Source organism: Ovis aries, chromosome 8 (genome assembly GCF_016772045.2).
Source record: "Ovis aries strain OAR_USU_Benz2616 breed Rambouillet chromosome 8, ARS-UI_Ramb_v3.0, whole genome shotgun sequence".
NCBI classification, from domain to species: Eukaryota; Metazoa; Chordata; class Mammalia; order Artiodactyla; family Bovidae; genus Ovis; species Ovis aries.
The window spans coordinates 5,600,645-5,744,823 of record NC_056061.1 but is presented as its reverse complement, the minus strand read 5'-3'; positions in this window follow the sequence as shown (position 1 = coordinate 5,744,823).

Sequence of the window (144,179 nt, the reverse complement as noted above, 5' to 3'; positions counted from 1 at the left end):
TATAGCATGAAATAATTGGTCAATTTGGAAAAGAATAGTTTCATTATATAGTATCATCTACAGTATCCTTGGACTGTTCTGGAAGTATGACCTATGATTACTAAATTTTTATGACACCTAAGTATTGATGCTCCCCATAGTATTTAAAACTAATTTAACCATAATAATCTCCTAAATTCACATTTTAATGAAGCCAAAAATCCTAATAAGCTTCAAGTGCTTAAAGTTAATGCTGCAGGAAATAGTTCATGAAATTTCTTCATTTATTAAAAAAATTAAAAATGGCTCTCTTAAGGAGGTATGTATACATCACGTATGGAAAGGTATGTACAGTCCATTAAAATTTAGCATCATGCGTATGTTTATAGCTTTGTTGTCTCTCAAACACTTTGATATTAACTGGCTTATGTGTGAAAAGCATGAGTATCTATCCCATCATGCTGACTAGAAACTTCTTTGGATTGTCCAGTGGCTTGAGAGAACTCAGTGTAATATTTTAAAGTGGCAGTTCCCCCAAATGCATGTTACTTAATAAGTTTTGTACTTAAATATTTCTGTTTTCACAGATAATATTTTAAAGGTTGTATTCTTTTTCTCAACTATTCACAGCTTTTCCTGTAGGAGGATTAGCTTTCTCAGCCCTGGCTTGCCCCCGTGCTCTTCTTCAGCTAATGTGAGCATGACTGGTAGATATATATTATCTAAGGAGAAACGTTACTTCCTGTCAATCGTTCTTTTTTCACAAGAAGTGTTCATCACGGATGGGGCTGTTCCTTCTGCTTGGCTCCTAGAACTATGTGTGGGACAGAACCACAGTCAAATCTGCAGCCAGTTTATGATGTGATGTTAGCCAGAGATAAACCATCATTCTTGTAAACAACAAGATTTGAGGGTTGCTTCCTAACCACAGCAGAAACTAGCGAAAACTGACTTCTCAGACTATAATTATTATAGCCTGTGTTGAAAAAAATAAAAGGAAGAGGCTTAGGAGGTCTATAACTATAATTCAACTCTGCTCCACCAACCTCCACTTCAGCCTGGATTGCTTGGGTCCAATCCACTTTTTTTTTTCCCCTTGAGAATTTGAGCTAAAAGACATAGAATGTTGTGTTCAGTTATGGTGGACTTGAGTTCAAAAGTTTTGTAGAGGAAGGTTAAAGGTGGCTTTATGAGTCAAAGTTATGAGGCTGCAGGCGGTATGAGTGAAAGCTAGTATGCAAGTTATGATAACAGTATTTACTGAGAGCTCGCTCTGGGCACGCATTGCTTCAAGCACATTCTGTCTGTTTTGACCCTCATATTCATGCTTATGAACACAGCCCGTATTGAGACTTACAATTGCAGTAAGCGCTGAAAAGGTCATGGTGCTTTGCCATCACTTCTCTAGTGTGAGCACATACCAAGTATAATTTCAACTAATAACAATTAGTTGCAAAAATTACTTCTTTAATGACTATTTTGATGCTTTTTCATACCCATTAAAATATTTTATCATTTCATCTTGACAACCCTGCTTTCCTGGTACAATGAGTACATCCTTATTCTGTCTACAGGGTAACATATCATTACATTTGAAATAAGCGCTAATTATTATTCCATTTGATAAATAAAAGAACAGAAGCCTGAAGAGGTTAAACTGTTTGTCTATGGTCTTTTAGATAGTAAGGGTTAGAATTGAGGTTCAAGCTCAATTTTATAATCGATATCAAAATCAGTGTACTCAGCCATGGCAGGAAAAAAAAAAAAAAAAGATTAGTGGCTAGGCAGTTCCTGAGAGACAGCAAGAAGGATCTATGCTCTTTTATTATTATTTTTCTGCTGCTCTGTGCTACATGTGGGATCCTAGTTCGCCAACCAGGGATCAAACCTGCACTCCCTGTGGTGAAAGCACAGAGTCTCAACCACTGGACTTCCAGGGAAGTCACAGGATCTATGCTCTGGATTTTCCAGTTTCTAGTTCCCAAGAAGCCTGGCTATACTTAATATACTACTTTTACATGTAGGTCGAGGTTGGAGGAAGGGAAGGGAAAGGGAAGCCAAGAAAAATGCCCTCATCCATTTGCTTTTAGTGTTACTCTCCATTAGCCATATCCTTAGCAGTACTAAATTTTACTAGATTTTATAAATTGACTGTTCAGCTTTCACCAAAGTCTTCTTTCTCAAAGGCCACAGACATGATTGCAGATAGCTAGGCTGGGGCAGATTGAATGACACTTACACAGAATGTGTAAAAATTTGTCAAACTAAGACTTTGATACTTGATCAAACTTATTGTGCCTGGTTCTTCTGCCTCTTAGAATACATCCTGTCTTCTGTTGTTCCTTAGTACCCTATGTAAAAATTTCTCTTGTGTAGCGACTCAGTTTCTCAGATATAGCTTGTCCATTCCGAGCCCAAATGGTAGTGTTAAGAGTATTTATTCTCTAATTAGACTGCTCTCAATAGCATTACCTGCTAGGCATGTGACCTTGGGTAAATTACTTTCTAAGTCTCCGTTCAAGTACCCACCACCTTGAGCTGTTGGGAAGCTTGAGTGAGTGAACACATGTAAGTTTCTGGCACAGGCTGAGTGATGAATGGATGTTGACTGCTTTGTTATTTATTGTCTACTTACAGTGCCTACTGTGCTTGTGGTTGGTGTTGAGTCACTAAGCTGTGTCCAACTCTTCTGTGGCCCCATGGACTGTAGCCCACTTGGCTCCTCTCTCCATGGCATTTCCCAGGCAGGAATACTGGAGCGGGTTGCCATTTCCTTCTCCAGGGGCTCTTTCCAACTCAGGGATCAAACCCAAGTTTCCTGCATTGCAAGTGGATTCTTTACCACTGAGCCACCAGAAAAGCACTAGTGTGCCTACAGACTGATAATCCTTTGAAATAACTTTGAGGCCTACAGTTTCCAATCTGATAGTTTAGAAGCCCAGAATCTAAATTCATCAAAATGCTTTAAGCCTTTAAAGTATTTTGATTATTCTCTTAAAAAGGAGTTGAAATATTGAAAGGATCTTTCAAGTCAAGTCTCCCCTGCAGGCCACTGTGTTGTTGCTCTCACTGGCCAATATTATTCAGTTTCACTGCAGGGCATGGTGCAAACAAAGGAATTCCTTACTCTAATTGTAGCTGGATTGACCCTGGTTAGGGCTACCTGGCATGCCTGTTTCGTTGCTCAGTCATATCTGACTCTGCGACCCCATGGACTGTAGCCCACCACGCTCCTCTGTCCGTGGGATTTTCCAGGAAAGAATACTGGAGTGGGTTGCCATTTCCTATTCTGGGAGATCTTCCTGATCCAGGGATCGAACTCATGTCTTTTGCATCTGCTGCATTGGTAGGCGGATTCTTTACCACGGTGCCACCTGGGAAGATGCTTCCAAGGACATCCTATAGGGACTAAAATTCAAGACTTTCCAGTGTCTAATTTTGATCTGAGATTTTAAGACTTAAAGTTTTGCCACATCCTTCCCTTTTATACTTCATGGGCTTTTGGTAATTGGTGGTGGAGTAGGGAGCTTCCCCTTGTAATCACAAGGCATGGGTCAAGAATTCTAGGTTCTCTAGAGGAGTGAGATGGGGGCAGTGGGAGGGAGATTTAAGAGGGAGGAGGCTTCCCCTTGTAATCACAAGGCATGGGTCAAGAATTCTAGGTTCTCTAGAGGAGTGAGATGGGGGCAGTGGGAGGGAGATTTAAGAGGGAGGAGATATATGTATACATATAGCTGATTCACTTTGTGGTACAGCAGAAACTAACACAGCATTGTAAAGCAATTATACTCCAGTAACAAAAAAAAAAGAAAAGAATTCTATGTCCTCTATCATCTGCAAGTGCAGCCTCTGAGCTGTTAAGAATCTTCAGCTCGGGGTATCTAAAGCATGCAGCCATACTGACTATAGAGTTTAGACTAGTGATTTTCAAATTTCAGCATGCATCAGAATCACTTGGAAGGCTTATTAAAACATAATTGTTGGTCTTGGTCTTCTCAATTTCTGATTCATTAGCATTAGGTGGGATCTGAAATGTACATTTCTAACTAGTTCCCAAAGATATGATGTTGCTGGTCCAGATATCTAGAAATATTCCTATAATTGTTATGCTAAAAAGTGTTTAAAATGTAAATTGTGTCTTCTCTTCATAGAGATTTTGCCACTCAAGAATTTTTTTATTAACCAATATCACATCAAATATGGGTACATTTGACCAGCAGACAGAACTCTAAAATAGTTATTGATAGGGACTTAACATTGAATTTGCTCTCAAACCAAGGTATTTAATTAAAGCATTCATTTGTATCCTTTTTATTTTGTAATCATAAAAGTTAAACAGAAGTATATCTGGGTGAAGTACAAAGATAAGAAAAGTCGAATTTAGCAATATAAAACAGATTTTTTTTTTTTAGTGATTGAAAGTTTTAATCTAAAAGTATTTTTTCAACTTTATTGAAGTATGATTGACAAATAAAAATTGTGTTTATTTAGATTGTACCATGGGCTTCCCAGGTGGTGCTAGTGGTAAATAACCTGCCTGGCAGTGCAGGGGACGAAAGAGACATGGGTTCAATCCCTGGGCCAGGAACATCCCCCAGAGGAGGGTATGAGAACCCACTCCAGTATTCTTGCCTAGAGAATTCTACGGACAGAGGAGCTTGGTAGGCTATAGTCCATAGGGTTGAAAACAGTGACATGACTGAAGCGACTTAGCACACACACATACAGGTTGTACAATATGAGTTTTCTAAAGGTATGTAATGTAGTATAGCGAAATGATGACCACAATCCAATACATTAACACATCCATTACATCACGTGGTTCATGGTGGTGGTTTAGTCAATAAATCGTGTCTGACTCTTGTGATTCTGTGGATTGTGGCCTGCCAGGCTCCTCTGCCCATGGGATTCTCCAGGCAAGAATACTGGAGTGGGTTGCCATTTCCTTCTCCAGGGATACTGAAACAAATTTTTAAGAGGAATAAGGCAGCCTTACTTTCTATGTGTTAGTCGCTCAGCCGTGTCCTACTCTTTGCAGCTGCTACTGGAATGGCTTGCCATTTCCTCCTCTAGGGGATCTTCCCAATCCAGGGATTTAACCCATGTCTCTTGTGTCTTCTGCGTTGGCAGACGGATTCTTTACCATCTGAGCCATCAGGGAAGTCCAGGTTTACTTTGAGGGACTATATTTTTTATTGGAATCAAAATACATTATGATCTAATTTGAAAGCCTACAGTACCACTGCTGAAACATAGTCTTTGCTGAACACTAATGAATGAGACTTGAACATATTTACTCCCAATAAGTCAATGTGCTCAAGAGGTATGCGAATTAATGTTGATGACAAACATGTATTAATTGTTTCTTGTATGCCAGGCATTGTGCCAGATTCTTTCCATGTACCAACTCTTTTCATCCCCATACAACCATTTACAATAGATATTGATGTCCTTACTTTAACAATGAGAAGACTGAGGCTCAGGAAATGACTGGCCTTGGTCATATGTCTAGGTATCATTTGTGTGAAATTCTTACTCAAGTTTACACTTCTAATCAGTATTCTACACAGATTTTAGTGTAGGGTGAAATTGAGAAGTCCCTGCATTGTCACCTTTTAACAACCTTTCCTTCTTCAGAGAGCTCACTCTTACCCTTCATGTACACAGCTTCTAGTACATTTCTAGTCATTTATCTCTATTAAGAGATTTCATTTTTCATTTGCATGTGAGAACACTCACATGAATGTGTTCGTTCTGGCCTTTTAATCTTTTCTTCTTTGTTAATTAAAGGCTCTGTTTCCTATTCAAGAAATTTTAGGCAGTATTATGCAGGAGACTTTTTTTTTGAACAAAGTAAAATCGTTTTTTTTTTTTTTTTTAAACTTTTTGGCTGCACTGTGAAGCATGTGGAATCATAGCTTCCCAACAGGTATTGAGCCTGTGCCCCCTGCAGTGGAAGTGTAGAGTCTTAACTGTTGGCCTGCCAGTTAAGTCCCAAACTAAAATTCTTGTTTCTAAAATCACAAGATTCCTGAGGTTGTCTAAAAGCTGACCTGCTAGTATTACATTATTTGGATTATTTGGATCCTAGGAAAGAAAGAGTGGAATTCTTGGTTCTGTTGCATTCTTTCTTCTGGCCCTGCTCCTGATTAGCTCTGTGAAATTGGCCAAGACACCTGCCCTACTTACATCTCAGATTCCTCATTTACCTTTTATTCTATGCCTTCATATTTTGGTACTTCTGTAGCATGATCTTCTCTCTGAACACAATATTTAAAAATCAAAGGGGTGAGTACTTTCAATATCAAGCTTATTTTATTAACGAAAAGCAAAGAGACAGTGTTGAGGACTAAAATTGCATTGCATGCATCTTATGTACACCTCTAACTTACTTTATAGTCTAATTTATTGTGTTTATTTCTTGTTGTAGGGAGGTAGTTTTTGTAAGAACTATTCTGTTCTGTTGTTTCCTTTTTTTTTTTTTTCTCACCAAACATTCTATGGACATTACTCTTGAAATGCTTGATCCGAGCTAAGTTGACAAGTACTTATTTTCCTTCCTGAAGCAAAAGTCCATTAACTCTTCAAAAGGTTTCATACCATAAGATTTCCATTACTCCAAATATTCCAATTCAGATTGACAGGCTCCCCACTCCATCAAACACTTGATAAAATAGTGTGATATTTGTGTCTTCAGAAAAGCATGACAAAAAATTGTAAAGCAATACATATATAAATTTCACTTCTAGACTAACAAAAACCAAAAAAACAAGGAAAATGAAATTATGTGTTCTTTCAGTAATTAATTCATTCATGAATTAAATATTTATTAGAAAAACTTTTTGACATGTACACACTGCTAAAGCTGGCTTAAAACTCAACATTCAAGAAACTAAGATCATGGCATCTGGTGCCATCACTTCATGGCAAATAGATGGGGAAAAAGTAGAAACAGTGATAGATTTTATTTTCGTGGGCTTCAAAATCACTGTAGTCAGTGACCATGAAATTAAAAGATGGTTGCTCCTTGGAAGAAAAACTATGACAAACCTAGAAAGCATATTAAACAGAAATATAACTTTGCTGACAAAGGTCTGTGTAGTCAAAGCTATGGTTTTTCCAGTAGTCATGTATAGATGTGAGAATTGGACCATAAAGCAGGCTAAGCACTGAAGGATTGATGCTTTTTAACTGTGGTGTTAGAGAAGACTCTTGAGAGTCCCTTGGACAGCAAGATCAAGCCAGTCAATCCTAAAGGAAATCAACCCTGAATATTCTTTGGAAGGAGTGATGCTGAAGCTGAAGCTCCAATACTTTGACCACCTGATGCGAAGAGCTGACTCTTTGAAAAAGACCCTGATGCTGGGAAAGATTGAGGTCAAGAGGAAAATGGGGCAACAGAGGATGAGATGGTTAGATAGCAACTCAATGGGCATGAGTTTGAGCAAACTCTGGGAGATAGTGAAGAACAGGGAAACCTGGTGTGCTGCCATTCATAGGATCACAAATAGTCAGACGCGACTTAGTGACTGAACAACAACAATAACAACAATACACTGCCATAATTTATTTATTATTTTTGGGACTTCCCTGGTGGCTTAGATGGTAAAGAATCTGCCTACAGTGCAGGAGACCTGAGTATTTTTGGCCGTGCTGGGTCTTCATTATTGCATGTGGGCTTTCTCTAGTTGCGGAGTTCAGGAGCTACTTTCTAGTTGTGGTGCGTGGGCTTCTCATTGTTGTGGCTTCTCTTGCTATGGAGCATAGGCTCTAGGTGTGCGGGCTTCAGTAGTTGTGGCACAGGCGCTCATTAGTTGTTGCTCAAGAGCCCTAGAGCATGCAGGCTTCAGTAGTTGTGGTGCACAGGCTTTGTTGCTCTGCTGCATGTGGAATCTTCCCAGACCAGGAATTGAACCATGTTCCCTGCATTAGCAGGTGGGTTCTTACCCCTGTGCCACTGGGGAAATCTGAATTCAGCACTTATTGAGCACCCACTATGAGTGGGACACTGATGCTGAAAGACTCAGATCATCTTTTATAACATTTGAATGTACATGGCTTTCCTGGTAGTTATACAGATATTTTCATCAGGATAAAAAAAGAAAAGTTTATTAAAGTAGTTGGAGATAATATTCTGTCCTTGTACTGCAGTCTCATTCAACACCTCACTCTCAGGGCCTCACCTTCTAAATGAAGACAGTTTCCTAAATGGAACTCCAGTACCAGTGGTTAATAATACTTTCCAAAATATTACATTTATTACATTTCATATGTATACACGTATTTCATTTAAAAAATAAAGCAACTAGTACAATCTTCTTGTTCTGCCTTGTTCTTCCCTCCCTCCCCTCAATTGCTGACCTTTTTCCTGTCTCCATATGTTTGCCTTTTCCAGAATATCATATAAGTTGAGATCATACAAAACCTGTTCAGATTGGCTTCTTTCACTTAGTAATACCCATTTAGATTTCTTTCTTTTTTTTTTTTTTGGTTTGATAGCTCATTTTATTTTAGTGCTTAATTATATTCCTCTGTCTGAATAGACCACAGTTCATCTGTCCATTCACCAACTGAAGTACATCTTGGTTGCTTTCAAGTTTGGGCAACTACAGAAAAGTTACTGTAAACGTCTCTGCACAGGTCTTAGTGTGGATTTAAGTTTTCACCTCCTTGGGTAAATATCAAGTAGTGCATTATTGGATTGTATAGTAAGAGTATGCATAGTACAACTAAGTTGTCACATTTGATTCCCTTTTACCAATAAAATACCAATAAAAGAGTGAAGGAAGATATTGGACATTTATCAGTAAATTATATTTACCTTTTGCTGATTGATTTACTGGAAGCTCCCTGATGGCTCCCACGGTAAAGCGTCTGCCCGCAATGCAGGAGACCCAGGTTTGATTCCTGGGTTGGGAAAGTCTCCTGGAGAAGGAAATGGCAGTCCATTCCAGCACTCTTGCCTGGAAAATCCCATGGACGGAGGAGCCTCATAGGCTACAGTCCATGGGGTCGCAAAGAGTCGGACACGACTGAGTGACTTCACTTCACTTCACTTCACTTAGCTTAGGAATGTTAAGTACTTTAATTTAGATTTTACTTGGGGGATTGAAGAAGTGTTGGCTCTTCAAAATCAAAGTTAGTACATCAAGTTTTTTTCTTACACTAAGTTGTTTGCTATATAAAAAGTGAGTTGTAATGTATTCTTATTAAAACTGCCTCTTCTGTCACAGTGTTGTATTGTTTAATATGTAATCGTTAAAATATGCATTATGCATTGTGCAAGAAAGGTGAATTTATAGTAAAATAAAATTTTCCTAATTTTTTCCTGATTTTCTTTTTCAGGTGAGTCTACTGTCATGTCTTAGTGATAATCTTATGGTTCTTATGAATGTAAGAGATATGCTTGTTTAGCTATTTAAGTGTATGAGTGAGATAGGCACTCAGGAGTCAGTGGTAAATGATTTGAGTCATTTACAGTTTGGTGTGAATGTGCTTATTACATCCTTCTCTCAAAGAAGGTTTTTATAATGCATGAAACAGGGCACTGGGACAACCCTGAGGAATGGGATGGGGAAGAAAGTGGGAGGGGGTTCAGGATGGGGGACACATGTATACCCATGGCTGATTCATGTCAGTGTATGGCAAAACCACTACAATATTGTAAAGTAATTAGCCTCCAATTAAAATTAATTAATTAATTAAAAAAAAAAGAGAGGAAGAAGATCCTGGATATCTTTAAAGGGTAAATGGAAGGCAGTAGAAGTAGTAGGTAGAACTGAAGACAAACTTCATCTGCTTTGTAATTTTACTTAGCACTCACTGTACTAGAATGTTTGGAGAAGGCAATGGCAACCCACTCCAGTACTCTTGTCTGGAAAATCCCATGGACGGAGGAGCCTGGTAGGCTGCAGTCCATGGGGTCGCTGGGAGTCGACATGACTGAGCGACTTCACTTTCACTTTTTACTTTCATGCATTGGAGAAGGAAATGGCAATCCACTCCAGTGTTCTTGCCTGGAGAATCCCAGGGATGGTGGAGCCTGGTGGGCTGCCGTCTATGGGGTCGCACAGAGTCAGACACGACTGAAGCAACTTAGCAGCAGCAGCAGCAGCAGCATGCTAGAATGTTAGTTTTGTTGGAGTCAGCCATTAAACCATTAGGTAACAAAGTGATTTATAAATTCTGAATTTTCAGAAAGAATATTTTAAAATATAGTTTTGATTATTTTGAATTCTGCTCAGTGTCGCTGCATTGTTCAGTCTGCATCTGCCTATTTTGATGTTTTGAATAACCTTGCCTTTCTGTTTATTTAAATATTTAACTCTGGTTTATGTCTTATAGCATTGTAACCAGAATTCTTGTCATTCATGCTATTTTTTTTTTTCTGCTTTCAAGCATTCTTTACTGTAGATTTTTCTTCAGAAATTTTGGAAGTACTTTTAAGGTAAAAATGGAATTCTTTTAACTGATTATTTTGGAAAATTTAAGACATATATCAAAGTAGATAGAGTATCATAGTGTATATCCATGTACCATTACTCAGTTTCAACAGTTACCAACTCATGCCAATGTTATTTTGTTTTTACCTTCACCTGCTTCCTTTGTCATATTATTTTGAGGCAAAAGCTAGGCATTATATAGTTTCATCCACACTTATTTCTCTAGTAGTGACCAAGTATTTTAAAAAATCACGATGAAGTCATGATTTAAATATATTTGATGTCTTTTAGGGCTTCCCTGGTAGCTCAGATGGTAAAGAATATGCCTGCAGTGCAGGAGGCCTGGGTTTGATCCCTGGATTTCAAAGATCCCCTGGAGAAGGGAATGGCTACACACTCCAGTATTCTTGCCTGGAGAATCCCATGGACAGAGAAGCCTGGAGTGATATACAGTCCAGGGGGTCACAGAATCAGACATGACTGAGTGCCTAAGCACAATGCATGATGTCTCTTAGTCTACTGCAGTATCTTTATTGATGCTTACATTGTTCTATATTTGACTGGTAGGTGCCTCTCTTTGTGTTGGTTGCTGAGCCTTTTTGATTAGTAGTCCCCCTTTTCAGAGTTTTTGATCATTTCCTTTCTGTTATGACAAAATATCCAGACTCATCTTATACATTTCCTACTCTATACTTTTGGTCAGTTTTTCCCTCACTGAATTCTTTATAGTGAGGAATGAAATTTCAAAACAAAAATTTGGGTGTGAAGGCTGTTCTTTGTTCAAAAAGACTTTCAATAGTCAGGAACAAGACAAGGGTGCCCACTTTCAATGCTACTATTCAACATAGTTCTGGAAGTTTTGGCCACAGCAATCAGAGCAGAAAAAGAAATAAAAGGAATCCAAATTCGAAAAGAAGAAGTAAAACTCTCACTGTTTGCAGATGACATGATCCTCTACATAGAAAACCCTAAAGACTCCACCAGAAAATTACTAGAGCTAATCAATGAATATAGTAAAGTTGCAGAATATAAAATCAACACACAGAAATCCCTTGCATTCCTATACACTAATAATGAGAAAGTAGAAAAAGAAATTAAGGAAACAATTCCATTCACCATTGCAACGAAAAGAATAAAATACTTAGGAATATATCTACTAAAGAAACTAAAGACCTATACATAGAAAACTATAAAACACTGATGAAAGAAATCAAAGAGGACACTAATAGATGGAGAAATATACCATGTTCATGGATCGGAAGATCAATATAATGAAAATGAGTATACTACCCAAAGCAATCTACAGATTCAATGCAATCCCTATCAAGCTACCAGCGGTATTTTTCACAGAACTAGAACAAATAATTTCAAGATTTGTATGGAAATACAAAAAAACCTTGAATAGCCAAAGCAATCTTGAGAAAGAAGAATGGAACTGGAGGAATCAACTTGCCTGACTTCAGGCTCTACTACAAAGCCACAGTCATCAAGACAGTATGGTACTGGCACAAAGACAGAAATATAGATCAATGGAACAAAATAGAAAGCTCAGAGATAAATCCACACACCTATGGACACCTTATCTTTGACAAAGGAGGCAAGAATATACAATAAAGACAATCTCTTTAACAAGTGGTGCTGGGAAAACTCATCAACCACTTGTAAAAGAATGAAACTAGATCACTTTCTAACACCATACACAAAAATAAACTCAAAATGGATTAAAGATCTAAACATAAGACCAGAAACTATAAAGCTCCTAGAGGAGAACATAGGCAAAACACTCTCAGACATAAATCACAGCAGCATCCTCTATGATCCACCTCCCAGAATACTGGAAATAAAAGCAAAAATAAATGGGATCTAATTAAAATTAAAAGCTTCTGCACAACAAGGGAAACTCTAAGCAAGGTGAAAAGACAGCCCTCTGAATGGGAGAAAATAATAGCAAATGAAGCAACTGACAAACAACTAATTTCAAAAATGTACAAGCAACTTATGCAGCTCAATTCCAGAAAAATAAATGACCCAATCAAAAAATGGGCCAAACAACTAAATAGACATTTCTCCAAAGAAGACATATGGATGGCTAACAAACACATGAAAAGATGCTCAACGTCACTCATTATTAGAGAAACGCAAATCAAGACCACAATGAGGTACCACTTCACACCAGTCAGAATGGCTGCGATCCAAAAGTCTGCAAGCAATAAATGCTGGAGAGGGTGTGGAGAAAAGGGAACCCTCTTACACTGTTGGTGGGAATGCAAACTAGTACAGCCACTATGGAGAACAGTGTGGAGATTCCTTAAAAATTGCAAATAGAACTACCTTATGACCCAGCAATACCACTTCTGGGCATACACACCGAGGAAACCAGAACAGAAAGAGACACATGTACCCCAATGTTCATCGCAGTGCTGTTTATAATAGCCAGGACATGAAAACAACCTAGATGTCCATCAGCAGATGAATGGATAAGAAAGCTGTGGTACATATACACAATGGAGTATTACTCAGCTATTAAAAAGAATACATTTGAATCAGTTCTAATGAGATGGATGAAACTGGAGCTGATTATACAGAGTGAAGTAAGCCAGAAAGAAAAACAGCAATACAGTATACTAACACATATATATGGAATTTAGAAAGATGGTAATGATGACCCTGTATGCAAGACAGCAAAAGAGACACAGATGTGTAGAGCAGACTTTTGGACTCAGAGGGAGAGGGAGAGGGTGGGATGATTTGGGAGAATGGCATTGAAACATGTATACTATCATGTAAGAAATGAATTGCCAGTCTATGTTCAATGCAGGATGCAGAATGCTTGGGGCTGGTGCACGGGGATGATCCGGAGGGATGATGTGGGGTGGGAGGTGGGAGGGGGATTCATGTTTGGGAACTCATGTACACCCGTGGTGGATTCATGTCAATGTATGGCAAAACCAATACAGTATCGTAAAGTAAAATAAAGTAAAAATAAAAATTAAAACAAAACAAAAAAACAGAAAGACTTTCATTTTGATACTTACAAGCTTTACTTTTTATATTCTCTGTTTTATAATATTTATTTTACATATTTGTGTATAAATGAATTACTGTATTCTATTATGTGAAGCCATGATGTACCTGTGAACTACCTAGTTAATGATAGTTATTTTGAAAATATCACCTAAAATATTAAATGTCTGTCAGATAAAATATCCATTTCAAATATGCTATTTTCTTCAGTATCCCAGAGAAAATTGGAGTCTTCAAAGAAAATTAATGGAGTCTTCATGTTTAGACTCTAAAATGGGCTTCCCTGCTGGCTCAGTTGGTAAAGAATCTGCTTGCAGTGCAGGAGACCCAGGTTCAGTGCTAGTGCTGGGAATATCCCCTGGAGAAGGGAATGGCTACCTACTCCAGTATTCTTGCCTGGAAAATTTCATGTACAGAGAAGCCTGGTGGGCCACAGTCCATGGGTTTGCAAAGAGTTGGATGTAACTGAGTGACACTTTACATTCTTCTTAATTAATTTTTCCTGTTGGCAGTTATGCATAGTTTTGTGGTATCACACTGTTCTTCATAACTTCTGTTATGATCTGGACATCATTATTATCTTGCTGCCTTACCAGCACCCAGAATTCTGAAAAACTGGTTTGAGGCTCAGAGTGAGGCAAATTTGTTTGAATAGTAGGGAGGAGATATGAGGAGTAGAAGCAAAGATGGTGATATAGTCTTAAGTTGCTTCTCTGTGTCTGAGCCACACTGGGGAGTTTTCTGCACCTTCTCCTCTTTGCCTTATCCTGTCCAGTGCTAAATGAGATGTAGAAGCAAGTAAACACTAAAATATAAAGAGATGATGAAGTAGTTGGCATGGAATGGGAGTCAAAACAGTGCTACTCCCTGGCCTTGTGTCTAGGGTAGGTTAGTCTCTCCAAGTCTGAGATTGCACTCTTTATCCCGTTACTCTGTAATATTTTTTAAGACCATTTATACTATATGTGTATACAGTACCATATACTTTTTGAAAAAGTATTTGTGGTGTATCTTCTTTTTTCTAAAGTTCCATGAGAGAAGGAACCTTTCCCACTACTGACTTCTCAGTGCTTTGAATAGTCTTTGGAACAGAGTGAGTGCTCAATAAACATTTAATGAATTATTGCTGAGTTTTTGAGAAGACAAAATAAGATAGTGAATGTAGAAAGTTTAGCACTATGCCTACTATTCAGTGAGTGCTTGATAAATATTTTTAAGAGATTCTGGAGAACATACTTTCCATTTTGATTTGTCAACATAGCTTTATAAATCTAGCTTATGACTTACAACAGTTAATAAATATTTTTAGTAAATGAATGGAAGGGTGAAATAAATGAATACTATTGTTGCTATTGGAGCCGATTTTATAGAAGCAGTTCAGTTCAATTCAGTCACTCAGTCATGTCTGACTCTTTGCAACCCCATGGACTGCAGCATGCCAGGCTTCCCTCTTCATCACCACCTCCTAGAGCTTGCTCAAACTCATGTCCATTGCGTCGGTGATGCCATCCAACCATCTCATCCTCTGTTGTCCCTTTCTCCTCCTACCTTCAGTCTTTTCAGCATCAGGGTCTTTTCCAATGAGTTAGTTCTTTGCATCATATAGCCAGAGTATTGGAGTTTCAGCTTCTGCATCAGTGCTTCCAATAAATATTCAGGTCTGATTTCTTTTAGGATGGACTGGTTTGATCTCCTTGTAGTCCAAGGGACTCTCAAGAGTCTTTTCCAATACCACAGTTCAAAAGCATCAATTCTTTGGCGCTCAGCTTTCTTTATAGTCCAACTCTCACATCCATACATGACTACTGGAAAAACCATAGCTTTGGCTAGATGGACCTTTATTGGCAAAGTAATGTCTCTGCTTTTTAGTATGCTGTCTAGGTTGGTCATAGCTTTTCTTCCAAGGAGCAAGCTTCTTTTAATTTCATGTCTGCAGTCACCATCTGCAGTGATTTTGGAGGCCCAAAAATGAGGTCTCTCACTGGTTTCCATTGTTTCCCCATCTATTTGCCATGAAGTGATGGAACTGGATGCCATAATCCTGGTTTTGTGAATGTTGAGTTTTAAGCCACTTTTTTCACTTTTATAGAATAATTTTATATATTTTATTTATATATAAATAAAATATTTATATATTTTGTAGAATAAGCAAATGATATTTAGAAATATAGAAAGATGTCCCATTGTTGATCCAGACATCTGATATTTTTCTAAGTTTAATCAGTAGGTCATTATAAATAATAGAAGGAATCCCTTTATAGTGAACATATTTTCCCCTTTATAACAGTAACTTTTCCATATACATGTTTCAGAATTAAAAAAAAAAATTGTATCTGAATTGTGTTACTTCTGCTTGTTTACTGCTTACTGATTTTTTCCCTAATGGATTGCATTATTTAATGAATAGAGGACAGCAAACTCATTTAAAAAAATATTTCTTTATTTAAAAAATTATTTTTGGCTGTCCTAGATCTTCATTGTTCTACATGGACTTTCTCTAGTTTTTAGAGCGTGGGGGCTACTCTCTAGTTGTGATGCAAGAGCTTTTCATTGTGGTGGCTTCTCTTGTTGCAGAGTACAGGCTCTAGGTGCATGGGCTTCAGTAGTTGCGTCTTGAGGGCTCTAGAGTGAGGGCTCAGTAGTTGTGACACAGGGGCTTAGTTGCTCTGAAGCATGTGGAATCTTCCCGGACCAGGGATTGAACTGGTGTCCTCTGCATTGCAAAGTGGATTCTCAACCACTGGACTGCCAGGGAAGCCCCAACTCCTTTTGCCTTAGCACATTTTGCCATTTTGGCTTATCTAGGGGAAAAAAGACTATAAAACAAACATTTGTGGATCAAATTAGCTATAATAAATGTCTTTCTAATTCTTCTTATAGAAAAGCTCCAGTAGATCTAGAATCTCTGTTTCAAAGTCTGGCCAATACTTGTGGATGTGAATGGAAGAGGGGTCAGGTGATTCCCTCAGTATTATTCAGTTACCAGACTACTTGGTTGCTTATAGAAGCCTCAAGCTTGCTTATAAAGATAAGATTTCATTAGTGGAAGATAGGATCATTAGAATCCTTACTCCTAGTTGAGTTAAGATGAAGGTAGAAATAATTTACATTGAAAGAGAATACTTCAAACTAGTTGTCCTGTGGTAACTGAAGCTTGTCCTCCCATTGTAACTTGAATGGAGATTGATGATACTGATCAAATTAAAAACTTAGTTATATCATATGACACCGTAAGCAAAGTGAAAGAGAAGCCACAGACTGGAAGAAGATAAATACAGTGTATCTAATAAACAAATGAGTAGTATTTAGACTAAGTAAAGAATTGTTTTTTAAAAAACTAATTAAAAATTTTTATTTTTGGCTGTGCTGGGCCTTTGTTGCTGGGCAGGTGTTTCTCTAGTTGTGGTGAGTGAGGGCTACTCTCTAGTTGCGCTGCACGGGCTTCTCATCGTGGTCATATCTCTTGTTGCAGAGCACAGGCTCTAAGGTGTGAAGGCTTCAGTGGTTGCGGCATGTGGGCTCAGTAGTTGCTCCTGCTGGGTGAAGTTGTAGACATGCATGCCCTTCAACCCCTCAATTCCATTTCTAGGTCTAAAACACCCTAAAACAGTGCTTCTGCAACTTCAAGAAGGAAACAAATCAATTAGGAATGTTGCTGAAATGCAGGTTGGGATTCATCAGATGGAGCCTGAGATTCTGTGTTTCTAAAGAGCTGTCTCCTGGTCCTTAGACAACACTTTGGGTAATCAGACAAGATTCCAGAGCAGTGCTATTCCATATTCCAGATTTCTGAGATGATGGAAATGTCCTCTGCGCTGTTCAGTAACTACTGAGTACTTGAAATATGCTAAGTGCAGGTAAGGAACTACTTCTTTTATTTATATGATTTTAATTAAATTTAAATAACCACATATAGCTGGTGACTGTCATGCTGAACAGTGCAGCCTATAGCATATCCAGGGAACTTGTTAACAATATAAACTATCAGACCCAGTCTCAGACCTGCTGAATCAGAACCGGCATTTTAACTAGATGCTCAAATGATTTATATGCACATTAAAGTCTGAGAAGCATTGTCTGGAGAAATTTCTGCTATTCAAGAGTCATACATGAGAATATGTTTCAGCATGTTAGTAGTGTGACAATGGACAAACTGTGGTGCTGTTTAATATACAGCAGTTAAAAGGAATTATTTGCATGAACATGGATAAACCTTGCAATAATATAGTATCAAAAAAAAGCTATCTGAGAAAGATATATATATTATGATACTATTTTTATAAAATCTAAACATAAAAGAACCCATATATGTATATTGTTTGGAGATTTATACACATATGGCTAAATTATAAAAACTTTTATGGAAATGATGAGCAACAATTTTCAGACAGCTCCATTCATTTTGAGAGGGTTGGTAGGAATGAGAGAGGTAATGGGAGAGGAAGAATGCTGAAGACTTTAATTGTATTTTTGATGTTTTAGTTAAGCTAGGTAATGGGTATGCAAGTGTTTATTACTCTCTGTACCTTGTTGTTTATCTGAAAAATATTTTTTTATCTCCACCCTTAATAGTTAAAATTTAATTTTGTACTGTTGATCCATTCTGAGTTTGGTGATTCTGAGGGTCATCATAAAGTTGAAGAACCTTTCTGTGAAAGTTCAAAGTCACTGAAGTTCTCTTTCTAATTTTTCACACTGAAAAATATCTTATTTGCAAACGGATTTAGATGAAAATGATCCAAATTTGGATGAATGCCTTAAAAATTACTCATATAGTTGATTTCAAGCCTTTTTACTTTGAGGTTGGTAACAACACCCAGATAACAACAGATGTATTAGTCCTGGAAGCACTTTTTTAAAAACTGCTGATTCTCACTAGCACAGAAATACCAAGAGCTTAATATGTCCACTGCTTGATTTTATTAGATATTTATACCCACAGGCCTTGAAGAGTAAGAGCACCAGGGAGGATTTCTGCTTTATTTTCTTTCAGTGTTTCAGCAGTCAGTCCCTCAGATAAATTCTTGGTGCCATGGCTATTATAAATTATCACCTTTGTATTCTGGAGTTACAGAAAATATCACTTATGTTTTTAATTCCCTTTGAAATTGACTCTTGGTTTAGAATACAAATCTCTGTTTTGAATGCATTCAATCTGACTATATTGTTTGCTTGATTTCATCTATTGCTATGCTTTGAAATTCTTCATCTGTATTAGAATTGTCTGGTGATTTAAAAAAAAAAATCATGGACTCAAGTTTTAAAGATTCTGCTTTAATTGATCTGGTACTTAAAAAAAGACTCCTTAGGAGATGCAAATTTGTAGCCATGTTGAGAGGCCCTGATTTCCTAAGATGTGTTTTCTTTGTTGCTCAGTATTTATTAACATTCCATCTCTGAATTCCTACATCTCTGTGTCCCTTAACACTGTGAGCATCAAATATTCTATAAGGAAAAAGTCCTTTAGAAAAAGGATGGCATCAAAATAGAGTTTTCTCAGTCTAGTCCTCTGAACTGAGTACTCAGTTTAGAAAGTTCAGGCTAGCCCTGCAAAACAGAATTCGAGGAATAATTCAGTTTATTTAATAAAAATATTGCTGCTGCTGCTGCTAAGTTGCTTCAGTCATGTCCGACTCTGTGCGACCCCATAGACGGCAGCCCACCAGGCTCCTCCATCAGTGGGATTCTTGAGGCAAGAACACTGGAGTGGGTTGCCATTTCCTTCTCCAATGCATGAAAGCGAAAGGTGAAAGTGAAGTCTCTCAGTCGTGAACGACCCTCAGCAACCATCATGGGCTGCAGCCTTCCAGGCTCCTCCGTCCGTGGGATTTTCCAGGCAAGAGTACTGGAGTGGGGTGTGATTGCCTTCTCCTAAAAATATTGCTAGCTCTAGGAAACTAAGAGAGCCTTGTTCGGCTTTAGGCCTATTTGGTTTAAATTGACTAAGTAATTAAAGGTGATTTAACAGTGATTTGTATAGATACTTTTTTCTTAGGAAACCAGGCTTAAAACTGATGTTATGTATATGTGTTCCTGTATGTGTCACTGTCTTAGCAAGAAGTATCATTATTTAATTATATCAGTATAATTAAACTTTGTTCAGTTTTTATATGATTTATTACTGTTTGTGAAAGAGTTATTTTATTTATGTTCCCTTGTAAATTTACTGGTCAGTTTTTATAGTTTTACTGTATAATGAAGCAAATTGTTCAGAATATATTCTTGTATGTTCATTGTCATACTTATTTCTTTATATGAAAGAAATTACTTAAAAGCCCAGAAGGTGAGTATGTGGAACAATTAGTTTCCTTTTTTTCTGAAACAGGTAGTACAATGTGGTCTTTTCTCTATTACACTTTTTCTTTTGAATATTTTTATTTTGAAGGGAAAATCTGTGACTCCCACCTTCTCTACTACCATCCATAACTGTTGCTAAAGTTAAGTAAACATCAAGTGGTCAAACAGTTAAGATCTTAATAATTATCACTTGGATGTTGAAGAACTGATTGAATATATTAATATTCCTAGATTTTGCATTAGGATAATTAACAGTCTAACAAACATTATTGATACAGAACCTAACTTGTGGAAGAAGTTTTTCCTTACAGGATAAAAGACCTGGAGGGATTGTACATCTTCACCCTCTTTTTCTGGCAGCTGAGGATCTGAACTATGTTATTTAGCATTTCAATTTTTATTTTTTGATATTGTTTTATTTTAAAAGGTAATTCCCACTTTGACAATCTAGCAAGATACAGGAAGAAAATGAAAATCACCCATCATTCCATTAGGGTTGACTCTTAATAGATGTCTAGAAATGGAAGTTAGTTCCTGGCTTGATTTCAGGGGTTATTCTGTTGAAAGTAATAGATTCTTCTTGTTAGTATCATTTTTGTTCCAATTTTGAATGTTTTCCTCACTGAGAACAATAGCCTAATTTCCTCTTGAAACACCTTAAATAATTTCAAAGAATTTAAACAAAACACTCATGTATGTTCTGTGTGAAATGAGGCAAATCCATTCAATCTTTGCTCCTAATACTGATATTTCCCATCTACTGGGCAAATTTTTTCATCTTTTGGATCTTTCCAGTTTCTCTAAAAATCATTTAAATTTGTAATATAAATTATGACAGGAAACAAGCCTGTGAATAGAAAAAGATGAGTCGGCAGTATTCCGGTAATTTGTATCTCTTCCACAGTCCTAAAGATTTTTCAGAATTTAGCTGAAAATCTACCTTGCTTTCCTTAGCTGAAGTCCTCATGGGGTCTAGTACATTCGTCTTTGTGAGTAAGTTTTGGAGATCTTCAGGACCAGGGAGTTTATCTTTGGAATTTTCAGTTGTATGACCTCTGCTTTGTATCCCTTAGCTCTCTAAAATTCAGTTGGTTTTATATTGATTTGCTCTTGTAAATGACTCTGTGTCCTTTAGGTCTTTCATTTATTTTTTTCTGAAGGACAAGTAAGCTCATTTTAGGGTCATGGGAGGAAAGGGGCAAGTCAAGTTTTCTGTTTCTTCAATCTTTTTCTTGTTCCCCTTTCTTAACTCCTATGAGCTAGTATGGATTGTGTTTCTGGTTCTTATTTATTAAAGGTGAAAGAGTCTGACAAAGACCAGTTTTGGAAAAAACCTTTTGAGATTGCTGTATTGTCAGTGGCTTTCTGGGCACGACTTCTCCCATTTGTTGTGCCCTTCAGGGCATTTCTTTGTGTGTTTCCTTTTATTTCCCAGCCACTTCATCTTTTGCAGCAATAATTTTCTGTGTGCTCTGGGTTATGGAAGTGTTCCTTTGAGGAGGTTTTACGGTTGCCTGTTATAGTGCAGTACAAGGTTTACCTGATCTAGACCATTTCTACTAGTTTCCTTCTTGGAATTTTCAGAGTTGTGTGAGAATTTAGGCTGTACATCTGCACACAATACAGGCCAGGTGCTCTGTTTTCTTACAGAAGATTCTGGTTTGGCCTGGGCCTGGGTTCGCTGCCCATATGTATGTGGATCTTGACCTTGGTGGGAGATGTTCTCCTGACCAGGCCTTTCCCAGGTCAGTGCTGGCTCTTGCCTATGCATTGAGTCTTGCATCTTCACGTCTGTCTCCTGGGTATATTCATCCCAGTTACCTCTGTGAAATGCTCAAAAGTATTATTATTGGTTCTCTTTGTCTATGGCATTTGACAATTTCCCTTGCTTGCTTCATTTCTTTTTCCTATAACCTAGTATTATTATGTATTTAATAATACATATAAAGAAAGAGAAGCTTTCACCTTCAGCTTAACCCACCACCTGGACTCTAAGTCTTAATTGTAGGCCAATGTTAATTTCATTCCTTGTGGTGGATATTGTTTGTTTCTTTCCACTACAAATACCTCCCTTGTATCTGGCTAACTTTGTTCACAGTGACTGTGCTGAACTAAAAACTACCCCAACTTCTCTTGCATCTAGAAATGGCCAGGTGACATACTTCTGGCCAAAAGACTAATAATGAGAATAGATGTATTTAGCACTCTCTTTTTTCACTTTGTTCCAATCTTGATGCTTATTTATTGTTTGGAGCTACAGCAATGATTTTGTAAGCATGAGAATGAAGGTCAATGTTCTAAAAATGGTGAAATGGAAATCTAGAAAGAACTTTAGAAAGTGATAACATTGTTCAGAAATAAAATGAAAGGCAATACATCCTGCTTGGGTAGACAAACTTTTAGTTGCTTAAACTATAATTAATTGGTATTTTTATTGTTACTTGTGGATAAACACATTTTTAATTGATATATTTCTATAATAATTGGAATTTTGGTGTTAGATAGTCAAATATGAGTGGGGAGACTCTTACTGACAGATTTCTAAATTTCATTAGGTTATATGGTCTTCTGAATAGTAATTGACTAGCAATGTATTAAAATTTGTCAGATTGGAATTGTCAGAACTTATAGAAAAACAATACCACTTTGCCTACTTGCATTGCTATTTTTAGGTTGAAGTTTGGCATATGTTTATAATTACACAGTAAATTAAAATTCTTCTGTATCAACTTCGTGGCTTTTCACCTGGATGGTTTCAGGATAAACTTGTTAAAGAAAATCTGTTGACTTCTATTGCTTTGAAGAGTGGAACTGTTCATTGTTTCTGCTTTATTTATACCTTTTAATTTTCAGCTTTTGCATTCCTCATGCATTTGAATAATACACAATGCTGCATAGCATTTTACATCACAATAGCTGTATATGAGATAATAAATATGACCAGAAGTGAAAGTTTAAGAAACTAATAGAAAAGAAATGATAAATAATTTACTAAATGACTGAACTTAAGAAAAAATCCTCTTGTAAATAGATGAGGAATGGAAAAAGATATTTTATTTTTATGTGGAAAATTTGGGTTAACATAACAACTTCCAGAAAGTGCTTTTGTTTTTGCTGAATGTATATTCCTCCTTTCGTGCAGTGACAAGACATTGCATAAGATGGCAGTAGGAGATTGTAAATGTTCCCTCTCAGAGTGACACATTGCAATGAATTGGCCAGTGAAGTAAAATAAACACGGTTATATAATAGCTATTTTGCCAGATTTCTTACAATTATTATTTTCCTTGACATTTTATCCCCCTGTTTAATGGAAAGAATAAAGCTTCTAATTTTGAGTTCACATACATTTTTAAAGGAATTATATACTGTCACTTTTCTCTACCTAACTCTAAAAACAAACTTTTGCTTGATTTTTTGGGGCTCTGATTTCCTAGAGTAAATCAGGATTTCTTAGGACATTTTAGCATCTTTAAAATGTAAGTATTTTAGGACATCCCTGGTGTCCAGTGGTTAAGAATCTCCTTGCTAATGCAGGGGACTTAGGTTCAGTCCCTGGTCCAGGAAGATCCCACATGCATGTGGCCCATGTGCCACAACTACTGAAGCCTGCGTACCCGAGTGTCTGTGCTATGCAACAAGAGAAGCCACAGAAATGAAAAGCGGTTGCAGTCCAACTAGAAAGTAGCCCTGCTCACTGCAGCTACAAAAACCAGCAATGAGAACATAGCACAGTCAAAAATTAAAAGAAATAAATGAATAATTTTTGGCCACTATAAACCCCACTAAGAGGATATATTTCCAGAGATTAACTGTTTTATTTTTGTTTTTCCTAAAAATGTTACTGGATTAAATTGTTTTTTAAGAGCATACAATTATTTTAAATCTTAGAAAATTAATCTGAGGTGAGCTAGGTTTTCCAGGGTATAGTTGGATACAAGAGACTGACAATAAACTTGATGTCCATTCAGTTCAGTTTGGTCGCTCAGTCGTGTCCGACTCTTTGCGACCCCATGAATCACAGCACGCCAGGCCTCCCTGTCCATCACCAACTCCTGGAGTTCACTCAGGCTCATGTCCATCGAGTCCGTGATGCCATCCAGCCATCTCATCCTCTGTCGTCCCCTTCTTCTCCTGTCCCCAATCCCTCCCAGCATCAGAGTCTTTTCCAATGAGTCAACTCTTCGCATGAGGTGGCCAAAGTACTGGAGTTTCAGCTTTAGCATCATTCCTTCCAAAGAACACCCAGGGCTGATCTCCTTCAGAGTGGATTGGTTGGATCTCCTTGCAGTCCAAGGGTCTCTCAAGAGTCTTCTCCAACACCACAGTTCAAAAGCATCAATTCTTCGGTGCTCAGCTTTCTTCAAAATCCAACTCTCACATCCATACATGACCACTGGAAAAACCATAGCCTTGACTAGACAGACCGTTGTTGGCAAAGTAATGTCTCTGCTTTTCAACATGCTATCTAGGTTGGTCATAACTTTTCTTCTAAGGAGTAAGCGTCTTTTTATTTCATGGCTTCAGTCACCATCTGCAGTGATTTTAGAGCCCCCCAAAATAAAGTCTGACACTGTTTCCACTGTTTCCCCATCTATTTCCCATGAAGTGATGGGACTGGATGCCATGATCTTCATTTTCTGAATGTTGAGCTTTAAGCCAACTTTCTAGATGTTCAAGCTGGTTTTAGAAAAGGCAGAGGAACCAGAGATCAAATTGCCAACATCTGCTAGATCATGGAAAAAGCAAGAGAGTTCCAGAAAAACATCTATTTCTGCTTTCTTGACTATGCCAAAGCCTTTGACTGTGTGGATCACAATAAACTGTGGAAAATTCTTCAAGAGATGGGAATACCAGACCACTTGACCTGCCTCTTGAGAAACCTATATGCAGGTCAGGAAGCAACAGTTAGAACTGGACATGGAACAACAGACTGGTTCCAAATAGGACAAAGAGTACGTCAAGGCTGTATATTGTCACCCTGCTTATTTAACTTCTATGTATAATACATCATGAGAAACACTGGGCTGGAAGAAGCACAAGCTGGAATCAAGATTGCCGGGAGAAATATCAATCACCTCAGATATGCAGATGACACCACCCTTATGGCAGAAAGTGAAGAGGAACTAAAAAGGCTCTTGATGAAAGTGAAAGAGGAGAGTGAAAAAGTTGGCTTAAAGCTCAACATTCAGAAAACGAAGATCATGGCATCTGGTCCCATCACTTCATGGGAAATAGATGGGGAAACAGTGGAAACAGTGTCAAACTTCGTTGCTTCCCAAAAGGATAAATTGCTCTCTGTCTCTGCATTTGAGAAGCTTATGTGTGAAGATGACCCATAATGATTATATATTGATAAATAGTAAAGAAAAATTGGAGGGAAAATTTCTAATATTAAATTTGCACTTATCTTTTCTGATATAATTTCAGTATCCCCATGATACTGAAGCACCAGGGGATCCATAAGCACCAAGGGATAGTCCATAAGCACCAGGGAATCATCTGAGCATGGGCAACACTCACATTTGTCAGCCAAGCTGGGGTTGGAAACATTGAATCTATCTATATAGAATCTTTATGTGGATTGGTTGTCACCTCTGGCCAACTGAGGTCCACAGCCAATGAACAAGTTACCATGGGAAAAACACTTCGCAGATGACAAATGCAGTCTTGTTCAGCTATTACTTTTTAGATTAAGAAAACTGCCTTTCAGTTTTCCATATGAACTGTCTAGAATACTATGAGGTATGGTATTTCTATCAAAATAATAAACTCTGAGGATTTGGGATTTTGGGACTTCATCTCTTGAGATAAAGTAAGGTGCATAGCTTTGTTTTACCACATCATGTATCCAAAACCCAGTAAAATGTGCAGTTAAACATATATGAATTTATAGGCATATTTCAAACCTGTTAGATGGCTGGAATTTTAAAAATAGACTTTATTTTTCTTAGTGCAGTCTTAGGTTCACAGCCAACCTGAGTAGAAAGTACAGAGAATTCCCATTACCTTCTGACCTCACACACACAACCACCCCTTCTGTCAACATCCTGCACCATGGTGGTATATTTAATAGGATTGATAAACCTTTGATTGACTTGTCAGAATAACCCAAAGTTCATAGTTTACTTTAGGATTCATTCACTCTTGCTGTTTTATGGGATTTTTCCCTGTATGAGTTTTGACAAAAGAATATGATAACGTCACTGCAGTAATATACAAAGTAGCTTCCTGCCCTAACAATCCTCTTTGCTCCACATATTCATCCCTCCAAACTTCCCTTGCTGTGTGCTTAGTCGCATCCGACTCTTGTGACCCTGTGGTTTCTTGCTCTTCTGTCCATGGGATTTTTCAAGCAAGAATACTTGAGTGAGTTGCCATTTTCCTCCTCTGGGGGATCTTCCAGACCCGGGGGCTGAACCCTCGTCTCTTGTGTCTCCTGCATTGGCAGGCAGATTCTTTACCCTTTGAGCCATCAGGGAAGACTTTCGCAGTCCCTGGCAATCAATATTTTTAATGTCTCCATAGTTTTGCCTTTCCCAGAATGTCGTAGAGTTGGAGTCCTGTAGTATGCAGGCTTTACAGATTGGCTTTTCTCACCCTAGTAAAATGTATTTAAATTTCCTCCATGTTTTTTCATGGCTTGATGGGTCTTTTTTTTTTTTTTTTTTTTTTTTTTAGCAATGAATAGTATTCCACTGGGCTTCCCTGGTGGCTCAGTAGTAATGAATCCTCCTGCCAATGCAGGAGACACAGGAGATGCAGGTATGATCCCTGGGTTGGGAAGATCCCCTGGAGTAGGAAATGGCAACCCATTCCAATATTCATGCCTGGGAGATCCCATGGACAGAGGAGCCTAGTGGGCTATCTAGTCCACAGTATCTCAAAGAGCTGGACATAGAGACTAAACAACAGCAACAACAACATTCCAATGTGTCTACCACAGGTTATTTTTCCACTTACCTGCTGAAGGATATCTTTGTTGCTTTCAGGTTTTGGCAATTATGAATAAAGCTGCTACAGACGTCTGTGTGCAGGTTTTTGTATAGACCTAAGATTTCAACTCCTTTGAGTAAATGCCAAGGAGTGCTATTGCTGGGTCATATGTTAAGAGTATGTTTAATTTTGGAAGAAATCACGAAACTCTCTTCCAAAATGACTGTACAGTTTTGCATTTCCACCAGCAATGAATAGGGGTCCTGGTTGCTCCACATTCTCATCAGCATTTGGTATCAATGTTCTGTTTTGTCATTTTATTAATAACAGTGGTCAAACTGAATTTTGAGGCCTGTGAATTGGTAGTTATTAGTGTGTGTCAGTGGAGAAGGCAATGGCACCCCACTCCAGTACTCTTGCCTGGAAAATCCCATGGATGGAGGAGCCTGGTAGGCTGCAGTCCACGGGGTCGCTAAGAGTCGGACACGACTGAGTGACTTCAATTTCACTTTGCACTTTTCACTTTCATGCATTGGAGAAGGAAATGGCAACCCACTCCAGTGTTCTTACCTGGAGATTCCCAGCGACGGGGGAGCCTGGTGGGCTGCTGTCTATGGGGTCGTGCAGAATCGGACACGACTGAAGTGATGCAGCAGCAGCAGAGTATGTCAATATGTAGCTATTATAAGCCATAATTTAAGATGAAATTATAAGGTATGATTACTGTTATTATTTTAAATTTTAATTGTGTAATTTTATGTTTATTGCTTTCTGAATAAAACATTCTTAATTTTAAAATATAATAGTTTCAGTTCAGTTCAGTCACTGAGTCATGTCTGACTCTTTGCGACCTCATGAATTGCAGCACTCCAGGCCTCCCTGTCCATCACCATCTCCCAGAGTTCACTCAGATTCACGTCCATTGAGTCAGTGATGCCATCCAGCCATCTCATCCTTGGTCGTCCCCTTCTCCTCCTGCCCCCAATCCCTCCCAGCATCAGAGTCTTTTCCAATGAGTCGACTCTTCGCATGAGGTGGCCAAAGTACTGGAGCTTCAGCTTTAGCATCATTCCTTCCAAAGAAATCCCAGGGCTGATCTCCTTCAGAATGGACTGGTTGGATCTCCTTGCAGTCCAAGGGTCTCTCAAGAGTCTTCTCCAACACCACAGTTCCAAAGCATCAATTCTTTGGTGCTCAGCCTTCTTCACAGTCCAACTCTCACATCCGTACATGACCACAGGAAAAACCATAGCCTTGACTAGACGGACCTTAGTCGGCAAAGTAATGTCTGTGCTTTTGAATATACTATCTAGGTGGGTCATAACTTTTCTTCCAAGGAGTAAGCATCTTTTAATTTCATGGCTGCAGTCACCATCTGCAGTGATTTTGGAGCCCCCCAAAATAAAGTCAGACACTGTTTCCACTGTTTTCCCATCTATTTCCCATGAAGTGATGGGACCAGATGCCATGATCTTTGTTTTCTGAATGTTGAGCTTTAAGCCAACTTTTTCACTCCTTTTTCACTTTCATCAAGAGGCTTTTTAGTTCCTCTTCACTTTCTGCCATAAGGGTGGTGTCATCTGCATAATATAGTTTACTTCTGTTCATTACATATTTATTGTTTATTATTAAATATTGTTTATTAATATTATGAAACTATTATTAAATTATATATTTATATAAATATATATGCATTGTAGTTATTATAAATAAATAATGTATTTATTATAAATACATAAATACCTTTCAAGGGTATGTATTAACATTTTTTGATCTTTTATTTCCCCAGTTGCTTAATATTTCTTTAAGTATTTCATAGTGTTACACCAAAATTTTATTTTTGATTTAATAGTATTATATTAACATTTGACCAGGTTTTGTGAAAGAATCTGCAATAAAATATTCTTGAATAGGAGGTTTTAAAATTTTTATTTTTTAAAAGAAACTGTATTATTCTGCTTGTGGTCCTAGTTCCTCAGTCAGACCCTGTCTTTTTCTATTTGACATACCCACAGTGTACCAATTCTTACCCATACAGCCCCAGTGAGCATCATGGTTCCACTCACAGTTCCCCAGCAAGCTTCCCAGTGAGTATCCTTCAGTATCGTTTATAGTTCTTTTCTGGGCAGCTTTTCATAGTGGAGGAATTTATCAAAATTGCCCTTTACTTCAGAGTCTTAAACTATTTCCATAAATTCTGGAGAAAATCACTGATATTGGACAGTTTCAGCAAACTAATTATGTTTTCATCTTTCTAGCCTTAAAAAAGGCAATTTTTCATATAACTGTGGAAAAATCTAAAAATCTGTTTTTTGAAGTCTGAAGCTCAAACTCAGCCAGTGCTATCAACCCTGAAAATATGTGACATGATTAGTGTGGTGTTTCCACAGAGTTTGCCTGGGAAGTAAGTAAGACTAAGATGCTCCATCTGAAAAGGGCAACAATAAGTTGGTGGGTTTGGGGAAATGGCCCAGTGGTAAATGCCAGGTTCTTGATGTGGATCCTGAGGTGCAGAAAATTCCTTAGGCTTTCAGAACTCTGAGGAGTTGGGGATACTGCTTCCTCAGTCTTCTACTAAGGAAATTTCCCTTTCCTTGTGAGAGGGACCCATGTGGCACTAGTGGTAAAGAAGCCACGTGCTAAATGCAGGCGATGTAAGAGACTTGGGTTTGCTCCTTGGGTGCGAAGATTACCTGAAGTAGGAAATGGCAACCTACTCCAGTATTCTTGCCTGGAAAATTCCATGGCCAGAGGAGCCTGGCAGGCTACAGTCCAAAGTGTGGCAGAGTTGAACATGACTGAGCATGCACATGTGAGGGGACCCAACTTGGCAGTAACTTTAGGAGCCATTTTATTGCGATCACAAGAGTCCTTTCTTAGGATATTGATCCTTTGCAGACAGACAGTTTTCCCTTTAGCTTCTCTTTACTTTGGTATACTAAACTCAGTGGGGACACTAATTTGACTTTTACTAAAGGAAAAACCAGTGTAATCAGAAGACTGTTAAATTTAACTATCATATTTGGGTACTTGGCCTTGAAGGAGAGGGAGGTGTTTTCAGGCACAGAAAACAGCCTAAGGAAAAATGTGGAGACTTGAAAGGACAAGTTTGGGTAATGGAAAATAGTCTGGTTTGTCAATAATGTTGAGGCTAGGGCCTTGAAGAAAGGCCAGTAAAAGAAGATGGACTTCTAAATATCTAGAAAGTTCTGTTCAAGTAAAAGACACTTCCAACTCAAAGACATTCTCAACTATGAACACTCTTGCCCTTCTTTTTCGTAACAGTTTTTTCCTGTCAGTTCTTTGCAGTTGGTAACTGAATTACTGTGGTAACTGGCCTTGAGTGATAATCTTGACACCAGCCAGAGTCTTGTAAATCATGCCCATACCTGCCTTCCTGTTTCTGTATCTTCTTTTTTTTTTTAACTCTTTTTTGAGACTCTCTTAACTGAATTCCACTTTTGCTCCTCAGATGCTTTGATTTCTTCTGGCTTGGCTCCTAATGCCCTTGTTTGTTCACTAATTTCTGGTTGTTTATATTGGGTGAAGTTTCTTTCCCTGGCTTTCAGTCCTGTCTGGACCAGATTTTGTCTCCACTATCCCTGTACCTCCTCCAGTGCTCTAGCCATATTTTCTCAGGCAGAACTAATTCCTTACACAACTTACTATTGACTTGCCCTATATTCTGTCTTGAAGTATAGCTTCTCTAACTCCTTTAAAAAATTTTTTCTTTTTCCCTTTTTCTCTAAGTAAGTTATATGGAAAGGCCTAATTTATCATCGTACTTTACAGGATTGCAGATACAAACTTTTAATAAATGTTTATAAAGTTGAGTTTTATTTGAGTAGAAGTTTTAATTTTCTGTTCTATACAGTAACTCAAATTGCTGCATTGTTTTTTTTCTCCTCAGATTTATTGAGGTATAATTGACAAAAATTGTATATTTTTAATGTGTACAACTTGATGTTTTGATATACATCATTGTTAAATGTTTACCACAGTCAAGCCAATTAACATATTTTTCACTTCTTTTTTTTTTTTTTCTTTTGGTAATAAAATTTAAGGTCTATACTCTTAGTAAATTTCAGGCACACAATACCATAATGTGAACTGTAGTCACATTGCTGCACATTAGATCTCCACAACTTATTTGTCTTAGATAACTTAAACTTTGTGCCTTTGACACATCTCTCCATTTTCCCACTCCATCCCCAGTCTTTGGAAACCACCATTCTGCTCTCTACTTCTAGGAGTTTGACTGTTTTAGATCCCACATATAAGTGAGGTCATATAGTATTTGTCATTCTACATCTGGCTTATTTCACTTAGCAGAATGTCCTCTAGGTTCATCTGTATTGTTGCAGGTATGATTTTCTTTTTTAAGGCTGAATAATATTCCATAGTATGTGTATATAACCACATTTTTTTCTTTCCCAGTTTTATTGAGATACAACTGATGTATAATGCTGTATTATTATAACGTATACAACATAAAGATCACCACAATAAATTTGATTAACATTCATCACTTCATAAAGTTACAATGTTTTTCTTGGGATGTGAACTTTTAAGATGTCTTCAGTTCAGTTCAGTTCAGTTCAGTCGCTCAGTCATGTCCGACTCTTTGTGACCCCATGAATCACAGCACGCCAGGCCTCCCTGTCCATCACCATCTTCCGGAGTTCACTCAAACTCACATCCATTGAGTTGGTGATGCCATCCAGCCATCTCATCCTCTGTCGTCCCCTTTTCCTCCTGCCCCCAATCCCTCCCAGCATCAGAGTCTTTTCCAATGAGTCAACTTTTTGCATGAGGTGGCCAAAGTACTGGAATTTCAGCTTTAGCATCATTCCTTCCAAAAGAACACCCAGGGCTGATCTCCTTATAGATTTAAGCAATGACATGTTGACAGCAGCATTATTATTATTTTCACAAAATTGTTATTGATGTACAGCATATACTCAGAAAATTTTTAGTGGATTTTCATGGATGAAGTTGCATTATTATTAGGGATATTAGCATTATTTTTAGCTATACTGTGGGTATTTTCTTTTCTTTTCTTTTTTTTAATTTTTAAATTTATGGTTGCGACATCTGTCACCCCATTGATCGCCAGGGTTGATTTGGCTGATCTGGCTGGCTAGGCGGGTGTCCCCTTCCTCCCTCACCGCTCCATGTGCGTCCCTCCAGAAGCTGCGCGCTCGGTCGAAGAGGACGACCATCCCTGATAGAGGAGGACCGGTCTTCGGTCAAGGGTATACGAATAGCTGCGCTCCCCTGCTAGAACCTCCAAACAAGCTCTCAAGGTACTGTGGGTATTTTAAATAATGCTGCAATAAACATGGGCTGCAGATGTGTTTTCATTTTCTTTGGGTGTATACCCAGGAATGGAATTGCTAGATCATACGGTAGTTCTATGTTAATTTTTTGAGACCCCCTCCCTCCCATATTGTTTTCCATAGTGGGTGATCCAGTTTACGGTTTCACCAACAGTACATGAGGGTTTAGTGATGCCAAACTCTTTTAGCTTTTGTTTCTCTGGAGAATTCTTTATGTCCCCTTCAATTCTGGATTATAATTTTGCCAGGTAGAGTATTTTTGGTTGAAACTTTTTTCCTTTCAATTCTTTGATATATAGTACCACTCTGTACTGGCCTGCTAATTTTCTGCTGAAAAGGCAGCTGTTAGTATTGTGGGAGTTCCCTTATACATAATTAGTTGCTTTTCTCTTGCTGCATTTAAGATTCTTCCTTTAAAATTTTTAACATTTTAATTATAATGTGTTTGTCATGGATTTATTTGAATTCATGTTGTTTGATACTAACTGTGCTTCTTGCTTATGGATGTTCATTTCCTTTCCTAGGTTAGGGAAGTTTTTAGTTATTACTTCTTCAAATATTTCTCTGCTTTTTTCTCTCTCTCTTCTCCTTTTTGAACCCCTATAATCAGATGTTAGTATGTTTAATTTTGTCCTAGAGCTTTCTTAAACTGTCATTTTAAAAAGATTCTTCTTTATTCTGTTCACCTTGGGTTATTTCCAGTACTCTGTCATCTAGATTGCTAATCCATTCTTCTATATTATCTAATATATTGTTGATACTCCCTAGTTTATTTTTTCATCTCAGTTATTGTATTCTTCAACTTTGATTGATTTTATTTAATGTTTTCTAACTCTTTATTGAAATTCTCACTGTGTTCATTCATTCTTCTGAGTTTGGTGAGCATCTTTATGATCATTACCTTGAACTCTTTATCTGGTAGATTTCCTGTCTTCATTATACATGGCTCTTCTTCTGAGGTTTTTGTCTTGTCCTTTTATTTGGAATATGTTCCTCTGTCTCCTCATTTTTCTGAATTCTCTTGTTTATTTCTGTGTATTATGTAGGTCCTTTCTCTCCTGATCTTGGCAGAAGTAGCCCAATGTAGGAGAAGTTCTCTGGGGCTCATCAGTGTGCTTCCATCTGACTGTCAGAGAAAGAAGCTCCAGGAGTCCTCTATGTGGGGTGCGTGTGCCCTTCTCTTGTGTTTGGGCCAAGCACTGAGTGCATGCTGGTAGGTGGGTCTGGCTCTTGGCCCACCTGACTGTGGGCCCTGCCTTGTGTGGTTGCTGGGAGTGTCAAGGTGGGAGGGACAGGACCCCTGGGCTGTGAGTCCAGCTATGTGTGACTCCTGTGGGGCTGCTGGTGGGCAGGTCATCTCCTCAGCACAGCTACTTGTGAGGCCTGGCAGCTTGGTGGTGTTGCGGGTGCTCTGTTGGGTGAGGCAGGCTCCCCATGCAGCTGTTTGCTTGGCCTGGTGGGGTGTGACTGATGTAGGTGTGTTGCTTGGTAGAGCAGGTCCTTGGCACTAGTAAGCTAAAGGGAGGATTCCAAAATTGTGCCTTCCAGAGCTGGTGTTAGCATGGTAGAACAAGATCACAAAAATGGCTGCCACCAGCTTCTTAATCATCAGGAGAGTCCCAGCTGCCTCCTGCCCTGCCAGGAGGCTCTTCAAGATCAGCAAGTAGGGCTGACCCAGGCACTTTTCAAACTGCTTCTTCTGTGCTGAGACTCAGAGTGTTGTGAGATTTTGTGTGCAGCCTGTAAGAGCAGAGTCTTAGTTTCCTACAGTTTTCTGGGTCTCCCTAATGTCAGCTGTGCTGGTCTTCAAAGTCAGATGTTTTGAGGCTTGTTTTTGTGGTGCAGGACCATTGGGCTGGGAAACCCGTTGTGGGGCTCAGACCCCTCACTCCTTGGAGGAGGGAGAATCTGCTGTCTAGGGACTCTGAGGATATGATGAAATTTGGACATACAAAGCTAGGGGGAGCAGATATTTCTGTGGAGAAAAGACACAACTATGGGAAAACTTAGGGTGTACTCAGAAGTGGTGAGTAGCTTTGATTGGTTGGAGAGACGGGCTTTGGAAAAGGAGACAAAGCTCTGGAGGTGAAATGACACAGATATAGAGGACTTTAAATGGCTTTAGCTCTTAGAATTTCCACATGCACAATTTTGAAGGCTGGCATTTAGACTTCCTAATAGGGCAAGTCTTAGTCTGTTTGAAGTGAAGTGAAGTGAAAGTTGCTCAGTCGTGTCTGACGCTTTGTGACCCATGTACTGTACAGTCCATGGAATTCTCTAGGCCAGAATGCTGGAATGGGTAGCCTTTCCCTTCTCCAGGGAATCTTCCCAACCCAGGGATCGAACCCAGGTCTCCCACATTGCAGGTGTATTCTTTACCAGCTGAGCCACAAGAGAAACCCAAGAATACTGGAGTGGGTAGCTTGTCCCTTCTGCTATAATAAAGTACCCTAGACTGGGTGACTTATAAACAACAAAAATTTATTTCTCATGGTTCTGGAGGCTAGGAGTTCTGATAAGAACTCTCTTCTGGTTTGCAGACTGCTGACGTCTCGTTGCATCCTCACATGGAGGAAAAAATGTGTGAGCTACTTCTCTGGGTTCTTCTTTTAAGGGCACTAATCCCTCTCATGAGGGCTTCACCCTAATGACCTAATTATGTACCAAAGGCCCCACCCCAAAATACACTGGGGATTAGATTTCAACATATGAATTTGGGGGAGAACACAAACATTCAATCCATAATCCAGTTCCAGTTCAGTCGCTCAGTCGTGTCTGACTCTTTGCGACTCCATGAACTGCAGCACGCCAGGCCTCCCTGTCCATCACCAACTCCGGGAGTCTACCCAAAGCCATGCCCGTTGAGTTGGTGATGCCATCCAACCATCTCATCCTCTATCGTCCCCATCTCCTCCTGCCCTCAATCTTTCCCAGCATCAGGGTCTTTTCAAATGAGTCAGCTCTTCGCATCAGGTGGCCATAATATTGGAGTTTCAGTTTCAACATCAGTCCTTCCAATGAACACCCAGGACTGATCTCCTTTAGGATAGACTGGTTGGATCTCCTTGCTGTCCAAGGGACTCTCAAGAGGCTTCTCCAACACCACAGTTTAAAAGCATTAATTCTTTGGGACTCAGCTTTCTTTATAGTCCAACTCTCACATTCATACATGACTACTGGAAAAACCATAGCCTTGACTAGATGGACCTTTGTTGACAAAGTAATGTCTCTGGTTTTTAATATGCTGTCTAGGTTGGTCATAACTTTCCTTCCAAGGAGTAAGCATCTTTTAATTTCATGGCTGCAGTCACCATCTGCAGTGATTTTGGAGCCCAGAAAAATAGTCAGTCACTGTTTCCACTGTTTCCCCATCTATTTCCCATGAAGTGATGGGACTGGATGCCATCATCTTAGTTTTCTGAATGTTGAGCTTTAAGCCAACTTTTTCACTCTCCACTTTCACTTTCATCAAGAGGCTCTTTAGTTCTTCACTTTCTGCCATAAGGGTGGTGTCATCTGCATATCTGAGGTTATTGATATTTCTCCCGGCAAGCTTGATTCTAGCTTGTGCTTCATCTAGCCCAGTGTTTCTCATGATGTACTCTTCATATAAGTTAAATAAGTAGGATGACAATATACAGCCTTTTCCTCTTTGGAACCAGTCTGTTGTTCCATGTCCAGTTCCAACTGTTGGTTCCTGACCTGCATATAGGTTTCTCAAGAGGCAGGTCAGGTGGTCTGGTATTCCCATCTCTTTCAGAATTTTCCACAGTTTCTTGTGATCCACACAGTCAAAGGCTTTGGCATAGTCAATAAAGAAGAAATAGATGTTTTTGTGGAACTCTCTTACTTTTTCGATGATCCCTTCATTTTTTCAGATTTTGAGATTAAATAGCACAGCTACCAACAAGACAGGGCTTTGCCGGGAGCCAGCGTGAGGAATTCCACCCGTGACAAGGTTATGCGGCAGAGTTCTGATGGGCAAGGTCGAGTCAGATCTCAGGTTTTCCCCCTGGCATTTCCTGAGCATGTACCACCGCCCCCCCCCCCCGCAAAAAAAAATAAGAATCCACCTGCTTTTCCACTCTTCTGACATTCTCTGGAAAAAGTCAATTCAGGGCTTTAGTCTTCTGCATTTGAAAGAGTGTTTCAATTCAAAAACCCCTCTGATGGCTTTTTAGCCTGCCTGCAGGATTCCTACAGCTGCGCATGTGATTGTTTGAGGTCTCCTGACTGCGGGAGGCACAGGAAGCTTAAAACATCCTAGGAATGTAGGGGCTTTCCGAGGAGTCAAAATCATTAGAATAGGACTGATTAACGATTTCATTTGTTGAGCCAATACTTGCTGCCATATTTTCATATCTTTTATTTTTAGATATAGTTGGTATATAGAAAAACAGGTAGTAGACCTGGTATTAGCAACATTAGATCTTTGAGTTAAGTACTTTCTTTGTTATAACTCACTGTACCTTTGTTCTACAGGAATGTAACTTTATTTAGTACTTTGAGGGTGATGCAGAGTAAATAAAAAACACTTCTAGGGAAAAGGAGTTTTCTGGTTGATAGACAATTATCCAGGAAGAGAGCCATAAAAATGTTAACAAGCCTCCTGGCCAGAAGATAATGTAAACCACCTGAGACCTTTTGTATACGGGAGGGTATACAAAAAGAAAGCCTTGTCTCAACAAGGGTCAGGACTGCTGCCCCTGCATAACTCTGCATATTCCATTATGTACAACTTGGGGTATATAAGCTGATTTTGAAAAATAGTTTTGGGAGTCTTGCACCAGTGCTGGGCTTCCCCATGTCGTTCTTTTCTCCCTTTTTTGGCTGAATTCCCATCTGGGGCGTGGAGGCTCACCATGTATACTTACTTGTCCGGCTTCTAAGATCTGTAAGAGAGACAGCCCAAGGCGGGGCACTCTCCGATATTCAAACGGACGCTGGTGGCCTAACGTAGATGATGCAAGTTCCTTGTCTGGAACTTTATTGGCTTTCCACATATACCAAGTTATTCAGCCTCTTTTCTCCACTTAATTTTCCTACTATACTATTTCTTCCTAATCTAATCATATTAATAAATAAGTTTTTTCCTCGCCTATCCATCTCCCCTTCGAATTACCCTGGATCCACTGGGGCTGGACCCTGGCAGGGCTTCCCTGTTATCTCAGCTGGTAAAGAATCCACCTGCAATGCAGGAGACCCCGGTTTGATTCTGGGTCAGGAAGATCCTTTGGAGAAGGGATAGGTTACCCACTACAGTATTCTTACCTGGAGATTTCCCTGGTGGCTCAGATGGTAAATAATCTGCCTCCAATGAGGGAGACCTGGGTTTAATTCCTAGGTTGGGAATATCCCCTGGAGAAGGGCATGACAACCCATTCCAGTATTCTTGCCTGGAGAATCCCCATAGAGGAGCCTGGCAGGCTACAGCCCATGGAATTGCAAAGAGTCAGACATGACTGAATGACTAAGCACAGCACAGCATCAACAAGACAGGCCTTATTCCTTGGATGGAAAGGTATGACAAACCTAGACAGCGTATTAAAAAGCAAAGACATCCCTTTGCTGACAAAGATCTGTGTAGTCAAAGCTGTGGTTTTTGCAGTAGTCATGTTTGGATGTGAGAGTAGATCATAAAGAAGGCTGAGTGCCAAATAATTGACGTTTTCGAACTGTGGTGCTGGAGAAGACTTTTAAGAGTCCCTTGGACAGCAAGGAGATCAAACCAGTCAATCCTAAAGGAAATCAACCTTGAATATTCACTGGAAGGACTGATACTGAGGCTGAAGCTCCAATACTTTGGCCATCTGATGTGAAGACTTGACTCATTGGAAAAGACCCTGATGCTGGGAGGGGTTGAGGGTAGAAGGAGAAGGAGATGACAGAGGATGAGATGGTTGGATGGCATCCCTGACTCAATGGATGTGAGTTTGAGGCAACTCTGGGAGATGGTGATGGACAGTCTATGCTGCAGTCTAAGAGTTGGACACAATTTAGTGACTGAACAACAACCAACAAGACAAATGGTACATACAAATGAGTGTTTAAAGATCAATTAAATCATGTTGTATCAATGTCTCAATGGTTCAAATAGCTATTAGAAGTATAAGTAGTACTAAACAAGATGATAGAATCTGAACTAGTCCAAGTCCTTTGGGATCTCTGGTAGTCCCTAGATGATATGGAGGTCAGAGAAGTGGATGCACAGTGTTATACATCCCCATAATGTCTCATCATGAAAACCAGGATTCCTTATTATATTCTTTGTTTTCACTTTGGTTCCATTAGCCATTTAGATATATCTTTATTTTAATACTGGCTAACACCTCATGCGAAGAGTTGATTCATTGGAAAAGACTCTGATGCTGGGAGGGATTGGGGGCAGGAGGAAGAGGGGATGACTGAGGATGAGATGGCTGGATGGCATCACCGACTCGATGGATGTGAGTCTGAGTGAACTGCGGGAGATGGTGATGGACAGGGAGGCCTGGCATGCTGCGATTCATGGGGTCACAAAGAGTTGGACACGACTGAGCGACTGAACTGAACTGAACTGAATAGGTTCTAGGGACTGTAAACCTCTAATTAGCAAGCTTAGTGAAAAAGCTTTTTTCTGATATAATGCTTATTTGCTCAAATGGTTCATTTTTAAGCAGTACAGCAATTAGAATCTCCTGTGATAAAACTGAAGTCTGAGCATACTCTTTAAAGCATTCGATTGAAAATAAATCCAGATTCAGTTTTAGGAAAAGAAACTGGTTGTTAGATTTAAATCTGTGCTGTATCTTGTAACTCTCCTGCTGTTTTTCCTATAACCATTAAAAAATGCCTTTCTACATTATTCCCTGAAATTTCTTGTAACTCTCAGACTCCAAAAATATAAGACTATCATCTGGGTAAGGCTTTTTATCAATATTTAAATTCTACTAATTAATTTACATAAAACAGTGTTCAAACTTGGGTTGGTATCTCAGCTATATACTTAAAAATCTTATTAGTTGAAAGAAGCATTGTCAGACCTTGCTGGCTTCTCAAGCCCTTGGTTAAGAATTAATAAAACCACCAATTCTAACAAGATTTTTTTGGTCTTAAATTTAGTGTTATCTTTTTTTTTTTTTTTCTGTGAAGGCTCTTGATATTCCACATGCCAACATTCCTTAAGAAGAAAACAGAGGAGTGAAAGTAAGCTGGTAGACAGGGCAGCTGGCAGTTTGGGTCTGCCCCAGCCCCAGGCAGAAGCCCATGAGAGCTTTCTCCCTGGGTTATAAGTTCCTTAATGTGAGTCCACTCTCTGAGTGGCCTTAGGGGCAAATTAGGTGCATGAAAGAGGAATTCACACAGAGATGACCTTGTAGGCCAGTAATACAGAGAAGTTTAGCAATGATGGTAAAGAATCAACCTGCAATGCAGGAGACCTGGGTTTGATCCCTGGATTGGGATGATCCCCTGGAGAAGGGAATAGCTACCCACTCCAGTATTCCTGCCCGGCGAATCCCATGGACAGAGAAGCCTGGTGGGCTACAGTCCATGGGGTCGCAAAGAGTGGGACATGACTGAGTGACTAATACCTTCACTGTTAGCAATGAAAGCATTATTTTCATTTCCCATCTAGCTATTCAAAGACAGTTTCACAGGAAGGTAACTTTCTTATCATTTTAAACAAAGACATCCTTTCATATTCAATCCTCTTAGACATTCTTCATGTCCTACTACCTTTGAAGAAAGAAAACACCACAGAATACATGAAGTAATTTTTTTATATTGATAATTTCATTCCAAATACGGAAAAGAAAAATTGGATGTGCAAACAGTGCGGCCCGTCCTAAAGTACCTAGAAGTCTCCATTGGCAGGCTGCCAGGCCCTTGGATGGGGAGCAGGAGAGCTGTGAATGTTTCTTAGGCAGATGGTGTGATGTTGAACTTTGTCTGTAGGGGATGCTGGAGGGGCACCGGAGGAGAAAGTGTGCCTCTTTTGCCATGCTTCTGTGGGACAGATGGGTTCTCCAGCACCTTGCTCCTGCAGTGTGGTGGCTTCTCCTGGCCTGGCTCTTAAAGTATGGGCAGTGCCTCCAGCATGCAGTGTCTCCAGCCTGCCTCTCAGCACCAGCAGCTTTTCCAGGGCCTACTGTCCGGCTCCTATAGCATGTGGCTTCTCTGGTGCCTGGCTCTGACAGTGTACCTCTTCCTTGGTGCTTGGCTCTTGTAATATGTGTTGATCAGCAGCACCAAGTGGCCAGCAACTTCCCTTGATACAGTTTGGTTGACTTCTCAGTGTAATGCCACCAACAAGACACCTCCCTATGGAATGGCTTCTCCTGGCACTCTCTTCAGAAGCTTTGCAGTGAGTTCCAAGGCGTAGCCTCTTGCTGTGGATAGTCTTCCCAGAGGGTGGATTTTTAGCAGGTTCCACTAGTGTTACTTCTCAGTGACTTCAACAGTCATGAACCATCCTCATGTCATATCTTTTCCAACAAGGTCTGGATTTTAGTTCTGGTGCAGGGTAGGGAGGGTGCCTCTTCTTATGTCAGCCCTAAGGTGGTACTTGCTCTTTGTAACAGCTATTCCTGGCTTCTTTAGAGTTATCTTTATTTCTTATCAATTCCTTATTACCTCAATCCCCTATTTTAGTTCATAATTCCTTATATTAAACTTTCTGTGATCAAGTTATTGCATAGATTCTGTCTCTTGATAGACTCTTGATACATTTACAAAGATATACCTTGGAGGTGATCATTTTGTGTTAGTTTTCCCAGAGACATGATGTAGTTTTTTGGTTTGCAGATTCAAGTCTTATTTTATTTCTGCAGAACTTTTTTGAATGATACTTTAATATTTTTCCATTCCCTTTATTTCCATTCTCTTGGGAATATGTATGTTGAATCTCCTTTGCTTTTCACAGCTATCATTTTCCCTCTGATCTTTAATCATTTTCACTCAAGATTTTTTCTTTAAATGTGTTCTTTCAGTCCTCCTCTCCATAAGCCTGAACTTTTTTCATGACCCCTGTGTTTTTAATTTTTGAGATTGCTTGATTTTTTTCCTTCTAATTTCTTTCCTGTTTTTGGAAGCTTTAACTAATTTGGTTGGTTTGCTCTGTCTTCTCTGATCATGTATAACTTTGTTCTGAAGCCCTGTTATACATGCATTTGTTTTACCAAGTGTTTTGTATCGATGCCTTATATTTGGTTTCATTTTCATCTACTTAATGGCAGCATTAGCATGAATATTTTCCATCTGTCATTTGTTTTTCATGCCCCTCTCTTCTATTTTTCTATTATATACTCATATAAATCTCATGCTGAGTCTCATATAATTTTTACACACCTTTAGATGAATTGAATTTTCTCCAGATCAGGAAGTTCTAGTTAATTTCCTTATAAAACAGGTTTGAGTGTATATGCCTTCTATGAATTTTTATTTTACTTTGGCCAACAGAGCCAAGTAACTTCAAATATGTGCATGATTTAGACTGTATATCTTCCCCCTGCCTTGTCTTGAGGCTCCTTTGTATGTGATTTCTCAGTCATCACTCTCTGTTGCTCTTCTCTGGTGTGCCACTAACTTTAAACTACTAAATTATTTTAACTGTCTGAAATTTGCACACATAAAAGCACTTTCTTGAAAGCTTCTACATTCCAATCTACCTTGTGCTGAACTTAGCAGCCATTTCTTATATTGGAGATGAAGATGAAGTTTGCATTTGAAATGCAAAGGCAATTTGCATTCTTGTGATGACTTCCATTGGTAAGGTCTGTCTTTATGCTGATGTTTTAATACTAAAGATATATTGTGATTTATAAACTAAAAATTTTATGAAGACAACCAAAGTTTGTTGTCTTACATTTAGTCTTCCGAATGAATGAAAAATATTAATTTGAGCTAATTTTAACATGTATTAATTTTTAAATTAATGCATGTTAATAAAAAATACAAATATTATTCAGTCATGATATCATCTTTGAGTTCATCCTAGATAGAAGTGACCCAAGTGTTGACTTAAAAAATAGCCACAACCTAAAAGTTGAGAGTTACGTGTTATTTGGCAGAAGTTTTTAGTACTTAAGCCCATGAGGCATCATCTCAAGTAACCCCGAGAAAAATGCTCCAAGGAGGCAAGGTGAGGAGCCTGGTTATATAGATGTTTTACAACAAAAGGCAGGTAGCCTGAACATCAAGAGATTATTGTTAATTGAAAACAGACATCCCAAGTTAAGGAATTTAGCACTTTCCTGTGTATTGGAAGATGCGATGGTTTGGGCTCACTGAAATCAGCCCCTTCACATGCATCTCAGCTATCTGGGGCCAGTATCCTGTGTTGTCACATCCTGGGTTCCTCAAGACTCCTGTAGGGAGCGGCTGCAGTCTGATGGCTGCCAGATCATGCAGGTCTTCTTCTTCTTGAGTGCCCTGGAGGGCTGGAATTGATGTTGACTGTGACATCCTTGTTTGCTGATACGGCAGAAAATATTCCATTTCTCACAGTGAACGGTCTCTGTTCTGATCTGCTGTCCACATGTTACAGAAGCAAACCTGGGTCCAACTGCCCTCAGGCAGTAAAGCCAATTTACTGATACTGGGTTGTGGTGAAGGAAAGTGCAGTATTTATTGTCAGGCACCAGCTAAAGAGTCTGTAATAATTAGTGAACTCTCCAGTGAGTTTCAGCAAAGCATTTTTTAAGGCCAGGTGAGGTGGGGGAGTCACAGTATGTGGTCAGCTCATGCACAATTCTCTGATTAGTTGATGGTGAGGTAATAGGGCAGTGTCACATTATCAGTCCTTAGGCTCCAGTAGGCTGGGGGCTTCCATTTGGTGGGTGTTTTAGCATCTGTACAAAAAACTCAGGAAATGTGCATCAGATAGTATTATCTAGGTACTTCAGAGAGGAGCTAAAGTAGAGGATATGGGGAAGGGGTTTGTCCTTGGAAGGCCCCGTAGGGTCCTGCTTGGTGACACACATCTTGTGTTATCTCAGTTATTCTGATATCCTCTGTGTGCCTCATAGTAGTTGCTGTGTGATGTTTGCACTGGGTTTTTGTTTTGTCATTTTGTATCCCTTACTATTTGCAGTCATCTCTCAGACTGTGATTTTGTCAGTGATCAAAGTTCATGCTAAAAAAAAAAAGTTTTTGTGTCTATTTTTTAAATAAAATCTGAGATGTGCAGGCTGTATATTCCCTATTCATGTAGAAATAGATTTTGTGACTTGCTTGGCTGTTCAGTTTTCTCTGTAGCCCAAGTTGTGGTAAGAGGGAACCAATGTGACTCCATATTGGATCTTTCCTTTAGCTCTAGCCCTTGTGCTTTGCTTCCTGTGCTTAGTCATGCTGACTCTGCATCTTTTGTAAAAGAATGGTGGCTGTAGCCTGAAATATATGCGATAGCCCATTCTCAAGGCTCTGCCTCCCAGGCTTGACCTTTAAAGGTATAACACTTGTAACAGAGAATAATGTTTGTCTTGTTGGAGGTTTATAGGTATGCCTAAGACAGCAAACTTAATTGATAAATGTTTGTGTTCTGACTGCTCCGTTGATCAGCTATTCTCCCGTATTTCTCCCTCTCCTTGGGCCTCTATGTCCCCTGAGACACATGATGCAAAAGTGAGGCCAATTTATAAAGCTACAATGGCCTCTCAGTGTTCAGGTGAAGAGAGAAATTGCACTTTAAATAAAAAGTTAGAGATGATTAAGCCTACTGATGAGGACATTTGAAAACCAGAATAGGCTGAAATCTAGGTCTCTTGTCACACAGTTAGCCAAGCTGTGAATGCAAAGGAAAAATTAAGGGAAATTAAAAGTACTACTCCATTGAGTGATAGGAAAGTGAAATAGCCTTATTGCTGATAGTGGAGAAAGTTTTAGTGGTCTGGATAGAAGATCAGCCACAACATTCACTTAAACCAAAACCTAACCTAGAGCAAAGCCATCAGTTCAGTTCAGTAGCTCAGTCATGTCCAGCTCTTTATGACCCCATGGACTGCCACATGCCAGGCTTCCTTGTCCATCACCAACTCCCAGAGCTTGCTCAAACTCAGGTCCATCGAGTCAGTGATGCCATCCAACCATCTCATCCTCTGTCATCTGCTTCTCCTCCTGCCTTCAATCTTTCCCAGCATCAGGGCTTTTTCCTGATGAGTTCTTTATATCAGGTGGCCAAAGTACTGGAGCTTCAGCTTCACCATCAGTCCTTCCAATGAATATTCAAGGCTGATCTCCTTTAGGATGGACTGATTTGATCTCCTTGCAGTCCAAGGGACTCTCAAGAATCTTCTCCAACACCACAGTTCAAAAGCATCAATTCTTCAGTGCTCAGCTTCCTTTATAGTCCAACTCTCACATCCATACATGACTACTGGCAAAACCATAGCTTTGACTAGATGAACCTTTGTTGGCAAAGTAGTGCCTCTGCTTTTTAATATGCTGTCTAGGTTGGTCATAGCTTTTCTTCCAAGGAGCAAGCGTCTTTTAATTTCATGGCTGATCTAATTTCATGGTTCACAGGTGTGAAGCAGCAGCCTTTTATTCAGGCAAGATTGGAGGAAGACAGGTAGCTCTGTTGCAGCTCTCACACATTGCTGTTTATTTTCTTGTCACTCTCTTGGCATGAGGTAGCAGCTGAGTTGTAGTTCCTTTTGTTTAGCCAGACTTCTTTTTTATACTGCACTGAATCTAGGGCAAGGTACATGTTTGTTTCCTGTTATTGGTTGAATCATGACCTCACAAAAAAGATATATCGGAGTCTTAACTATTAGGACTCCAGAGTATGGCCTTACTTGGAGATAAGGTGTTTACATGAGTAATCAAGTTAAAATGAGGTCATTGGGGTGGGCCTTACAGCAACACACGCAGTGTCCTTCTAAAAAGAGGAAACTTGGATACAAAGACAGACACATAGGCAGGGAGAATGGCTAATGAACAGGAAGGAATAGATTAGTTTAGCAGATGCCAAGGGGGCTTCCCCTGTAGCCCAGAGTAAAGAATCTGGCTGCGATGCAAGAGCTGCAGGAGACCTGGGTTTGATCTTTGGGTCGGGAAGATCCCCTGGAGTTGGGCATGGCAACCCACTTCAGTGTTCTTGCCTGGAGAAGCCCATGGACAGAGTGGCAGGCTGCATATAGTCCATTGGTTTACATAGAGTGCAGACACGACTGAAGCGACTTCTCACACAAGCGTGCACAGCAGAAGCTGAGAAACACTGAAGACTGCCAGCACACCAGCAGAAGCTGGGAAGCTAAAGTTGTGTGATATTTTTCTCTCTTGATCTCTGACTTTCTAGTCTCTAAAACTAAGACAATTTCTAAGTCATCCAGTTTTTAGCCCTTTGTTCCAGAACTCTAACAAACTGCTATATCTCTCCAATCACTGAAGTTGGAAGTTTGAAGGTGGTGAGAGAGTGACAAGAGTTCCAATCTGTCCTTGGTATTCTAAGCTAACCTTAAAGGTTCATTTGTCCTTGCTTCTGTTATTTCAGATCTGACTTTCCTTCTCAACTGCTTTATTTACTGACCTCAGGTTCTAGAATCATGTACAGAGGCAACTGCTTCACAGAGACAGCCTCCCATAATTTCATGAGGTCAAATTCATATGATAAAACCTCTTTATCTTTCTCTCTGTCTTCACACACACACACACACACACACATGCACACACATGTACATATCTCCTAGGAGTTCTGTTTCTTACATCAAACACTGAGTGATATAGAATCCTTTATATATTCTTAATACCAGTCCTTAGTCAGATATATGTTTTTTTCCCTCCTCCAGTCTCATTGTCTTTCCATTTTCATAATAGTGTTTTAGATAACTTTAAAAAAAATTTTGGTAAAGTAAAATTTATTGATCAGTGATTTTTTAAAATCTGGTCTAAGAAATCTTCATTTCAAAGTCATAAAGATATTATCCTACCTTTTTTGAGCATGGTATAAGCTAGTGGTCAAAGTTTTTTCTTTAATGGAAATTTAGTTGTTCCAATTCAGTTCAGTTCAGTCTCTTAGTTGTGTCTGACTCTTTGCGACCCCATGGACTGCAGCATGCCAGGCCTCCCTGTCCATCACCAACTCCCAGAGTTTACTCAAACTCATGTTCATTTAGTTGGTGATGCCATCCAGCCATCTCATCCTCTGTCGTTCCCTTCTCCTCCTGCCTTCAACCTTTCCCAACATCAGAGTCTTTTCAAATGAATCAGTTCTTTGCATCAAGTGGCCAAAGTATCCTTCCAATGAACATTCAGGACTAATTTCCTCCGGGATGGACCGGTTGGATCTCCTTGCTATCCAAGGGACTCTCAAGAGTCTTCTCCAACATCACAGTTCAAAAGCATCAATTCTTCTGTGCTCAGCTTTCTTTATAGTCCAACTCTCACATCTATACATGACTACTAGAAAAACAATAGCTTGGACTAGACGGACCTTTGTTGGCAAAGTAATGCCTCTGCTTTTTAATATGCTGCCTAGGTTGGTTATAACTTTTCTTCCAAGGAGTAAGTGTATTTTAATTTCATGGCTGCAGTCACCATCTGCAGTGATTTCTAATACCATTTATTAAAATGACCTTTCTTCATTGAATTAGTTTAGGATCTTTGTTGAAATTAATCGACTGTATCCACATGGGTTTATGGCTGAACTCCATTCTGTTCCACTGATTTACTTGTCTACACTTAGGCCAAGATCACACTGTAATGACTACTATAACTCTATAGTAAACCTTGAAATCTGTGAATGTAAATCTCATAGCTTTGTTCTTTTCAAAAACTGTTTTGGCTATTCCAGACTCTGAATTTACATGCAAATTTCAGAAGAAGTTTGTTAATTTCTTTAAAAAATCCTCTTGGGATTTTATTGGGAATGAATTTGGTATGTAGATTAATTTAGGGAAGTGTTCATACCTTACTAATGTTGTTGTGCTATAAACATGACACAAATCTCTGTTTATTTGGATTTTCCTTAAATCCTCTCAGCAAATGGTTTTTAGTTTCCCATGTAGAAGTTTCACACATCTTTTATTTAATTTATTCTTAAGTATTTTTAATCTATTGTCAATAGTACTTAAAGATATTTTCTAATTATTGTTGCTAGTATATATAAAGGCAATTTATTGTTGTATGTTGTTGTTGTTCAGTTGCCAAGTTGTGTCCGACTCTCTGGAACTCCATGGATTACAGCATGCCAGGACTTCCTGTCCCTCACCATCTCCTGGAGTGTGCCCAAGTTCATGTCTATTGAATTGGTGATGCCATCCAACCATCTTATCCTCTGTCCCACTCTCCTACTGCCTTCAGTCTTTCCCAGCACCAGGGTCTTTTCCAGTGAGTCAGTTCTTTGCTTCAGGTGGCCAAAGTATTGGAGTTTCAGTCTCAGTATCAATCCTTCCAGTGAACTGTCAAGGTTGATTTCCTTTAGGATTGACTGGTTTGATCTCCTTGCTGTCCAGGGGACTCTCAAGAGTCTTTCTCAGCACCATAGTTTGAAAGCATCAATTTTTTGTTGTTCTTGTTGTATACTGACCTTGAATCCAACAGTCTTGTTGAATTCGTTTGTTCACTTTAAAAAAATAGATTCCTGGATAAAATTCAAAACGCTGAAACCATCAAATACTGGCGAGGAGATGGAGCAACAGAAAAACTTGTTCATTGCTTGTGGACACTCTTAAGCCCGCATAGGCATGTTTACAGCGGCCTTCTTCAGCTTTGCCCAAACCTGAAAGCAGGCAAAATGGACTCCGATGGATCTGTGGATTACCAAACTGTGGTACATCCATACATTGGAATATTATTTAGTGATACAAAACTGTGAAGAGGCGTGGAGCAAATGTAAATGCATATTGCTAAGTCAAAGAAGTCAATCTGAATAGGCTGTGTATTCTATGATTGCTACTATGTGACATTCTGGAAAAAGTCAAGCTATGGAAACAGTAAAAACATCTGTGATTGCTAGGGGTCTGTGAGAGAAAAGGGTCACATTCAATGCAGATCTCTGCAAGGCCGTGGCAGCAGGTGGCAAGGGGGTGGAGTGAGGTGGGGTGGTGGCAGTGAGGTGAAGGGAGGTGGCTTGTTAAACTCTGCCTGCGCCAAAAGTAAGAGTCTAGGGCCTAATGGTGTGTAGTTATTACATCTTAAGTTTGGACTGTACAGACTCTGGTTTTAGCATGGTATTTGGGCCAAGTGCAGCCTCATCAGATGATAGCTGGCCCCAGAAGGCTTAGGAAGGAGGCCCAGCTGATGCTAAGAAGGAGAAGGATTTTCCCATTTTAGTGTAAAGAACTTTTAGATATTGAAGCCTAGAAAAATTACATGATGCTTATTCTATTAAAACCTGTAGGTCAGGACTTAACACTACAACCAAGTTTCATGAGTGGCTTAGAACACCGATATGAATATTTCTACCAGTCTGAGGCAGGTGGAAAAGACAGGTGACTTCAGATCTGTTCCTCTTTATGTTGTTTTCAAGTCATTCTGGGCCAAGGGAGGATTGTGTTGTATGTGTCTTATTGACAGTCTTGTAGGGGATATTTTTCCCATCACATGGCCTCAGTCAACTCTGGGTTTATTAATTATATAAGTCCTGATCATTACTTTAGAATTTAATACAAATTGTAGCTTCATCTATCAATGTGAGATTAGTAATAAACAAGTAAGGTTTCCTGTTTTTAAGAAGATGATGAATGAGCCAAAGTGTTTGGCTCCTTCCCCTAGATCAACCTTGGAGAAACTGTAGAATCAAGAGGTAAAAATGAATTAAAAAATCCGACAACAATGAAACCCCATGAAGAAATGCCTGTGAGACTGAAGTCTGTGTTCACTTGCTATATATACAGAAGGTGGACGGCTGCAGCCCAGGGTGGAATGGGTTAATCAGAGGATTTGTTGGAGGAACACAGTGGATAAGATAAACAGTAGAAATCCGTGGAGGGTGATTATGCAGCCTTAACAAATGTAGGGAGATAGATTCTGCAGGCCTAGGCAGTTTCATATCCTGCAGGCCTCCGCACCAGATTCCACATTCCTGATTGTGAGAGTGTAGTCATGGGGACCAGAAAAACAGGGCTCAAAAGGGACATAGAAATGAAGAGGCTCTGAATGTGCAAGAAAGTCACTTCAAATAAGACCCAGTGACGCCACTCCACTGTAAATTTCCAAATTTTGCCGGAAATTTATGTCTGGCATGCCTCAAATGCCAGTTTTCTGAGAAACAAGTAGATTTTCTCTCCAGATATAGTACACACAGCCATTATTATTATCAGAATTAAATGAGCAGATGCAGCTTAATTGCTTAGCCCAAGACCAGGGGAACAGGGCTCAACAAATATTACTTGTCACTTAAAAGTATTTTCAAGTTTAATCTGAGGGGTAAGTTACTCCTTGAGTGGCCAGTTGAACTCAGTAAAGCCTCTAGTTTGCCAGTCTTTTCCAGTGTGACTATCAAAAGAAAATATCTTATTATAAGGCAAGAAGAAATTTGATACCCATGAATATGATATATTCTTAGAGAAAAATCTATGAACCTACAAGCAGAAATACCCAGGAAATCCTTTTGGAAGCTAGACATAAATGATATTGTCAAACAGTATCAGAGACTGCTTGGGCAAATGAGCATGTGTAATGTACTCTTGAAATAGATCAACAGAAATTCAACAGGGAAAAGAGACAATGAAGGCAGGCCTTTTCCTTATCTGGACATCTATTGGCTTATTCAGTTAAAATCAGATGCTACTTTGACAATTCATTTTTAAAAGGCATAAACTGAATTGCTGTGCTATTCCTAATTTGGCCAACAAGGAGCTATTAGTTGGTAAAATTGAAGTGTCTGAACTCTTGAGATAAAGCAGGTTTTTTTATTATGACAGTTTAAAAAACTACACAAAAGTGAGTGATTAAGCAAACGTCTATGTAGTTATCACCTGGATTTAATAATTATTCAGTTTTTTCTCTGGGTTTCTAATACTGCCAAATGCCAATGTAGAAAATATTAAGTTAGCAATAATAGTTTGATAAGTCAAAAATAAAAGAATGGAGCTATTTATCAGGATAGTAATTCTTCTTGATATTATGCTACACCTAGTGTTCATTTTGCAATTCTTCTGCCAATTATAAGTGGATTCCTTTCTGAGTTTTTCATGAGTAATCTTCATGCCTGTAATTTCTCCCTTTGAAAACAGTGGGTGGTCCTTCATTTTCAGTGGGATGCACTATTTTTCAATACGGAGAAAAGATCATTTCAGCGAAACACTTTGGATCTGAGAATCCTGTATAGAGAAAAGTGAAGCAATCAATGCCTTTATTTTTATTGATATGGAAAGTAATGATTCTGAGAAATATCTGTCTATATGCAGGATAATGGTAGGGTGACTTATACTTCAAAATAAATCTTGAATTTGTAAATAACATAATACTTCACATTTATAAGATACTATTCCTTCCAAGAGCTCAAATTTTTTTAAAATTTATTTCTCATTTATTTTCACCATGACTCTGTGATGTAGATAAGAAGGGAAAAATATAACTTAATGATTAATATTCTAAAGGGAAAATGTATTTTTGGAATGCTTTATTTGAAAGTCAAGAGAATATAGCTCATTGTTTCTTACCAAGAATTGTGAAGACCATAAAATACATTGAAGCATATAAATATAAGTTTATAGTGTAGGTATCTCTTTTTTCTTGAAAATTTATATATTGATGCTTTCAAACTGTAGAGCAGAAGAATGAAACACATAAAATACTGTATGATTTGTTTTATGACTGTAGGTGATATGTCATTATACCTCTGAAAGCCAAGCATTTGTCTGTTGAAAACCCTGGAAACATAAAATCATCTAAAACATAAGCCTTGGTAAGAGTAGTATAGCAGGAAGAATGTTTGCAGGCTTCATGAAGTCCTCTTAGATACTAATAAGAAAGATCATTAAAGCTGTTTGGACAATTCTATTAATAATTTTCTAACAGTTTGAACACTGTGCATATAATTCTCATTGAAATGTGTTTGAAATCATATCTTTTATTGAAGAATATATACTAAAGTATTTTTAGGTATAATCTATTCTAAAAGGAATTAGAGATACTTTTACTTTCATGTTTACATTTTCTAATATTTATTGCTAATTTTTATAATATTTTATTTTAAGAAGAGTAGAAATACATGTTTTTAAAAAGAAGTAATGTCTTCAAATTGAAATTGAAGAAAGTGGAGAAAACCACTAGACCATTCAGGTATGACCTAAATCAAATCAAATATGACTTAAATCAAACATGACTGTACAATGGAAGTGAGAAATAGATTTAAGGGGCTAGATCTGATAGACAGAGTGCCTGATGAACTATGGATGGAGGTTTGTGACATTGTACAGGAGACAGGAATCAAGACCATCCCCAAGAAAAAGAAATGCAAAAAAGCAAAATGGCTGTCTGAGGAGGCCTTACAAATGGCTGTGAAAAGAAGGGAAGCAAAAAGCAAAGGAGAAAAGGAAAGATATACCCATTTGATTTAGTGGGTAGAGATCCAAAGAATAGCAAGGAGAGATAGGAAGCCTTCCTCAGTGATCAGTGCAAGGAAATAGAGGAAAACAATAGAATGGGAAAGATGGAAGATCTCGTCAAGAAAATTAGAGATACCAAAGGAACATTTTATGCAAAGATGAGTTCAATAAAGGACAGAAATGGTAGGGACCTAACAGAAGCAGAAGATACTAAGAAGAGGTGTCTTGTGTATTTTTGAGATTAGTTGTTTGTCAGTTGTTTCATTTGCTATTATTTTTTCCCATTCAGAAGGCTGTCTTTTCACCTTGCTTATATTTTCCTTTGTGGTGCAGAAGCTTTTAATTTTAATTAGATCCCATTTGTTTATTTTTGCTTTTATTTCCAGAATTCTGGGAGGTGGGTCATAGAGGATCCTGCTGTGATTTATGTCGGAGAGTGTTTTGCCTACGTTCTCCTCTAGGAGTTTTATAGTTTCTGGTCTTACATTTAGATCTTTAATCCATTTTGAGTTTATTTTCGTGTGCGGTGTTAGAAAGTGATCTAGTTTCATTCTTTTACAAGTGGTTGACCAGTTTTCCCAGCATCACTTGTTAAAGAGATTGTCTTTACTCCATTGTATATTCTTGACTCCTTTGTCAAAAGTATACAAGCAACTTATGCAACTCAATTCCAGAAAAATAAACGACCCAATCAAAAAATGGGCCAAAGAACTAAATAGACATTTCTCCAAAGAAAACATACAGTTGGCTAACAAACACATGAAAAGATGCTCAACATCACTCATTATTAGAGAAATGCAAATCAAAACCACAATGAGGTACCACTTTACACCAGTCAGAATGTCTGCAATCCAAAAATCTGCAAGCAATAAATGCTGGAGAGGGTGTGGAGAAAAGGGAACCCTCCTACACTGTTGGTGGGAATGCAAACTAGTACAGCCACTATGGAGAACAGTGTGGAGATTCCTTAAAAAACTGGAAATAGAACTACCTTATGACCCAGCAATCCCACTTCTGGGCATACACACCAAGGAAACCAGAATTGAAAGAGACACATGTAGCCCAATGTTCATCGCAGCACTGTTTATACTAGCCAGGACATGGAAAAAACCTAGATGTCCATCAGCAGATGAATGGATAAGAAAGCCGTGGGACATATACACAATGGAGTATTACTCAGCCGTTAAAAAGAATACATTTGAATCAGTTCTGATGAGATGGATGAAACTGGAGCCGATTATACAGAGTGAAGTAAGCCAGAAAGAAAAACACCAATACAGTATACTAACACATATATATGGAATTTAGAAAGATGGCAATGATGACCCTGTATGCAAGACAGCAAAAGAGACACAGATGTGTAGAGTGGACTTTTGGACTCAGAGGGAGAGGGCGAGGGTGGGATGATTTGGGAGAATGGCATTGAAACATGTATACTATCATGTAAGAATCGAATCACCAGTCTATGTCCAATGCAGGATACAGCATGCTTGGGGCTGGTGCACGGGGATGACCCAGAGGGATGTTGTGGGGAGGGAGGTGGGAGGGGGGTTCATGTTTGGGATCGCATGTACACCTGTGGTGGATTCATGTCAATGTATGGCAAAACCAATACAGTATTGTAAAATAAAGTAAAAATAAAAAAAAAAAAAAAAGAAAAGGAGTACGCCAAGGCTGCATATTGTCACCCTGCTTATTTAACTTATATGCAGAATACATCATGAGAAACACTGGGCTGGAAGAAGCACAAGCTGGAATCAAGATTGCCAGGAGAAATATCAATCACCTCAGATATGCAGGTGACACTATCCTTATGGCAGAAAGTGAAGAGGAACTAAAATGCCTCTTGATGAAAGTGAAAGAGGAGAGTGAAAAAGTTGGCTTAAAGCTCAACATTCAGAAAACGAAGATCATGGCATCTGGTCCCATCACTTCATGGGAAATAGATGGGGAAACAGTGGAAACAGTGTCAGACTTTTTTTTTTTTTTGGGCTCCAAAATCACTGCAGATGGTGATTGCAGCCATGAAATTAAAAGACCCTTACTCCTTGGAAGGAAAGTTGTGACCAACCTAGACAGCATATTCAAAAGCAGAGACATTACTTTGCCAACAAAGGTCCATCTAGTCAAGGCTATGGTTTTTCCAGTGGTCATGGATGTGAGAATTGAACTGTGAAGAAAGCTGAGCAATGAAGAACTGATGCTTTTGAACTGTGGTGTCTGTTTAAAATTGACATATATATTAAGGATGTCAGCCCTTTGTGATATATGTTGTCATTTCTTCCAGTCACAGATATTTAAAGGAAAACACCTCATGAATTTATATATACATATGAATTCTTAAATAAAACATAAAGAATAGGAAAAAAAAAGAAGAGGTGGCAAGAATATACAGAAGAACTGTACAAAAAGACCTTCATGACACAGATAATCATGATGGTGTGACCACTCACCTAGAGCCAGACATCCTGGAATGTGAAGTCAAGTGGGCCTTAGGAAGCATTACTATGAACAAAGCTCATGGAGGTGATGGAATTCCAGTTGAGCTATTTCAAGTCCTGAAAGATGATGCTGTGAAAGTGCTGCACTCAATATGCCAGCAAATTTGGAAAACTCAGCAGTGGCCACAGGGCTGGAAGAGGTCATTTTCCATTCCAATCCCAAAGAAAGGCAATGCCAAAGAATGTTCAAACTACTGCACAATTGCACTCATCTTTCACATTAGGAAAGTGATGCCTAAAATTCTCCAAGCCAGGTTTCAGCAATATGTAAACCATGAACTTCCAGATGTTCAAGCTGGTTTTAGAAAAAGCAGAGGAACCAGAAATCAAATTGCCAACATCTGCTGGATCATTGAAAAAGCAAGAGAATTCCAGAAGAACACCTATTTCTGCTTTATTGACTATGCCAAAGCCTTTGACTGTGTGGATCACAATAAACTGTGGAGAATTCTTTAAGAGATGGGAATACCAGACCACATGACCTGCCTCTTGAGAAACCTATATGCAAGTCAGGAAGCAACAGTTAGAACTGGACATGGAACAATAGACTGCTTCCAAAGAGGATAAGGAGTAGGTCAGGCTATATATTGTTACCCTACTTACCTAACTTCTATGCAGAATACATCATGAGAAATGCTGGACTGGAAGAAACACAAGCTGGAATCAAGCTTGCTGGGAGAAATATCAATAACCTCAGATATGCAGATGACACCACCCTTATGGCAGAAAATGAAGAAGAACTAAAGAGCCTCTTGATGAAAGTGAAAGAGGAGAGTGAAAAAGTTGGCTTAAAGCCCAACATTCAGAAAACTAAATTGTGGCATCCAGTCCCATCATTTCATGGGAAATAGATGGGAAACAGTGGAAACAGTGTCAGACTTTATTTTTCTGGGCTCCAAAATCACTGTAGACGGTGATTGCAGCCATGAAATTAAAAGACGCTTACTCCTTGAAAGGAAAATTATGACCAACCTAGATAGCATATTCAAAAGCAGAGACATTACTTTGCCAACAAAGGTCTAGCTAGTCAAGGCAATGGTTTTTCCAGTAGTCATGTATGGATGTGAGAGTTGGACTATAAAGAAAGCTGAGTGCAGAATTGATGCTTTTGAATTGTGGTGTTGGAGAAGACTCTGAGTCCCTTGGACTGCAAGGAGATCCAACCAGTCCATCCTAAAGCAGATCAGTCCTGGGTGTTCACTGGAAGGACTGATGTTGAAGCTGAAACTCCAATAATTTGGCTACCTGATGTGAAGAGCTGACTCATTGGAAAAATCTCTGATGCTGGGAAAGATTTAGGGCAGGAGGAGAAGGGGATGACAGAGGATAAGATGGTTGGATGGCATCACCGACTCAATAGACATGGGTTTGGGTGGACTCCAGGAGTTGGTGATGGACAGGGAGGCCTGGTGTGCTGCAGTTCATGGGGTATCAAAGAGATGGACACCACTGAGTGACTGTCCTTAACTGAATGTCTTTGTGAACTCTAAGAAATTTACTCGTATGAGGAACCCAACCCCAAACAGTACATTTACCAAACCATGGCATCAGAGAAAATAAAGATTCTTCCTTATATTTTTTGGTTACTGCTCCTATAATTCCTGTGTGTTCGACAGAATTCTGATCCATGAAATTAAAAGGCTCCTTGGAAGAAAAGCTACGACAAACGTAAGCAGTGTATTAAAAATCACAGATACTTTGCCCACAAAGGTCCGTTAGTCAAACTATGGTTTTGACATGAATTTGAGTAAGCTCCCGGAGTTGGTGATGGACAGGGAAACTTGGCATGCTGCAGTCCATGGGGTCACAAAGAGTCAGACACAATTGAGTGACTGAACAACGAAAGACTATTAATACCTTAATATATCAGTTCAGTTCAATTCAGTTCAGTTGCTCAGTTGTTTCTGACTCTTTGCAACCCCATGCACCGCAGCACGCCAGGCCTCCCTGTCCATCACCAACTCTCGGAGTTCACTCAGATTCATGTCCATCGAGTCCATAATGCCATCCAGCCATCTCATCCTCTGTCGTCCCCTTCTCCTCCTGCCCCCAATCCCTCCCAGCATCAGAGTCTTTTCCAATGAGTCAACTCTTCGCATGAAGTGGCCAAAGTACTGGAGTTTCAGCTTTAGCATCATTCCTTCCAAAGAACACCCAGGGCTGATCTCCTTCAGAATGGACTGGTTGGATCTCCTTGCAGTCCAAGGAACTCTCAAGAGTCTTCTCCAATACCGCAGTTCAGAAGCATCAATTGTTTGGCAGTCAGCCTTCTTCACAGTCCAACTCTCACATCCATACATGACTACTGGAAAAACCATAGCCTTGACTAGACGGACCTTAGTCGGCAAAGTAATGTCTGTGCTTTTGAATATACTATCTAGGTTGGTCATTGCTTTTCTTCCAAGGAGTAAATGTCTTTTAATTTCATGGCTGAAGTCACCATCTGCAGTGATTTTGGAGCCCCCCAAAATAAAGTCTGACACTGTTTCCACTGTTTCCCATCTATTTCCCATGAAGTGATGGGACTGGATGCCATGATCTTCGTTTTCTGAATGTTGAGCTTTAAGCCAACTTTTTCACTCTCCTCTTTCACTTTCATCAAGAGGCTTTTTAGTTCCATATAGTGGGGCAAAAAAATGATGATAAATCAGTGAACTTTCTTGTAATGAGTGTAAGATCACTGTTTTTAGAGAAAATAGACATATTAAAAAGTAGGGAAAAATCAAATGGTAAACTGCATCATTGAGAGTGCAGAGAATGGAGAGTTTGGGTCAGAACAACCTGAGATTTTATGAAAGAGATGGGATTTGAAGTTGATTTTGAAGGAAGTGTGATTAAGGAGACTTGAAATTCAGGACATTGAGGTACTGGTTTTTTATGCAGTAAGGATTCATCGTCAGTCTTGAAGTGAATTATGGGCAAAATTCTGTCTTTGGAGAATTAGTTTGGACATCCTCCATTAAACAGGGGGAAAAACTTGGGAAAGAGTAGTAAAGGAGACTAGTTGTCCCTGATTTTTTTTTTTTTTCTCTCTCTAGTAGCAGAACGCCTTTTTTTTTTTTTTTTTTTAAAGCAGGGCATACAACCATTCATTTCCCAGCTTTCCTGTCACTGAACGATGGCCATGCGATTATGTACTAGCCTGGAAATTGTGAGGGAAAATGACTTCCAAAGACATGTCCTTAAAGGAAGGGGCTGTATTGTTTATCCCTCCCTCTTCTATCTTGCTCCTATGTGGAAGAAAGAAATTATCTTCTGTCTTTTTAAAGGTATGTTAATTCAGCTTTCTATTTCATGCAGCTGAATCTATACCCTAACAAAGTTTGGTATATGAAAGTAGAATACTACGTACAACAGAAACTTAAATAGGCACATTTATTTGACAGTTTTAAGCATATGGACACTGCAGAATATAAATAGGGTCACATTTTTTATGATGTGACAAAACTGGCAAAACGAATATCTGACACTTGGATGGGCAGATTATGGCCCAGGTGAGCCAAAAACTTCAGGGAAATGGTGGGAAAAAAAATAAATGCCTGTTGGCTGCTTCTGACCTCTTTTAAAAGGCCCTGCAACAACAAGGAGAGCTGAGGTTAGAACTAGCTAGTTGCAAGTAGAGATGGAGAGAAATGCAATTTTGATGAGGGACTCTGCGCCTGAGGCAATCTCAGATGACTGGGGTTCTGGTAATTTGAGGCCTCACAGGACTGAAGAAGTAAACTGATTCTGGAATACAAATTCAGGCAATTAAAGAACTGTCAGTTTTAGCAGGCGATAAGAATAGGGCCACAGACCTTTTCAAGCAGCCCTGTTAGACTGTGGGAACCAGTCTGGCTGCGAAGATGAGATTAAGGGTTGCCTTGTCCCCAAGTCTCAGCTGACTTCTTGTAGCTGCCAGTGCTTGAGGCAGAGTTACAGACGCTGTGAGATAGACGCCAGTCCTCGAGTCTTGAAGCAATTTTTGATGAAATCTTTGGCTGAGTTCATCCCTTAAAAACTATAAGACTAGAATCCTACTAAATTTTTCAGGGAATACTATTACAAATGATCCACACGTTAGGCTTAGAAAACCCTGTGATTTTTTTTTTTTTTAACCTCTAAGAAAGAAAATGAAAGTGAGTCACTCAGTCGTGTCCGACTCTTTGCAGCCCCATGGACTGTATAGTCCTTGGAATTCTCCAGGCCAGAATACTGGAGTGGGTAGCCTTTCCCTTCTCCAGGGGATCTTCCCAACCCAGGGATCAAACCCAGGTCTCCCACATCCCAGGTCTCCCACATTGTAGGCGTATTCTTTACCAGCTGAGCCACAAGGGAAGCCCTTAACCTCTAAAGCAATTTGCAAATCTACAAACGTACATTGCTGGGAAAGCTTTATAGCCTCATTTAGAGATAGATCCCCTGGAGAAGGAAATGGCAACCCACACCAGCATTCTTGCCTGGAATAATTCCATGGACAGAAAATCCTGGCAGGCTACAGTCCATGGGGTCTCAAAGAGTTGGATATGACTGAGCAACAAACACTTTCACTATCACTTTCAAGGAGGACAATGAACAAAAAAGAAACCTCTGAAGGGCCAGTCCAGACGCCTGTGAGGAAAATGGACAAGGAGACAGCAGAACTGAGGGCTTCTAGATTGGCTAATGGAGACACTTACGAGTTCTGGAAATCTGTACAGTATAGGATCATGTTTTTTTCAAATTTAAGGTTAGTTTTTAGAAGTATGAATATCAAAGTTTTATCTCATGAAAGAAAGAAAAAAAATGAAGTCGCTCAGTCTTGTCCGACTCTTTGTGACCCCATGGGATTTTCCAGGTAAGAGTACTGGAGTGGGTTGCCATTTCCTTCTCCAGGGGATCTTCCCAACCCAGGGATCAAACCCAGGTCTCCTGCATCGTAGGCAGATGCTTTACTGTCTGAGCCAGCAGGGAAGTCCATCTCATGAAATATGCCCCATATTAAATCATTTTAAAGATACATAATCACTTATATTTGATGCTTTCTGTCTGGTTTATCCATTATCATGGTCCGTGAACCTGCATTTGTTTCCTCTACTAAAGCTTGATGCAGAATATAATTGCCCTCATGAAGAAGAGTGAGAAGCCTAGGACACTAGGAAGACCAATCTCTGTTACCATTGATGATGTCAAGAGGTACTCAGCACCACAACCATGTTATTTAAACATAAATTAGAAGATAAGCTATGTGAGTGCACTTCATGAAGTTTTCCATGTAAAGTGTATTTTATGTTACTAAAGATATTTGATAATCATGTATCTTTTATTGTGATTACCCTGTACCTCCAATACTGCTGAGTATATTGGGTAAGAACTGCTTTTTTGGTTTGTATTTGGTAAATGACTAGACTACATCTGGACATGGGCATATTACTGAAAAAAGAAAAAAAAAACAGAACAAAATGAAACAAAACCTGGATTTTGAGCTGATGCAGTAATTGGATGCAGCCTTGAGGTGGTAGCCTTTGAGGTCTGGGTGAGTGTGTTGCATATACTGGAAGAAGTGTACCAGGCCACTCAGGTCTATTTTTAAAGAGAGTTTCTCAAGCAAGGAGGGCAGTCAGCAGTACTTCCTTTGCGCAGAGGACATACTTTCCCTGATTGCCAGGGTTGAGCACAGTGGCGGTTCTAGGTACTGGCCATTCCTGCCCAACATGAAACTCATGCAAAGGGAAATTTTTGCTTTGTAACTTCCCGTTGGGCTGGCTGAGAGTGTCTCAAGTGGTACTAGTCTGGGCTCTTCCTATCCAAGCCTCTTTCTCCCTTTTTCACAGGCATCAGCCCTACATTAGGTGTTGAAAGCTTATCGTGCCTACTCCTACTCCTTCTCCCCTTTGTCTTTTGTAGGCATCTTCACCCAAGACATCTCTTGCCATTCTAACTCTGCCTTGACCACTGCTTCCTAGAGGGCCAGAGCCAACACAGGTGCCCATGCATATTTGTTCACTGTAGAGTCAAGTAACAGCTAGTAGTACATGTCCTTGCCTTGGAGTACAAGTTATTACTACTCTGCCACGATGGAGAATGCTCTTTGTGTCAAGTTCAAATAGATTTTCCTTTTTACACACCAAGTGCCTTTGTTTTATCAACAAGTTTTTCCTAGCTCCCTTCCATGTTATTTATTCTACATATTCTCAATTTTTCCCCAAGTCTTTCTGTCCCAAATCCCTGTCTCCTAGCTGCCATCTCCACGAGGACTCTCTAGGACAGCTGTGTGGCCATCACTTCCCTTCACTGTTCTCTTGAGTTGGAGATCACTATTTTGAGGGGCCCTATGGAGAAGGTCAGTTTTCATTCCAATCCCAAAGAAAGGCAATGCCAAAGAATGCTCAAATTACCGCACAATTGCACTCATCTCACACACTAGTAAAGAAATGCTCAAATTCTCCAAGCCAGGCTTCAGCAGTACGTGAACCGTGAACTTCCTGATGTTCAAGCTGGTTTTAGAAAAGGCAGAGGAACCAGAGATCAAATTGCCAACATCCACTGGATCATGGAAAAGCAAGAGAGTTCCAGAAAAACATCTATTTCTGCTTTCTTGACTATGCCAAAGCCTTTGACTGTGTGGATCACAAGAAACTGTGGAGAATTCTTTAAGAGATGGGAATACCAGACCACCCGACCTGCCTCTTGAGAAACCTATATGCAAGTCAGGAAGCAACAGTTAGAACTGGACATGGAACAACAGACTGGTTCCAAATAGGAAAAGGAGTACGTCAAGGCTGTATATTGTCACCCTGCTTATTTAACTTCTTTTTTAAAAAATTTTTAATATTTTTACTTTACAATACTGTATTGGTTTTGCCATACATTGACATGAATCCACCACAGGCGTACGTGAGTTCCCAACCCTAACCCCCCTCCCAGCACCCTCTCCATATTATCTATCTGGGTCATCCCAGTGCACCAGCCCCAAGCATCCTGTATCCTGTATTGAACTTAGACTAGTGATTCGTTTCTTACATGATAGTATACATGTTTCAATGCCATTCTCCCAAATCATCCCACCCTCTCCCTCTCCCACAGAGTCCAAAAGTTAACTTCTATGCAGAGTACATCATGAGAAACGCTGGGCTGGAGAAGCACAAGCTGGAATCAAGATTGCCAGGAGAAATATCAATGACCTCAGATATGCAGATGACACTACCCTTATGGCAGAAAGTGAAGAGGAACTAAAAGCCTCTTGATGAAAGTGAACGTGGAGAGTGAAAGAGTTGGCTTAAAGCTCAACATGCAGAAAACAAAGATCGGCATCCGGTCCCATCACTTCATGGGAAATAGATGGGGAAACAGTGGAAGCAGTGTCAGACTTTATTTTTTTGGGCTCCAAAATCACTGCAGATGGTGATTGCAGCCATGAAATTAAAAGACATTTACTCCTTGGAAGGAAAGTTATGACCAACCTAGATAGCATATTCAAAAGCAGAGGCATTACTTTGCCAACAAAGGTCTGTCTAGTCAAGGCTATGGTTTTTCCAGGGGTCATGTATGGATATGAGCGTTGGACTGTGAAGAAAGCTGAGCACCGAAGAATTGATGCTTTTGAACTGTGGTGTTGGAGAAGACTCTTGAGAGTCCCTTGGACTGCAAGGAGATCCAACCAGTCCATTCTGAAGGAGATCAGCCCTGGGATTTCTTTGGAAGGACTGATGCTAAAGCTGAAACTCCAATACTTTGGCCACCTCATGTGAAGAGCTGACTCATTGGAAAAGACTTTGATGCTGGGAAGGATTGGGGGCAGGAGGAGAAAGGGACGACAGAAAATGAGATGACTGGATTGCATCACTGACTCGATGGGCGTGAATCTGAGTGAACTCCGGGAGTTGGTGATGGACAGGGAGGCCTGATGTGCTGCAATTTATGGGGTCGCAAAGAGTCGGACATGACTGAACTGAACTGAACTAATGGAGAAGGTGATGGCACCCCACTTCAGTACTCTTGCCTGGAAAATCCCATGGATGGAGGATCCTGGTAGGCTGCAGTCCATGGGGTTGCGAAGAGTCAGACACGACTGAGCGACTTCACTTTCACTTTTTACTTTCATGCATTGGAGAAGGAAATGGCAGCCCACTCCAGTGTTCTTGCCTGGAGAATCCCAGGGATGGGGGAGCCTGATGGGCTGCCATCTATGGGGTCACACAGAGTCAGACACAACTGAAGCGACTTAGCAGCAGCAGCAGTCACTGTCAATGTTAGTCACTCAATTGTGTCTGATTCTTTGTGATACCATGGACTGTAACCCACCAGTTACAGGGGTAGCCTTCTTTTTTCATTTTGATTGGATACTTTTCTGTTTTCTTAAACTTGTTTTATTTGGGGGATAATTACTTTACAACGTTGTGATGGTTTCAGCCATACATCAGTATAAAGCAGCCATAGACAAACACGTGACCTCTCCATCCTGAGCCCCTCTCACACCTCCCTCGCCACCCCATTCCTCCAGGTTGTCACAGGGCACTGGCTTTGTGTGCCCTGCATCATACATCAAACAGCTATTGGCTGTCTATTTTACAAATGGTAATGTGTATGTTTCAATGCTATTCTCTCAAATCATCCCACCACCTCCTCCCACTGAGTCCAAAAGTCTGTTCTTAATGTCTGTGTCTCCTTTGCTGCCCTGCATGTAGGATCATCAGTGCCATCTTTCTGGATTCCATATATATGCATTAATATACAATATTTGTCTTTCTGACTTACTTCACTCTGTATAATAGGCTCTAGGTTCATCCACCTCATTAGAACTTACTCAAATTTGTTCCTTTTTATAGCAGAATAATACTCCATTGTGTACATGTACCACAACTTCCTTATCCATTCATCTGCTGATGGACATCTAGGTTGCTTCCATGTCCTAGCTATTGTAAGTAGTGCTGCAGTGAACACTGGGGTACATGTATCTTTTTTAGTTCTGATTTCCTTGGGGGTACATGCCCAGTAGTGGGATTGCTGGACTGTATGGTAGTTTTATTCCTAGTTTTTTAAGGAATCTCCACAGTGGTCTCTGTAGTGGCTGTAACAGTTTGCATTCCCACCAACAGTCTAAGAGGGTTCCCTTTTTCCCACACCTTTTCCAGTATTTATTGTTTGTGGACTTATTGTTTGATGGCCATTCTGACTGATGTGAGATGATGCCTCACTGTGGTTTTGATTTGCATTTCTCTAATTAATGAATGATGTTGAGAATCTTGTCATGTTTGTTAGCCAACTGTATGTCTTTCCCAACTGTATGGGAAAAATGTCTGCATAGGTCTTCTGCTAACGTTTTGATTGGGTTATTTTTCTGACATTGAGCTACATGAGCTGCTTGTCCATTTTGGATATTAATTCTTTCATTACTAAGAAAGAGTGCATTTAAGGTCAACTTCCAAGTCCTTACATGTTTGAAAATGTTTTTACTGTGACCTCATGAATGATTATTATGTTGGCTATAAAAACCTGATAGAGGGCAGGAGAAGGGGGCAACAAAGGATGAGATGGTTGGATGGCGTTATTGACTCAATAGACATCAGTTCAGTTCAGTCGCTCAGTCGTGTCCGACTCTTTGCGACCCTGTGAATCGCAGCATGCCAGGCCTCCTTGTCCATCACCAACTCCTGGAGTTCGCTCAGACTTGCGGCCATCGAGTCAGTGATGCCATCCAGCCATCTCATCCTCTGTCGTCCCCTTCTTCTCCTGCCTCCAATCCCTCCCAGCATCAAAGTCTTTTCCAACTAGTCAACTCTTCACATGAGGTGGCAAAGTACTGGGGTTTCAGCTTTAGCATCATTCCTTCCAAAGAAATCCCAGGGTTGATCTCCTTCAGAATGGACTGGTTGGATCTCCTTGCAGTCCAAGGGACTCTCAAGAGTCTTCTCCAACACCACAGTTCAAAAGCATCCATTCTTTGGTGCTCAGCCTTCTTCACAGTCCAACTCTCACATCCGTACATGACTACAGGAAAAACCATAGCCTTGATTAGATGGACCTTAGTTGGCAAAGTAATGTCTTAGCTTTTGAATATACTATCAAGGTTGGTCATAAGTTTTCTTCCAAGGAGTAAGCTCTGTTAATTTCATGGCTGCAATCACCATCTGCAGTGATTTTGGAGTCCCAAAAAATAAAGTCTGACACTGCTTCCACTGTTTCCCCATCTATTTCCCATGAAGTGATGGGACCAGATGCCATGATCTTCATTTTCTGAATGTTGAGCTTCAAGCCAACTTTTTCACTCTCCTCTTTCACTTTCATCAAGAGGCTTTTTAGCTCCTCTTCACTTTCTGCCATAAGGGTGGTGTCGTCTGCATATCTGAGGTTATTGATATTTCTCCCGGGAATCTTGATTCCAGCTTGTGTTTCTTCCAGTCCAGCGTTTCTCATGATGTACTCTGCATAGAAGTTAAACAAGCAGGGTGACAATGTACAGCCTTGATGTACTCCTTTTCTTATTTGGAACCAGTCTGTTGTTCCATGTCCAGTTCTAACTGTTGCTTCCTGGCCTGCATACAGATTTCTCAAGTGGCAGGTCAGGTGGTCTGGTATTCCCATCTCTTAAAGAATTCTCGACAGTTTATTGTGATCCACACAAAGGCTTTGGCATAGTCAAGAAAGCAGAAATAGATGTTTTTCTGGAACTCTCTTGCTTTTTCCATGATCCAGTGGATGTTGGCAATTTGATCTCTGGTTCCTCTGCCTTTTCTAAAACCAGCTTGAACATCTGGAAGTTCACAGTTCATGTATTGCTGAAGCCTGGCTTGGAGAATTTTGAGCATTAATTTACTAGTGTGTGAGATGAGTGCAATTGTGCGGTAGTTTGAGCATTCTTCGGCATTGCCTTTCTTTGGGCTTGGAATGAAAACGGACCTTTTCCAGTCCTGTGGCCACTGCTGAGTTTTCCAAATTTGCTGGCATATTGAGTGCAGCACTTTTGCAGCATCATCTTTCAGGATTTGAAATAGCTCAACTGGAATTCCATTGCTTCCACTAGCTTTGTTCGTAGTGATGCTTTCTAAGGCCCACTTGACTTCACATTCCAGGATGTCTGGCTCTAGATTAGTGATCACACCATCGTGATTATCTGGGTCATGAAGATCTTTTTTGTACAGTTCTTCCATGTATTCTTGCCACCTCTTCTTAATATCTTCTGCTTCTGTTAGGTCCATACCATTTCTGTCCTTTGTCGAGCCCATCTTTGCATGAAATGTTCCCTTGGTATCTCTAATTTTCTTGAAGAGATCTCTAGTCTTTCCCATTCTGTTGTTTTCCTCTATTTCTTTGCATTGATTGCTGAAGACGGCTTTCTTATCTTTTCTTGCTATTCTTTGGAACTCTGCATTCAGATGCTTATATCTTTCCTTTTCTCCTTTGCTTTTCACCTCTCTTCTTTTCACAGCTATTTGTAAGACTTCCCCAGACAGCCATTTTGCTCTTTTGCATTTCTTTTCCATGGGGATGGTCTTGATCCCTGTCTCCTGTACAATGTCACAAACCTCATTCCATAGTTCATCAGGTACTCTATCTATCAGATCTAGGCCCTTAAATCTCTTTCTCACTTCCAATGTATAATCATAAGGAATTTGATTTAGGTCATACCTGAATGGTCTAGCGGTTTTCTCTGCTTTCTTCAAATTGAGTCTGAATTTGGTAATAAGGAGTTCATGATCTGAGCCACAGTCAGCTCCTGGTCTTGTTTTTGTTGACTGTATAGAGCTTCTCCATCTTTGGCTGCATAGAATATAATCAATCTGATTTCGGTGTTGACCATCTGGTGATGTCCATGTGTAGAGTCTTCTCTTGTGTTGTTGGAAGAGGGTGTTTGCTATGACCAGTGCATTTTCTTGGCAATACTCTATTAGTCTTTGCCCTGCTTCATTCCGCATTCCAAGGCCAAATTTGCCTCTTACTCCAGGTGTTTCTTGACTTCTTTCTTTTGCATTCCAGTCCCCTATAATGAAAAGGACATCATTTTTGGGCGTTAGTTCTAAAAGGTCTTGTAGGTCTTCATAGAACCGTTCAACTTCAGTTTCTTCAGCGTTACTGGTTGGGACATAGACTTGGATTAGTGTGATATTGAATGGTTTGCCTTGGAAACGAACAGAGATCATTCTGTCGTTTTTGAGATTGCATCCAAGTGCTGCATTTCAGACTCTTCTGTTGACCATGTTGGCTACTCCATTTCTTCTGAGGGATTCCTGCCCGCAGTAGTAGATGTAATGGTCATCTGAGTTAAATTCACCCATTCCAGTCCATTTTAGTTTGCTGATTCCAAATTCCAAGAGATAGTGAACGACAGAAAAGCCTGGTGTGCTGCAGTCCGTGGGGTCACAAAGAGTCAGAGATGACTTAGTGACTGTACAGCAACAGAAATCTGGAATAAAAATCATTTTTTCCTGGGAATTTTGAAAGCCTTGCTCTATTGTGTTTCCACATCCTGGATTCTGATGAGATGGCTAATGTTCTTGATTTTCATTCCCTTGTCTTTTCTCCTGGGTAGCTTTTTGTTTATGCTCAGACATATGACTCTTTGCCAGGATGTATCTAAGTCCTGGGTGCAGAATGAGTCTTTTTGGTGTAAAGACTGACTTTATCTGTGAGGACATTATCAATGAGCACTTCTGTGATAATTTTCCCCTCAATCCTTTTTCTCTGCTCCTGGAATTCTTGGGTATAAAATGTCTTGGAATAATTCTTTGAATCTCTCTTTTCCCCCTTGTTTCAGTCTCCTGGTATTGGAATCTGGGAGATTTCTTTAGATTTATTGTCTAAGTTTTCTCCTGAATTTTTATGTGGCAATCAAATTTTAATCTCCAAAAGTTTTCTTGTTATCTAATACTATCCTGTACATACGTTCTTGTAGTTATTTTATAAATGCAGTATCTTTTTATAAAGATAATATTTTGGGAGAAATGCATTATACATTCAAGAGTATTATTATGTATTTTAAATGTATAATGAAATGAATACCCTGTTCCTTTCACTCCAGGTAAGAAAGGAAACAGCAGCACCACAGAGGCCCCTGTGTTCTCTTCTTTAATCATATTCTTGTCCCTCCAGAGGTAGTTCCTACACTGAGGGCTGTGCTAATCATTCCTTTTCTTTTGAAAAAAAAAAAAAAAGTGTGTGTGTGTGTGTGTGTGTGTGTGTGTATATATATATATATATATATGTATGTATGTATGTATTCCTAAACACTGATTATTTAGCTTTGCCTGTTTTTTAACTTTATAAATGGATTTACACTGCATGTTTCTCTTTATCAATTGTTTTTCTTTATTTGGTGATTGCTTTTTCACCAACAGCTTCCATTCTCTGTTCTTTGAAGTCAACAGTTTTTATCTTTTAAAGAAAGCATTCAGTTAAGTTCAGTCACTCAGTCGTGTCCGACTCTTTGCGACCCCATGAATTGCAGCACGCCAGGCCTCCCTGTCCATCACCAACTCCTGGAGTTCACTCAGACTCACGTCCGTCGAGTCAGTGATGCCATCCAGCCATCTCATCCTCTGTTGTCCCTTCTCCTCCTGCCCCCAATCCCTCCCAGCATCAGAGTCTTTTCCAATGAGTCAGCTCTTTGCACGAGGTGGCCAAAGTACTGGAGTTTCAGCTTTAGCATCATTCCTTCCAAAGAAATCCCAGGGCTGATCTCCTTCAGAATGGACTGGTTGGATCTCCTTGCAGTCCAAGGGACTCTCAAGAGTCTTCTCCAACACCAGAGTTCAAAAGCATCAATTCTTTGGCGCTCAGCCTTTTCACAGTCCAACTCTCACATCCATACATGACCACAGGAAAAAGAAAGCATTATTATCATGTTAATGACACTTCACTGGGAGAAGGAGGTAAATGTATGTGTATGCTTACTCTGTCATATAAAGCTAGAAGCCTAAATGAGATTTTTTAATAGCATGTGAATCATGTTTTAATTCATACTTGTTCTTATTGGCATGTTAGCATATATGTGTTTATTGTATGTGATATATATGTAAGTGGGGCTTCGCAGGTGGCATTAGTGGTAAAGAATCCACCTGCAATGCAGGAGACACAAAAAACTTGGTTCGATCCCTGGGTTGGGAAGATCCCCTGGAGAAGGGCTATATATAAGTAACAATTTAAACAATTTATAATTAAAATAAATTTATAATTAAAAACAAATGCTCTTAAGGAGGTGGTGGGATATAACAGGCTTTGGTAATCAATGAAACCAGGGTTTAAATCCTTATTCCACCACCTTTTAGTTGAGAGGTATTGGGCAAGTCACCTAAGCTTCTAAAACCTCCAATTTCCCCCCAATTTCCCCTTTTATAAATGAGGATTAAAGTACCTACCCCAAAGTTTTGTTTAGTGATTAAATGAGGTATGCATGTGAAAGATTTAACCTAGGACTCAACATAAAGTGAATATGAATAAACAAACTTCCTATTCTTCCCTCTCTTTAAAGGAAAATGAAACTTTTCTGTCCTAAGAAGTCTATAAGCAGGGCTAATTTTATGTCCTGTGCAGTCACACCGGGCCCTGTGCCTAGGAGGCCCATGTTTGGTTTAATACTCTACTCTCCCTTTCTTAAAATTACTAATAATTTTATCTTTGAACTTGTGTGAGTGAAGTCTGGTGGGGCAATGGAGCGTGTGCATGAACAGAGTAGGTAAATTTAATATGTGTATCCACCTTGTCACTCCACTTCCATGAAGTGCTCACAGTGTCCTCTGAGCACAGAATTCCAGCAAATTCATGATGCATGGGAGTTTAGCAAGACACAAACATAGGATGTTTTTTATGTCTGTGACTAAGTTGGGGTGACAGTGGCCCCAAGAACACATTTTTTTTGAGCTAGAACTTGTTTAGAATGCAGAAGGCAGGCAATGGTTGTGACTTGCCTAGCAATCCAGTAGTTAAGTTTCTGCACTTCCACTGCAGGGAGCATAGGTTTGATCCCTGGTTGGGGGACCTAGATGCCACAAGCCATGTGATGTGGCCAAAGGGGGAAAAAAAGGCTATGGCATTCTAAGAAATACAAAATAGACTGCAGAAATACAAAAGACAGTGGCATTCTAAGAAGTGCAAAATGACTGTGGAAACCTCAATTGACTCCCTGCCTTCTTTTAGATAAGTCCTTATGCAAGAAAAGAGAATATAGAAAGGGATAGTTCATTTTTCTTATTGTCCTCCTTAACTACCTAGTGGGCTTCCCTGGTAGCTCAGCTGGTAAAGAATCTGCCTGCAATGCAGGAGACCCTGGTTCAATTCCTGGCTCAGGAAGATCCCCTGGAGAATGGATAGGCTACCCACTCCGGTATTCATGGGCTTCCCTGGTGGCTCAGATGGTAAAGAATCCGCCTGCAGTGAGGGAGAACTGGGTTTGATCCCCAGGTTGGGAAGATCTCCTGGAGAAGGGAATGGCTACCCACTCCAGTAGAATTACCTGGAGAATTCCATGGACAGAGTAGCCTGGCAGGCTATAGTCCATAGGGTCACAAAGACTCAGACATGACTGAGTGACTTTCACTTAACTAACTAGTAAGCCAAAAGTAGAGAGTGTTGATAGAATATGCTGTTACCAAGAAATGAAATAAAAACAGTTGAGTTAGTTTTATGCAGTGTTTCTAGTTTTTGCTAAGAATAAAATGCATGTATGAGCTATGAAACATGGATTATGTAATTTTGATGAATCTGCAATCAATTAAGGGGATTCCCAGGTGGTTTTGTGGTAAAGAATCTGCCAGTGCAGGAGAGGCAGGAAATACGGGTTCTATCTCTGGGTCAGAAAGATCCCCTGGAAGAGGAAATAGCAACCCATGCCAGTATTCTTGTCTAGGAAATCCTATGGACAGATGAGCCTGGCTGGCTATAGCCTGTGGGGTTGCAAAGAGTTGGACATGACTGAGTATGCATGCATGCAGTTAAATCCTCTTGTATTTAAAAACTATTATTGCATAATATAAATATGAGGAGTAAAACTCTTAATGATTTAAAAATATAATTAATATTAATTCAGTTTATTAATTTATAATAATAATTTTAGATTAAAAATTTTTTTTAGCTTAGAATGACATTAAGTAACAAATAAAAACACTGTAACTAGTCAAAAGAAAGACTATGGAAGAAAGGAGAAAGCTTTATATTCTAATAACTTCAACAGCAATTTTATCCCCCAGTATTTTGAAAAAGGACTTGTGCTTTCATTTTACACTGGACCTCACAAATTATGCAGCCAGCTCTGCTCACAAGAATATTTACTGACTACTCTTTATCAGCTCAATCGAAAATGATAGCTAGTAAGTTTGGTTTGCAATTTTCTTTTATGACAGATGGAGACAATATCATAGGACACAATCTAAACTTGCTTTAAGTTAATTAATTGTTTTTGCTGAATTGGTGAGTCCAGAGCCAAATAATCCTTCTTAAATGGGGGAAGTGGAAAGGGAAGAGACATTAAATCTTTCACTGGGCTTCAGCGGTTTTAGGAGAAGAAATTAAGAAACAAGATTATGTGGAGGAGATGCCAAATGTGAATGCCTTTGGGGCTGTTTTACTTTTTTATAAAAAGGTTGTGTGTGAGTAAGATTAGAAGGTTCTAGAATCCAGTGTCACCCCAGGCTTCTACCATCATTCTACTAGGCTGATAGTTGGTGGCTAGAAATGAGAAGGGATAAACAAAATTGAATTGAGTGGCTGTTTTTTTTCCCCCTTCAAATTTATGAGAAAGAATCCATATGAAGTTCATCATCTAATTAAAGACCAAGAAGTAACTGATGACATTAGTGTGTCAGATAAAATCCATTAATATATTTTTAAACATAGAGTTTTTTAATATTTAAAATAATTTTTTACAGAAAGAAGTTGTAAAAGAGGATAGCCAAGATGAATGCCACCGACAAGAGAAAGACAGGAAAGGTTTAGGATCCTGTAAGCAAGACTGAAGAGAAATTCCAGGAAGAATTTCAGGGAATGTTTTTCTTGTGATTACTTATTTTTTAAGAGAGCATAATGGTGATGGATGGTTTTAGAACCTGAGTCATGATGCCTGAATGTATGATATTGATTTCACTTTAGAAAGGTATTTGAATGCCACAGTTGTCTGACTGCCTTAAAATGGGTAGCTGCCATTAGATGACAGTGCTTGTGTGTTTCTGCAGACCAGAGTTGTTCTAAAGAGTGTTATTGAGGATCTAAAGAAAAGGATTAAGGAGTCAAAGAAAACAGGTTTTGTTTAAAATGCATACATACACAAGCACCTTCACACACTTTTTATCCAGACAACAGTGCTTTGGATATGTACAGTTGGCATATGGATAAATCTAGGGTCTACAGAAAACGTTAAAAGACAAGATCTAACATGTAAAGCAAGCAAGGTTGTAAAATATTGTCTTTTTTAGATACTACTGCTTCCATTTTTTTTTCTTTTTGTTGACAACTGCCATTTATTGCAGTGTAATATTGCTGGCCTGTTCTTAGCCTTCACTTAGAGCCTTGAGTCCTTGGTGGGTCTGTGCTCTGTGAAATGCTGAAGGCGTTTTCTTGCCGGTCTGACTGCTTTAATAACTTGTATGATATGTCATAAGTCAGCAAGAAGCAAGGTGCTTTACAGTTAAAGGCTTCAGGCTGTTTAATTGTTGAATTAATACCTCATCTTCCTACATCCCTTAAAAAAAAACCTCTTTAATTATGGAAGTAGTCTTTCTTTATGCTTATTTTACACTGGTAAAAACTGAAACTTCAAAAAAGAAAGATGGGCAAAATTTGTACATCTTTTGAATTAGTTGTTGTATGAGATAAAAGAAAAGTAATTCATTCTGAATACATTTTGACTTCTAATGCTCATCACTTTTTTCCCCCTAAGTGCTCATGGACAGTCTCTTTTATTATTTGACAATAGTAGTAATTACAGTAATAACAAATGCAATTTATAGTGCTTACTATGGGGCTTCCCCTGGTGGCTCAGTGGTAAGGAATCCACCTGCAATGCAGGAGCTACAGGAGACGAGAGTTCAGTCCCTGGGTAGGGAAGATTCCCTGGAGGAGAGCATGGCAACCCACTGCCGTGTTCCTGCCTGGAGAATCCCATGGACAGAGGAGCCAGGCGGGCTATAGTCCATAGGGTCACAAAGAGTCAGACATGACTGAAGCAACTTGGCCTGCATGCACACGTGTCAGACACTAAGGGCTTTACATCTATGAAGCCATATCATTCTTGCATTTACTATTATTCACATTTTTTTTTGCACAAATAAAATGAAGCACAGAGACATTAGAAACATGCAGAAGCCACACATCCAGTAAGTGGCGGATGTAGGATTTGAACCCCAGGTGTCTGGTACCACTATGCGGTGGTAGTTGCTTTCTCAAATTTTATCTATAATTTTTTTAGTTTAGAATCAATTTTTAAATAAAATGAAGTGTTATTGTCATATGACATTGCAACCTTTGGATTTAAGTCTATGTATTCCGGTTATGATGCTTTTTTGAAAATGAGAATGTGTAAAATATTTTGTTTAAAAATTTGTGCAGATATGGAGAATTGATTACATGGGTTCTGAGAGAAACTTAAGATATATTTATTGGTTGTTACCCTAGAAATGAAATTGGTAGCTACTGTTATCCTGGTGATGAATTTGCACTGAAGTGCCAGGCAAGAAGATTTTGACTGCTGCAACTGTATAGAGTAGGAGTTTACATAGTGAAAGTCTCAGTCGCCAAGTCTTGTCTGACTCTTTGCAAACCCATGGACTGTAGCCCTTCAGGCTCCTCTGTCCATGGGATTTTCCAGACAAGAATACTGGAGTGGGTTGCCATTTCCTTCTCCAGAAGATCTTCACCCCGGGACTGAACCCACATCTCCTGCACTGACAGGTGGATTCTTTACTGCTGAGCCACCAGGGAAGCAATTTATAGATTCATTTTAATCTCTATCAGAATTCCAATGACTTATTCTAGTAACTAGAACAAATAATTCTATAATTTATGTGTAACCACAGAAGACCCTGAAGAGCCAAAACAATCTCGAGAAAGAGCAAAGCTGGAAGTTACATACTCCCTGATTTTAATAGTAATCAAATGCATGGTTTTGGTATAAACACTGACACACAGATTAATGGAACAGAATAGAAAGCCCAGAAGTGAACTCACATATACATGGTTGATTCTGATTCATTTAGAAAGAATGTGCAACAGCAAAAGAACAGTTTCTTTATAAATGGTGTATATTTCTTGAATAAACACTTTCTTTGTTGTTGCAGCTTTGGTTAAGTTCTGGAGTTCTGAAAATGATACTGAACGTTTTTTTAATAACTTTTGTGAAGGGGCAGTATTTTGGAGTTCTTTACTCCTCCGTTTTCACTGATATCCTGCATATAACTTATAGTCAAATAATATATTGCAATATGGACATGGAACAACAGACTGGTTCCAAATTGGAAAGGAGTACCTCAAGGCTGTATATTGTCATCCTGCTTATTTAACTCATATGCAGAGTACATCATGCGAAATGCTGGGCTGGATGAAGAACAAGCTGGGATCAAGATTACCAGGAGAAATATCAATAACCTCAGATATGCAGATGACACAACCATTATGGCAGAAAGTGAAGAAGAACTAAAGAGCCTCTTGATGAAAGTGAAAGAGGAGAGTGAAAAAGGTGGTTTAAACCTCAACATTCAGAAAACTAAGATGATGGCATCCAGTCCCATCACTTCCTGGGAAATAGATGGGGAAACAGTGGAAACAGTGACAGACTTGATATTGGGGGGCTCCACAATCACTGCAGATGGTGATTGCAGCCATGAAATTAAAAGACACTTGCTCCTTGGAAGAAAAGCTATGATCAACTTAGACAGAATATTAAAAAGCACAGACATTACTTTACCAGCAAAGGTCTGTCTAGTCAAAGCTATGGTTTTACCAGTAGTCATTTTGGATGTGAAAGTTGAACTATAAAGAAAGCTGAACACTGAAAAATTGATGCTTTTGAACTGTGATGTTGGAGAAGACTCTTGAGAGTCCCTTGGACTGCAAGAAGATCCAACCCGTTAATCCTAAAGGAAATCAGTCCTGAATATTCATTGGAAGGACTGATGCTGAAGCTGAAACTCCAATAATTTGGCCACCTGATGTGAAGAACTGAAAAGACCCTGATACTGGGGAAGACTGAAGGCTGGAGGAGAAGGGGATGACATAGGATGATAGTTAGATGGCATCATCAGCTCAACGGGCAGGAGTCTAAGCAAACTCTGGGAGACAGTGAAGGACCGGGAAACCTGGCTTGCTGCTCTTCCTTGGGGTCACAAAGAGTTGAACACGACTGCATGACTGAACAACAACAACAAAATTTATATATGTCAGTGCTGCCTATATGTCATTTAATGTTAGTCAAGACCTTTGTTTAGACTTACAGAATTCCTGTCTACAGCATGTACTTACTTCTATACAAGCACATTCTTTGAAAACTGAGAAGTTAATAGAGGAGGTAGAATTAATTTACATTTTGTAGATCTATTGAGAAAAGTCTTTAATGTTATGGGTCATTGGTAAATACCAAATACTTGCTATAGCTAGACTTAGGTGCATTATACTACTCAGAAGAAAATAAGGAGAATGATAATAACATTTATTACATGTAAATTATAGTACTTGTGTGTGTGTGTGAGAGAGAAATTAGTTTATTTAATCCTCCTAGACAGCCTACAAAGTAGATATTGCTACTTCAAATTCACAGATAAAAAATCTTGATCATGTGAAGATGGGACTCTTGATATTTGTATGCAATCTGCTGCTAGCCCTCTGCCTTTTTCTGGTACTGGGATTTTTGTATTATTCTGCATGGAAGCTACATTTACTCCAGTGGGAGGACTCCAATGTAGAAACTGAGCCTTCAAAGAGGCTCAGTGATCAAGAGTTTGTATGTCTCTTATCTGTGGAGCTTAGAGGGCACTACCAAGCTTGAAAAATAAATGTCTTTGGCATTATTTTCCTTAAAAAAATTTGGAAGCTCAGATGATATAAGTAGCTTCATATGATTACATAGGTAGTAAATAGATAGGAGATTTGATTCCTGTATGCTTGGCTTCAAGCTCATGTTTTACCTGTGATGCCACATAGTTTTTCTGAAATTACATGGCACTTAATTTTCATTTTATTATAGCTCAGCTGGTAAAGAATCCGCCTGCAATGCAGGAGACCCTAGTTCAGTTTCTGGGTCAGGAAGTTCCCTTGGAGAAGGGATAGGCTACGCACTTCAGTATTCTTGGGTTTCCCTCATGGCTCAGACAGTAAAGAATCTGCTTGAAATGTGGGAGACCTGGGTTTGATCCTTGGCTTGGGAAGATCCCTGGAGGAAGGCACGGCAACCCACTCCAGTGTTTCCGCCTGGAGAATCCCCATGGATAATGGAGCCTGGCAGGCTGCAGTCCATAGGGTCACAAAGAGTCCTATACGACTGGGCGACTAAGCACAGCACATGTCGATCCATTTCATCCATCCATTTGCCCATCTGTCATATAGGCATATATTGAATAGTGAGTGAATGATACTAATTTAATATAAAAAATCTGACAAACCATTCAGGTTATTTACAAAAACTAGACTATTTATAGGCTTCCCAGGTACTGCTAGTAGTGGAGATTCCATGTGCCAATGCAGGAAACATGAGATGAGAGTTCGATCCTTGTGTCAAGAAGACCCCTGGAGGTGTAAACGGCCACCCGCTCCAGTATTCTTGCCTGAAAAAAAAATTGCATGGACAGAGGACCCTGGTGGGCTACAGTCCATGCAGTTGCAGAGTCTGACACGACTGAACAACTGAGCACACAGACTATTTGGGAAGGTCTTATCATGTATGAGGCATGTGGTTCTCTCTCATCACCAGTATACACGTGTTTCTTCGTGTATCTTGTGAATTACTACAATTCTGCTTATTTGCTTTGCTTTTGTGTGTCTGTTTAAAATCTCCATTTAGATTGCTGTTGAATTGAGAGGTGATTCAGTGAAGACACAAGCAGTTTCTATGCCTATGGATGTATTAAAATTGTGTCACATTTTCCTGAAGCTGTTTCAAATAAATGTGTGTTTAAACCTGAGATATAAATAAATGATTATTTTGGGCTTTGTAGTGCATCCTTGCACTTGTGTAAAGGAGAATTGGAATGTTTATGCTTGTACTGCTGGATTTTGATTTTAAGTGGATTGTTTTTCTCATTTGCCCTGTTTTAAAACATCTATAAATATTTGGTATGTTCACAAAAGGCAAAATAATCATGAGTAATTAAACCTACTTGAATAAAAATCTTTAAAGTCCTTACATCATTGAACACTAGATTAATCATATCATCTATTACTTTACTAGCATTTGATTTTAACACTGTGGTCTTGATTGTCTATTGGCATGGAGGTAAAGATGTTAAACCTCTATTTTTGCAGCTGAAAGAGACTACCAGGAAAGGAAGTTCTTTCTTAGTCATTGAAATAAAGAAAACACTAGTATAAAATGTAACTCTAAAAGAGAGTCAAATCATTATTCAAAATTTTGTTGTAACTTAAAAGCATTTTTGAGATGCATTTTATTTTCCTGAAATTTCTCTCAAAGACAGTTAATCATAAAGAATTTCACTGTATCTTATTTTTGCCTTAATGAACCATACTTCTGAAGAGTTTATTTATTTTTTCTTTTTTTTTTAATTTTTATTTTTACTTTATTTTACTTTACAATACTGTATTGGTTTTGCCATATGGATTCATGTCAATGAAGAGTTTAAATTCAATGTATTCTGGAGAAGAGCTGAGAATTGGTGTTAAAAGTAAATCTTGCCAAATAGTTTCGATGAACAGCTAGTTTTGGGATGCACTGGTATATTCAGTGTGATATTGAGGGTAATTCTTAATTAGGAATGTTAATTTTGCCAATGAACCCTGTTGCTTCTGTAATAGGCCCTGCTTACCTGTCTCTGTCTTCTCTTAAGTGTCAGATTGTAGCTACAGTAGTTAGGTTGGGTACACTTGAAATCAGGAAATGGGGGGCTCAATGGGAGTTTTAACAGTCTTATTAGAACTTTTTGATCTGGTAGTACTGTCTTGGGTCACAAGACTTTATACCCTAGCAAAGACCGAGAGGTTGGGGCAGACTTGCTATTGAGGTGGCTAAGGAAATGTAGAAAGATGACCACCTCTCAGTAGAACAGAAGTGTTGCTCTGGCAGGTGATACAGGTGGGAAGACAGAGACTAAGGGAAGTCAAAATCCTAGAATAAATATATTATGTGAAGCACTGAGGCTGCCCTTCCCAAGGGGCATTTGAAGTCAGTGACTGAGTATGGCAGGAATACTTAGTTCTGTGTAGAATAAAGGAGTCCCCAGCTTTGACTCAGCGATTCCCTGATGGCCTTAGACTGCACAGCATTGCAGGATGCTTCCATTCAAACTTCCCTCACCTTTGCATTGAGATTGACAGTTCTCTTAGTCATGTCTCCTCCTACCCCCATTTTCACTTAAGAAAGTATTTCTTCTGATAACACACCAGTTTTTAACAGTTACAAATCAATTGAAAAATCTATCCTTGGGAACTTAAAGACAAGTACCTTATACATGCTTAGCTATTTGGTTAGTCACCTCTTGGCTCATTGAAGTGAATGTGAAGAACATGATCTCTGTCAATTAAGGTATCTCAGTTACTGCCATAGCTACCCTGTAGAGAAGTAACTGGGATTTATGGTGATTTCTTCATGCCCAAATTATAATAAAAGTATTCAATTATGTCTAATATGATTTTGTATTTAGTTATATTTTATTACATTCTAATTATCATAATTACAGTAATTCTGTCTTTAATAGATTACCTAACCAAAGTACCTTGACCTTTATCTAAATACTATAGAGGACAAAACTAGTAACTATCACGTTTAAAGACTGTGATATGTGGGAAAAAGAAAAGATGATTTGGAGAAAATACATCCCATAGTTTTAGTTAAAACATGAATGTGACATTTAAAAATCTCAAAATATTTTTTATCATGGTAGGCACATTATGTGTATAATACGTGTCATCACTCATTTGCCCAGATCCACAGAATGTACAGCACTCAGTGAACTCAAAAGTAAACTATGTCCTTTGGTAATAGTGAGGTGTCAGAGTAGGTTCATCAGTTATAACAAGTGTACCACTCTGGTGAAGGAGCTGATAATGGGAGAGGCGATCATAAGTGGGGGTAAACAGTATATGGGAAATCTTTGTACCTTCCTCTGTTTGGCTGTGAACCTAAAATTGTTCTAAAAATTGAAATCTATTAAAAAAAGAAAAAATTTCATAATATATAATATTCTCTAGCTTTTAATTTGCTGGAGAAACAAAACAAAACACTGAACTGGGATGGAACTAGTCTGTTAACTCTTTCTCCAAATGGGGTAATTTTCTAGGCAGATTCTCATTTTCCTTAGTGTAACTCTTATCTGAGAAAATATTTAAAGGACTAGTTGTATCCATGAAAACCCAGGTGTTCGCTTTCATTCTCTGGGACTATCTGAGTTTCAAACATATGATATTATTATTATTGTAATTTTTTAATTTGTAAAATTATTTCATTTATTATATATTTTTAAAAATATAACTTTATTTATTTTAATTGGAGGCTAATTACCTTACAATATTGTATTGGTTTGGCCATTACATCAACATGAATCTGCCACGGATATACATGTGTTCCCCATCCTGAACCCCCCTCCCACCTCTCTCTCCATACCATCCCTCTGGGGGGTGCACCAGCCCTGAGCATCCTGTATCATGCATCGAACCTGGACTGGCGATTTGTTTTGCATATGATATTATACGTGTTTCAATGCCATTCTCCCAAATCATTCTACCCTTGCCCTTTCCCACAGAGTCCAAAAGACTGTTCTTTACATCTGTGACTCTTTTGCTGTCTTGCATACAGGGTTATCATTACCATCTTTCTAAACTCCATATATATGTGTTAGTATACTGTTTTTCTTTCTGGCTTACTTCACTGTATAATCGGCTTCAGTTTCATCCACCTCATTAGAACGGATTCAAATGTATTCTTTTTAATGGCCAAGTGATACTCCATTGTGTATATGTACCACAGCTTTCTTATCCATTCATCTGCTGATGGACATCTAGGTTGCTTCCATGTCCTGGCTATTATAAACAGTGCTGCGATGAACACTGGGGTACACGTGTCTCTTTCTATTTTGGTTTCCTCGGTGTGTATGCCCAGCAGTGGGCATATGCTGGGTCATAAGGCAGTTCTATTTCCATTTTTTTAAGGAATCTCCACACTGTTCTCCATAGTGGCTGTACTAGTTTGCATTCTCACCAACAGTGTAAGAGGGTTCCCTTTTCTCCACACCCTCTCCAGCATTTATTGCTTGTAGACTTTTGGATCGCAGCCATTCTGACTGGTGGGAAATGGTACCTCATTGTGGTTTTGATTTGCATTTCTCGGATAATGAGTGATGTTGAGCATCTTTTCATGTGTTTGTTAGCCATCTGTATGTCTTCTTTGGAGAAATGTCTATTTAGTTCTTTGGCCCGTTTTTGATTGGGTCGTTTATTTTTCTGGACTTAAGCTGCATAAGTTGCTTGTATATTTTTGAGATTAATTCTTTGTCAGTTGCTTCATTTGCTATTATTTTCTCCCATTCAGAAGGCTGTCTTTTCACCTTGCTTGTAGTTTCCTTTGTTGTGCAGAAGCTTTTAATTTTAATTAGATCCCATTTGTTTATTTTTGCTTTTATTTCCAATATTCTGGGAGGTGGGTCATAGAGGATCCTGCTGTGATTTATGTTGGAGAGTGTTTTGCATATGTTCTCCTCTAGGAGTTTTATAGTTTCTGGTCTTACATTTAGATCTTTAATCCATTTTGAGTTTATTTTTGTGTATGGTGTTAAAAAGTGTTCTAGTTTCATTCTTTTACAAGTGGTTGACCAGTTTTCCCAGCACCACTTGTTAAAGAGATTGTCTTTTCTCCATTGTATATTCTTGCCTCCTTTGTCAAAGATAAGGTGTCCATAAGTGCATGGATTTATCTCTGGGTTTTCTACTTTGTACCATTGATCTATATTTCTGTCTATGTGCCAGTACCATACTGTCTTGATGACTGTGGCTTTAGGTTGATTCTTCCAGTTTCATTCTTTTTTCTCAAGATTGCTTTGGCTATTCGAGGTTTTTTGTATTTCCATACAAATCTTGAAATTATTTGTTCTAGCTCTGTGAAAAATACCATTGGTAGCTTGATAGGGATTGCATTGAATCTATAGATTGCTTTGGGTAGTATGCTCATTTTCAGTACATTGATTCTTCTGATCCATGAACATGGTATATTTCTCCATTTATTTGTGTCATTTTTGATTTCTTTCACCAGTGTTTTATAGTTTTCTACATATAGGTCTTGAGTTTTTTTAAGTAGATATATTCCTAAGTATTTTATTCTTTTCGTTGCAATGGTGAATGGAATTGTTTCCTTAATTTCTCTTTCTATTTTCTCATTATTAGTGTATAGGAATGCAGGGGGTTTCTGTGTGTTGATTTTATATCCTGCAACTTTACAATATTCATTGATTAGCTCTAGTAATTTTCTGGTGGAGGCTTTAGGGTTTTCATGTCTTCTGCAAACAGTGAGAGTTTTACTTCTTTTCGAATTTGGATTCCTTTTATTTCTTTTTCTGCTCTGATTGCTGTGGCCAAAACTTCCAGAACTATGTTGAATAGTAGCAGTGAGAGTGGGCATCCTTGTCTTGTTCCTGACTTTAGGGGAAATGCTTTCAATTTTTCACCATTGAGGATAATGTTTGCTGTGGGTTTGTCATATAAAGCTTTTATTATGTTGAGGTATGTTCCTTCTATTCCTGCTTTCTGGAGGGTTTTTATCATAGATGGATGTTGAATTTTGTCAAAGGCTTTCTCTGCATGTATTGAGATAATCATATGGCTTTTATTTTTCAATTTGTTAATGTGGTGAATTACATTGATTGATTTGCGGATTGATTGAAGAATCCTTGCATCCCTGGGATAAAGCCCACTTGGTCATGGTGTATTATCTTTTTAATGTGTTGTTGGGTCTGATTGCTAGATTTTGTTAAGGATTTTTGAATCTATATTCAGCAATGATATTGGCTTGTAGTTTTCTTTTCTTGTGGCATCTTTGTCAGGTTTTGGTATTAGGGTGATGGTGGCCTCATAGAATGAGTTTGGAAGTTTACCTTCCTCTGCAATTTTCTGGAAGAGTTTCAGTAGGAGAGGCGTTAGCTCTTCTCAAAATTTTTGGTAGAATTCAGTTGTGAAGCCATCTGGACCTGGGCTTTTGTTTGCTGGAAGATTTCTGATTACAGTTTCAATTTCCGTGCTTGTGATGGGTCTGTTAAGATTTCCTATTTCTTCCTGGTTCAGTTTTGGAAAGTTGTACTTTTCTAAGAATTTGTCCATTTCTTCCATATTGTCCATTTTATTGGCATATAATTGCTGATAGTAGTCTCTTGTGATCCCTTGTATTTCTGTGTTGTCTGTTGTGATCTCTCCATTTTCATTTCTAATTTTATTGATTTGATTTTTCTCTCTTTGTTTCTTGATGAGTCTGGCTAATGGTTTGTCAATTTTATTTATTCTTTCAAAGAACCAGCTTTTAGCTTTGTTGATTTTTGCTATGGTCTCTTTTGTTTCTTTTGCATTTATTTCTGCCCTAATTTTTAAGATTTCTTTCCTTCTACTAACCCTGGGGTTCTTCATTTCTTCCTTTTCTAGTTGCTTTAGGTGTAGAGTTAGGTTATTTATTTGACTTTTTCCTTGTTTGCTGAGGTATGCCTGTATTGCTATGAACCTTCCCCTTAGCACTGCTTTTACAGTGTCCCACAGGTTTGGGGTTGTTGTGTTTTCATTTTCATTCCTTTCTATGCATATTTTGATTTCTTTTTTGATTTCTTCTGTGGTTTGTTGGTTATTCAGCAGCGTGTTGTTCAGCCTCCATATGTTGGAATTTTAAATAGTTTTTCTCCTGTAATTGAGATCTAATCTTACTGCATTGTGGTCGGAAAAGATGCTTGGAATGATTTCAATATTTTTGAATTTAACAAGGATAGATTTAGATAGATCATCTGGCCCAGGATGTGATCCATCGTGGAGACGGTTCCATGTGCACTTGAGAAAAAGGTGAAATTCATTGTTTTGGGGTGAAATGTCCTATAGATATCAATTAGGTCTAACTGGTCTATTGTACCATTTAAAGTTTGTGTTTCCTTGTTAATTTTCTGTTTAGTTGATCTATCCATAGGTGTGAGTGGGATATTAAAGTCTCCCACTATTATTGTGTTATTGTTAATTTCTCCTTTCATACTTGTTAGCATTTGTCTTACATATTGTAGTGGGGTGCATATATATTTATAAATGTTATATCTTCTTCTTGGATTGATCCTTTGATCATTATGTAGTGTCCTTCTTTGTCTCTTTTCACCACCTTTGTTTTAAAGTCTATTTTATCTGATATGAGTATTGCTATTCCTGCTTTCTTTTGGTCTCTATTTGCATAGAATATCTTTTCCAGCCCTTCACTTTCAGTCTGTATGTGTCCCTTGTTTTGAGGTGGGTCTCTTGTAGATAACATATATAGGGGTCTTGTTTTTTTTTTTTTTTTTTGAGGGGTCTTGTTTTTGTATCCATTCAGCCAGTCTTTGTCTTTTGGTTGGGACATTCAACCCATTTACGTTTAAGGTAATTATTGATGAGTATGATCCCGTTGCCATTTAGTTTATTGTTTTGGGTTCGAGTTTGTACACTCTTTTTGTGTTTCCTGTCTAGAGAAGATCTTTTAGCATTTGTTGGAGAGCTGATTTGGTGGTGCTGAATTCTCTCAGCTTTTGCTTGTCTGTAAAGCTTTTGATTTCTCCTTCATATTTGAATGAGATCCTTGCTGGGTACAGTAATCTGGGCTGTAGGTTATTTTCTTTCATCACTTTAAGTATGTCCTGCCATTCCCTCCTGGCCTGAAGAGTTTCTATTGAAAGATCAGTTGTTATCCTTATGGGAATCCCCTTGTGTGTTATTTGTTGTTTTTCCCTTGCTGCTTTTAATATTTGTTCTTTGTGTTTGATCTTTGTTAATTTGATTAATATGTGTCTTGGGGTGTTTCACCTTGGATTTAGCTTGTTTGGGATTCTCTAGGTTTCCTGGACTTGGGTGATTATTTCCTTCCTCATTTTAGGGAAGTTTTCAACTATTATCTCCTCAAGTATTTTCTCATGGGCTGTCTTTTTGTCTTCTTCTTCTGGGACTCCTATGATTCGAATGCTGGGGCATTTAACATTTTCCCAGAAGTCTCTGAGATTGTCCTCATTTCTTTCAATTCGTTTTTCTTTTTTTCCTCTCTGTTTCATTTGTTTCTACCATTCTGTCTTCTACCTCACTTATCCTATCTTCTGCCTCTGTTATTATACTGTTGGTTCCCTCCAGAGTGTTTTTGATCTCATTTATTATATTATTTATTATATATTGACTCTTTTTTATTTCTTCTAGGTCCTTGTTAAACCTGTCTTGCAGCTTCTCCATCCTTGTCTCCAGGCTATTTATCTGTAACTCTATTTTGTTTTCAAGATTTTAGATCATTTTCACTACCATTATTTGGAATTCTTTTATCAGGTAGATTCCCTATCTCCTCCTCTTTTGTTTGGTTTGGTGGGCATTTATCCGTTCCTTTACCTGCTGGGTATTTCTCTGCCTCTTCATCCTGTTTATATTGCTGAGTTTTGGGTGGCCTTTCTGTATTCTGGCAGTTTGTGGAGTTCTCTTTATTGTGGAGTTTCCTCACTGTGGGTGGGGTTGTACGGGTGGCTTGTCAAGATTTCCTGGTTAGGGAAGCTTGTGTCAGTGTTTTGGTGGGTGGAGCTGGATTTCTTCTCTCTGGAGTGCATTGAAATGTCCAGTAATGAGTTATGAAATGTCAGTGCATTTGGAGTGACTTTGGGCAGCCTGAATATTGAAGCTCAGGGCTATGTTCCTGTGATGCTGGAGAATTTGTGTGGTATGTCTTGCTCTGGAACTTGTTGGGCCTGGGGTCGTGCTTGGTTTCAGTGTAGGTATGGAGGCATTTGATGAGCTCCTGTCGATTAATGTTCCCTGGATTCAGGAGTTCTCTGGTGTTCTCAGGATTTAGAATTAAGCCTCCTGCCTCTGGTTTTCAGTCTTATTCTTACAGTAACCTCAAAACTTCTCCATCTATATAGCACAAATGAAAAAACATCTAGGTTAAAGATGAAAAGTTTCTCCCCAGTAAGGGACACCCAGAGAGGTTCAAAGAGTTACATGGAGTAGAGAAGAGGGAGGAAGGAGATAGAGGTGACCAGGAAGGGAAGAGGGGGAATCAAAAGAGGAGAGAACAAGCTAGCCAGTAATCACTTCCTTACATGCTCTCCACAGTCTGGAGATGTTCACGTAGTTCTACAGAGAAGAGAAGAGGGAGGGAGGAAGGAGACAGAGGTGGCCAGGAGGATAAAGGGGGGAATAAAAAGGAGAGAGACAGATCCAGCCAGTAATCAGTTACCTAAGTGTTCTCCACTGTCTGGAACACACAAAGAGATTCCCAGAATTGGGTAGAGAAGAGAACAGAGAGGGAGGAGATAGAGGTGACCTGCTGGAGTAAAGGAGAGTCCAAAGGGTGAGAGAGCAGTCAAGCCAGTAATCTCGCTCCCAAGTAAAAATGGGTACTGAAGATTGGGCTCTTAAAGGTACAAAACTGATAACAAATATCAAAAAGCAAAGATTAGAAATCTAGAGTAGAGGTTGGATTCTCAAAAATACAATATTAAAGAAAAAAAATAAGGTCACAAAAATTATTATATATATATATATATATGAAGTTTGCTTTAAAAATAGGGTCTTTTTTTTTGCAAAGTAATAGTAGGTTATAAAAATGAAAATTAAAGGAGTAATAGAGGACTTAAAATTTTTTAAAAATTAAAAAAATAAAGAATGATAGTAAAAATAGTAAAAATATATCTAGGACTTTCTCTGTTGTTGTTGTGGGCAGTGTGGGGTCAGTTCATTTTCAGATAGTTCCTTGGTCTGGCTTATATTTCTGAAGATCTGTAGGCCCCTTCCTATGTAGTCAGTACTAACCACAGGGTTTTAATCTATTGCACCTGTCACTTCTAAGGAGGTTCCATCTGTTTTAGCTTCTTCTGTTTGCTGGTCTCTTCAGTGTCTAATTTCTGCCCTGACACAAGGTGGCAGTGGTGGACACTTTTTTAGGCTCACTTGTCAGTCGTGCTGTGGGGAGGGAGGGATGCTGCAAACAAATAACACTGGCATGTGCTTGCAGTGTCTCAGCCACACTGGGTTTGCCCCTGCTCACCGCGTGTGTTCTTTCCCTGTCTACACTGCTTAGGCTCTGGGTTCTTCTGCCAGGAACTGTCTGAGGCCGGCCCTGGGTTGTATGAACTTCCCAGGTCTAAGCCGCTCAGATTCAGGGGCTCAAGTAGTCCTTAGAAGTGCAGACTCGGTTGGGCCTGCGTTTTGTGCTCTTCCCAGGTCCAAGCAGCAGGTGTTTGGCGAGCATGATCTCTGCGACTTATTGCCTCCCCCGTCCCTGCCACTCGGTTTTCTGGGTGTACAACCGGCACAGCTTCTCAGGCGGATGTCAACCGTCCAGAATCCCAAGAAGTCTTGGTTAGCAATGAAGCCTGCTTGCTGTTTGGTAGATGATGCCTCTCTGGGGCCATGATTGCCCCTTTCTGGATCTGGCTGCCCTCGCCTGCCTGTCTCTGGCGGGGGATGGGCCCTTCCGCAGCTGGCTAGCTCTCAGTTCAGTTCAGTTCAGTTGCTCAGTCATGTCCGACTCTTTGTGACTCCATGAATCATAGCACACCATGCCTCCCTGTCCATCGCCAACTCCTGGAGTTCACTCAGACTCACGTCCATCGAGTCAGTGATGCCATCCAGCCATCTCATCCTCTGTCGTCCCCTTCTCCTCCTGCCCCCAATCCCTCCCAACATCAAAGTCTTCTCCAGTGAGTCAACTCTTCGCATGAGGTGGCCAAAGTATTGGAGTTTCAGCTTTAGCATCATTCCTTCCAAAGAAAACCCAGGGCTGATCTCCTTCAGAATGGACTGGCTGGATCTCTTTGCAGTCCAAGGGACTCTCAAGAGTCTTCTACAACACCACACAGTCCTTTGTTCTGTGAGCGGGCCTGGCAGTGTCTTAGGTTAGGACTTTTTGCGTGGTAGCCATCCCACAGTCTGGTTTGCTAGCCTAAGTTGGTTCCTTCAGATTACCCTTGGGGCATTCAGGCCCGATCCTTACTCTAAGCAATGCATCCCATGCCTCCCTGCCCAGCCCCCGCTTGCTAGTGGCGGATGCAGGCGTCTGCGCTGCTTATCTGCTGGGAGTTACCGTTGGGCACGTAATCTGTGGGTTTTAATTATTCATTTATTTTTTCTTCCCATTATGTTGCCCTCTGAGGTTCCAAGGCTCGCCACAGACTCGGCAGTGAGAGTGTTTGCTGGTGTTTGGAAACCTCTCTCTTTTTTAAGACTCCCTTCCCCAGACGGATCTCCGTCCCTACCTCTTTGTCTCTCTTTTTATCTTTTATATTTTTCCTACCTCCTTTTGAAGACAATGGGCTGCTTTTCTGTGTGCCTGATGTTCTTTTCAGGCATTCAGAAGTTGTTTTGTGGAATTCACTCAGCGTTCAAATGTTCTTTTGATGAATTTGTAGGGGAGAAAGTGGTCTCCCCTTCTTATTCCTCTGCCATCTTAGGACCGCCTCCTCCAAACATATGATATTCTTTACAGGAGGTTCAGCAGCCCAGTCTTGAGATCTGTTACATGTCCAGTACTTGAGCCAGCAAATGAATGGTAGGTTTTTAAAATTTTATTATTATTATTTTTTAACAGTATAAGAATATTTTGTACTGGGGTTGAGATCCCCTGGAGGAGGAATGGCAACCCACTCTGGTATTCTTGCCTGGAGAATTCCATGAACAGAGGAGCCTTGTGGCCTACAGTCCATGGTGTCGCAAAGAGTCAGGCATGACTGAACGACTAAAACTTTCTTTTTATAGCTGATTAACAATGTTGTGATAGTTTCAGGTGCACAGTGAAGGGACTCAGCCATACACATACACGTATCTATTCTCTCCCCTAGATCCCTCTCTCATCCAGGCTGGCACATAACATAGAGCAGAGTTCCATGTGCTATACAATAGGTTTTTGTTGATTATCCATCTAAAATATAGCAATGTGTATATGACCTTCTCAAAGTTAAAAGGTAGTTTTATGTTCGTCCTAAAGTTAGCTCCACTCTGTAGCATCTAAGTATAATAAAACCTTCATTTTTTTCTCTCTCCAGAATGAAGAAATTCAATCTTTCAAAACCTATCTCCGTTTATATGCCTATATTAGTGAAATATACAATTTCATTTACCATTTACCTCTGTATCTGATTTTTGAGTATTCTATTTTAACATTAATTTCTCCCCTTCATCGTTTGCCTTTAAAATATTGGCCTTTAGCTCTTTTACAATATCACCATGTATTGGTAATGTACAAAAGAGAAAGCTCTGGAAAGGTATTAACATACGTACACATGTGTGTAACTCACTTCTAGAAATTATATCACTGTATTATTTCAAAAAGGAAAAAATAGGCAGAATTTATTTAAGATAAATAAGTCATTATGATTCTTGTCTCTCTTTTTTAATTAGGAATGATATAATAATTTTGTGATTTCTAAATGCTGATATTTTAACCCTTCAACCTCACCTCACAGATCTCTCATTTATTTCTTTTAATCTACTTGACATTTATACATTTACTTTGTTTCATTTATGTAGCCCATTTCTTATTTATATTGACTAAATTTTCACCTGCCAATTACACTTTGGATTTTTCTAGCTTGGAAGCTGAACTTTATGAGAAATTGCTGACAAACCCCCAGTCAGCCACATGGACACTTCTTACTCAATGCCCTCTTGCTTCAGGCTCACAGTCTCCAGTGATCTAGCACAGATAATTACTTCAATAGCATTTATTAATAAGTAGAAAGTTTGATGGAAAGCTGCAGAACAGCCTTGTTATTGAACTGCCAATTTTTCTGGAACATCCTCTCTCATTTGTCCTCAATGACTTTACACAAGATTGATCATAGACTAAATCACTCAATTTATTTTCTCCAACTGCTAATTTAGTCAGTTTCATAGGCCCATTTGCATAGCTGTGACTTTGTACTGAAAAGTCCCTATGTTCTGGCATCTATTTTCTGAGGTGCATGAAAAATACTGTACTACCAATGAGAGTGGGCAGTGGGGCACAAAGATAGTGAGGGATCAGTGGTTAGTAATTATTAGTTTGTGACCTTGTGAAGGTTATGTAATTTTATTATGATAAATTCTGATGTTTACTTCAGAACATGGGCATAATAATACCCACTCTCCAGGATTGTTGTTAGAGTTAAATGATATCATGTCTGTATTTAATCAGTGCCAAGCTCCTCCTCTCTGTTTTCTCCCTCTCAGTAGACTTCTTCATTGTACATGTGCTGTACATGTGAATCTGCAGCATGATATAGTTCATTCAGTGCTCACACGGCTCCTACTCTGACTGAGTGATATCTTCTAATGTGTTTCTCTTTACTTCACACCAACAACCGCCCCTCTCTCCACTCACCACCCGCCTAGAACTGGCCAGGATGTATGCTGACTTGTGAATTTCTTAAAATCACTGCTTCCACAATTCATTTGCCTCTCATCCTTCCAACTCTATGTTCACTTGCCTGTCATGGGAAGAAACTAGAGATGGATTTACTGTTAATCTAATACAGCCTTAGTTTCACAAGCCCTCCCTGGCAAGGCTACCTCTGAAGGCTCTGGGAGGGAATCTAGTAATGCTTTTATATGGGTAAATATTTTTATAAAATTTGCAATGTAAGACACTTTAATCACAGTTAAACTGTTCTCTTTTTTTTCCATCACAATTTACCCTCCACCCCATTTCTTCTCATGCCAGGTGGATTTGGGATTATTGTGGATATTTTTGGATCTGGCTAAGGGGAAATTGAGATGGGTCATCATTTAGTCTGGATTAAGTAGGCTGTAGATGATTTTCAGTTGCTTCTATACATAGTTAAGCTACTGTTAGGCCATCTGGTATAGGAATGGTTTCCAGGGAAAGTCCTACTTCACCCAGTTTCATGACCAAAGTGGATGTGAATGTGTTCTCTGATGCTTATTGTTGTGAAGCTAGAAAAAATATTTGTAAATCTACTAACAAAATAAATTTCTAGTGACTTTTGTAAGAGGAAGACTGAACTATCATTTTACCCTTTCTAGAAAGTAGTACACAATTAGAATCCCAAGCTGGAATCAAGGCTGCTGGGAGAAATATCAACAACCGCCAATAGGCAGATGATACCACTCTAATGGCAGAAAGTAAAGAGCCTCTTGGTGAGGGTGAAAGAAGCGAGTTAAGAATCTGACTTAAAACAACATTAAAAAAGCTAAGATCATGGCATCCGGTCCCATCACTTCACAGCAAACAGATGGGGAAAAAGTGGAAACAGTGACAGATTTTATTTTCTTGGGCTCCAAAATCACTGAGGGTGATAACTGCAGCCATGAAATTAAAAGACACTTGCTCCTTGGAAGAAAAGCAATGAAAAACCTAGACAGCATATTAAAAAGCAGAGACATCAATTTGCTGACAAAGGTTCATATATTCAAAGCTATGATTTTTCCAGTAGTCTTGTATGGATGTGACAGTTGGACCATAAAGAAGGCTGAGTGCCAAAGAACTGATGCTTTGAACTATGGTGTTGGAGAAGACTCTTGAGAGTCCCTCGAACTGAAAGGAGATCAAACCAGTCAACCCTAATCCTCCAGGGAATCTTCCCCACCCAGGGATCAAGCCCACTTCTCTAATATTTATTGCATTGGCAGATGGATTGTTTACCTCTAGTGCATCTGGGAAGCCCATAGTATTGTATTGTTAATTAATTAAATACTATTATTTTTCTTTTTTCATTAATTTTTATATTGCATATAAATTTAAAATTTTTTGAAGTGATTTCTCATTTTCAATAAAGATTAACTTGTGTATCTAACTTTATATCTTTAATATGACATTACTTTTCATGAAATTATATATATAAATTTATAAAAAATTATATATGTCCAGTGAGGCCCACAGAACCTGAATCTGCCCCTGCAGTAACAAGTAGCAAGGCAAGAAGTGACTGCCTGAGAAGATGGGGTGAGGATTGATGTTACTGCTTGAATCTTGTACTGAGACATTTTCTAGAATGTTGCCAATGATAACATCTCCTACAAAGAGTCAATGTTAATTAACTGGGTTGGGAATGTGGACTGTAGACTACAGCTTATTATTATAGTAGATAGATGTTTTTGCCTCACAGATATTTGGCATTTTATATAATCTAACCTAGTAGTTGTTTTCTTTATGACTTCTTAGCTTGGGGTTTTACCTAGTCCATCAGAAGACTATAAAAACATTTCTGTATTTTCTACCCCTATATTTTGCTCTTTAGTTTATCAGGAATTTATTTTGTATTTCGTGTGAGATATAGGGGTTAGATTAAAAATATTCCACAAAGTGTAGTCAAGTGAAGATTTGTTAACAGAATTTGTTTCCCCTCAAATATGGCAGGACTCTATTGAGTGGTTTGTCTTTTTCCCGATAGTGAGGAACCTTCAAATAGCTTCCGAGGTGGTGCTAGTGGTAAAGAACCTGCCTGCCACTGCAGAAGATGTAAGACACACGGGTTTGATCCCTGGGTCAGGAAGATCCCCTGGAAGAGGAAATGACAACCCACTCCAGTATTCTTTCCTGGAGAATCCCATGAACAGAGGAGGCTGGTGGTCTATAGTCCATAGCATTGCAAAGAGTTGGACACGACTGTAGCAATTTAGCACACATGCACAAATATTTGATAAAATGGTCTATAACAAATTATATTAACAGATGCTGAGTGACTATACTTTCTAGAATGTTTTGAATTGAAAAAAATCTGTTGGAAATATGGAATAGGTGGTGATTTAAAAGATGTTGAGATATGAATATGAATTTAATGAGAAGAAAATGCTCCAGTTTTCTATAAACACCTCAAATATTGAAAGAATATCAAGACGGCATTGAGCTGCTTTTGGTCAAACTTTGCTCCCCTTTCAGTTTTTTTGTAGATCATGGTAAATAGACAAATGGGAATTTTTGTCTTCCTTTTTAGATTTTTTTTCTTCTTTTGACGACTTTCTGTTTCTTTTTGGTCTTCTTTTTAGTCCACTTTTTAAAAAATTGACAGTATAATACTGTATTCTTTGATAAAATACCTAAAAAGCTTTTTTTCCTTAAATATAAGACATCATTGACTGAATTTCAGGTCTTTTTAACTCATTTGTACATTTCTCATGTTTATTTTAACTCTATTGACCAATAACATTTTTTGAGATTTTTTTTTTGGTCTTGTACACAAATTTTGTTTTCAGTGTTTAAAAGAATAGCTTCATTTGGTTATTAGGAATTGGAGTCCATTCTGTTTTTAAGAAATATTAACTTCCTTGAAGTTATTCAGAAAAAGAAAGTTTGGGTCATGTGCAGGTTTAGTGAGTTTCTTTTATTACAACATTGCTACACTTAGTGTATTAGTCAAGGTTCTCTGGAGAAACAGAACCAATAGGATATATCTATATCTATACCTATATCCTATAAAATATATAGTAAGGAATTGGCTCAGGTGATTATGGAGGCTGAGAAGCCCCAAAATCTGTGATCAGCAGGCTAGAGACCCAGGAAGGCCAGTGTGTAGAAGTCTAGAAGCCAGTCTAGAAGCCAGCATACTTGAAACTCAAGAACTGATGTTTTAGTCAAAGACCAAAGGAAAGAGAAGACCAGTGTCTGAAATATCTGTCAGACAGGAGAAATTCCCTCTGATTTGAGGGAGGATCAGTCTTTCTTTTTCTGTTCAGGCTTTTAACGAGGGCCACCAACATTAGGGAGGGTCATCTGCTTTACTCAGTCCACCAATTCAAATGTTAAGCTCATCTTCAAATGTCTCACAGACACAGCCAGAATAACGTTTGAATCAAGCATCTGGATACTGAGAGGCCCGGTTAAGTTGACACAGAAAATTACTCTTGTTACTACTGGAAATGATGATGACAACTATAACTTAGTGGGTCCCTGATTATTGTCCTAGATATTGGCTCAAGGTACAGTGTAAAATTTCTCACCCTTTGAGATTGTTTAAAGATTTCTATTACTTAAAAGTGAATATTTAAAACAAATATGCTAGGTTAAGTTCTCTTTTTGATATTCATTTATCTTGTAATATTTCCTGTATCATTCTGTTGGGCTTTTTAAAGATACCTAATTTTTCAATGAGCATATTTATGGAGTTACATTGTTATGACATAAATTTCATATTCATAAGCTTCTATTTTTCTTAAAAAATTAGCTTTCCAAGGGGAGATCAGATGCAATTTTTACATATAATGATACAGTATTATAGACTTTACTTTTAGCATTTTTAAAAAAGAGTCCTTGATACATGAAATTTTATTTGATCTTAGTAATTAAAACTTTAATCTTACATATTTTACAAAAATGTATAATTACATTAGACTAGAACTTTCCCAAATTTTACATGGTGATAAAGAGATGTACATCATGAGAAATGCTGGGATGGAAGAAGCACAAGCTGGAATCAAGATTGCTGGGAGAAATATCAATAACCTCAGATATGCAGATGACACCACCCTTATGGCAGAAAGTGAAGAAGAACTAAACAGCCTCTTGATGAAAGTGAAAGAGGAGGGTGAAAAAGTTGGCTTAAACCCCAACATTCAGAAAACTAAGATTGTGGCATCCAGTCCCATCACTTCATAGCAAATAGATGGGGAAACAGTGGAAACAGTGGCTGACTTTATTTTTCTGGGCTCCAAAATCACTGTAGATGGTGATTGCAGCCACGAAATTAAAAGACGCTTACTCCTTGGAAGGAAAGTTATGACCAACCTAGACAGCATATTGAAAAGCAGAGACATTACTTTGCCAACAAAGGAAAAGACCCTGATGCTGGGAGGGATTGGGGGCAGGAGGAGAAGGGGTTGACAAAGGATGAGATGGTTGGATAGCATCACCGACTCGATGCGCATGAGTCTGGGTGAACTCTGGGAGTTGGTGATGGACAGGGAGGCCTGGTGTGCTGTGATTCATGGGATCGCAGAGTCGGACACAACTGAGTGACTGAACTGAACTGAAAGACATGTTATTAACCTTAGTTATTTTTCAGTGAAGCTCAAACTCTTTTACAAATGTTGGTTCTTACAGTACATTTGTGACAAAAATTTAATTGCAAATTTCCACTTTGCAAATATTAATTAGCACCTGAAGGAACTCAGGGTATAAATCCAGTGTACTGATCATAGCTAGTGTTAGGCTTAGTGCATACAGTCAGTAGCACAATTTATTCTGAAGAACGCTGACAAAAAGTCCCTCTAGTCTGAAGTGAAGTGAAGTGAAGTGAAAGTCTCTCAGTCATGTCTGACTCTTTGCGACCCTATGGACTGTATGGAATTCTCCAGGCCAGAATACTTGAGTGGGTAGCCTTTCCCTTCTCCAGGGGATCTTCCCAACCCAGGGATTGAATCCACCTCTCCCTCATTGCAGACAGAGTCTTTACCAGCTGAGCCACAAGGGAAGCCCAAGAATATTGCCTGCCATTTGGCGGGTGAAGGAAGAGTTGTCTATCAACTGATGATTGATCTTGGTTAACAAGAGTGTTTATGGGGTAAAGATTTCCTTTGAGATGTTTAAGTATTTTACTTGTTTAATACCAAGTTAATAAAATTAATGTTACCTTAGTGTCTGGGAATTTAGTTTAATAATTAGGAGGGAGAAGCAAAAGCAGGAGAATAAACAGAATTTTAAATTCCTTGTCTAAAGAACAAGCTGTCACTGACCAGGGAACACTGGGGCATCCTACCTAAATCCTGGTTGTGCATTCTTTTATGTAACATATCCTCTCGTAACTGTGTAAGTTTCAATTAAGCTTTGGTGAATCTCCTGTTAGAACAGATATACAAAAGAACAGATACTGAGCTACTGTTGAACATTTCCTTTGTACATACAGCACTGATTTCTCCTGATGTTCACACATCTTACTTAAAATTCCCTTTGAAGCTACTTTGGAGACTCAGCCTTGTAAACATCCTATCAGTTATGTTCTCAGACCCCTCTCTAATGGGTATGCAGGGAAGATGTTTGATCTCTGATGTTTAACATAATTAGCTGAGGGTGATCACACACAGAGCCAAAGAAGCAAAGTCCCCTTTCTGTTGACATTTTCATGCAATTTTTAAAAAATCCTTTAAAAAAAAAATCTCTTCCCCCAAGAGCCCTTGCTGTGTTCCCAGCCTTGTTGCATGGGTAGCTTGTCTCCCTTTCTTTAGTACTGGGCATCTCTGGTAGTGTAGTACAGTCATGTACACACTCGCCTTCAGACTTCGAGGATCAAACAGCTTCTGCTCTTACAGGTCAAGGAACAGCAGGCTTCAAGCTGTGTTGTCTCTAGAAGACTTAGAAGCCCTGTATTCCCCCAGTTTGAGGCTTGCAGCTCACTCCCTGGAATGCCTCCTCTCCTGACTTGCCAATCTTCAGTTATGTCCTCCTCTTGTCCCAACATGACTCCAAGAGATATGCTGCCTTTTTGAAGCTTCCTTTTGTTCTTAAACTAAAACAAAAACCAAAAACCAAAAAACAAAAAAGTTGCAAAGCAATGAGGCCAAAACAAGTGATCAAACAGACTTAGTAAAAAAAAAAAAAAATCTGACTTCTTTTTCTAAAACACCATGATTATTGCCTAGTTTTTTACTTCCAGAACTATGGATTTCACATCCACAGCTGTGTCACTTCTATCTTGGAAATGTCAAGAGAAATCTGGTGTCTCAGATGAGCATCCAGTGTTTATGTGTAGTCAAGTCACTCCTCAGATCATTCAGATTTGCTTATGGTTAAAATGAGACTAAGAATATTCTCTTACATTTTATGGTTTCCTGTTTCTAGTGTGAATAGGATCATTTTGGATAGATTTTTGCTTCTGTATCTCTGGTGCCTTTGTTTTCTGTTTATTGTATTTCTGGGAATGAGATAAGCACGAAATTAAGAAACTGACAAAGTGATGTTTTGAAACCCCATCCCTACTCCATGCGTCTAACTTGGAACCTATACTTTATAGTGTAGGTGTAGATTGTGTTCAGCATAATCTCTGGTACAAACCAGCATGGGTATCATAAGTATTCCTTAAAAAAATTCAGTTGATATCTATTGAGTGCTCACCATGTTTTGCAACAGGCTTTCTATTTTGCCACTGGGACAACGGCAACCACTTCTATATCCTTAGTGCTGAAGCCATGTTTAATGACTTTAATAGAGTTGGTAAACAATAACAAAGAGAATTACAGCTCTTCAGAGTAAAAGGCCTTTCATAGATACATGCTGTTTTCACTTGTTTGGTGCTATCTAGATATTCAGCTAACCACCAGAAGTGTCCCAAATCAGACATTGATGTCTGTAATCTATAATTATAACAACCCCTATGAGATTTATTAACTATATAATTTAGAGCCTGTCATTCTAAAGTGGAAGATAACAGTTAGGGCATCAGGATCAACCAAGAAATAATGACTTCATTCCTTATGCTTCATTATAAAATATGTCACTAGCATGAATTCATCTTGAAGAACAACCTGTTAAAAGATAGAATTCCATTCAGAGTTAGCAGTGTGGGATATTTTTATTATTCTTATTGAGAGAGATCAAAGAGAGAATTCCTTTAGAAACCATAGTTTAAATTGTACTTGTCATTTGCAGATAATATTAAAAAAATAAGACCTATTGCTATGATTTGAAAGTAGAAGAAAGCATAGTAGTACCATGTGAAACCCTGGCTGGTTTGCTTCTGAGCTCTGTGACCTTGGGGAGTTATTCTTATCTCTAAAATACATTTTTATTAATGATGATGATAATGATGATGGTGATGATCCAGTCTGGGTTCTATTACCTCTACTAGCCCTTGAACTTCAGAAATCGATATAATCACTCTGCTTTAGTTTTTGTATTTTTCTGGTTCATAGTAAGTACTCACAAAAGTTAGCTTATTAGGTTGTGCTCTTTCATGTGGCCTTCCCTGGTGGCTCAGATGGTAAAGAATCTGCCTGCCATGCAGGAAACCAGGGTTTGATTCCCTGGGTCAGGAGGATCCCCTGGAGAAGGGAATGGCCACTCTAGTATTCTTGCCTGGAGAATTCCATGGGCAGAGGAGCCTGGTGGTCTACAGTCCATGGGGTTGCAAGGAGTCGGACGTGACTTTAATACACTGAACTCTATACAGAAGGGTGATAGGCATCTTTGGGATGTGTATTTCCTCAATAAACTGACTCAAGGCTCCTTCAGTAAATGACATAGGATTTCACCTAAGAGCATCCATTGATTTGGTCACTATTGTTTAACTGCCTCAACATTTCAAAATTTTTTTTACTTACAAGATTAGTGAATCTATTATTGTTATTGATTTATCACTGTGTTTTGGAGGAAGTTTAGAATATTTCAAAGGGCACCAGTAATAGAACAGAAAGCTTCAGTTCCAATCCATGTCCAGCCATTAATTATGGTATGACCATGGATGAAAACTTGCCCTCCAGAGGCCTCAAATTCCTTATCTATAAAAGGATAAATGATAATTTATTTTCTGTTTTACAGGGATTGTTGTGGATATTAAAAAAACAAAATCTTGCATAATTAAGTGCTTTTAAAATGCCAAACTTCTCTGCAAATCAGAATTAATATGAAACCTGAATGTCAAATATCCATGAGTGGCATTTAGAAAAGAGGAAATATTCTCTCTCTCTTTTTTTAAATTATTTATTTTGTTAAAAAATTAATTTATTTATTTTAATTGGAGGCTAATTACCTTACAATATTGTAGTGGTTTTTGTCATACATTGACATGAATCGGCCATGGGTGTACATGTGTCGCCCATCCTGAACCTCCCTCTCACTTCCCTCCCATCCCATCCCTCAGGGTTGTCCCAGTACACTGGCTTTGATTGCCCTGTTTAAAAAAAGAGGAACTATTCTCTTGTTTAAATGTTTCTTTTCATCCAATTTCTAACTTGCTGCTGCTATTGTAACCCAAAGGTAATTAAATCCAGGATACTGTGATCCAAAATACATGGACCAAATGTTTTACTTTATTGTTGATTTAAAACTGCGCCAACCAGAAAAAGACTATCTTTGATAATTTCTCCTTTTATTAGTTTTTTTGTTGTTGAGGGAAGTCAAATTTGACTTTTAAAATTTCCTTCAAGGGCAAGTCTAAATTGGGACTGAGTGTAAAGGCTAAGTTCTTAAAGGAAGGTGCCAAAAATAAATTACTAAAATAATGGGAGAAAAGTATTTTCCTATTAATAATAAGTAAACAATTTAAAACCTTTACTATGTGCTAGGTATTCCCTTAAGACCTTATCTAATTTTTATAACATTCTTTTATGGAAGGTATTATCCACATTTCAGATGAATAAACTGTGGCTAGTAAATGTTAAATAGTTTGCCCAAAGCCACAAAGTAAGTGGTAAAGATGTGATACAAACTCAGGCAGCCTGAATCTAGAGCTTGCTCTTTCAACCAGCTGCTTGCCTTCAGTCAATATGTAACCACCATCTGCCAAGCTAAGAAAAGATGGTTATACAATGTCTTGCCAAAAGCTTTAAGGTTCTGCATGGCAGTTTTGGTGGCTGTTGCTAGTTATTCCTGGATATCCTTTTTGCAGATCTGTATCAGAGTTTTGTTACCAAATAAGACATAATAAAATGCTATAGACAGCAGTAGGCTTTTTGGGTATCCAGAGAAACATGCTCATAGAAGAAGAGACAGCCTTCGCTTATTTGTCTTTGACAATGCAGTTTTATTTTAGCAATTGCTTATTGAGCATTTGCTATACTAGGGGTTGCAAACAATGTATTTTTTCCAGTAACATTTAGTGACTGGGCTGTGTTTTCTAAGAAGGAAATGCGGTGTCATTATCTGCATGATTGTCTGTAGTTTCTCCATACTTTTGAAGACCAAGGAGAAAGGGTAGTCCAGAAAGCTGGGAAACAAAGAGGAATTTGACTTGGACGTGCTACTTAGAACTTAGGTACCTGGCAAGTAACTCATGCAGCTCTGGTTCTCTGAACCTACTGACTGAGATGAAGATGAGCTTAGAGCAGGTGAAATACTACAGGCGCCTGAAGTAGCTTCAGAGACTTTGGTTTTAAACATTGGTAAGAACCACTGAATCATTTGATGGACAGCAGGCAGATCATTATTTCGGAAAACAAGACAAAATAAAACCTCTACAATGATGGAGAAGTACTGCAATAAATGAGAAGCCCAGTTCAGTTCAGTTGCTCAATCATGTCTGACTCTTTGAGACCCCATGGACTCCTGCACACCAGGCTTTCCTGTCCATCACCAACTCCTGGAGCTTACTCAAATTAATGTCCATTGAGTTGCTGATGCCATTCAACCGTCTCATCCTCTGTTGTCCCCTTCTCCCACCTTCAATCTTTCCCAGCATCAGGGTGTTTTCCAGTGAGTCAGTTCTTTGCATCAGGTAGCCAAAGTATTGGAGTTTCAGCTTCAGCATCAGTCCTTCCAATGAACATTCAGGGCAGGAGAAGCCCTTATGCTGTAATAATTCATTTAATGTTCTCATGGGATAGAGCAAACTGCAGCTCAGAGGAAAGAAAAGCCACACTAATAAGTTTTCTTGTTTACCTCTTAAGTCAGCATCACTCCTGATATAGTCATCTGACTTTTGAACCATTAATTTCCTCTAGGGAATCTCTATATGTTTACTTTACCTTTGCTTCACATACTTGTTTTTTTTCTTTGAGAAACTAAAAAGGGATATTTCATGTTATTTCCTGTAAGCAATTAAATAAAGATGATTTCTGTCATGTTCAACTGTCTACAAAGTATTTTACCAGATGATGGCTACTAAGAATGAATGTCTGATCGTAATTTATATACTTAAAATACTTAGAAGAGAACCAAACACCTGGCTGAGCTCTCTGTGATTGGAGCCCAGGAAAATCTTCATTTCATATTCTCCTTCTTGCCAGTGATACCCACTCTATTTTCTCTGGTCTTGACCAGAAGAGTTAGAAAAAGTAGCTGCCACAAGCTCTCTCCTTTCTTCATTTCCCATTCTATTCTTAGGTCTTGGTGTCAGCTCCTACTACTATATAGAAATTTCCCTCTAAAAAGTTGAATTGTTAAATAGCTTTTTCTTTGGCATCACTCTTTTTCATACCGCCCTGTAATATTTCAGTGTTGACAAACTTCTGCCTTGAGTCCCCTCTTGCCTCTGTTGCTCAACATTCTCATTTCTTCTACCCTCTCACTTCTCCTTCTTTTTGGAGGAGCACCTCCAGACTATGGGACATGGGTTGGTTTCTTTTAAATCAGTGACTCTTCAAGGAAGCATGGAAGGATGGAAGCCTAAAGTTGTCCAGGTACTTCCTTGGACCCTTTGAGTCTTATAGGACTTCGAGAAGTCCTATAGCGTTGAAGGAGGCTGCCCCCAAATCATTATTCTGTTGAGCTTTGGGGGCTACTGCCCAGATTAACTTCTATCCCCTTGAATGCTGCTAGGATTGCTAAGAACTTTCTCTAGCTCCGGAGGTAGCAGGAACAACTCATCTTTAGTTCTGGAAAGTCTTAGGACCATCTTAGCTTCTGATAGCACCATTGTTGCCACACAGGTATGGTCTAATTTCTATCTCAGTGCTGTCCTTTCATATAAAGTCATGGAACATAGTGTTAGTAAAAGCCACCTTTCTTTCTTTGCTAAGACCTGAAAGGGAATTTTAGTTACTTGTTCACCTGTGTGTTTCTGAGGGAATTACCAATATCAGAAAAACTGAAATGATTGAATCAGGCAGAATGCAGGAAATAATATACATATCCCAGGCTATATTTGCAACATAACCTTAAAAGGATTGATTAAATGGATGGACAATAGTGTGGAAAACTATATTGTTAGCAGTTAGGGAATTTTGTGGAAACATCACATTCAGCTTTCTGTTACTTCAGTGAAGGACTGGCTGTATAATTATATATGCATGGCAGACAGTATGTAACAATGGTTTCTTCCCTTATATATTTCTGAATTTGTTGTGGAGCAGCATGCCATTGTCTAAGCCAATCATGATAGTAATGTTCTTTGCCACAAACTCAATTTCCCAGACTCTTTTTTCATTAGGAGGGTTATCTGACCCAATTCTACCCAGAGATACACAAAGGGAATTCACTGTGTGTCAGAGAAAGTTAAAAAAGGGGAGAGTAGCCTGGCTGTGAATTTCTTCCTGCCTTTGAATGTGGTCATGATACCTAGAATCATGTAAAAATATTAACATGCTGATAATGGTTGATAAGATGGATGGAACATGTATGGGTCTTAGTGATATTGTTGAACTGCCAGACCAATACTTGTCTCTCTATCTGTTCAGTTCACTTTAGTTGCTCAGTCATGTCTGACTCTTTGTGACCCCATGAACTGCAGCACCCCAGGCTTCCCTGTCTATCACCAATTCCTAGAGCTTGCTTAAACTCTCTATATCTGTACTTCTTATTAAATAAGGGAGAAGGGAATGGCAAACCACTTTAGTATTCTTGCCTTGAGAGCTCCATGAACGATATGAAAAGGCAAAAATATATGACACTGAAAGATGAACTCCCCCGGTTAGTAGGTGCCCAATATGCTACTGGAAGGAGTGGAGAAATAGCTCCAGAGAGAATGAAGAGGCTCAACCAAAGTGAAAACAATGCCCAGTTGTGGATGTGACTGGTGATGGAAGTAAAGTCTGATGCTGTAAAGAACAATATTGCATGGGAACCTGGACCCATGAATCAGGGTAAATTGGAAGCAGTCAAACAGGAGATGGTAAGAGTGAACATCAACATTTTAAGAAACAGAGAACTAAAAAGGACTGGAATGGGAGAATTTAATTAAGATGACCATTATATCTACTACTGTGGGCAAGAATTCCCTTAGAAGAGATGGAGTAGCTCTCATAGTCAACAAAAGAGTCCAAAATGCAGCACTTGGGTGCAGTCTCAAAAATGACAGACTGATCCTTGTTCACTTCCAGGGCAAACCATTCAATATCACGGTAATCCAAGTCTATGCCCCAGTCAGTAATGCTGAAGAAGCTGAAGTTGAATGGTTCTATGATGACTTATAAGACCTTCTAGAACTAACACCAAAATAAGATATCCTTTTCATCAGTGGGGACTGGAATACAAAAGTAGGAAGTCAAGAAACACCTGGAGTAATAGGCAAGTTTGGCCTTAGGGTACAAAATGAAGCAAGGCAAAGGCTCCCAGAATTTTGCCAAGAGAATGCATTGGTTATAGCAAACACCCTCTTCCAACAACACAAGAGATGACTCTACACATTGACTTTACCAGATAGTCAATACCAATTTCAGAATGATTATATTCTTTGCAGTTGAAGATGGAGAAGCTCTATACCGTAAGCAAAAACAGGACCAGGAGCTGACTGTGGCTCAGATCATAAACTCCTTATCGCAAAATTCAGATTTATATTGAAGAAAATAGGGAAAACAATTAGGCCATTCAGGTATGACCTAAGTCAAATCCCTTACAAGTATACAGTGGAAGTGACAAATAGATTCAAGGGATTAGATCTGATAGACAGAGTGCCTGAAGAACTATGGACATAGGTTTGTAACATTGTACAGGAGGCAGTGATCAAAACTATCCCCAAGAAAAAGAAATGCCAAAGGCAAACTGCTTGTCTGAGGAGGCCTTACAAATAGCTGAGGAAAGAAGAGAAGAGAAAGGCAAAGGAGAAAAGGAACGATATATACATCTAAATGCAGAGTTCTAAAGAAGAGCAAGAAGAGATGAGAAAGCCTTCCTAAGTGATCATTCCAAGGAAATAGAGGAAAATGGTAGAATGGGAAAGACTAGAGATCTCTTCAAGAGAGCTAGAGATACCAAGGGAATATTTCATACAAAGATGGGCTCAATAAAGGACAGAAATGGTATGAACCTAACAGAAGTAGAAGATATTAAGAAGAGGTGGTAAGAATACATAGAAGAACTGTACCAAAAAGATCTTCATGACCCAGATAACCATGATGGTGTGATCACTCACCTACAGCCAGACATCCTGGCATGCAAAGTCAAGTGGGCTTTAGAACCATTACTACAAACAAAGCTAGTGGAGGTGATGGAATTCCAGCTGAATTATTTCAAATCCTAAAAGATGATGCTGTGAAAGTGCTACACTCAATATGCCAGCAAATTTGGAAAACTCAGCATTTGCCACAGGAATGGAAAAGGTCAGTTTTCATTCCAAACCCAAAGAAAGGCAGTGCCTAAGAATGTTCAAACTACCACACAATTGCTTTCATCTCACACACCAGCAAAGTAATGCTCAAAATTCTCCAAGCCAGGCTTCAACAGCACATGAACTGAGAACTTCAAGCTGGATTTAGAAAAGGCAGAGGAACCAGGATGATTCAAATCACCAACATCCATTGGATCATCGAAAAAGCAAGAGAATTCCAGAAAAACATCTACTTCTGTTTCATCGACTATGCTAAAGCCTTTGACTATGTGGATCACAAGAAACTGTGGAAAATTCTTAAAGAGATGGGAATAATAGTCCACCTTACCTGCCTCCTGAGAAACCTGTATGCAGTCAAGAAGCAACAGTTAGAACCAGACATGGAACAACAGACTGGTTCCAAATTGGGAAAGGAGTACTTCAAGGCTGTCTATTGCCACCCTGCTTATTTAACTTATATGCAGAGTACATCATGCAAAATGCCAGATTGGATGAAGCACAAGCTGGAATCAAAATTGCGAGGAGAAATATCAATAACCTCATATGCAGATTACACCACCCTTATGGCAGAAAGTGAAGAGAAACTAAAGAGCCTCTTGATGAAAGTGAAAGAGGAGAGTCAAAACGCTGGCTTAAAATTCAGCGTTCAAAAAACTAAGATGATGGCATCCAGTCCCATCACTTCATGGCAAATAGATGGGGAAACAGGGGAAACAGTGGCTGACTTTATTTTTTTGGGCTTCAAAATCACTGCAGGTGGTGACTGCAGCCATGAAATTAAAAAACACTTGCACCTTGGAAGAAACCCTATGACAAACCTAGACAATATATTAAAAAGCAGAGACAGTGCTTTGCTGGGAAAGGTCTGTCTAGTCAAAGCTATTATTTTTCCAGTAGTCATTTTGTATGTGAGAGTTGGATCATAAAGAAGGCTGAGCACCGAAGAATAGATGCTTTTGAACTGTGATGTTGGAAAAGACTCTTGAGAGTCCCTTGGACTGCAAGGAGATCCACCCAGTCCATCGTAAAGGAAATCAGTCCTGAATATTCATTGGAAGGACTGACACTGAAGCTGAAGTTTCAATACTTTGGCTACCTGATGCGAAGTACTGACTCATTAGAAAGGAACCTGATGCTGAGAAAGATTGAGTGCCACTGGAAAAGGGGATGACAGAGGATGAGATGGTTGGATGGCATCACCAATTCAATGGACATGAGCTTGATCAAGCTCCCAGAGTAGTGATGGACAGGGAAGCCTGGTGTGCTGTAGTCCTTAGGGTTGCAATGAGTTGGACCCAACGTTTTCTCCAGATATGTACCCAGGAAAGGGATTGTTGGATAATATGGTAGCTCTATATTTAGTTTTCTAAGGAACCTCCATACTGTTCTCCATGTGGCTATACCACATGTGGCTATATCAATTTACATTCCCCCTAAAAGTGTAGGCATGTTTCCTTTTCTCCACACCCTCTTTAGCATTTATTGTTTGTTAACTTTTTGATGGCTATTCTCACTGGTGTGAGGTGATACCTCATTTTAGTTTTGATTTGCATTTCTCTAATAATTAGTGATGTTGAGCATCTTTTAATGTGATTTTTAGTCATCTTTATATCTTATTCTTCTCCAATAGACTGGAGAAATGTCTATTTACATCTTCTGCCCATTTTTTGATTGGGTTGTTTCTTTGAAATTGAGCTGCGTGAATGTTTGTGTATTTTGCAAATTAATCCCTTGTTACTTCATTTGCAAATATTTTCTCCCACTTTGATCAATATCTTCTCATTTTGTTTATGGTTTCTTTTTCTGTGCAAAAGGTTTGAAGTTTAATTGGGTCCTGTTTATTTACTTTGTTTTTATTTTCATTAATTTCAGAGGTGGATCAAAAAAGATCTTATTTGGATTTATGTCAGAGAGTAGTGTTCTGCCTGTGTTTGCCTCTAAGAATTTTGTAGTATCTAGCCTTATATTTAGATCTTTAATCCATTTTGAGTTTATTTTTGTGTATGGTGTTAGGGGTGTTCTAATTTCATTCTTTTACATGTAGCTTTCCAGTTTTCCCAGCTCTTCTTATTGAGGAGACCATCTTATCTGCATTGTATATTCTTGCCTCCTTTGTCATAGATTAGGTGACCATAAGTGCATGGGTTTATTTCTGGGATTTCTATCCTGCTCCTTTGACTGAATTTCTGTTTTTGTGCTGGTACTATACTGTTTTGATGGCTGTAGTTTTAGAGTATAGTCTGAAGTCAGGGAGCCTGATTCATCCAGCTCCATTTTTCTTATTCAAGATTCCTTTGGCTATTTGTAATCTTTTGTGTTTTCAAATTGTATAATGATTTGTATACAAATTGTATAATGATTTGCTCTAATTCTGTGAAAAATGCCATTGATGATTTGATAGGAATTACATTGAATCTGTAGAATGCTTTGGGTAGTATAGTCATTTTCACAATATTGATTATTCCAATCCAAGAACATGGTATATCTCACCATCTCTTTGTGTCATCTTTGATTTCTTTCATCAGTATCTTATAGTCTTTTGCCTCCTTAGGTAGGTTTATTGCTAGGTTTTTTTTTTTTTTTATGCAATGCTAACTGGGATTTCCCCCTTGATTTCTTTTTCTGATGTTTTGTTGTTTGTATATAAGAATGCAAGAGATTCTGTGCTTTAATTTTGTCTTCTGCAACTTTACCAAATTCATTGGTGAGCTCTAGCAGTTTCCTGGTAGTATCTTCATAGTTTTATATGTATAGTATTAAGTCATCTGCAAACAGTGACCATTTTAGTTCTTCTTTAGCAATTTGGATTCTTTGTATTGCCTTTTCTTCTCTGATTGCTGTGGCTAGGACTTTCAAAACTATTTTTGAATAATGGTGAGAGTGGACATCTTTGTCTTGTTCCTGGTCTTAGGGGAAAATGTTTTCATTTTTTCACCATCAAGAGTCATGTTTGCTGCGGGTTTGTTATATATGGCCTTTTTAAACGTTGAGGTAGCTTCCCTCAATGCCCACTTTATGGAGGGTTTTTTTTTTGAAAATCACAAATGGATATTGAATTTTGTCAAATGGTTTTTCTGCATCTATTGAAATGATCATATGGTTTTTATTTTTCAATGTATCACACTGATTGATTTGTGGATATTGAAAAATTCTTACATCCTTGAGATAAAGCTCATTTGATTATGGTGCATGATCCTTTTAATGTGTTGTTGCATTTGGTTTGTTAGTCTTTTTTTGAGGAGTTTTGCATCTATGTTTATCAGTGATAATAGCCTATAATTTTCTTTTTTTTTTTTTTTTGGTGTGCTATCTTTGTCTGGTTTTGATATCAGGGTGATTGGTAGTTTTGTAGAATGAACTTGGGAGTGTTCCTTTCTCTGTAATTCTTTGGAATAGTTTCAGAAGGGTAGTTGGTACCTCTTCACTAAATTTTGAGAGAATTTGCCTGTGAGGCCATCTGGTCCTAGACTTTCTTTGTTGGGAGATTTTAAAATAACATTTAAGTACTTGTGATGGTTTGTTCATATTTTCAGTTTTTTCCTGGTTCAGTCTTGGAAGCTTGAATCTTAGAATTTATCCATTTTTTTAGGTTGTCCATTTTATTGGTGTAGTTGCATGTAGTACTCTCTTATGATCCTTTGTATTTCTGTGGTGTCCAGTGTAACTTCTTTGTCATTTTAATTTTATTGGTTTAAATCCTCTTCCCTTTTTTCTTGAAAAGTCTAGCTAAATGTTTACCAATTTTGTTTGTCTTCTCAAAGAACTAGTTTTTAGTTTCATTTATCTTTGCTATTGTTTTCATCATCTCTATTTCATTTATTACCACTCCAATTTTTATGACTTGTTTCCTCTACTAACTTTGGGTTTTGTTTGTTCTTCTTTCTCTAGTTACTTTAGGTGTAAAAGTAGGATGTTCAGGATTCTTTTTTCTTGAGTTAAGATTATATTGCTATAAACTTCCCTCTTAGAACTGCTTTTGCTGCATCTCATAGGTTTTAGATCATTGTCTTTTCATTGTCATATGTCTCTAGACATTTTATGATTTCCTCTTTGAGTTCTTCAATGATCCATTGATTATTTACTAACATGCGATTTAGCCTCCATGTGTTTGTGTTTTTTACAGTTGTCTTTTTTTTTTTTCTTTCTATAATTGGGACAATATACAGCCTTGACATACTCCTTTCCTGATTTGGAACCAGTCGTTGTTCCATGGTAAGTTCTAGCCGTTGCTTCTTGACCTGCTTACAAATTTCTCAGGAGGAGCAGATAATCTGGTATTCCCATCTCTTTAAGAATATTCCACAGTTTGTTGTGTTCCACACAGTCAGAGGCTTTGGCATAGTCAATAAAGCAGAAATAGATGTTTTTTCTGGAATTCTCTGGTTTTTCAATGATACAATGGATGTTGGCAATTTGATCTCTGGTTCCTCTGCCTTTTCTAAATCCAGTTTGAACATCTGAAAGTTCTTGGTTCATGTACTGTTGAAGCCTGGCTTAGAGAACTTTGAGCATTACTTTGCTAGCATGTGAGATGAGTGCAATTGTGCACTAGTTTGAACCTTCTTTAGCATTGCCTTTCTTTGGGATTGGAATGAAAACTGACCTTTTCCATTCCTGCGGCCAATGCTGAGTTTTCCAAATTTGCTGGCATATTGAGTGTAGCACTTTCACAGCATCATCTTTTAGGATTTGAAATAACCCACCTCGAATTCCATCACCTCCATTAACTTTGTAGTGATGCTTCCTAAGGCCCCTTGACTTTGCACTCCAGGATGTCCAGTTCTAGATGAGTGATTACACCATTGTGATTATCAGGGTCAAGATCCTCTTGTATGGCTGCCTTATATATTGAGGTGCTCTTAGTTTGGGTACATATATATTTAAAAAATTGCTATACCTTTTCCTTGCATTGATCCCTTGATCATTATGTAATGTCCTTCCTTGTCTCTTATAACTGTCTTTATTTTAAAGTCTACTTTGTCTGATATGAGTAGTGGTACTCCAGTTTTGTTTGATTTCTGTTTGTGTGGAATATCTTTTCCATCCCCTCACTTCCTGTGTGTATTTGTCCCTAGGTCTGAATTGGGTCTTTTGAAGATAGCACATATACAGGTCTTGGTTTTGTATCCATTCAGCTAGTGTCTTTTGGTTGAAGCTTTTAATCCACTTACATTAAGGCAGTTATCAATATGTAAATTCCTATTACCGTTTTCTTAATTATTTGGGTTTGTTTTTTAAGTCTTTTATTTCTCTTGTGTTTTCCACCTAGAGAAGTTTGTTTAGCATTTGTTATAAAGCTGTTTTGGTAGTGCTGAAATCTCTTAGTTTTTGCTTGTCTGTAAAGCTTTTGATTTCTCCATTGAATCCAAATGAGAACCATGCTGGCTAGAGTATTCTTGGTTGTAGGTTCTTCCCTTTCATCACTCTAAATATATCACGCTACTCCCTTCTGCCTTGCAGTGTTTCTGCTGGAAAATTAGTTAATAACCTTATGCAGATTCCCTTGTATGTTATTTGTTGCTTTTCTCTTGATGCTTTTTTTCTTTGTATTTAATTTTTGTTAGTTTGATTAAACATGTCTTATATTTTTCTGCTTGGGTTTATCCTGTACGGGACTCTGCATTTCCTGAGCTTGGGTACTATTTCCTTTTCCATGTTAGGAAGTTTTCAACAATAAGCTCTTCAGATATTTTCTCAGACCCTTTCTCTTCTTCTGGGACACCTGTATTTCACATGTTGGTATGTTTAATGTACTGGAGGTCTCTGAGACTATTCTCATTTTTTTCATTCTTTTTTCTTTATTTTGTTCTACAGTAGTGATTTTCACCATTCTATCTTCCAAGTCACTTTTCTGTTCTTCTGCCTTAGTTATTCTGCTATTGATTCCTTCTTCTACTCTACTTTTCATGTCAGTTATTATACTGTTCATCACTGTTTGTTCTTTACTTTTTCTACATTATCTTTAAATACTTCTTATATCTTCTCAATCTGTGCCTTTATTCTTTTTCTGAGATCTTGAATCATCTTTACTGTCATTACTCTGAAATTTTTTTAGGCAGATTGCCTATCTGCTCTTCATTGAGTTGGCTCCTAGATTTTTAATTTGCTCCTTTGCCTGCAATATACTTCTCTGTGATCTCACTTTTTCTAACTTACTGTGTTTGTGGCCTCCTTTCTGCAGGCTACAGGGTTGTAGTTCCTCTTGCTTCTGCTGTCTGTCCCCTGGTGGGTGAGATGGTCCTGGGGCTTGTGTAGGCTTCCTGGTGGGAGGGACTGATGCCTGCACTCAGGTTTGTGGAGCTGGTTCTTGTCCTTCTTGTGGGCAAAGGGATGTCAAGGAGTGTGTTTGAGTTGTCTTTGAGCTGAATGCAACTTTAGGCAGTTTGTCTGCTGATGGGTGGAGGTGTGTTCCTGTCTTGATAGTTGTTTAGCTTGAGGTGTTCCAGCACTGGAGCTTGCAGGCCATTCAGTGAAACTGGGTCTTTAGGCTGAGACGGGGACTTCCAGGAGAGCTCATGCTAATTAATATTCCATGGGGCTGGCAATTCTCTGGCAGTCCAGTGGCCAGGACTTAGTGCTCCCACCATGGGAGCTCAGGTTTGACACTCACCCAGGGAACCAAGAGCCCACAAAGAAAATTAGAAAACAAGAAAACAAACAAATAAACAGAACCCCCCAAACCAAAACACAATAAAAACAAAACTGTGTACACGGGGATCTTTTCTTGTCTTTTTAAGTTTCCGAAATCCTCTACTAGTGTTCAGGAGGTACTCTGAACACATTGTTCCACTTGTATATGTATTCTTGATGTACTTATTGAGGAGAGGGGAGCCCCTAGTCCTCCTATTCCACCATCTTGACCTCCAAGCTCTAGAACAAGTAGATTTTAATGCTTGTACATGGGCATGCTTGTCCTTCTGCTAGGACTTCAGTGGGGTTTTGAGTCAGTCTAGTTAGAAGTTGAGCTGGGTTTGGAATTTGTTGTTCTTGTCATTATTGTCAGTGCTCTGTGAGTTTCAACTTCCTTCAGTATTACCTTCTGTTTGCCAGAAGGCTGTCTTTCCAGAGGATTGTTCTAAATGTCAGCTCTATATTTATCGTGTTTTCTCTTTGCATTCTGCCTGAGTGATGGTCTTTCCCCCATGTCCTTCCCTTCTAGAAATATTTTTTCTGTTACTAGTTATTTTATGTTCATGAACCTTTTGGTGTGAATGTAAACCCATAATTTTTAGTTATGTTATTGTTGGACATAATTATTTTTATTCTGAAATTATTTTCTTATTTTAATATATTGATATTATGAAGAACCTCAGTATCCATTTAAAAATTATGACTATTTGAGCCAGTTTGTATTTGGAGGTGTTTCTCTTTTGCCCGATTTGAGTTTGTCATTTCTTTTTGGAAAAAAAAAAAAAAAGTTCTTTTGGATTTCCCTTGGCAGGGACAGATATCTTTCTTTGCATTTTGTAAGTTGGTAGAATTGTGTACTGTTTGCTAATTCAGAATGTGTTTATTCACTGGTGTGGTGGCCCTTGCTAGTATTCAATCCCTCAGTGTCCCTTAGATTTAGAAGAGCTGCCACTTGTAAAGTGATTATGACTATATTCCACCCCAGATTTTGTGCTGATGGCCTCCTCTCCACCATCTGCAGTATTGGTTTTTTAGGTTTTATCAGCTATAAAATGCTGATGCAAGTGGAGTAATAAATAAGACTAATCATATTAAAGAGTTAAGATAATGTTATTAATTTACACTGTCTAAAGTTTTTATAAAGCCGTGTGGGTTTCTTTTTCCTTGTTATGTTGAGAAGACATTGATGAAGATAATCGAAAGCATGAGTAAACTTGTTGCCTGCTTATTGGAAAAAGTGTCACCACAGGTCCCTTGAGAAGTTGCTGCCACCTTGGGATCCCTTCACCTCAAACTCCCATACAGCAAGATGTCGTATCATCTCCTCTTTTAACTTTTTCCTTATACATCCTGGGTTTGACAATGCAATTCAAAACAAGTCAGAGTATTTCTCATCCCATTGTCTCTCTGCACATTGTCCCTGAAACACAAATATGGAAATGTTAGGGGATTCTGAAAGAATATATTTTTTATTGTTTTAGTAACAGTATTAGGACAAACACTGAGGCTAAAGATTTTCTTTTCCCCAATCCTTACTCTATAATCTTTTTGCTGTAAGGGTACCTGGTATACATCTTAAGAGTGAGGGTTTGTAGTGAGGATGACAATGTGCCAAGCTTTAAATGACTGATGGAGATGGGTATGAACATAGGTGAGAGTCTCTTAAAGGTCTGGGGAATAAGAGAAAGTGTGGAAGACTTTTGTCATGGATGCATTCTTATGTTATTATGTAAATATGAAAGCAGCTATGATTATTGGTGGCCTGTTCTTAATGCAGTGGCTTCTCTTGTGTCATGTATTTATGTAACATGACTCCTAGCATCCAGTCTTACCTTTTGATTCTTGGTATTTTATTTGAAGAGCAGTGCTCTCTCTGCCTGTTTTTTCTTGATTTTCATCTAGATGAGAGGCTCCCCTTGCTACAGTGGCTTCACATTTCACAAATGTGAAGTGTTTTCATATTTCATGGTATCTCTTCTCCCTCAAGGTCTTCTCAAAGATATAATCTATATTACTTCTAAGTAATGATCTAGATTACTTAAGTGCTAGCTTGCTTGCCCCTCACGTGAAACAGAAGGGTATATGTTAAATTTCAGAACGTTCTTGAAACATGGAAATTGCCTTGTGTTCAGCACATTACTTGGATTTTTTTTTAAATTTTAAAAATAGTTTCTGTTGTTCTGATGTCCTCAAACTGTAGCTCTATATTAGTCACAGAAACAATGCTATATTTCTTTTCTTTTCTTTTATTTTTACTTTATTTTACTTTTACAATACTGTATTGGTTTTGCCATACATTGACATGAATCTGCCACAGGTGTACACGTGTTCCCAATCCTGAACACCCCTCCCACCTCTCACCCCATATCATCTCTCTGGATCATCCCCGTGCACCAGCCCCAAGCATCCTGCATCCTGTATCCTGTATCGAACATAGATTGGTGGTTTGCTTCTTATATGATAGTATACATGTTTCAATGCCATTCTCTCAAATCATCTTACTCTCTCCCTGTCCCTCAGAGTCCAAAAGTCCATTCTATACATCTGTGTCTCTTTTGCTGTCTCGTGTACAGGGTTATTGTTACCATCTTTCTAAATTCCATATATATGTGTTAGTATACTGTATTGGTGTTTTTCTTTCTGGCTTACTTCACTCTGTATAATCAGCTCCAGTTTCATCCACCTCATTAGAACTGATTCAATTGTATTCTTTTTAATGGCTGAGTAATACTCCATTATGTATATGTACCACAGCTTTCTTATCCATTCGTCTGCTGAGGGACATCTAGGTTGTTTCCATGTCCTGGCTATTATAAACAGTGCTGCAATGAACATTGGGGTACATGTGTCTCTTTCTATTCTGGTTTCCTTGGTGTGTATGCCCAGCAGTGGGATTTCTGGGTCATAAGGCAGTTCTATTGCCAGTTTTTTAAGGAATCTCCACACTGGTCTCCATAGTGGCTGTGTGGGTTTGTCATATATAGCTTTTATTATGTTAAGGTTTCTATTCCTGCTTTCTGGAGGGTTTTTATCATAAATGGATATTGAATTTTGTCAAAAGGCTTCTCTGCATCTATTGAGATAATCATATGGCTTTTATTTTTCAATTTGTTAATGTGGTGAATTACATTGATTGATTTGCGGATATTGAAGAACCCTTGCATCCCTGGGATAAAGCCCACTTGGTCATGGTGTATGGTCTTTTTAATGTGTTGTTGGGTTTTGATTGCTAGAATTTTGTTGAGGATTTTTGCATCTATGTTCATCAGTGATATTGGCCTGTAGTTTTCTTTTTTCTGTGGCATCTTTGTCAGGTTTTGGTATTAGGGTGATGGTGGCCTCATAGAATGAGTTTGGAAGTTGACCTTCCTCTACAATTTTCTGGAAGAGTTTCAGTAGGATAGGTGTTAGCTCTTTTTGAAATTTTTGGTAGAATTCAGTTGTGAAGCCATCTGGACCTGGGCTTTTGTTTGCTGGAAGATTTCTGACTAAAGTTTCAATTTCCTTGCTTGTGATGGATCTGTTAAGATTTTCTATTTCTTCCTGGTTCAGTTTTGGAAAGTTGTACTTTTCTAAGAATTTGTCCATTTCTTCCACGTTGTCCATTTTATTGGCATATAATTGCTGATAGTAGTCTCTTATGATCCTTTGTATTTCTGTGTTGTCTGTTGTGATCTCTCCATTTTCATTTCTAATTTTATTGATTTGATTTTTCTCTCTTTGTTTCTTGATGAGTCTGGCTAATGGTTTGTCAATTTTATTTATCCTTTCAAAGAACCAGCTTTTGGCTTTGTTGATTTTTGCTATGGTCTCTTTTGTTTCTTTTGCATTTATATCTGCCCTAATTTTTAAGATTTCTTTCCTTCTACTAACTCTGGGGTTCTCCATTTCTTCCTTTTCTAGTTGCTTTAGTTGTAGAGTTAGGTTATTTATACTTAGGAATATATCTACCTAAAGAAACTAAAGACCTATATGTAGAAAACTATAAAACACTGATGAAAGAAATCGAAGAGGATGCTAATAGATGGAGAAATATATCATGTTCATGGATCAGAAGAATCAGTATAGTGAAAATGAGTATACTACCCAAAGCAATCTACAGATTCAATGCAATCCCTATTGAGCTACCAGCGGTATTTTTCACAGAGCTAGAACAAATAATTTCAAGATTTGTATGGAAATACAAAAAACCTCGAATAGCCAAAGCAATCTTGAGAAAGAAGAATGGAACTGGAGGAATCAACCTGCCTGACTTCAGGCTCTACTACAAAGCCACAGTCATCAAGACAGTATGGTACTGGCACAAAGACAGAAATATAGATCAATGGAACAAAATAGAAAGCCCAGAGATAAATCCACACCTTATGGACACCTTATCTTTGACAAAGGAGGCAAGAATATACAATGGAGTAAAGACAATCTCTTTAACAAGTGGTGCTGGGAAAACTGGTCAACCACTTGTAAAAGAATGAAACTAGATCACTTTCTAACACCACACACAAAAATAAACTCGAAATGGGTTAAAGATCTAAATGTAAGACCAGAAACTATAAAGCTCCTAGAGAAGGACATAGGCAAAACACTCTCCGACATAAATCACAGCAGGATCCTCTATCCACCTCCCAGAATACTGGAAATAAAAGCAAAAATAAACAAATGGGATCTAATTAAAATTAAAAGCTTCTGCACAACAAAGGAAACTATAAGCAGGGTGAAAAGACAGCCTTCTGAATGGGAAAAAATATTAGCAAATGAAGCAACTGACAAACAACTAATCTCAAAAATATACAAGCAACTCCTGCAGCTCAATTCCAGAAAATAAACGACCCAATCAAAAATTGGGCCAAAGAACTAAATAGACATTTCTCCAAAGAAGACATATGGATGGCTAACAAACACACGAAAAGATCTCAACATCACTCATTATCAGAGAAATGCAAATCAAGACCACGATGAGGTACCATTTCCCACCAGTCAGAATGGCTGCGATCCAAAAGTCTGCAAGCAATAAATGCTGGAGAGGGTGTGGAGAAAAGGGAACCCTCTTACACTGTTGGTGGGAATGCAAACTAGTACAGCCACTATGGAGAACAGTGTGGAGATGGATTCCTTATATTTCTTATTTTAACATGTCTACTATTTAGTAAAAGGCATGGTTATCTTTGAGTTTTTATTCTTATTATACTTAAGGGATGAGAAGATTTGGGTATTTCTTAAGCAGTTCATCACAGGAGAGTTCGAATTAATGGGTGTGTTCTTGTTAGAGAAATTTGTATTGGAGGTAAGTAGTTGTATTGATTACTCTAGCTAAACAGTGTCTTGTAAATGTTTTTGAACATAAATATGGAAGAAATGCACTTAACCCTGTGATCTGGTGTATATAAGAATCACACACACACAGACATGTACATATTTGAAAGAAAGATTTTATGAAATAATACTATTTTATGTAATACTCCCTAATATTGTCATTATATGACTTTCTGTATTGGGAAAGACCCTGATGCTGGAGAAGACTCTTGAGAGTCCCTTGGACTGCAAGGATATCAACTTAGTCCTAAAGGAAATCAACCCTGAATATTCATTGGAAAGACAGAGCCTGAAGCTGAAGATCCTATACTTTGGCCACTTAATGCAGAGGTGACTCACTGGAAAAGACCTGATCCTGGAAAAAGATTGAGGGCAGGAGGAGAAGGGGATGACAGAGGATGAACTGGTTGGATGATATCACTGACTCAGTGGACATGAGTCTGAGCAAACTCCAGGAGATTGTGAAGGACAGAGAAGCCTGGTGTGCTACAGTCCATGGGGTCACAAAGAGTTGGAAATGACTGAGTGACTGAATAACAAACAAACACAGATAGGATATGTATTTCTTTAAAATAAGGTAGTCAAACTGAATAGATTGCTTTTACCCACAGTGAATTGTACAGTTTGGAAAATGTTGGTTTAGACTTTCATAGTTCATATCCTAGAGTTCTTAGAGCCATAAAATGTCATGTGTGGATTTGTTTTTCTGGGGATAGGGTCCTTAGGTTTTATCAGATTCTCAAAAGGTCTAGATTCTCTGATGTAAAGATACATAAAAGACACATTCATCAGATCTGTCTTCTCAGCTTAATTTCTTTCTTAGCTTTTACTATTGCACCTCTCCTCTCATTTTCCTTCTCGTTATCCCCAGCTTCACTAAAATCAGATTCACTCAAGAGTTCCTTATGGACAAAGAAATCATGTGTACTATTTTTTCATCAGAATGATAATAGCAATAATAAAAGTAATATCCAAGAATTTAAAATTTATTCTTTGTTAAGGATTGTATTGGAAGCTTTAAGCATTTTTACCTTGAATTCCCGTGATAAATGCTGCAGGGTAGCTTTTCTTATTCCAATTTTTTGTACATAAAAGCTGAGACTGAGGTAGGGTGAGTGGTATGCCTGAATTCTCTCAAGATAGAGAAGGATCCTAAAACAGAGTCATGAAACTCTAAGCAAATATACTGTCTACTGCCACATGCCTGGCTTAATGGGAAACATCTTTATAGGTTGTATTTTTCAGTTGAATCAGAGATTGAGGTTGTGGATGAGAGAACTTAGTCATGCCAGTTAGTTAGAAGGGAGTATGAGGCTTAGTCAAGGGAATGGACCCCTTCATTTCTGAAGTACCCTGAAGGAATTGCTCACTTTAAAAGCTCAGGCTCTGGGCTTCTGACTCTGGGAAATTTCTGAAACTGACCCTTTGGATCAAGAGCTCACAAATCTATAGCCTCACAGGGCTGGTTTCACACTTCTCTGAAAAGAGCCATCATCAGATGAAGGGAAATAAGAGCCCTTCCAGGGTGTCCCTGGAACCTGTTCTTACTCCATAACTGATTTTTCTACCCCAAAATTATATTAATATCAGAAAGAGATTCATAAAAATGAAGTTGTAGGGACTGTGGCAAGACAGCTTAATTCATTGCCCTCCAAATATGTGATTTCAGAGCAATCAGTGATGCTTTTGAGTGCTTCCTTTGTGCCAAGGACTCTCGTAAGGTGAGTTATTAGGTGCTTTCATTAGAATCATTTCCACATACAAATGGGGACATGAAGGCAAATGGACATGAAGAAATCAAAGATGCACAGCTGGTAAGGGGTAGAGCTAGGATCCTAGGGCCTGTACTCTAGTCTCTAGGCACACAGACTATTAGTAGTGTCTCCTGGGAGAGAAGCTTATGAGGTCTTCAGCTGGAATATAGGTTTGGTAGCAACATGGGTCAAATTCAAGCTGATTATTTAGTCATGCAAGATACAGCAGCTTATATGCATTCCCCTGGGGCACCTAGTTCTTCTTGAAATAGGCTGGGAATCAACATCATAGCAGAAATATCTCCAGCAAAGAAAGTAAGTTTGCTGTTGCCTTTTTGAGGCCTCTCACACTGAGAAATGCCTGCTGATAGATTTTTTTGTGTTTGTTCAGTGAAAAAAAGAAACTAGTTCAGTGTAAGTGAGCCTCCGCAAGCAAAGGCACCTAGTAAAAAAGGCTTTATTTTTATTAACTGATAGAAGGCTACACAGGTTTTCACTTTTCAAAGCTTCCACATCTCATAGAATTTCCAACTCTGCTTTCAAATCAGAAGAGAAACACACTCACACACACACACACACACACACACACACACACACACACACACACACACACACACACAAGCCAGGAGGGAGAAGTAATTCGAAATAAAAAAGGAGGACAGAGCAGCATGTTTTTAGAACTTCAGATAAAATTTTTGTTCGAGGGAAAACTTTCAGAGAGAAATCGGAGGAAAAAAAGCCTTTTGAGAACAAAGCAAGAAGTAGTTCAAAAATGCAATTTCAAAGAACTATCATAATTTTCAAAGTAATGCAGAAATGAGTTTTCAGTTGCATTTTGAAATTAGCCAGGTATCCATTTTCCCATGAGGTTGTATTTTTCAGAGACTAAAAAGGTCCTCAGTGCTGTTTTATCTAATCTTTTATTATTTTTCTTAAATTGTGCATCTCCAAAGAGGATACTGATGTGTTGATGCATTATCACAACCAGCGAGGCTACTCTCTAACTAAAAGACAAGAAGCTATGAGAGTAATGGGTTTGAATATTGTGGAAATTCATGTTTTCTTCCTCAAGCAGAACTCATATTCCTACCTCAGGGTGGCAAAACCATTTTATTGCTCAGTATCTCTCTTAATCCCAAACAGTGATGCTGGCATTCTGATTGTTCTATAGAAAGATCATGTATGCTGATTATCTAGTATCACTATCATGCATTCTTTCCTGTAGGGTTACTAGGTTGTATCAGTTTTTTTCTCATGTTCTTTTACTTTTGTCCCCTGTGGCCGATTGCAGTAAAGATAGTAATCTGATGTCTGGGAGAGACCATGACCACCTGGCACCTGGAGATCAAATGAGTAACGATCTCCTGTGCCCTTCCTCTAGCCATTTCTCTGTGGCGCCATGAGAAGTGCTCTGGAATCGGAGTACACAGGGCAGTCATTCAAAAAGCTGTGGACTGGCTGCTCACCCCAAGACAGGGGGAAGCAGCAGTGAAGAGGCGCTGTGCTTCAAACTAAAGTCTGGGTTGATTCTAATACTGTTAATTGCTAGTGATTAAAAAACGCTTTTTGGAGGCAGGGAATGGAGTAGCAGTGTTGTTGTTGTTGTATAGTCGCTAGGTCATGTCAGACTCTTTTGAGACTCCATGGACAATAGCCCACCAGGCTCCTCTGTTCATGGGATTTCCCAGACAAGAATACTGGAGTGGGTTGCTGTTTCCTCCTCCAGGGGGTCTTCCAGACCCAGGGATGGAACCCACATCTCATGAATTGTCCAGTAGATTCTTCACCACTGAACCACCAATTCAAATAGTTTTACATCTTTAGTAGTCTGTCATGTTAAAATCAGGGTAACCTTTCCATAATAAAATATACTTTATAAAATCACTGGCTATTATGAAAACCATGTCACATAACCCTGAAGCATGCCTTTTAGGCTTGGCGGGTGATGTTTATTGGTGGGAAACTCAGGGAGGCAAGAAAAATGACTGTGTTCTAAGCCAGTGCACAGAGATGTGGCAGGGCTAAATGTCAGATTCCAGGATTGGGGTTCTAACACTTGAACTGGAGAGCCTGTAAGTTGTATGATTATGGAAGCACTGGTTGTCTTCTGATTTGATCAAGATCAATAGTCTTTCATTGTAGCAAAATCTTGGCTCCCACCCTAATCTTCCAGACTAGCATTCACGGTTAAGGGAGCTCCCAGTGATGTACCCCTGATGTAATATGGGGTTTGGGGTTAAGCCCTGCAGTTGTATGTGTGATGCAATGAGTTAGTTACCACAGCTTTCACTCTAGTGTGATCAGGGCAATGTGCCCCTAGCCTTGAAGTTGACCAGGACTTATTTTCATAGCACTGCTCATGGCTGAATTCCAAGGAGTTTGTAGGAGGGCAGCACTTTTTTGGGAGGCCATTCTGCAGGTGATCAGTCTTCCATATATTTACTCTAACTTCCCATAGAACTTCAGAGATAGAGGAAGAAACATAGGATGTTTGAGCAAAAAGATTATTACCTAAAAGGGATAAAATGTTGGGGGTGGTTTCAGATTTCTATTGGAGACATTCACAGTTGAGATTGGTGAAGCCTTTTCCTTTCCCCAACTCCCACAGTTTGCACAAATTCCAATATGAGTTTTAAACATTCACAGGCCATAGGATTGGGGGAGAAAGGGTACAAACCAAGATTTATGTTATACCACATTGTCTTCTGCTCAATGCATACTTCTTTCTTCCTGTCTCCCTGTCTGTCTTCCTCTCCTAGTTTTTCATTCTCTCTAGCTATGTCTTTGGAGAAGGCGATGGCACCCCATTCCAGTGCTCTTGCCTGGAAAATGCCATGGACGGAGGAGCCTGGTGGGCTGCGGTCCATGGGTTTGCTATGAGTTGGGCACGACTGAGCAACTTCACTTTCACTTTTCACTTTCATGCATTGGAGAAGGAAATGGCAACCCACTCCAGTGTTCTTGCCTGGAGAATCCCAGGGATGGAGGAGCCTCGTGGGCTGCCGTCTAGGGGGTCACACAGAGTCGGACACGACTGAAGCGACTTGGCAGCAGCAGCAGCAGCTACGTCTTATTCTCACCTCGGGGTTTTTTTTTTTTTTCCTCTCTGTTTCTTCCAGTTTTTTTATGCTTATTTTCATGTTAGTCACACAAAGTGCATGCTAAGTTGCTTCAGTTGACTCTTGGCAACCCTATAGACTGTAGCCCTCAGGGCTCCTCTGTCCATAGGATTCTCCAGGCAAGAATACTGGAGTGGGTTGCCATGCCCTCCTTCAGGGGATCTTCCTGACCCAGGGATCGAACCTACGTGCCTTATGTCTCCTGCATTGGTAGGCGGGTTCTTTACCACCAGCACCACATAGAATAATGGAGTGACTTGCTTTTCTCTGTAAAGCTGAGGGGTTCTTCCGCTTGCAGAGTGTGTTGTCATTGACATTGTTTTGGTAACTTACCAGTATTGAATTTTTGGAGACCCTGAGCTATACCTTTTCTCCACTTCTGTATTAGTAACTATTTTTATATTCTGTTAGGTGATGCTCATGTTAGTGCTTCCCTGGTGGCTCAGTGATAAAGAATCTGCCTGCCAATGCATGATTTGACCCCTGGGTCAGGAAGATCCCCTGGAGAAGGAAATGGCAACCCCCTCCAGTATTCTTGACTGCAGAATCCCATGGACAGAGGCGCCTGGTGGGCTACAGTCCATGAGGTCACAAAAGAGCCACAACTTAGTGACTAAGCAACAACAACAATGTTAATTTTAAAAAGGTTATCTTCTTACCTTGCCTTCCACTTTTCTCTCTAACAGCTAGAGTGGGCTACCTATTAGGTTAAGTTAGTTTAGAGAGAAAACAAATGACTTGGATTTGTTGTTGTTAATTCGTATGACAACCAGTGGACATCAGCAATTGTTCTAGTTTTTGTTTGTAAAAGGTGAATAATAGTGAACTGTTCAAGTCCTGTCGTGGCCATAGGTGCTTATATTGGCTATACTTAGAGTGCTGGGATGCACTGTCACTGTCAGACCGAGTCTGTCCAGTCAGGAGGTGTCACTGAAGCCATTGAATCCTATTAGAAGAAATTGCTGATTGCATCTGAGCTGTTCCACATTGATGTTTACTGAGATGTGATGGTGAAACAGTGACGGATTTTTTTCCTTTTCTGTTGCTTATCTATCACAATTCCTTGTGTCTTGAACCCAAGGAAAATGTAATACTATTGACTGTGTGAGGACTTGGCCTAAGCTTGCTCTGAGAAAGCACATTTCCCTCCCTCCCTCTGATGCCCTTCAGGCAGATAACAGTGGGAATATCTCATGCATGTTAAAAGTTGATATCTGCCAGAAGAATTAGTTAGCAAATCCTAGATTTATTTCCAGTCTCCTACGAATGTAAAGAGAGACAAGTCTCCACACAATCAAATCACTTTAGGACTGAGGTGACTGAGGTCTTTATTCTGCCCAATGAAGGAATGGCCTGAATGAACTAGAAGGCCCATGTCACTGAGAGCAGTCCTTCAAGACACTGATTTAGCTAAATTATCTTCCACCTAATAGCCAACTTCAAATAAGACATCATTAGAACTCATTTAATGAAAATGTCTTCCCTGAGATTTCCCTCTTCACTAAAAATTCTTCATCAGAAAATGAATATGACAGATGGTGGACATGAAAGTTGCCTTTGAACTCTACCTAATGTTTGATAGTTAACAGAATTATAGGCACAAAGAATATTAAAATATTTTCTTTGATTTAAAAACATAATAAAGTCCTTTAGCTCCTTTTGGAGAAGGAAACGGCAACCCACTCCAGTATTCTTGCCTGGAGGATTCCATGGACAGAGGAGCCTGGCGGGCTACTGTCCATGGGGTCTCAAAAGAGTCTGACATGACCTAGCGACTATACAACAACAACAACACTGCTACTCCATTCCCTGCCTCCAAAAAACGTTTTTTAATCACTAGCAATTAACAGTATTAGAATCAACCCAGACTTTAGTTTGAAGCACAGTGCCTCTTCACTGCTGCTTCCCCCTGTCTTGGGGCGAGCAGCCAGTCCACAGCTTTTTGAATGACTGCCCTGTGCACTCTGATTCCAGAGCACTTCTCATGGTGCCACAGAGAAATGGCTAGAGGAAGGGCACAGGAGATCGTTACTCATTTGATCTCCAGGTACCAGGTGGTCATGGTCTCTCCCAGACATCAGATTACTATCTTTACTGCAATCGGCCACAGGGGACAAAAGTAAAAAGGGTCAAGGGGTCCATGGGGTCACAAAGAGTCGGAGATGACTGAGCGACTATCACTTAGCTCCTTTATTTATAAAAAATTTTTCACTGTGTGCCTTGTATATACTAGACTTATGCTAAACATTGGACAACTGGGGCTCCATGGTGGTTGGTCACTCTTGTGATAGACCATCTGTACTACAATTCAAATTCCAAAGAGCACCCTGGAACACAAAATGAGTCAGTGATATTTTATAATAGAAGATGTCAGATTTTGCCTCTTCAGAGTAAGCAGTTTTTAGCAGTGGCACACACTGTCACAAGAGGTGAAGCTGAGGGTCTGAAATGATTTTTAACTGAAGAGTGTGATGGAAGGTAATGGAACCAGTTTGAGACAAGAAGTCTGTGCTATCCAAGAGTTAGCCTGACTCGATAAGCAGTTGGACATGTATTTCCCAGTCACCAAAGGACAAACACAAGAGTGAAGGAGAGGAAAACAGAGGGGCCTGGTGTTGATTGAGCACCTTTGTTAGTGCAGAATCTTGTTCAATCTGCCTAAGAAACCTGTGAGATATGGGATATCTTCAATTTCTTCATCTGTCAAATAATATAATCATACTATTACCTAATTCTTGAAAATGATCATCTCTGAGGGTTCGTATGAGCATTAAATAAGATACAACATGAAAATCAGAGCAATTCCTGGCACAAAGCAAGAACCCAGGGTAGGAAATAGATTATTACATTCAATATAAAACAGCATGTTTGGTGTAGGGGGGATAGTAACAGGAAAGTGAAGAGGGAAAACAGTGGGGCTGGAGAGAAAGTTAGGGAAAGAACACTGACTCTCACGACCTAGGACTATCCCTAGGGAGAAAAGGAGGTGAATAGGGCAAAAATTGTCCACGACTTTCTTCTCATTTGTCTGCCCCTCTTCAACCCTCATCTCTAGGTCTGGCTTTCCACATGTCATATCTGTCCTCTTGTTCTCAGTTCATGTTTTTAAGGCTATGGTTCCTAACCCCCAAAATACTCTTGTTCCTGTTTTTCATTAGTCAACTCATGTCTTTGTTAATTTGAGACATGGATTTACAAGTTAGTCTGCCAGTGGGTGGTGTCGTGTATTCTCTTTCAGGGGATGCATTTGTATTTCATTAGGTGGCTTACAGAGACCAAACCTCAAATCAAAGAAATTGACCCTATGAATGAGTATTTTAGCTTTAATGTCAGGATGATTTTAGAGACAAAATGGGTGAAGTTAGTCTTTCCCACTGTCAGTCACATTAAAATCTGTTATGTCTCCTGCTTTCTGGGACCCCTCCCCCTCCAATACCTTTAAATATGTTAAAATGTCAAGTTCATCTTAAAGGCAGTCTGGCTAATTTCTGAGGTGGCTCAGCTTTGGTGTTTAGGAGGAGAAAATCAGAGAAGCCCCAGTCCTTAGCAGTCATTCCTCCATTTCTTCACATTTTGAAGGCTCTGTCATGTTTTATAGATTGTGCTATGTCTCCAATAGTTTAATAGCCTTCTTATGGAAGGAACAGAATTAGACCACTGTCACTGCTTCAGGGGGAGAGAATTTATAATATATTGTATTTTGATGAACCTTTATAACCGGATGAATTATTTTTCATTCCCAAGAGGCTCTCTTTGTTCAATGGCTACTAGACACATCCATCATGCTAATACCTTTTCGAATTAGTCTTTTTGGATGAGCGTTTCTCATGTGGCTCAGGGCTTTGCATCTGTCTCCCAACTGCTCAGCTAAAGGAGAAACTCTGGGTTAAGTTTTTGCAATGCTTTAGTTTTATGTGAGAGTATTCAAGTCACATTTCTAGCTAGGTTTTAGGGAATTACATTAAAGAAATAAACAATTTGCACACCATTAAACACTTTCTGATTCATGTAGCCTCATGCTTTGAAGCTTCCCAACATTTTTATCAACTTACTTTGTGAAGAAGTATATTGGTCTGGTCTGAAATACACTTCTTTTTTGTATCACTTGGAAAAACAGAAAGAAATTTCACTCCTTTGCACATCTTTTGTTTTTGCCCACTGTATAGCTAAGCTATTTAAAAGTTACCTCCTCTACTCTTTCCAGAATTAAAACTGAGAATATCACTTCTGTTTTTATCTGCAAACTGTGTGACTAACTAAAATTATATCCTTGCAGTCATTAAAAGATTTTTGACTAACCCATTAGGAATTTATAAATAAGGTGTCAATTTTTTTTTTTCAAATGTACTTTCTATGGAAGCAAAAGCTGCCCCTTGTACCAGTAAGAATACTTTTTAAGATAGAATTTAGGCTTTCTAGAAGGTCTCTTCTAAAACCTCATGGAGGAGCAAACACTCTAGGAAATGTTGCTGGGAAATACTTTGGTTTATTCTGAGATTTTCTAAGCATCTGTATACAAATCTGGCACTGGAAAACTGTTTTTCTGAGATTTGGAATAGTTGCTATCAGCTTCTAGGAAGAAAATCATTTTAATAACAGTGGACAACAGTGGAATCTTCCTGAGGGCTGAAATGGTATATATGAAATAAGGAACAGGACTTGTGAAGTTTTGGTACTATTTTGTATAGTTAGGTGAATTTTCTTGTGCTAACATTGGCTGAGAAGGCTTTTCTTAGGCAATTTTCAAATTAAGATTTTATGATGGCTCTCTTAAAAGAGAACTAGTTCAACTTTTCCATTCTCCTTCCAGCACCTTCATAATTGGGTAAAATTGCACTTCTAACTCCACAAGCACAGTATGAATAGGGTTTGAGGATAAAAGACATGGAAGGAATGATGAAAGCTATCTCCCAACTTTCTTAGGCAGCTAATGCTGACCAGAGCTTAAAGAACTATTTTTAGAATCTGTTAAAGGAAACTTCAGAATACTTTTTTTTAATATATATTAAGATCAGAAAAAGGGAAAGAATGGAATCTCCACAATACAAGCAATGATTAGTACACATACATATTTTATTTAGATGACAAACATAGTTTTCAAGCTTTAATGAGAGTGTTGTACTTACCAGAATACAATTTAAACTACGTTTTAACCTTTTACACCTCTTCAGTTAACTCCTGGTGGATGGAACTTGGGCCCCCACAGGTACTGCTGGCAAGGATTTTTAAGGTAGCCATCAACAAGAGTGTTTATGGGCACTCTGCTTTGGTAGACATTCAGGGTGTTGAGTAATATCCAGTAAAGAGAGAGTTTCATCACGTCCCTGCCAGGAATAGCAGCTCTAGGAGCATATCTGACACGTGCACTGCCCTCCACATCTACATGGCGTGGAAATCATTTTTCTCCGGAGACTGTTAGCCAAGAAATCTTTATTTTCTGTTCACAGCACTCTAGGTTATCTCTTAGTGCAGTTTCCAGATCTGACTTAGAATTTTAGGTGGTAAAAAGGCAACAAATGCATGAAAGGGCTAGAATAGTGTTACATTTTCGTATAACTTATTACAGTTGTAAATGTTTGTAATAGTTTCAATTAGCCAATTATCTCACCATAAGTATCTAAATGAGTCTGCAACTCTGCTAAGACTTTTGCATGTTTAACTGCACAACACTTACGGCCCTAGACAAGTATTCTTATTTCCTGCATGGAATTGCAGCGTTCAGAGATGGTAACTTGCCCACCTGCGATCACACAGCAGATAAACTAGTAGAGCTACATTTTCCTGATTGTAAAGTCTGTGCTCTAACTCAGCGTTACTTCAACATCCTTCACATTGGGCTCCAGCTGTCCCAGCAACAACCCATGCCCTTAACAGCTTGCCTTGAGTATGAGACCTGAGGGCTTTAGTACTGGCAGCACATTGATTGGGAAGCTTGGCTGTAGCCCAATATGTATATCTTCTCCCCTAGGCAGTGCCATTGTACTTGGTTGTTACACCCAATATATTCCTGCCTTAGCACTCATGCAAGGCTGAGGCCATTGTCAAGGTTAGAGAAAGAACCTCGGTTTTCTGAATTTCTCATTGCTCTCTGGCTGCTTCCCCCTTGACACTTCTTTCTGTTTCACCCTTATTTCCAAAATTTTTATCCATTCTTCTCCATTTATTAGAACTACCACATTTATAATATATTTATCCCAACAAGGAATTAGGAGGGAGCTGCTTGAACAAATTGGCTCAAAGTTGTAAATGCCTGATAATCTCCTACCTACCAGGGACACTTGCTTATTAAACAAAAGTAATTTCTGCATGTTGTGATTTCAGCCAATATGGGGGTGATAATTTGGGACTGAGCACTCAATATTCTTCATGTATGGGCTCTGGGGAACAGGAAGCTGAAAGAAACCTGAGCAGCCTTGGGGGTCTTCTTCTAGCTGTTAGCCTGGCAGGAAGTGACTCTCATAGATGGACCATTTATGAGCTTTGATGCCTCAGTTCAGGCAGGTCTTTAGAAGAGGGTCAGAGCAGCTTTATGCCTCTTTCATTTTCCTCTTTCCTTCTGGCAACTAACCCCTGAAATATTTAGTGAGAGTACGTGAAAGATTTGGAGAGGGAAAAGGCAACCCACTCCAGTATTCTTGCCTGAAAAATCCCATGGACAGAAGAGCCTGGCAGGCCATGGTCCATGGGGTCGCAGAGAGTCAGACACGACTGAAGCGACTAAGCATGCATGCGAAAGTGTTAATAATTTGCAGCCATTAAAGTCACTTACTTACAGACCACACCCAAGCATGTTACAGTACAAAGCTAGTCATACTCATTTTAAAGAACTGGCTTAATTTACCAACCTGGAAGACCTCCTCGATGGCAGTCCCACACTCTCTCCGGATGTTCGTTTCTTGTGTCCTGTAGTGTAATCAAATCTCTGTCTTAATCAAATCTCTATCTTAAGTCAGAGAGGAAATACTGTTCCAAGGTTCAGCACTGAATCATGCTTAGCTGCTGGGAACTCATAGAAGCATCATGGTAGAGTATAAGAAGAGTATGTTCTTTGATGATAGTCAGAACTGAGTTTAATCCCAATTTTTCCACTTATTATGTAATGTATGATCCTGAACGCATTTCTTAATCTTGGTCTCCTCTTCTATAAACTAGAATAAATAATATATTACTTTCAGGAATGTGTGTGACAGTTTAAATAGCAAAATAAATGTTAATCTCTTTTTAGTCTATTAATACCAAGGCTGTGGAGTTACTCAGAACTGACTTTGCCCACACAGGAACAGCTCATACATTCATTCATTCATTCACTAAAAAACTGTTGTGAGCACTGAGTGCCAGGTAGAGGCTTACTTAAGAGCCTTAATGGAATCTAGGGTCAGTTGTTTCTTAGCATTATTTCTGATGCACTGTGCTCATTTTCTCTGTGCTCATTCTTATCAGGCAAATAGTTAGCTGGCATTGAACTTGAATGTTCTCTGTAAGAGAAAGTTTCTCTTCCCTGTGTATAACAAATCCCATCTTCAGGCTTATTGATGAGATAATGAACAAGAGAGGCTTTTCCTTAACTGAGTAAGAAATGTCTTACATGTATTCTCTTCCAGACCAGAAACTTTAAAGCTGGATTTTCCTATCTTACAAGCACTTTATAATTATTTTTCTAATTTAGGTTTATGGATGTATCTCGAGGTTAGGCAGGAGACTCTGGCAGTGAAGAGTCCAAGTCCTGATTCTCTGCTCTCTTCTTCCACAGTCCTGGGTTGATTTTCTAGTTGTAGAGAGCCATTTTCTTAAAAAAATTTTTTTTTAATTGGATATAATTGATTTATAATGTTTAAATTTTTATTGGGGTATAATTGATTTGCAGTGTTTTAGGTGTACATCAAAGTGAATCAGTTATACAAATACATATATCCACCCTTTTTTAGATTCTTTTCCCATGTAGGCCACTACAGAGTATTGAGTAGACCTCCCAGTAGGTCCTTAACAGCTATCTCTTATATATAATAATGTGTATGTGTCAATCCCAGTCTTCCAATTCATCTGTCTCCCATCCCTCCTTACCCCCTGGTAACCATATTTTCTACATCTGTAACTCTATTTTGGTTTTATAGATAGATTCATCTTTACCCTTTTTTTAGGTTCCACTAATGTGCTGCAGGGAATAAGCGATATCATATGATATTTGTCTTTCTTGGTCTGATTTACTTAGTATGACAATCTCTAGGTCTACCCATGTTGCTGCAAATGGTGTCATTTTGTTATTTTCATGGCTGAGTAATATTGCACTGTATGTGTGTATCACGTCTTCTTTATTCATTTCTCTGCTGATGGACATTTAGTTTGCTTCCATGTCCTGTCTACTGTGAATAGTAATGCCATGAATGTTGGTGTGCGGTACTTTTTTGAGTCGGGGTTTTCTCCAGATATATGCCCATGAGTGGGACTGCTGAATCAAAAACTGGATTTTCAGTTTTTTAAGGAACCTCTGTACTGTTCTCCATAGTGGCTGTACCAGTTTGCATTCCTACAAACAGTGTAGGAGGGTTTCCCTTTCCTTCACACCCCCTTTAGCATTTATTGTATATAGACTTTTTAATGATGGCCATTTTGACCAGTGTAAGGTGATACTTCATTGTAGTTTTGATTGCATTTTCTTTAATATTTAGTGATGTTCGTGTGCTTTTTAACCATCTGTATGTCTTCTTTGGAGAATATCTATTTAGATCTCCCACCCATTTTTTTTTTTTTTTAAATTGCATTGCTTGCTTTTTTGCTATTGAGCTGCATGAGCTGTTTGTATATTTTGGAGATTAATCCCTTGTTGATTATTTCACTTGCAAATATTTTCTCCTGTTCTTAGGGCTGTGTTTTGTTAGTTTCCTTTGATGTGCAAAAGCTTTTAATTAGGTCCCATTTGTTTATTTTTATTTTCATTTTCAGTACTCTAGGAGGTGAATGGAAAAAGATCTTGCTGTGACTTCTGTTAGAGAGTGTTCTCCCTGTGTTTCCCTATAATAAAAGTTTTATAGTATCTGGCCTTACTTTTAGGTTTTTAATCCATTTGAGTTTATTTTTATGTATATGGTATTAAGATGTGTTCTAATTTCATGTAGCTGTCCATTTTTCTCATCACCACTAGGGAATAATTTTCTTAATGGAATAAACTAAGACTCAAAGAAGTTAGCTGGTTTTAAATGTGAAATGTCATGGCAGAATCAGATTAGCAGTGTGTATTAGACTCAGATTTGGGAAAGGCTCCTTGTGTTCAAGCATAATTTGGTCTGAACTATTTTGATAATTAGGGCTTCCTGGTGGCTCAGTGGTAAAGAATCTGCTTTCAGGAGACACAGGTTTGCTCTCTGGGTTGGGAAGATCCCCCAGAGAAGGAAATAGTAACCCACTTCAGTATTCTTGCCTGGGAAATCCTAGGGACAGAGGAACTTGGTGGGCTACAGTCCAAGGGGTTGCAAAAGAGTTGGACATGACTTACAGACTAAACAACAACAACAACAAAATTTGTGGTAGTTACTTCCAGAATGCATGCATATTTGTGTGGAAAATCAGAAAAGAATATCTATGAAACTCTAAAATATGCTTCACTAGAAAACTCTCTTCATTCCCTATCCTGCACTACCCCTTGGAAAACATACAGCCCAGACCTGTGGATAAAGAAATCATTTACATTAAAAAAGTACCTGCTGACAGTTTTTCATTCAGGCTGATTGCACAGCTGGATAACACAATCAGTAGTTGAAAGGGCCAGAGGGATTTAAGTTTAAAAAAAAAAGGCATCCATAATTACTGAGGGAAAAAGGTAGCTCACTGTAATATGGGCTGCCTACATCTGGTGGAAGGTGTCCACATGCCTGTGGCTACAGATATTGCAATTAATCAAAGTTTATCTTTGAAAGAAGAGGCTATAACAAACCGAGAAATGACTGCCTTGTAGAGATTAGAGATTCTCGAGGTTCAGTCACCTAATTTTCTGCAGTCAGTACTGAGTCCTGGTGGTGCAAAAATAATTGAATACAAATCCTTTTCTAGAAGGATTCACAATGCTAGGCTAGAAAGGAGGTCCACATAGACAAGTACTAGATTAGGACAAGAACTCTGAGGTATGAGGAAGGTATAGAGAAACAGAGCAGACTCTTTGCTAAATTTTTCTCAGTTGTCAGAGAAGATCTCATAGTGAAGCGATTTATTGAGTTAAATAAAAAAGCTGAGTTGGGGCTCTCCAAGGGTAAACGTGAGGAAGAAAATTCCAGTCAGAGGGCAGAGCACATGCAGAGAGTGGTGGGAGATCATGGGTAATAAACAGCAAGTAGCTGAGCCTGGTGGAGAAGGAAATGGCAGCCCACACCAGTACTCTTGCCTGGAAAATCCCATGGACGGGGGAGCCTGGTGGGCTGCCATCTATGGGGTCGCACAGGGTCGGACACGACTGAAACGACGCAGCAGCAGCAGCAGCAGTTGAGCCTGGTGGAGTTCACGGGTACTTGGGGGTGTGTATCTGAGGAGGACACTATGGATTCTTCCCAGGGCAAACCCCTCCCCCATGTCCTCTGCCTGCCTCTTGTTTGCATAAATAAGACTTTCCCTGAGTCACAAAAGCCTGACTCAAGAATTAATGATTGAAAGTGATGTGAACATGTAGTGGCAGAAGCAGTAGCTGGACCAGGAGAACTGGTAGCAATTGATAGCTTATGGTGGTCGATGTCGCATTCATGATCTCCATAGAAGATTTAGCTTCGGAACCAGGGTAGGCTTGATCACTCAAGATCTTTTGTGTAGCAGAGTTTTATTAAAGTGAAAAAGGGACAGAGAAAGCTGACACAGACATCAGGAGGAGGACAGAGTGCCCCCACTCACTAGTCTTATCAAGGCCTTATATACTTTGACCAAACCCACTCTCACAACATGCCTCTTAAATTAACAAGATTAGAACTAGCAATAGAAAGTTCTCGCCAGACCCACTCTCACAATATGGTCTTAAGATTAGTCAGAAGGTTCTTGTTAAGGAGAAACATGTCCCTGAGCAAGATATGTTATTATATTGACTAAGACAAAGCAATGTAGGAAAAAAACCACCTTTGTCCTTTTCTCCTCTTTGAGAACCCTAGGCCCCTTTTTCCTCCTCAAGGGCCCAGACTCCTTATCAACCTACCTAAGAATCAGCTCTCTCAGCCGCATGGCAGTCACAGGATCTCTGTTCCTCTCTGAAGTTCCTAGATAGCAGTATCTGATGCACATTTCCTAAATTGTCTTACATAAGCTAAAACCACCACCAAATGGAAGAACTATTAGTACTTGATGACACTACATAATCCCTCCAGCTACTCCTCCTAGATGGGGTCATCCACTGTTTTTTCCCTGATGACCCTGGTCAGCTTTCTTCCCTCTTGAAATATCCATGCAGATGCACCTTGCAACAGTCTGCTCTCTCCGTCCCTTGGCTTCCTCACAGCACAGTGCATCTAGTCCTTCAGAGTAAAACCCTGGACTGATCTTTCACTTATTTCATCTACCACATCCCAATTTTCAGCAAATTCTTAACCTTTATATTAAACTATCCTGAATTCAGTGTTTTCACTTCCTCTGACTCTACCACCTTAATCTTTTGCCTAGATCACTCAACCTGGGCCCCTGCTTCAACTGACCTCTTCTAGCTTTTTCTCAATTTCACAGTCAAAGGGATTCCTATAAAATATTAAATTAAACAATCTCACTCCATGCTAACGACCCCCTGAAGACTTCTAATCACTTGTAGAACAAGACACAAAGTCCTTACCAAGGCCGACTCAAAGGACATGAATTTGAGCAAACTCCAGGAGATAGTGAAGGACTGGGAAACATGGCGTGCTGCAGTCCATGGGATCGCAAAGAGTTGGACAAGACTTAGTGACTGAACAACAACAACAGGCCTTTCTGCACTAGAAGACGTCCTCAGGTCAGAACTACATTCTCACCTCCTCTGGGAGTCTTCTTTGAACCCTTCGGGCTGGACCCAGGTCCTTCTCATGCTCTCTCCAGACTGTGCCCATACTGTGTCTGTGTCATCTCTTACACTGTGTTGAAATGAGCAATGATCTTCCTTCATTTGTTCACAGCATCTCTCCAGCCCAGCGCCGTGTCTCATTTGTCTTATTAGCTTGACCATATAGCTGGCACAGGAGTGGGTGCTCATTAAATACTTATTGAACAGAAACTGTACCAAGATGAATAAGACACGGTCTTTGCCATCAGGTTGCCCACAGGCTATTTGATGAGACAGGGGTATGATACAGTGTGATAAGAGTTATAACAGTTATATTAAAAAGTGCAGTTGGAGTCCTGTGTCCAGCATAGCCAATGCTAAAGAAGCAATGGAACAGTCACTGTGACTTTTCCCTGGTGAATCTGAGCAGAATTTATGTTCATTTAGTAAAAAAATGACTTTAGAGTTGTTAGATTGTTTACTGTGTGCTTGCTGTGCTTAGTCGCACAGTCGCGTCCAATTATTTGTGACCCCTTAGACTGTAGTCCACCAGGTTCCTCTGTCCGTGGGATTCTCCAGGCAAGAATACTGGCATGGGTTGCCATGCCCTCCTCCAGGGGACCTTGCCAGGCCAGGGATCAAACCCAGGTCTCCCACATTGCAGGCAGATTCTTTACCATCTGAGCCACCAGGGAAGCCCATTAGATTGTTTATAAAGTTATAAAACTCTTAGAAACCCTCATAAGGCAAAAGTTACTATATAATAGTGAAATACTAACCTCTGAGCAGCATCTGGCAAGCCTGGTTTTCACATCACTGAATCTACTGACACCTATAAAGTTTCCTCCTTGTGGAAAAAAAAAAAAGTTTTACAAAGGTTAGCTTCTTTAATTTTCCTTTTACACTGTCCTGCAAAGGGTTTTCTAAGTAGTAAAGGTCAGAATGATGGCGGATGTATCTAATAACAGTTTTAGATTTTAAAACTACTGACCACTACTCCCTGGTGGTCAGGTTTGTTAAGTGTTGTATATTCTCTTTGTTGAAACTGCTGCAGCTGTTAAAATGTTTCATAAGCTTATTTGTTTTTACAATGGGTATATTGATTCATTAGAACTGACACAATTAGCAGTGGAAAGTGATCACTGAATATATTTTGAAGGCATCTTGGTTTGATGAAAACACATGAGTTTGCAGGGTGGATCTACTTATTTTAGAAAGTCACCTTTGCTTCAAATAAGCTGGATAGTTTTGTGAAAATGTCATAAGTCTCTTAAATCTGTTTTCATTTGTGTGGAGTCACAATACTTGCAACCAATGTAAGACTGATTTGAGAATAAAATGAGATAATATATGAGGAACTAACAATGTCTGGAGAATAACATGTGTTTAATAAATGTATATTTTTCTTTTCTTTTAGGTAAGACTTTATTACTTAGAATCCTCCTTGGTAAGTATTTCAAGCTTCTTTTAGATTTTACCACTTGAGAATCTATTGTCTTTAAGCTCAACACTCGATGTTTCTATGATAATACTGTACCTCCTGCTGCTGCTGCTAAGTCACTTCAGTCGTGTCCAACTCTGTGCGATCCCATAGACAGCAGCCCATCAGGCTTCCCCGTCCCTGGGATTCTCCAGGCAAGAACACTGGAGTAGGTTGCCATTTCCTTCTCCAATGCATGAATGTGAAAAGTGAAAGTGAAGTCACTCAGTCGTGTCTGACTCTTAGCCACCCCATGGACTAATACTTAATGGCTATGTAATGATTATATCATTCTCAATATATGATTATCGTCAACAGTCTTATTTCTTTCTTACTTATTTAGGTCCATTTTACAAATGAAGAAAATGAGATATAGAGAGGCTAAGTAATTTGTCCAAGGTAAAACTAGCAGACTTCAGGGTCAACCCTCAGAGTCTGACTCCAAAGCGGTGTTCTAAGAACTGCCTTTTGGTATAATATTCACTTTCTGTCTCTTCTCCCACCACATTAAACGCTGCTGTGTCAGCTAAAGAGGATTAGACAGAGACAAGAAGAATCCCTTTCCCATCATCTGTATAGCTTGAAGCTAGAGCCAGTGAGCAAGAGCAGGAAGGAAAGAACATACTGCTGAGAGGGCAATGAAGTGGAGAGGTCATGGGAAATCTCACCTACAGGAGGGGTTGCGATGGTCACTTTAACCTCAGACGCTCGCTCATGGTAAAGTAGCTGGGCTGATGGTTGTCTCTAGGTCCCAGGTAGTCAGTCTCTGGAAGCTCACTGAGCACCAAGAATCATTGTTTTCTTGTCAGTCGACTTAAATCACTAAGTCTGAGTATAGTAATACCCCATTTGGGGTCATCTGCTTCTAAGAGGGGTTCTGGGGCCCAGAGTAGAGGGCTGGTCTCTATCTGGCTTATCACTTGGCTGAGTCTTTGAGTCCAGGGACTGCTCTGCTCAAATTAAGTTGTATATGCTTAAATGTTTTATTCAAATGCTATTTTTTTTTTCTCAATTGAAAAAAGAATCAGTTTGAAGGGTAGAAGCTGTTATCCATGACTGTTTACACCAGCAAGTCATCAGAAATCTACTGGGCACTAGGTAGGGTTGTGGTCTCTGTCACTTGCCCACCCATGTAATGTGGTCAGGTTAGATGATCATCCTCGGGCAGTGGGTTCTTGAGGATCCTGACACTCAGGACTCAGGTCTGCAGTCATGCAGAACAAAGGGCATCAAGCACGGTACCTTTCAGCTTCAACTCCAGTCTCAGGAAGCTGACCCCTTCATTGGCATGTGACTAGGTGTTACTCATCTCTTCTGGCTGTGGCTTGAATTTTAAATCTCTAAAGAATGAATGAATGCATTATATACATTTGAACTTGAGGCTCTTTCAATTATCTGCATGGAAATTTATGCAAAAGAGGCAAACTAACAAACCACTGATTTTTACTGCATTTCATTTTACCACCCTAAACTCTGTTTCCTAATCTCTCCTCTGAGCAGCTAGGCTTGCTTGTGAATAGCTTTTGTATTCCCTGGTGTGTAGCTTTTGGACATACTGTTAGAAGGATTTTGAATTGGATGAAATTGAAATTGGGATCTGTGTTTTAAATAGGGATCATATGCTAGTTTATTTTATGTTTTTATTTTTAAATTTTGGCTGTGCTGGGTCTTCATTGCACTGCACAGGTTTTCTCTAATTGTGGAACATGGTTTAGAACTCACCAGCTCAGTAGTTGCAACGCTCACACTTCTCCAGTTGCAACGCAGGGGCTCTCTACTTGCCCTAGGGCAGATGGGAATCTTAGTTCCTCCACCAGGGATTGAACCCACATCCCCTGCATTAAAACACACATCCTTAACCATTGAACCGTCAGAGAAGTCCCATGGGATCTAATTTTTTTTTACATGATTCCATTACTGCTATACTTTCTTCCCTCTGTTACCATGGACTACCTTTGACAAAGGACAACTGTGTACTTGTTTAGCACTATTCTAAGAGAAAAGAGTAAAATTTCCATTTATAGTTTTAGAATTTTAGAATTATTCATTTTAGAAATATTAGAAGTTTATAAATATTAAAGGGCTCATGTAGGTAGTAAGAGTTGAAGTCAGATGTCTCTAAGCCTGCTGCTGCTGCTGCTAAGTCACTTCAGTCGTGTCTGACTTTGTGTGACCCCGTAGACTGCAGCATCCCAGGCTCCCTGATCCCTGGGATTCTCTAGGCAAGAACACTGGAGTGGGTTGCCATTTCCTTCTTCAATGCATGAAAGTGAAAAGTGAAAGTGAAGTCGCTCAGTCGTGTCCGACTCTTAGCGACCCCATGGACTGCAGCCTACCAGGCTCCTCTGTCCATGGTATTTTCCAGGCAAGAGTACTGGAGTGGGGTGCAATTCATTGCCTTCTTTAAGCCTTGCAGACACAAAAACTCATAACTAATGAGTGTGCTTTTATCAACTCAATTTTCTTCAGTTTTGCCAGCATAGAAGGGTGGTTTGAAAAACCAAATAGATGAGTCTTGGAAAATAATGTTTATCTTACAAGGGAATTAATTCTCAAAATCAGTGAATAAATCTTTCTCAGATTGATGAGGAAAACAGTACAATTAAATTTTTATGATGTTTACTGAGCAAGTATCAACTTTCAGGAATAAACACACTTTTTTTTTTCCCTCTTTAGTTCCATCTCGAAAGCTAACAGAATTTTGGAAAGCAGTCACGTCTGTGAAGTTAGAGTTCAGTGGGCATTTTGATGTGCTAGGTGAAATAAATTTGCCAAGGATCAGCTTCCTTCTCTGGCTACATTTCCCCCTCCTCAGTGAAATAGCATTTAAAGGGAAACATCTCTGAATCGTTTTTTACTAATGATTGGGCAACAGCATGGTCACTTCCTCCTCCTGGCTGTAGTCTTCTTCCCAGAACAGGTTAGGAATAAAAGACACAATGACATGGAAACATTTCCCAGAAACTACATTTCCAGCTTTGTTATTAATCTCTCAAATCTAAATAGAAGTGCTAAAGTGGAACACACAGAAAAATAAGATAGGCACATGGAGTGAAATGAGATGAATTTGTTTAACCTAACTAGCATTTCTGTAAGCTGGATTTCATGTTAGCTTTTTTGGTCAGCAATAATTCACAATAAAACATCCTATGTGAAGTCATAGATAAAATATAAGAAAATATGTATCCAGAGTATAGTACATCTTAAAATTAAACAAAATTGATTTGATTGAATCTGTGGGATTTTCTACAGTAGGTTTTGCTGCTTATGCTGAGTCAGGGCTTTTATTTATTTATTTTTTTAATCATATGTAATCTGAGCCATAATAATAAAAGATATCATAATTGTGGATATGAATAACCTACATTAGCAATTAAATCACATTATGAGGAAGCCAGTGGGATCAATTTGTATATGTTCTCTATGTATTAACTAACTCTGAGAGTGGGGACATCCTTGGAGTACAGGGATGTCTTGGATGTCAATCTGTGATAACAAAGTCCTGGTTTAATTGCCTGTTCTTATGAGTGCTGAAGAACTGATGCTTTTGAACTGTGGTGTTGGAGAAGACTCTTGAGAGTCCCTTGGACTATAAGGAGATCCAACCAGTCTATTCTAAAGGAGATCAGTCCTGGGTGTTCTTTGGAAGGAATGATGCTAAAGCTGAAACTCCAGTACTTTAGCCACCTCATGCAAAGAGTTGACTCATTGGGAAGGACTCTGATGCTGGGAGGAATTGGGGGCAGGAGGAGAAGGGGACGACAGAGGATGAGATGGCTGGATGGCATCACCGACTCGATGGACGTGAATCTGAGTGAACTCCGGGAGTTGATGATGGACAGGGAGGCCTGGCATGCTGCAGTTCATGGGGTAGCAAAGAGTTGGACACGACTGAGCGACTGAATTGAACTGATGATCACTTGCACTCAATCGTATTAGATCTAGGAAAAATGTGTCTCATTTCATCTATAGTAGAAAGTGTTTAAAAGTAGAAGTGTTCTTTAAGCATAATAATTTGATGTTTGTTTATGTTTCTAAGATCAAAGTTTGGCTCCCGATCTTAAAATAATTGTGATTTCAGTCTATGAAATGGAGTATTTCCTGCCATATTGGTAAACAAGGGGGATGTGAACAGACAGGATGCTGGTCCCAAACAGCTGAGATGCATAGGAAAGGAATGATTTCAGTGAGCCTAGATGCTTGCATCTTCCCATACATTGAAAGACACTAAATTCCTCGAGATATCTAGTTTTCCTAAATGAACAATAATATTTTGATGTTCCAACTCTCTGCCCTTTGCTGCAGACTTCTAGATAACCTGACTCCTCCCATGGCCTCTTTGGAGCAGTTTCTCAGGTCTATTTGAGATGCTGCTTTATGGGCTTGAAGTCCTAAGAATTTTCACTGAATAAATGTAACTCTCAACTTTTAGGTTGCATGTATTTTTTTCAGTCGACAAATTTTATTTTTAGCTCCAGAAATACTGAGAAATACAAAGAAAAACCATGGATGTGGCTGGCCCACATAGAGCAAGTTAAAGAGAGCATTTAGTACTAAACTAAGAAGAGGAGAAACAAATTTGTATTTGAAAGGTCTTTGAAGTTTATAAAACACGGTACAATTGTATATTTATTACAGAAGGCCTGAACTTGAGGTAGAATTTCTCAGAGAATCCTTATAGCAATTTTGTCTTTTTTTTTTTTGGTAGTACTTAGTTATTTTGTTTCTCATAGCAATCTTTAAGACATTTTTGTAGTTATAAATGTTTCTATGTAGTTCTATGTTCTAAATGTAGTTCTATGATTTTTTTTACCCCAGTTCTAAGTATTTGGACTGAGCACAATTACTAATTACTAATTCTTGAGTAAGGCATGCAGATAATAACTCACAGGTGGGAAGCCATTTTCTTTGACTCTCCTACCAGCTCTTATCAGTTGAATGCTATGATGAGACTGAGTCCTGCCTCAGGCTGGAGAGAGCACTGTGATTGATTAATAATGTCTGTAAAAGGGTTTGGGGTGGAGGAGGGGGGGTGCATGTAGATTGGCATACAGATCTTATAACTTTTCTCTGTAGAGTAATTAATAGAAAAGAAGTCGGATCCAGTGGAAGTGTCTGTCCAGAGTTGCAGACAAGAGCGTAACCTGCATTGCAACTCAGCAGGTTATACTCTGTTCATTACTGCAGGGTTAAACCCTGTTCCTAAGAAATTTATCTCAACTCAGGTGTCTGAGCTGCAAATATTTAGCGTCATAGAATGTAGCCATTGTTGGCCTATCCTACAACACGTGAGTACATCTGTGTCTCTGTTCACACTGTTGGCTGAACTCAGGGTAGGCAAGGCACCAGCCAGGAAGCTGGAGGAAAACTGGAGGAGCTGTAGGTACTGCAGACGAGACGTGTTTATTCTCCAGTGGCAGGCGCTGGGGCAAAGGGGTTTCTCAGTGCGCCTAATTCTGTCTATGGAACAAAAGCGGCCCGCGGCCGAGCGGGCACAACATGCTGCACATGCGCAGTGCTGTAAGTGAACTCAGCTGGTACAGAATCATGTAGGGTCATTGTTAACAGGGTTTGGGGAGAGGGTGTGAGAGTGTGAGAGGGTTGGGTGAGAGGGCCTGACTGACGCCACCTTGGTTGCGTGCTATTTCCCCACATCGGAAAGAGTTCTGGGCACTTTTCAGCAGCCTACCAGGCTCCTCCGTCCATGGGATTCTCCAGGCAAGAATACTGGAGTGGGTTGCCATTTCCTTCTTCAGGGGATCTTCCCAACCCAGGGATCGAACCTGGGTCTCTCGCGTGGCAGGCAGACGCTTTACCCTCTGAGCCACCAGGGAAGTCCGGAATTATCCTAATATAAATTTAATTTGAAATTAGAAGTCAAATATTAAGCCAGTAGTTGCCTAAGGAAAATGTGGCTCCTTAGATCAGCAACACCCGAATCTGTAGCTGCCCCTTCCTTCAACACTGAGCCTGAAGGATAGCGCACATTAACAAGCAGGACCTGCAGTCTGTTGAGTCCTGTAGGAAACACCACTGCGGGTGTGGCTGTCGCTGCTTGCTCATCTGTCTGAACTCTTCAAGCATCCTCTGCTCACCTTCCTCTGGAACGGGAGGAGCTCTTGTTCCTCTCACCCCATGTTATCTTTTCTGTTCTGTTTGTCCCGCATCTTGTCACCTTCCTCTGTCCTCCCTCTTTCTCCCTCTCCTTCCCCTCCCCCAGGGTTGATGGCGAGCCTTCTGCCCAGTCAGTCTTGCCTGATTACTCTTCCCATTCAGGTCTCTCAACCCCTCTCTCTATGGCATCGTCTCCCTCCTTCTCCAGCTTCTGCAAAATTACTGAGTGTAAAGATAAAGATCAAACTAGAGTTAATAAAAAAAATTTAAAATAATGGAACTCAATGAATGAAGGTTTTAAAGAAAAAAAAGGTCTTTAATTTAGTCAGTATTACTCTTTTATGAGGGCTTCCCAGGTGGCCCAGTGGTAAAGAATCTGCCTGCCTATGTAGGAGACGCGGATTTGATCCCTGGGTTGAAAAGATCCCCTGGAGGAGGAAATGACAATCCACTCCAGTATTCTTGCCTGGAAAACCCCATGGACAGAGGAGCCTGGTGGGCCACAGTCCATGGGGTCACGAAGAATCAGGCAGAGCTGAGCACACAGTCATGCACTCTTTCACGGGGGAAGATTTTAGCCCACTGCTGTTTCACATTGGTTTGTCTCAAACTGCAGATTACTTGTCAGTTTTTCATGGAATGCAAATAAAGTGATGGTCCTTTCCTACCAGATGTGCTGGATAGGCATGAGGGCACACTCATTTTTCTAACCAATATTTTCATCAAGAACCTATTCAGAGTCTTCGAATTACTTCTTGCTGCTAAGTCACTTCAGTCGTGTCCGACTCTGTGCGACCCTATAGACGGCAGCCCACCAGGCTCCCCCGTCCCTGGGATTCTCCAGGCAACAACACTGGAGTGGGTTGTCATTTCCTTCTCCAATGCATGAAATGAAAAGTGAAAGTGAAGTCACTCAGTCATGTCCGACTCTTAGCGACCCCATGGACTGCAGCCTACCAGGCTCCTCCGTCCGTAGGATTTTCCAGGCAAGAGTACTGGAGTGGGGTGCCATTGTCTTCTCCGTGAATTACTTCCTACTTCCATCCTATTTGAACTGCGAAACACTGCCCGAGGCAGGTTTGCATCCTGGAGTGTTCTTAGAGGCCTGGGAACTAGGATGTTAGGAGTATTACAGAGAACTTTAAATTGTGGCTTGATCTTATATTGGAAAGCAAAAATTGTATTTACATTCTGTTACAGAGGGCTTTAAGATTTATACATTTGAATAAGAATCGGGACTGATGTGCTAATGTCCCAAGAGGATGGTACTTTGCCAGAGTATTTCTGTGTAAGTGCCTGAGTGCTTAGGGTTCAGCAGTAGCCTTAGAAGCTGAGCCAGGTGGAGTTTGGAGGATGCTTCCTTTTCCCCTTTCCTTGTTCCTCCCACTCCACTGAAATGTAGGTTGCTCAAGACATATGAAAAATTAAAATATCATAAGGAGATTGAAAAATAGTAGAAAATGATGAAGACTTAGTTTGTGTCTTATGTTGGAATAAACAAGAGATGATGCTGTGTAATGGAGTAATAACGGCACTGTTAATCTGGAGTCTAGAGGTGTGAGTTTCCTTGTCTAGGACACATTATTTGTTATGTGTAAAATGAAGAGGAATCAGAAAATCATCTCTGCAGTCTTCCCTAGTCCTGAAATGACAGGAGTCAACAAGTGGGAGAGCACACAGAAAGTTTGTCTAGTTAAGACAGAAGCAATGCAGAGATGCAATCCTGGGGAGAAAGGGTGTGGGTGTCCTCCCCAGTGAGGAGAAGCGCAGTCAAGAGGCGGTTAAGTCATCTATATAGGACAGTTCTTCAGGGTCTTTGTTTACCTTTGGCCAATCACGTGGTTTGCTTTAGGTCCTGACCTGCCCTAGGACCCTCCCCGACATGTGTGGATGACTTTTTCCCAAGATGGATTCCAGCCCAGAGGCCTATGGGACTGCCTTAGCATCACATATTATGGGACAGTGCCTCTTCCTTTTTGACCCCCACGGAGGCTTTCTGGGCATGCGAAATGTCTCCCTTGCCTCAAGGATGGGAAATATATAACCTCCTGATCTTTTACTCAAACAAGGTTTAGCCCCTCTCTGTTCCTGCCATGACTGTTATCTTACAATGTCCACAAGAGCCAAGGCCCAGCTTCAGTTGTTGCTTCCACTTTGGAGAGCAAACAGGATGGTTGTAAGTGTCTAACCTGGAGCCCACTTAGCCCTTGTCTCAGGAAATGCAAAAGGAAGCCAGCTGTGAATGCCTAGCCTGGGGCCCATCTGTCTCCCACCTCAATCCCTCAGAGTTTATTGTTGTAAATGAAAACAATACAGTTTTATCTATGTTCCATTTATTGTTTTGTTTATGTATTACTGTGTGTTCCTTTCCAAAGGAAAACTGAAGTAAGCTGACATGCCAGAAGTGTGTCTGCTTTATGTTTCAAATAACATTTAGTGTGTCAAATCTATTTTTTCCCTTTTTTTTAACTCTTGGATTTTTTTTTTTTTCTGTTTAGGACTATATTTCTCCCCTATTTTCCTTATATTTACAATTCATAGGCTTTTCTTTTCCTATGAGTTGAGTATTTAGTTGGCTGATTTTTGTGCTTGCTTTTTTTTTTTGTTAAACAGTGAAGGCTTAAAGCTCAGTACATATTTGAGCTCAGTTTAACTGTTAGTCACTTAGTCGTGGCTAACTCTTTGCAACCCCAGGGACTATAGCCCACTGGGCTCCTCTCTCCATGGAATAATCCAGGCAAGAATACTGGAATGGGTAGCCATTTCCTTCTCCAGGGGATCTTTCTGACCCAGGGATTGAACCTGGTCTCCTACATTGCAGGCAGATTCTTTACCATCTGAGCCACCAGGGAAGTTATTCTAATTTGCTTCATGAGCCTGTTGATTTCCAAATGTAATTAAAGTAGCAACTTAGGTATCATTTATCATTCAGAACTTAGGCATAAGCATTTAACATTTTCAAATAAAAAAACTTACTTTTATAATTTTGAATTTAAAAAAATCCTTCAAAATAATAAACACATTATTTTAAATATTTTTTTACTAATGTGCAATTACCTACATTCTTAATTTATGAACTTTAGTTCATAAATACTATCAAATACTTTGAAAAATGAGTATAGCTCATTACATTACCTTCTCCTTATGCCTCCAACAACCTGTCTAAACTGTCACTGCCTCAGTCTGTCACATACTTATTTTTAGTTATTTTATTGTTTGCCTTTAAACCATTATACAATATACTTAGAATTCTATTTTACCAGTTAACCTCAGGCAGTATCTGTTGACTCTGCAGTGTCCATGATGAAAGAACCAACACTTCTGTGCTTCTCACCACTTCTGACTTTTTCACCTCCATAACCTCTGACTTACATGTATGTATACATTTATATGTGTATATATATATATGTACATGTATCTTGACTTTCAACTATCTGTATTTATAGGATCTACATTTTATCCTTAATTATAGTTAAATCTTTTGTGCTCTGTCTACAGATTTATTCTAAACACTTTACCATAAAGAGCTCAAACTGTAGAGTGCATAGATATTATTTACTAAGGAACCAGGAAGGGTTTTGAAGTGAAATGTTAAGTGTCATTTCCAGGGCTCCAAAGAGCTCCAGCACCACATTCCTTTATGTCTCAACTCAGAAAGGAATTCAGTGAGAGGCATAGTGAGAGATAAGAAGGATTTATTAGAATAAGATGCTTGTAGGGTTCTCAAGTGGACAGGCAAATCAGAAAAAGAGAGGGGAGAGCAAGAAGATAGTTGTCTCTCCTGAGGAGACACCGCATTTCCATCATCAGTTCCTCTCCCAGGTTGGCAGGGAAGTTTACTTGTCCCTCCCTATATGGTCAGATCAGGACTGTAATACTACCTGAGAAATATTTTTGGGTCTCAGTACAGAGAGACTCTTTCATTTTGAAAAGTCACCTTTCCATAAATGATTGTTTTTTGTGTGCACAGGGTCTGTTTGGGGGTCTTTAACTTGCTGATGACACCACCGGGCAGGGTGTAGTCCTGTATGTTTGAGTAATAGTTTAGCTAGGCTCACATTTATTTATCTTGTCTCAAAATTATTTTTTTCTCAAAACTCTGAAAGCAATATCTCATATATTTTCTAGCATCCAGTATTGTTCACAAATAGTCTTATGCTATCCCGAGTCTCATCACATTGAAAATCATCCACGTTTTCTGTTTTGAAAACTTGTTAAATTTTTCTCTTTCCTTCTGAGGTTCTGAAATTTCTAGAGGCTCTTCATGAAAAATGTTCTTTAAAACTTCTTATTTGTAAACTTTAGTTTTTAGAACAGTTCAGATTTATAGAAAAAATTGAGCAGATAGTATAGAGTACCCATCTGTCCCAAGCTGTATTACATTTCCCAATTAGTAGCATTCTTATATTAGTGTGTTATATTTGCTGTATTTAATGGCTCAATGTGATACATTATTATTAACAAAAGTCAATAGTTTTTTCATCTCTCCATTTTTCTTATTAAATGACTTTTTTTTTTTTTTCCTGTCTTAAGATCCCATCCATGTTACCAGACTACATTTGTCATGTCTTCTTAGGTGCCTCTTGGCTGTGACATCTCAGATTTTCTTTGGTTTTGATGACCTTGATAGTGTTTGGGAGTCCTGACCAGGTATATTGTAGGATGCCCCTTTGTTGGAATTGTTCTGAAGTTTTCCTCATAACTAGCCTGAGACTGTGGGTTTTGGGGAGGGAAGACACCAAAGAGTTGGTGCCATTTCATTACATCATATCAAGGATGCATACTGTCAACATGATTTACAGTTGTTGATGTAGACTTTGATCCCTTGGTTGAAATAGTATTTTTCAGGTTTCTGCACTTTCAAGTTACTTTTTTCTCCTCCTTTCCCTACTGTACTCTTTGTAAGAAAGCTCACTATGGGCAGCCTACACTTAAGGAGCAAGAGTTACACGCTCCTACCTTTAGGGTAAAATATCTATATAAATGTATTTAAAATTCTTCTGCAAGGGTATTTGTCTCTTCTCCCTAGTTTATTAATTCATTTAAACATTTATATTAGTATGGACTCATGACACTTATTTCATATTCTGGGTTATAATTCAATGCTATTTTACTTCAGTTCAGTTCAGTTCAGTCGCTCAGTCATGTCTGACTCTTTGCCACCCCATGAATCGCAGCACGCCAGGCCTCCCTGTCTATCACCAACTCCCGGAGTTCACTCAGACTCACGTCCATCGAGTCCGTGATGCCATCCAGCCATCTCATCCTCTGTCGCCCCCTTCTCCTCTTGCCCCCAAATCCCTCCCAGCATCAGAGTCTTTTCCAATGAGTCAACTGTTCGCATGAGGTGGCCAAAGTACTGGAGTTTCAGCTTTAGCATCATTCCTTCCAAAGAAATCCCAGGGTTGAT